Source organism: Protopterus annectens, chromosome 8.part1 (genome assembly GCF_019279795.1).
Source record: "Protopterus annectens isolate FY-2018-M chromosome 8.part1, PAN1.0, whole genome shotgun sequence".
Lineage (NCBI taxonomy): Eukaryota > Metazoa > Chordata > Ceratodontiformes > Protopteridae > Protopterus > Protopterus annectens.
Genome location: NC_056742.1, coordinates 241,743,245 through 241,887,423, shown reverse-complemented (window position 1 = coordinate 241,887,423; position 144,179 = coordinate 241,743,245). Strand labels below are relative to the sequence as shown.

Sequence of the window (144,179 nt, the reverse complement as noted above, 5' to 3'; positions counted from 1 at the left end):
TGGGAAAGAGTAGTGGAAGTTAGGTTAAGAAGGGATGTGATGATTAGTGATCAACAGTATGGTTTCATGCCGGGAAAGAGCACTACAGATGCAATGTTTGCTCTGAGAGTGTTGATGGAGAAGTATAGAGAATGTCAGAAGGAGTTGCATTGTGTTTTTGTAGACTTAGAGAAAGCATATGATAGGGTGCCTAGAGAGGAGTTGTGGTATTGTATGAGGAAGTCAGGAGTATCAGAGAAGTATGTAAGAGTGGTACAGGATATGTACGATGGTAGTGTGATAGTGGTGAGGTCTGTGGTGGGAGTGATGGATGTGTTTAAGGTGGAGGTGGGGTTACATCAAGGATCAGCTCTGAGCCCTTTCTTATTTGCAATGGTGATGGACAGGTTGACAGACGAGATCAGACAGGAGTCCCCGTGGACCGTGATGTTTGCAGATGTCATTGTGATCTGTAGTGAGAGCAGGGAACAGGTGGAGGAGACCCTGGAGAGATGGAGATATGCTCTAGAGAGAAGAGGAATGAAGGTCAGCAGGACTAAGACAGAATATATGTGTGTGAATGAGAGGGAGGATAGAGGAATGGTGAGGATGCAAGGAGTAGAGGTGGCGAAGGTGGATGAGTTTAAATACTTGGGGTCAATAGTTCAGAGTAACGGTGAGTGTGGAAGAGAGGTGAAGAAGAGAGTACAGGCAGGATGGAGTGGGTGGAGAAGAGTGTCAAGAGTGATTTGTGACAGATGAGTACCTGTAAGAGTGAAAGGAAAGGTCTACAAGAGGGTAGTGAGACCAGCTATGTTATATGGGTTAGAGACAGTGGCATTGACAAAAAGGCAGGAGTTTGAGCTGGATGTGGCAGAGTTAAAGATGTTAAGATTTGCACTGGGTGTGATGAGGGTGGACAGGATTAGGAATAAGTATATTAGAGGGTCAGCCCAGGTTGGAAGGTTTGGAGACAAAGCCAGAGAGGCAAGATTACATTGGTTTGGACATGTGCTGAGGAGGGATGCTGAGTATATTGGGAAAAAGATGCTAAGGATGAAGCTACCAGGTAACAGGAAAAGAGGAAGACCTAAGATAAGGTTAATGGATGTGGTGAGAGAGGACATGCAGGTGGTTGGTGTGACAAAGCAAGAGGCAGAGGACAGGAAGAAATGTAACAGGTGATCCGCTGTGGCAACCCCTAATGAGAACAGCTGAAAGAAGATGATGATGATGATTAAAACAAGTATTGTAAAATGTGACATAGGTCCCAGTGTTGATGACAAGAAAAAACTGTAGATAGCGTTAACCTGCCAAACATTATTGGGTGCATGTATCACACAAGCTAGAAAGAGACATTTAAAAAAGCTGCCATATGTAATAGGTGGGAATATTTTTTCTTACCATAATGGTGACACTTTCCACATTACCTTGAAATGTGAATGGTCTCACAAGTATGGACAAAAGGGAAAGAATATTTAATTATATTAAATAAATGAAGAGTGCAAATAGTTCCTAATGAGACACACATGGAAAAAAGTGAGCATGTCAATTTGAGAACAAAAGGATTTCAGAATGGATATTCTGCAGAATATCAGGGAAGAAAGAAAAGAGAAGTACTTATATTAGTTACTAGAGGAGCTCCAGCAGTGATAGAAGAGGATAAAAAGATAACAATGGTAGATTTGTAGTAGTAGGTGGCTACTGGGAACGGATGAGGATTATACTGGTATATATTTATATTCCACCTAAAACTGCTATTTTGGAGCTTACATTTTTTGGGAGAAATATTCAGCTTTCAGAGGGGGAAATTACTTTTATGTGAGGACTGAATTTGATTTGCAGCAATGAGACTGTATCTGGGGGCCTAGAAGAGCAAATATAACAAAAGAGGGCAGATTTTTGAATACATTTATGAAAATATTTGGTATGAAAGATGTAAATCCAGTAGTTGGAACTCTGATATAATGTGCATATTATTCCCCAGAGTACAATAGACTTGACAGAAATTATATTTCTTAGGAATATGTCCATTTAATTGAGAACTTTGATACACATCCAATAACTACTTCAGGCCATGTACCAATAGTTACTAAGATAAAAATGCAGGTTAATGAAGTAAAGATGAGACCCCACCTGTCTGTTAAAAAGAGAGGAATTTAAGGACTGGGTAGTGGAAATTATCTGGAAATTATTAGGGAAGATACAAAGTACTCCAGAAGTTATAGTGAGTGGGATAAAATGAAAGTTGAATTTAAAAATACAGTAGTAATAAAAGAAAGAGATCTAGTTGAGAAGTAATAAGAATTATGTAGAAGAGATGACAAAGGTTAAAGTATTACAAAATAAAGGGAATCTCTCAGAACAACAAGAGATGCAATTGTATAGTGCTAAAGAGAAAGTAAGGGAGTACCTGGATAATATGCACGAGCTTAGAAAGATTGCTGTTAAGCAACTGTTGTTTTGATGATAACTCCTGAGCACAAAAACTTTTGGCACAATAAAAGTAGAAAGGGTTGCTGCCAAACCTAGAGAGACTATAACAAGAAAAATAATAACAATAAAAATAATCAAAGATCCTGTAGAGGCATTAGAGATATTTTGGAAAATTTGTGAAAATTTATATAAAGCAGAGAAGTAAGAAAATCAAGAAAAACACAAATGGAAATAGTTATGGAAGACTTAAATATGCCAAGGTTAGAGGTAGATGAGGCTCAACAACTAACAGTAAAGATATGTGGAGATTAAGTAAAAATGGTGATGTATAACCAATCTACAGGAAAGTGTCAATGAATAGATGGTATTCTGGTGGAAGTTTGTAAGCTAGAAGGGAAGAACGTGATAAAGATCTGGAAGGATTTGTTTAACAGTATTTTAAATGGAGGGGAGGCACCAATGTCCTGGAAAAAGCTGCGGTGGCTGTAATACCTAAAGATGGTAAAGACTCAAACCAAGATTATAAAGTGTTTATGTCTTTAATGGCTAAAAGAATGGCAAAGGTGATGGCAAAATTGATAGATGTGGACCATGGTGGTTTTGTAGAGGGAAAGCAAGCATTTGACAACATTAGCAGAACAATGGTAATTTTGAGTGAGGCAGAATGTAAGAAAATACCACTGTTATTGGTGGGTCTTGATGCAGAGAAAGCATTTTACAGAATAAGCTTGGATTATATGAGTAGGCCAATGGAAGCATTTGTATTTCCTGATATAATAATGTTAATTAGAAGGATGTATGAGGGGTCAGAGGCAAAATTCAAAGTGTGAGAGTTCCTCTCTGATAAGGTGTGTCTGAACAGAGGGGACCAGGCAGGGATCTCCTACTTCCCCTTTATTATTTGTATTATATTTTGAACCATTGACCTAGAAAAAAAGGGGCTCAGAAATTCAAGGATATAATGAATATGGTCTTCAAGTAAAGATGGAACCAGAAAAGGATATCTCAGTGTTATGGAATATTTTGATATAATTCTGATTCTTTTCGCAATAGAAAATCAGTGGAGATAAAACAAAAGCTATAGCTATAAAACTCAGTACCCACGTATGAATTAGTCCAACAATATTCATATTTATGGGGTTATGACAAAATGAAGTATGTAGGAGTATGGATTAAAAAGGATTTGGTTATGGCAACTAATGATATGTGGGAAGAAACTTAAAAGATAATACAAAAACTGAGGAACTGGAAGCTCTTGCCTATGGATATAGATAGCAAGATACAAGCATAAAAATGTTTTTCGTCCCTTTATTTTTCTACACAGGTCAGGCATATTTTATCAACCAGAGAAGAAGCTGTGGAGAGTGATTAATAAAGAGTTGAAAGGTTTTATGTCGAAGGGAAAGAGGGCAAGAGTCGATTGGGATAAGTTGATCCTCTCCATAGAACAAGGATATTTAGGATTACCTTATTTAAAGGGATAATTTAGAGACACACAGTTGGTCCTCATAATAAAACAAGGAGATTTAAGGGATATTCTAGAGCCCTACAGTTAATGCTCTTATACATAACACAAACAGAAAGCTACAATTCAAAGTGGAAAGCGATGATGATGAAGCTTGGGTGGATATGCAAGAAATAAGGAAAAAATGGTATTTTAGATGCAGATCCTTAATGAGAATAACAACAGTCATACAGAATATTATAAAGTAGCAGAAAGCATACAAATAACTAAACCAACACAAGAATGGAGAAAGGAGATTCATCCAGTAGGGATGGCTGCAATTAAGGGTACAGAGAACAGACAAGAGGGAGCTATAATTTTCTGGAGGAAGATGTTAAAGGAACCAAGGTACTGGGAGCAAATAATTAGAGAAGTAAAGGTAATAGAATGGGAAGAGGCCAAGATGACATTTGGGCTGCAGGTTGGTGATTGCCTTCCCTAGCAGGGATAGATATCAGAGTATCGATAAAGAAAAATGGATAGGGTAATCCTAAATGAAAGACCTGCACTGGTTGAGTTTTTTAGCTCAATCTAGAACAGATGTGGCCAATAAAAGGGGGATAATTAGTTGGGCATATAAAATATTGAATTATAGCTACAGGCATCAATCAGAAGATTGGAAAGAGAGATTAGAGATACAGTTCACAAAGAAACAATGGGAGAACATATTTATGTCTCCCAAATAGGCAACAAAATCTAGCAGATTTGGGATTCTTGCCTGGAAGTGTATGCATAGAAACTTTAATATCCATAGCAGACTCCGAATATTTTTTCCTCAGGTAGTTGGCAAATGATGGAGGTGTGATGGGGAAGAAAGAAGTAGTTGGGAAAATATACAAGGTACTGTGTCAGGAATACTTGGCATGCAAATGAGTGTAACTAAGGTAATCATTTTTTTTGAGCTGGGATACAGGATCTGAATTGCCTAGACATAGCAAGGCCATGTTAAGTTTAATTCTGGTGGCTGTCATAAAATAGTTAGTAGGAGATTGAAATCAAATCTCAAACCAGCTACAGTGGATATAAAAAGTGTACACACCCCTGTTAAAATGCTAGGTTTTTGTGATATAAAAAAATGAGACCACAATAAATCATTTCAAAACTTTTTCCACCTTTAATGTGCTCTATATCAATTACAATTCAATTGAAAAACAAACAAATCTATTAGGTGAAAAAATATAAAAAATAAAAAAGCATACAATAAGCTGGGTTGCATAAGTGTGCACACCCTTAAACTAATACTTTGTTGAAGCACCTCTCAATTTTGATTACAGCATTCAGCCTTCTTGGGTACATACCTTCCATCAATTAAAGAGACTCTGACTAACCACAGATAAAGTTCAGCTGTCCTAGTAGGATTTTCCTGACATTTTACTCAGTTGCTTTCTACAGCAAAAGCCATGGTTCATAGAGAGCTTACAAAGCATCAAAGGGATCTCATTGTTGAAAGGTGCCAGTCAGGAGAAGGGTACAAAAAATGTCCATAGCATTGGATATGCCATGGAACACAGTAAAGACAGTCATCAAAAAGTGGAGAAAATATGGGACAATTGTGATGTAGCAAATAACTGGATGTCCCTCCAAAACTGTTGAAAAGACGAGACAAAAACTGGTCAGGGAAGCTGCCAAGAGATCTATAGCAACACTGAAGGAGCTGCAGGAATTTCTGGCAAGTACTGGTTGTGTACTATATTTGGCAACAATCTCCCATATTCTCCATACGTCTGGACTATGGGGTAGGGTTGCAAGATGGAACCCTTTTCTTACACAGAAAAACATCGAGGCCAGGCTAAAATTTGCAAAACAATATATCAAGTCTCCCAAAAGCATGTGGGAAAATGTGTTATGGTCTGATGAGACCAAGGTTGAACTTTTTGGCCACAATTCCAAAAGGTACATGTGGCGCAAAAACAACACTTCACACCACCAAAAGAACACAATCCCCACAGTGAAGCATGGTGGTGGCAGTATCATGCTTTGGGGTTGCTTTTCCTCAACTGGAACTGGGGCTTTAGTCAAGGTGAAGGGAATTATGAACAGTTCCAAACACCAGTCACTTTTGGCCCAAAACCTTCAGGTTTCTGATAGAAAGCTGAAGATGAAAAGGAATTTCACTTTTCAGCATGACAATGACCCCAAGCATACATCCAAATCAACAAAATAATGACTTCACCAGAAGAAAATTAAAGTTTTGGAATGTCCCAGCCAGAGCACAGACCTAAATCCAATAGAAAATCTGTGGGGTGACTTGAAGAGGGCTGTGCACAAGAGATGCCCTCACAATCTGACAGATTTGGAGTGCTTTTACAAGGAAGAGTGGGCAAATATTGTCAAGTCAAGATGTACCATGCTGATAGACTCCTAACCAAGAAGACTGAATGCTGTAATTAAATCAATAGGTGCTTCAACAAAGTATTAGTTTAAGTATGTGCACACTTATGCAACCAGCTTATTGTATGTTTTTTATTTTTCCCGTAAATTATTTGTTTGTTTTTCAATTGAATTGTACAGGTTGTAGGTCACATTAAAGATGGGAACGGTTTTGAAATTATTTATTGTGGTCTCATTTTTTTATCACAAAAACCTGGCATTTTAACAGGGGTGTGTACACTTTTTATATCCACTGTATACTTGAAGTAGTGAATGTTGTAACAGAGATAACAGGACAGGAAATGGGATCTTTAGAATAGGGTAGGAGTGAATTCCACAGAATAAATGGAAATTTTGGGACCAATACATGCAGAAAATTTTTTGAAGAAGTAATGAGGTATAAGAGAAGTCAGAAACTGAATAATTTGTGTAATGTTACTTAGAAGATTATAGGCTATATAACAATATATGTGATGTGTAATGTTTGTAAATATGAACTTGTTAATATGGTTTGATTACTTTTATATAAATATGAGTTTGTCTATGTCACTAAAGGTGTTTAAAATATGTTTGTTTATAAATTTCCTTTATCAGATGCTATATCATTGTTATAAAGGTGTTTACCAAAGAAGAGACACAGAGGCCAGGAATGACTCTCATAACCTCATTAATGTCCCAGGCAGATTCATTTTTTCTTTATTAAGCTTCTGTTCCCCAGCTCTGTGTCACTGTGTGAAACCTCCTGACTTAGAACCAGAGCAGACTATTTCATCTCAGCTGTGGTATATGGGTGTATATAGCATGTTTTGTTTGTTAACTGGGAAAGCCCATGGGTCTCATGTGCTTCTTTTCAGGAATGACCTGGGTGCACCATCTGGTTAAGTGACTTACTCAGAATCATATAGAAGGCAAATAAAGATGGAAGGCTTCCAACCATGTATCCTTGAGTAAAGGAAGCAGCTTGTTAGCAGCTCAGAGCCTTAATTTTCTACACTAGCTGCCAGACACTATAGCTAATGTCTAGCTACAGGAAGTTCTGTACCATATGATGTGCATTCTGCATGTAGTATGAATAAACACCTCATGGAGGATAATAAACAATCTACAACGCATGTCCAGTTTATAGAACACATCCAGATTTTACATGATGTCAGAATTGCAAAAAGTGTATTTGGAGATATGAGGAAATGTATGTTTTGAATTTAATTGTTCAGAATGTAGTGGACTTGTCCAATGACAACCATCAAGAATTGTCTTACTGTAAGTCATTTTAGCAGAAATCTGAAAACTTTGGATCCAGAAATTTGATTTATTTCTCTCTACAAAATATATAGCTGGATTCCTTAAAAGATTCCATAGTTTATGTTGCCAGGGAAGAAGCTTTGGAGGCATTTAGTACTTGTCCTTTTTTGATGAAGAGAAAGAAAAAATAACAGCAGTTAGAGAGAAGTTCAGAAATTATTGTGAGCCTAGACATATCCTGACATTTATTCATCTTTTATTGTTCATAGTGAAACATGATACTTTAGAGACTATAGATACTTAATCATTGAGCTGAAGAATCATGGCAAGAATAGCCGGCCTTAGGCATACACCAACTAGGTGGTCGCCTAGGGCGCCGCTCTAACAGAAGTGCTTTTTTCAGTAATCTGGATGGTGTAGATAGACTAGGATGGGGGAACTGGATGGTGTAGATAGACTAGGATGGGGGAACTGGATGGTGTGGGAGGGTGCTGTGGAATCCTTTTGCCTCGGGCACCAGCTGGCTGGGCCTGATGGCATGGGCTGTTAATTTGGTGAGTTACATAATGCTTTAAAAAAGAATAAGAAGCTTGTGATGTAGTAAATGATCATCCAAGGGGCAGACTGTTATAAGAAGCAGACTGTACCTTATCAGAACCTATAGGATAGGTTCATAGGTTCATAGGTAGGTACTAGGCTATTGGCCCTAGGGCCTATATAAGCCTAGCCAAAAAGGTACCCTGGCTTTTGCCACCCAAGAAAATTATTTTCCTGTGCCACTGTCAAGCAGAGCCACAGAAGTGATCCCCGGGTTGAATTTCCTATTTCCCATCCAGTCATCAAAATTTTTCTTGAAGAGTGCTAATGAGGAGCTCTGTTTGACATAGATAGGTAGTCTGTTCCAGAGTATGGGAAGTCTCTGGGACAGGAATCTATCCCTCCAGCATGTTCTGTTTATTGTGGTGACAAGGTTTAGGTCCCTAGAGTGTGTAGCTCGGAGGGATTGGGATTTCTTTAAGTGGAGCATGTCCAACAGCTCTGGGTTTGACATAGCTTTGTATGTTAGGCAGAGATCGCCTCTGAGTAGGCGATATGCGATGGAGTAAAGCTGGAGTTTTTTTAGATGGTCTGCGTAGGGCATCTGTTTGAGGCCAGTAATCCTCTTTGTGAGGTATTTCTGCAGCCTTTACAGTTGTTGTAGATGTCTTGTGAGGTACATACCAAAAGGGGAGTTATACTCTATAATGGGTCTAATGAGTGATGAGTAGAGGAGAACAATGACCTCTTTTTTTCTGGATGAAAAACCTTTTGTGATGAGGTGTGCCACGTAGAAGGATTTTCTGACCACTGTGGTGATGTGATTATCAAAGGAGAGACTATTGTCCACTTGTGACCCATGGTCTCTTATCACACTTTCAGTGTTAAGTAGACTACCACCTATGTGGTTGTTCATGGGTACAGAGTTTTTACCAAAGGGGATGACAATGCACTTTTTGGCATTGAGCTTGAGGCCATGGCTTTGACACTAGGCATCTGTCTCAGAGAGGCCCTTTTGTAGGCTGTCCACATCATTAGGAGTTTCGATTATGGCTCCTAGTTTGCAGTCATCTACAAACAGTTAGCCAAAGACCTTCTGTGTTAGCCTGTACTTCAGAGAAGTAGATATCAAACAGGAGAGGACCCAGGACTGAACCTTGTGGTACTCCACTTGTCACTGGTCTGAAGTCGGATTTGGAGTCTGCTACTTTCATAATGTGGGTTCTGTCAGTGAGCCAGTTGGCAACCCATCTTGTGACATAGGGATTTATACCTAGTTTAGTGAGTTTATCTATAATTCCAGAGTGGGGGATGGTGTCAAAAGCCTTGGTGAGATCTAGATAGGCTATGTGAACCACCTTACCCTCATCTATGGCTTTGGTGACTGCTTCAAAGAAATCTATCAGGTTTAGGAGACATGATCTGCCTTTTACAAACCCGAACTGTGTGGGGTCCAGAGTTTGGAGATTACCAATGTCTTTGTTTATGAGTTCCATGATAATTCATTCCATGACCTTGCAGACCAGGCTCATCAGGCTAATGGGGCGGTAGTTTCCGGGGTCTGTTGAGGCTCCCCCTTTGTGGAGTGGGATAACTGTTGCAGAGCTCCATTCAATAGGCACAAAGCCTGAGGTGAGGCTATGATGGAACATGGTACTTAGGTGGGGTGCCAGTTCATTCTGTAGTTTATGTAGAATCCAGCCTGGGATGTTGTCAGGTCCCATGGATGCTGTGTTCTTGGCTTTGGAGAGTGGGGTTTTTACCTGTGCAGCCGTGATTACAGGAACTTTGCATTCTTCCGGTATAGAGATGGGCCCTTTAGGGGGTGAGAGGGGGGGTAAAGTTAGCACTGAACCAATCTGCCAGGATGTTGGCAATATCAGTTGGCTCTGTATATTTAGAGCCATTGTGCTGTAACTCAGAGCAGATCTGAGTGCTGCCATTGAGATTCTTGACATAGCTATAGAATGCTTTGTGGTTGTCTTTAGAATCAGTGGTGATTTTGTTTTCATAACTAGCATTGGAGGATTTTATGAGGGATCTCAGTTTCTTACTGAGGCTGACCAGGGAATTCCTCCAGTCATGGGATTTTTCTCTTTTTTGCAACAGTTTCTTTCTTCTGTTGTAGAGTTTGTTTATGGCAGAAGACCACCAGATTGGCTTCCTTTTTTTGGAGGATAGTATCTCGGTTCTGTTAGAGATAGCACGATCCAAGCACTCGTGCAAGTGCTTATAAAGTGCATTTGTGTAGGATTTAGCAGTCGTACCTCTGTTGTCCATCTGCATGGGTGTTGTGAAGTTTGCCACTTCTGTCTTAAGAAGTGTGAAGTTGGCTTTGGAGAAATATTTTATGGTTGTTTCCCTAATGGGGGGTGGGGGTGGGATGTGGATGTCTAGGGTGATCAGCTTGTGGTCGGATCTGACCAATGAGGAATTGACCTCTAGTGTGGAACATCGGTCGCCCATGTTGGTAATGACCAGGTCTAGGATATTGCTGCTCCTGGTGGGGGTGTGGATAAGTTGATCCAAGGTGTTGGAATTTATGAATTCCAGAAAATGTTGAGCAAAAGAGTTGGTTCATGGGTAGTTTTCCCAGTTAATGGTGAGGTAGTTGAAATCACCCATTATTAGGGTGGTGGGTTGTACCCTAATATTTTCCAATGTATCAAGAAAAGAGGAGTGAGAATCCTGGGGCATGGTGGGAGGGGGTCTGTAGCAAGCTACAATTTGGATTGCGGTCTTGCCTAGAGTTAGTTGCACTTGGATAATCTCAGATGCATTATGCTGAGCAACTAGCTTGGAGGTGTGGACATCCTTAATGAATATGGACACACCTCCTCCTTTAGAGTTTCAGTCCGGTTTAGGTGGCTGAAAGGTGTGGTATGAATTGTAGCCTGGTAATGCAGGGGTGCTCTCTGGAGCTTTGAACCAGGTCTCTGTCACTGCACAGATGTTGATGTTCTCCATTTTAAGGAGTGCCTCGAGTGAGTGCATTTTGAGGTTTAGACTTCTAGCATTGAGTAGCATTACCCTCAGATTTTGCTTGCTTGTACCTGTTACGGTGGTGAATTTGTCATTTGAACCTTGCCTAAAAAGGCACTATAGGGGTGGCAAGAGCCTTTGCCAGTATCCAGAATCCCAAGGGCGACAGGTGCAGGCCATCTCTGGCAAAGCATTGTGGTCTGTCGATCATGTCATCCCAGGCAGACAGATACTGGATTCCCTTAGAATGACACCAGAAGCTTAGCCAATTGTTGAAGTCAATCATTTTGTCCTTGTACTGTGGTATCATTCTGGGTGATGGCAGGATGCTACTCAGGGCTAGGGTCATACCTGCCTGGGCTACAAGATCGGAGAGCTCCTCCATGTCTCTTTTCATATAGTCCAGGGTGGTACGTCTCATGTCATTCACACCAACATGGACAATAACAGAGTCATATTTGTACTTGTTGTGGAGTGACCTGAGTGTGTGCATTATGTGGTGGATCCTGGCACCCAACAGGCAGCTGACAGTAACTTTCTCCTTGTTTAGCCTGGTGAGTGGAACATCAGTGTGCCTGACTATAGAGTCACCTATGACTAGAATGTTGGGTACGTTATGCCTTTTGGGCTGGAGTTGAGTGGCACACTGAGTTTGTGGACTATGTGTCATTTGGGTTGTGTTGGGGGGTGGAGGTTGCTTGCATTTCTGCTTTGGAGGTCTCAGTTGTTTGGGCCAATTTTTATTGAGAACCTCCATGAGTGTAGGCATGTGTTTTGTGCTTCTGTGTGTGTGTTTTGGTGGTGTACATTTTGAAGGACTATGTGATGAGTGTGGTGTGTTGCAAGTGTTTACCTTCTCCTCTTGACTGTCTAGTCCAGTCTTCAGTGAAGAGAGCTTTGCTTCCAGTTTGGGTATATAAGTGCATCTCTCACAGGTTGTAGTGTTAGGTGGTAGAAGGAGAGGGTTTTCTGTGCACATGAGGCAATTGCTGCGTTGTCCCAAGATGCCCAGATTCATCAGGTAGACAGGAGAAAACACCAGGAGCTGACCTTTAGACATGCCTGGATAGGTGCTTATTTATTAAGTACTAAAAGCTGTTTTCCTCTAGACAAGTGAGGAAAGTTGAGTGATGTAGTAGTTTGTAACTTATTTAGTGCTTACAATGAGTTCTGAACAAGTGCAGAGCTCAAAGAAACAGATTTGAGTGCTAAAACTAAAAAGCTGGCTAGTTGTAAGGGAAAATTTGAAGAGCAGAATTTATGGCGCCGGGAATAGTTTAACCCTAGTTAAGTGGGGAGTGGGGGGGCTCAGGAGCTTACAAACAGTCATGGATACAGCAAATCTGTATCTGGACTACACTTGTTACAAGAAAGGGGGGAAACAAGCTTAGAATTGTTTTCTTCAGTAAAGTGGAAATGGAGAAAGCTGGAACAGAAGTTAATTCAAGGTTAAAAATCTGAGTGGGTTGGCCTTCACAAATGTTCTCTCTCTATTAGATTGAATGAACTAATGACACTAGACTAAGAAGAGTGTCCCAGATCAAATATACAGTATGGGAGGGCAACTGCAAAACCAACAAGTATAAGAACAGCATAACAATAGGGGGGGTGCAGAAACTAAAACTATTACAGCTACTAGCTGTAGCCACTAAATGAAAGTTTTAAACAGATCAAGGAGCAAGCAGACTCTAGAGAATGCTTTTAACTGCAAACAGACTAGACTAGAACACAGAAACCTCAAAAAAAAAAATCAAAAATGCACAGAAAAGCACGGATAGAGCATTCACAAACAGAAAATACAACTGTCAGTATGAAAAAGCAGTTTACAGTTAAGTAATTCAGTAAACATGTGATTAGAGTAATGAAACAGTATCTAGCAATGAAAAACACAGTTAAAACAGTATAAAACAGTACATAAATGCAGTGAAACAGTAAAAAAGCTTTATAACAGTTCAAAATGTAGTAGATTAACTGTACAGCACAATTATAAGCGTTGAAATAAGTCTAAGAAATAACTTATCCTGCTCTTGGAATCTTAAGGAATTTCTGCTTAGTTTCAATAATGAATTACCATCCACAGCCTGATAAATACAAGCACAACCTTTTCCAGACACAGGGTTTATATACTAGTAAGGATGGAAGAGTTAGAAGATCAAATTTCTACGCAGTCCTATTAGCCCCTGCTATTACCCAATCACTCATACTACAGAAGGTAGTATATAGCAGAAGGATGTATATAGCAAGTGAAATTTCCGATGAAAAGTTAAATGAATTAAATGAGGAAATGGGTGTAATGTAAACACTTACTCAAGATATCTCATTATCTTTTGAAAATTAACAGAACATGCTGGGACGATAGGTATTTATCACAGCAAATAATGCTTCTGTGCAGCCATCTTCTATTCCACATAAGGTAGGACTTGTCCTCAGTGAACCCAAACTGGAATGGGTCATGAATCTGTAGGTTACTGTAGGTTTATACCCCTTGATTATTAATTCCATAATCATTCTTTCCATAGCCTTACAGATAAGACAGGTTAGGCTTATGGATCTATAATTACCTAGGTCTGTTGAAGCCCCAGCTTTGTGCAAGAGAAAGACTGCTGCTGTCCTCCATTCATCCAGCATGAAACCTGTTTTAATGCTGATATCGAATAGCATCTGTATAGGGTTGGACAAATCATGTTTCAGGTTGACAAGTAGGCTTCTCATGCAGTTCTAAATAACAGGGTAAATGGAAGCTGTAAACAGGTAAAGTGTGAACCAGTGTTGTTTTATCTTCCCAGAACTCCAGTAATCACCTTGTCTCCTACCAGATTTTTTAAATACAAGTTCTAGATAACTCACACCTGGCCAAAAAAATGGCAGTCTAGACAACATCCATTTTGACTGCAACCATGTTTTCTAATTATGGTGTTTTCTTTTTATGCTGCTGTAGATGCCCTATGTCTTACAGAACTGTAATCAGAATATGATCATTCCCCGATTCTTACCAGCAGATAGTGTAGTTACAGTGTTGGTCGCAGCACTGATCTCCTTATAATTCCCACTTAAGACAGCCTGCATTCATAACAGCTGAACATTTCTTTAATTACTTAATGAATATTGCAACTCCTTTGTTGCTTTTCTTTTGTAGATGTTAAATATGCTAACTAACAGATGCCAGATCTTGCTAAGTTTTTATTTTGTAAATGTTCTTATAGTGTTTTCCATGCTATAACTGTCTTCAACTACAGATACCATGTTAAGTACGCATAGTCAGTGCTGTTCTTGTCTGAATGATTTAATAGGTATGATGCATCATTTTAGTGTGTAAAGGTTTAATTATTCTAAAAGCCATATTACTGTTAATATATAATATTAGTTTAATATTGTTAGGTCTTTTTGATGGAGGTAACATTTTAAAACAATCAGTCTTCACTCACATTTTTTCTTTGTCCTTATCAACAGGTGTGCTTTTTATTTTCTTCCATTCCTTGCAATGTATTTCACCCACACTGCTGCTCATACAATTCTCCTTAACTGTGAATTCACCTAACAGTAAATGATTATATTTGTTGCAAGCCTACTTGGCTGTGAAAAGGGACACAGTTCTCTAGTTTGTTCAGAAACTTTATTTTTTATTAAGGAGAAGAACGTTGGTATTAGGCACCAGATTTACTTGCTTAAACAGTAGAGTGCGCATAACCCATATAGTTAGCTAAGTTCTGTAAACAGGGTGTACTGCTTTTAGTAATTAATGAGCTTGGCTGGAATGAGCATCACTGTTTTGGCCAATACAGGTGGGTCTTGGCAAGGTTTAACATTGTTATGGACTCAGTTCAGTAAGCTGCATGTATGGCTGTAAGAGGGATGCATTTATGGTTTTGCAAATTTCTTCAGCAAACTGGATGTCTTAGCAGTAACTGTCCTATAATTGTGGAGGGTAACTTTAAGCATCTTGCTGGAATCAGTGCTTAGAACAGATCTTGTTAAAGGACAGGCACAGATCCTGCTAAGGACAGGCACCTTAGGATGAAGGAAGTGATGAACCAATGTAGGAAGGATTTTAACAGAACAGATCCTGCTAAGGACAGGCACCTTAGGATGAAGGAAGTGATGAACCAATGTATGAAGGATTTTAACAGAACAGATCCTGCTAAGGACAGGCACCTGAGGATGAAGGAAGTGATGAACCAATGTATGAAGGATTTTAGTTTGTTAATGGTATTATTATTTTCCTGAGGATCAACACTGTATCTTCTCGACACCATTTCTTTCTGAGCATAGTAGGCTGGATTACTTTTTATTAAAAGACAATTTGATAGTTGAGATACAAGCATTAGCAAATGTTTCATGCCCCTTAACAGATTATGAGGTGGTGACATTGACCCCATCTTTTGGGGTCCAAGGGTAAAACAAGATGGGAGTTAGACCCCTTTATCTAACAAAAAGAAAAATCAGTGCCATTGCTGAAGAAGCAGTTAGTAACAATTTACAGATTAGTCCTCTAGCAAGCATACTAGTTTGAATGCTTCAGGATGGAGCTTCAGTTCTTCTGTTCCACTGCTAAAGCTGCATTGTACAGAAAAGCCAGGCTGTCATTTTAAAGCCCTGTAACAGGATGTCAAAGTGGCCCTAGAGAAGTACAGGCATAATTCTATATACTAAAGTAAAAGAGGCTGGAATCTGATGCACATGCCTGAAAACCAAACTAGCCATCCTAATTCAAACCCATTCCAGTCTTCATTTAACATGAAAAAGAAAAAATTAGAATTGTTTTTCTGTGGTCAAGAAATAAGGAGTATTAATAACAAATTGGTCAAGAAAAGTACTTTTAATCCACCATTTCACCTTCAGCTTAAGAATTTTGAGGTTGTGGTGGAAAATGAGTAAAGAGAAGTATTTAAAAACACTAAAGTGAAACCTAATATGACCAAAGAGGAAAGAGAGATTTTATATGAATGTAAGGAGAATAAAAATTTGAGGGTTATGAAACCTGATAAAGGTGGGGGGGGGGGTTGTATTGATGGACCACATAACATACAAAGGCAAAATGTTAGAGATATTAAGTGATGAGAGTAAATATACAAGAGTCTCACTTAATGAAGTAAATATTGCCTACAGGAAAATTTCAGTATGTTTAAATGACTTGTTGTTGGAGGGGCTCATTGACAGGGAAACTTACAATTTTTTTCATGTTGAGAGACCTAGAGTCCCCTTCATTTTTGGCATTCTAAGGATTCTTTCAACCCCCTGTTAAGACCTATTGTTTCAGCAGATGGGTCAGTTACTGCACCTTTAGCGAAGTATATTGACCAGAAAGTGAAAAAGCTGGTTTTGAGAAATGTGAACATTTTAAATGATTCCTGGGATTTCTTAAGATGGCTCAATGATACATTATACTCAGGCAATTTATGTTTTATTACCTTAGATGTGGTGGACTTATTCACTTGTATACCACACGACATTGGTTTAATGTGGTTTGAGGAATCTTTAGCAGACTTTAGAGACATCTCCTTCAATGAATTTCGTACAGTTTTAATTTTAATGGACTTGCTTTTGAAGAATAATTTTATATTTTTTGAAGGGGAGTATTATAGACAACTTAGAGGGGTGGCAATGGGTGCACATTGTGCACCCACATATGTCAACGTTATCTTTCACACTGGGAAAATAATTACGTATTTAATTCTGAGTATAGACAATACTGGAGATTTTATGGACATTTTTTAGACGATATATGTCTCTTTTGGGTTAACACAGAGAATATGTTTAAGGAATTTTTTGATTATTTATTGGGGACCACCAATTTCTTAAAGTTTACTTATGAATTTAATAGTATAGAGTGAACTATTTGGATGTTAATATACAAAAAAGATAATAATGGCTTTAGATCTAAAATATTCAGGAAAAAGACTTTCTTCAGTTCATACTTACACTACACAAATACTCATCACCCCTATCAGAAAAGAGGGGTAGTAAAGGGACAATTGGTCCGTGCAAGTAGGATAACCTCAGATGATAATGATTTTCAAACTGAGTGTGAGTTTTTGATGAAATTATTTATGGCTAGAGGTTACCCCAGTGAATTGTTGACAGAAATATATACAGACATATTAACGGCAAGGAAAACAAAGTTTACTCCAATTTTGGGGAAAAATGATTATACTATGTAAATGATATATATTATTCTGCACTTACTATTACTTATGACGGGGAAGCAGGATTAGTGAGGAGAACAATCAGTAATGAATGGAATAAATTTGCTAAAATATCAGACTTGAATCCTATTTTTGATAAACCATTCAAATGTATATATCGTAAGGGTAGTAATATCAAAAACCTGCTAGAGAGAGAGGTACACATTATAATAGGGGTGGAGGCCATTTAAATAACAGGAAAGGTACATATAAATGTGGCAGTTGTGCCCACTGCTTAAACATATGGACTGGAGACACATATTTAAAATCTAGAAATAGGAGTATTAGTACCAATGGATATGCCAATTGCAACACAAGGGGTTATATATTTAACTTTTTGTAAAATATGCGATTCATTCTATGTGGGAAAAATGGAAAGAAAATTTAAACAAAGAGTGTATGAACTTACATTGGATATTAGGAGAATGAATGAAAACAATGCTTTGTTTAAACGCACTTAAACATGTACAGGGGCTGATTATTGTTTCTTTGTAATTGAGATAGTGCCTATGGATCCAAGAGTTGTGTGATGCCCGTGCCCTGGCCCAGCAATCATGGAGCCTCAATCCTCACCACTAACACCAGTGAGGGGTGTCTCATATAGGAGGAAAGGATAACAAATACACACAGTAAAGTGCAATTTCCCTTAAGAGCACACAGAGATCACAGTCAGTCTGGGGCTGGTCGCTCCCTTGCTCTCCAGGTCCCCAATAAGACTCCCCACTGGCACAGCTATAGGGTCCAGATCTCAGCCTAGTGGGCAAGCTAAAACCTCCAGCACCCTCTCTGTCCAACCAGTGCTTTGTGTCCCTGCCCAAGTAGCTGACACACACACACACACACACACACACACACACACACACACACACACACACACACACACACACACACACACACACACACACACACAAATACACACCTTGAGAAGAGTTTATACAACCACACATATACTCCTGGGGAAGGCTGGCACAGGTTCTCCAGCTGTGCCCCTTTTATCCAGACTATACAGTAGAAATCACTGTCAACACCCAGCTAACATTTATCAGCTACCCATAGGCCCTTAAATGGTTGTCCAATTATTACTATGCAATATTATTATCCAATTGGTAGTATAACTAAACAGTCAAGGCTTATTAGAGTGACTTGGTACAGGATCACTATATACATGCAATGTACTGTTAGAGCTTAACTTATCTCTACACAAAACAGCAACAGTTGAAAGGTTTTAAAATATTTAATAATAAATAATAAAAAAACACAAGACAATACTTTTTACTAAACAGTGCTGGTCAAGAATTCAGAGATTACAGTGAAATACTTAAAATAATTGAGTAGTACAGTTCTGACATCACAGAAAAACACTTAGTCTAATCTTTCTAGTTTCTAGCTATTTCTAAGAGAAAACACAAGTCTAAGATAAACTTATATATAGAGCAAAGGCAGAGGGCTGATGAGTTGGATGGTCAAGACAAAAATGCTTAATGCTCTCTGATTTTCTCTGTTTTTAAAATCACATTCCTGGTTCATATTACATCATTATTCACACTTCCTTGGGTTCCCAGGCTAACAGAAACTACATTTACATTCTTTAGTAAGCTCACACCAGGTCAGGAAGCAAAGCCATGAAGGGCATTTATGCATGCAAATTCTGGCCATTAACTCTGGCCTTGAAACAATAGCAAAAATTCCTTTACTTAGACAGACTGGAGCTGTGTTTAGATCAAAGGGTCACAACATGCATTACTTGGTCAGTAGAGTGCACTGTTGTTACATTTTTTTCAGACCCACATGTAACACTATTTTTACCATTTAAGACAACAAGCCTGTGGTTTACATTAATATTTACAGATAACAGAATTATCTCCAAAATTCTATCTGGCTAGGCTGGTAGCCTTCATCTGTCTTCACCCAGTCTTCACAAGGTGGCCCCTAGGAAACTAGGTTAGAGTACAGGGAGCTCTACTGGCAGGTAGTGTTAGAGGTCAGTAGGCACCCAGATCTAAGTGATAAAGTTTCCTTGATGCCTGTACTGAAGCTTAGATCGGCCAAATTATGAGACATTTAATAGTATCAAAATTTTTATATTTATATACACTCTACTAAATTGTGTTTTATTCATTGTTTTAATTAAGTATACATATCTATTATATTATTTTAGATGGACTTAAGTAGTGTTTTTAACATTGTCCACTAGATGGTGGTCTTATACCATATATTTATATGAATATTTATTAACAGTTTATATGTATTTCATTCATCATCTTTTATTTTATTCTATTGTATATAGTTTTTAAATGTATTAAAGTAAGTTATTGATTTTGATACCAATTACTTTAAAAAAAATGTATTTAAATATGTATTTACAAATGCATTCATGTTTGTATTAGTTGGGGAGATTTCAATTATCAAGACTTTTTAACATCATTAATTGAACGTCAAACTACATTGGTTGTTTGGGGTAAATTAAGCTATTTAAACTAGTATTGTTGGTCAGTACACTCATTTGAAGAAGTTTTATAAGACGAAAACATGGAACACTGTGTATATAGCATTTATGTGTTTGCTGGTCAGTTCTGTTCATCAATAAAGGCTCTGTGGTGGAACTGTTTAGATGTCCGGTGTCTATACTTTTGTTTATTAGTTATTGTTGGGCACATTCCACACTTTTTGATTAAAACAAGATGGGAGTTAGACACCTTTATCTAACAAAAAGAAGAATCAGTACCATTGCTGAAGTAAGCAGTTAGCAACCATTTACAGATTAATCCTCTAGCAAGCATACTAGTTTGAATGCTTCAGGATGGAGCTTCAGCTCTCCTATTCCACTGCTAAAGCTGCATTGTACAGAAATGCTAGGCTGTCATTTTAAAGCCCTGTAAGAGGAGGTCAAAGTGACCCTAGAGAAGTATGGGCATAACTCTATATAATAAAGTAAAAGAGGCTGGAATCTGATGGACATGCCTGAAAACCAAACTAGCCACCCTAATTCAAACCCACTCCAGTCTTCATTTAACATTGGCCCAGCTCTAGGCCTTGAAAAACAAATTTGGCAAATTCTGAGTTTGTTACTTGAAGTAAGGGCAGATAGAATATTGAATCACCACTTATCACCTCCGTCTCACATAAAATAAATGCCTGATTATAGACAAAGGGATTAACTCAGTCTTTAGACAGTATCACATGAAGCTGTAATCATCTCCTTATAGCACTGATACCAGTTCAGAAATATAAACCTTTTTATCTGAAATTTCTCTGCATCAGGTGCTTCCATCAACAGTTGAAAAAATTGTACTCCCTTCTCACTACATAAGATAAAAAGGACAGCAGCTAGTACCCTTTAGGTAAAGCACCAGAGTCTGATGGCATAAATTCAGACCTTTGCAAAATGTTCAAACTAATGGTCTCCTCCCTGTGACTGAATTATTTAGTCACATGGCACTTCCCAATGGCTGTCCTTCATCCTTGAAAAACATCCTTAATAGCTGTTGCCCAAAACAAGTAATGACTCCCAGAGTTGTATTTGGCTCATTTAGGGCCCGGCGCCAATCCCCAATCTGGTGCCTTTCAAGTCTAAGTTGAAAAATATCTCCATTCTTTTCTTCTCCTCCAACAGTTTTAGCAAGCAGTTTGCTAAAAGTTACACCACAAAAGAAGTGTTAAAGCAAGCTGTTCATTTCAGTTCTGAATACAAAAGCAGTATTTCTGTATGCCAACATGGAAATGAATGCACTATCAATCGATCATCTTCTAATCCTGTCCCCTAACACCTTGTGCTTAGGGCAGCTGCCTCATTCACCCTACCCTGGCTATGCTTCTGATGACTCCTCATTAATCTTTAATTTTAACAGAAATAGAGAAAGGGATTTTAATGAAAAAATAAAGGAAATTGAAATGAAAGAAGACTCTATGCTAGCAGTGTGAAAGCAAAAACAATCATATTCAAAATAATTTGCATATTATGCTACAGAAATATGATAGTAAGTTACTTGAGGGTACTCCAGAAGTGAAACGTCTTGAAAAAGCTCAAAACAGCCTTAAGGTGTTACTGCTCAATGCTAGGAGCGTAAACAAGAAACTCCATGCCCTAGAAGCTCTCCTCACTCTGGAGAATGTAGACATCTGTGTTGTTATTGAGACTTGGTTTAAAGCCACAGAAAGCACTCTGGCATTGCAAAGCTACAGTGCCTTCCAAACATTTAGACCAACAGCAGCACAGACAGGGGTTAAAGGTGAAAGTGTTTTGATCTGTGTTAGCAACAAATACAGCTCCAGGTTGGTTGAATAGGATGACCCCCTGGACTTCCTCCACATCCATGTCTTCATAGACAATATTCCTTACCATGTCCTGGCCACCTACACATCACCCTTTATGACTCACAAAGATCACAACTCTTACATAGACCTACTACAGGCACTAACAATCCAACCAAATACCTCATTCATGAGAGACTTTAGCTACCCTTATATAGATTGAGAAATGCACAGTACCTCTAACTCACAGGTACAATGTTTCCTGCACTTTATCAACACAAGCACCATAGAATCACATAGTGTGCACTCCAACCAGAGGATGAAACATATTGGATCTAGTACTCACCGACATGAGTGAGTGTTACTATCCTCACACTTCCTCCTTGGCTCATGTTCTCATTGGTGAGATTAGACAACAAAGCTGCCTCCCTTTAAATCAACCCATAAAAGCCAACTAAATCCATAAGTTAGAAACTATTCTAAGGCAAACTACATCCTGTTAAGCAACAGTCACAGCTCCCCTGAACCTCCAAAACATAGCTACCTATGTAGAATTATTTACAGAAACCCTGTACAAACATGTAAATGATTGAATTATTGCTGGCATACCTACCAGAAGTAAGCCCAGTCTAACACTAAAAACAACCCCCACCCTGGTGGAATCCTTAACAGCGTATATAACAAAAGAAAAACAAATCATGGCCAAAATCAGAAACAGCAACTCTGATAGAGACAAGAGCTGTCTGATTCAACTAAATAAGAAGCTAAGATGTCTAATAAAGTCCAAGAAGTCCAATTATGAGGTCAGCATAGCCTTTCAGACTAAGGACATTCACAAAACCTTCTTCAGATTTGTCAGGAACCTTAAAGGTAACACTCAGCAATGTGCAGAACTGATGGTAAATGATAAATGGCACAACCTTCACTGACTAGGGTGACACAGTGAATCTACTGGCTGATAAATTTAGCTCTCTAACGTCTCCTCCCACTCCTCTCCCCACTACCCCTGTGAAATCCATCCTGGCATATTCCCCCAACTATCAGCAAGGAGTTGGTCCTGGCGGCACTCACTAAGGCCAAAAACACTGCTTCAATCAACCCTGACAATATCCAGAGTTGCCTCTTAAATAGCCTAAAATATGACCTAACAGGACCACTTTAGGCACTCTTCAACTACATCCTCAAAACAGGTTAGATGTCTATATTTCACAGGAACATTGCATTTAATAGAAAGTTTTGACAAACATCCAATAACTATTTCAGATCATACACTCGTAAAAACTAAGATACAAGTGCACAGTAATGAAGTAAACATGTGATACTGACACTTTCCCAGCTACCTTTCAAAAGAGTTGAATTTAAGGACTGGATAATGGAAATTATTCAAGAGTTATTAGGGAAGATAGCTATATCTTCAGAAGTTATAGCTAGTCAATGGGATAAAATTAAAGTGAAGTTTAAAAACAGGGTAGGAATAAAAGAGAAGTGATATGGTTAAGAAGTAATATGAATTATTTAGAGGGTCTGACAAAGGTTAAAGTATAAAGTACTGCAGAATAAGGGGAATCTCACAGAACAAGAAGAGGTATGGCTGCAGAGTGCTAAAGAGGAAATAAGCGAGGGTATGGATAATATACATAAAATTAGAAAGATTGCAATTAAGCAACTAGTTTTTATACTAACTCCAGAGCAGAAAAACTTTTAGCATAAAGACTTTTACAACAGAAAGTGGAAAGGCTTGTCACCAAATGTAGGGAGGCTATAACAAGAAAAATGACCAGAGATCCTGTAGGGGTATTAGAGATATTCTGGAAATTTTATGAAAATTTGTATAAAGCAGAGAAATATAAAAATCGAAAAGTGCACAAATGCAAATATTTATGGAAGACTTAAATATGCCAGGATTAGAGGCAGTGAGTCTCAACATTTAACAGTTAAGATAGGAGGAGATGAAATAAAAACAGTGATATATATATATAATCAATCTGCATGAAAATCTCATGGAACAGATGGTATTCCTGAGGAAATTTGGAAGTTCAGAGGGAATAAAGTGATAAAAATCTGGAAGGTTTTGTTTAACAGTATTTAAAAAGGAGGGGAAACACCAACATCTTGGAAGAAAGCTGTAGTGGCTGTAATACATAAAGACAGTAAAGACCCACCAGACCCAGCTTTATATTGACCTATTTCAATTTTAAACCACGATCATAAAGTCTATAATAGTTAAAGGAATGGCAGAGGTGTTGCCAAAATTAATAGCTATGGATCATTGTGGTTTTATGGAGGGTAGGCAAACATTTGACAACATTAACAGAACAATGATGATCCAGAGGGAAGCTGAATATAAGGAAGTACCACTGTTGGTGGGTCTTGATGCAGAGAATGCATTCTATAGAGTAAGGTTGGGTTTTATGAGTAGGGTAATGGCAGAATTTGCATTTTCTGATACAATGATAATGTTAATTAGGAGGATATGTGAAGGACTGGAGGCAATAATTAAAGTGGAATGGTTCCTCTCTGATAAGTTGTGTCTGAACAGAGGAACCAGGCAGGGGTGTCCTCTTTCCCCTTTGTAATTTGCTTTACATGTAGAGCCATTGGCAAAGAAACTAAGGGACTCAGAAATTCAAGGGTCTAATTGATATGGTAATCAAGAAAATTGGCTTTATTTGCAGATGATATTATTTTGTACCTTATAAATCCAGAAAATTCAATCTTAGTGTTGTAGAACATTTTGGGACCGTTTCAAGTCTTTTGGGAATATAACATTAATGAAGATAAAATAAAGGCTGTATCAGTAAATTATGTAACCACTGTAAGATTATGCTCAACAGGGTTTTAAGGTTCAAAGTAATTTTGTTACAAATATGTAACATAAATAAGGTATAAAACAAAGCTTGCTTAAATGCCGAAACAGAGTTTAGTAATATGTGATCAGCATCCATACTAAATGACTGTGGCTTGGAAAATAAGGAATCTGCTGAATGGACATTTTTTCCTTACAAACAGGATGTATGCAAGAGCAAAAATGCAAAATCTGCTTTTAAAGAACACTGACATGTTTTTCTGTATATAAAAATAATGGACAAAACATGTTTCCTTAAACAACAGGACATGTTTATGACACTGTTACAATCTGTTTCCTTAAAAACATGTTTTTCTGCATTTGGCACAAGATACAAAGATACAAATAGAATACTAACGACAAAAAACAGAATGTTCATACTGTCAGAAAAGCTGGCCTGTTATAAATGCAGCAAAAATGTGACAAGACATTGTTAAACAAGGAAGCTTAAAAATAATATTATTACGTCAGCATTTGTGTCGGCATCTGTAACAATTAGTATTGTTTCTACAGGATGAGCAATTCTCCAAAATAGAATACCAAGAGGAAATGTATATGTATGTGCATGACTAAAATTGTATATAAAGATCTGTATGAATCCAGTTATGTTAGGGGTATTGGTAGAGACACATTTGTCTCGAGGTAAATGTTATATCTCTCACATCATCTGTACTATATGAGAAGTAAAGTGGAACAGTACTTTAAGCTGCAACGTTAGTCTGTTTGGTTTATTAGAAAAAGTTATTTGTTAGTGCTCTAAGTTGATGCTGCAAAGTATATTCTCTCATCAGTGTATATTCTGCAAGTTTCTGTATGCAGTAGACTGTGAATGCAAATATAACCAGACTTTGATTTCAGCAGAATCCAGCCAGCAAGACTGAGTGTCTTAAGAAGACTTCAAATCCATCATAGTAAGCACCATATAATTTTCCATATAATTTTTCAATGGCAGGCTAGCCTGCATTTGAACCTAAAATCTGCATTCAAACACAGGGGGAGTGATGGTAAGCCCTGCAGAGGGTCACTTCAGTCAAATTGCAGTAACTAACATTTGTACGTATGTGTAAATCCTAAACAGAAGTATTCCAGTTTATGCAGCTTGCAGTAGTAAAGTTTTTTGATGTCTAAATCTGGAGTGAGACTAGTTCAAGAAAGTCGCAGTGCCATATATTCTCCAAGAAAAGGTGGATATCCACTTGTACAGCAGTTCGCTGCCTGTTGTACTTCACCAGCTTCTCAAGTGACTCTGAAAAATTTCTAGCCATCAGCGACAACAGCCTGATCACCTGTTTTCTTGCTAACTGGTAAGACGTTTTTCTGTGTCACATTTTTAGTGTGGATGCTATTAGACAGTTTGTATATTATTAGTCAGTTTGGATGTTATTAGACAGTGTGGATATTATTTATAATTCATGCAGGAGTAAACCAAGCTTTAGTAAATTGCAATGTTGGTATACACAGCACATTAGTAAATTTAAAACCTTATTAAGGCAAGTTGATAGTAAGGCATTATGCAAATGTATTACAATATTTGACTGGTATCTCAAAGAAAACCATGTGGAATATGACAAATGTTTATTGTGTGCTTCAACAAAAGCTGCATTTTGTGTATTATGCCAAAAAAGTTTTGCATCTTATTGCTAAAACAATAGACTGTGAAGACAGATCTGTTCATAATAAAGAATTAACTAAGAGTAAAGTGTTTCCATTCTATTCAGATGTTGAACAATTATGTCCTATCACCACATGTGAGTCAAATCAGTTACTGATAGAACCTCTAGTACATTTTGTTACAAAAGAATGTAATAAACTTCTAAAAGACAGACACAATGAGTTCAGGAAGCTTAGACAAGTTATATATACATTTTTTCAGAAGTGCATAGGAGTTTTAGATTCAGCAGAACAGGTTACTGAAAAATATCAGAAAGACCATGCAACATTACAGGAAACTATTCAACAGCAGTTGCAGGATAAAGGAAATAAATTAGCTGAACTGACAGAGACTGAGAACTTCCTGCATACACAGATAATCTGTGCAAAAGAAATATATTTTATAATATGTTTATGTTTTGAAAATGGTTAAACATACATGGTAGGATGGTAGGATCTGATGTCTGGACAAATCATTCTCAAATGTTTTACTTTCATTCAGTTAAAGCAAGACATTTATCAGTAGTACAATATATAACTGCTAAGCTAATAGCATAGTCAAGAGGTACATAACAGTTTTAGTGTATAAAAATTAAATAAAAATAGTTACATGAAACTGTTCTAGTGCATAAAAATCAAATGAAAATAATTAAGAGTAAAGATTTCAAGTCACAAGACTGACATGCTTGTATAAAGATATACAGATACAAGACAGACATGTATGTATGTTCTTTTCATCTAGAGTACATTTGTTTACAATGCACAAAAGCAAAAGGCAGACAACAGCAAATATAAATAATGTAAATATAAACGTGTTAGTTAAGCTAATATCTATTATCTATCTATTGTTTTTTATATATTTTTATATTTTTTTTATAATTGTATAGTAACACCAAACAGTTAAAGTTCTGAATTTTAAAAAGAAAATCACAGATGGTATTAGTCAAACAGTTTTTGTAAAATTAATGGCAGGACAGTTAAATAGATAAATAAATAAAAAAATACTGAAATCCATGTAAGCTAATTGTAATGTAGTATAAATGCATAGTTATGCAAATCACAATCAAATTAAAGGAAAATGCCAAAATAATTAACTATAGTTTATAGAGTATAATAAAATGTCACAATTGTGCATAGATGTCACTGATAATTTGTTTGCAAGTAAATGTTAAAAGAGAAAAAAAACTCAGTTGCATCAAGTACAGCCAGCAAATGGGCTATAGTATACATACAGTTCAAATCAATTGTGCAGAAGGGTGTACATGCCTACTAGTGGTAATAAAGAGCAAAAGCTTTATAAAAATTATCAAATCAGACAGGGGTCTACAGTTTGGTAGCCTAGTAGAGCAGATGTGTGGCCAAAGTAGTTGGCTGGTGTACATTCTAAAGCAAATAAACAATACTGTAGTATACTACAGGGGGAGGGGCACTTTCTCAGTTTTACACTGACTGAATAAGCAGTACTGCACAAGGGTCTAAAATAAAGCTACAGGAAGAAATATCTCATTCCTTCTTGACAATACTATTTTAGGGGGAGGGAAAAACAGGTATTAGTATATTAGAAATACTGGTAAACTGGTTATTTTACAAGTTGTTAATAGTTATCATAATGGTTATTGTTGTATTGTTTAGTATTGAATTGTATTTACAACCTGTTAAACTGTAAAGCTATACAAGAGATGGTTTAAAAAACAAGAGATGGCTTAAATTGCTTTATTACAGCTATACAAGAGAAAGTAAAGATATGTAGAACATTGAACAAGATTGGTCACTATTTTTAATATGTTTTTGGTAAAACAATGTTGGTATAAAAAAGCAGGAATATTTTTAATTATTGAGTATGTAGTTTAAAATAACAGGACATATGCCTTTGGTGCCAGTTCCACTAGATATTTCTAAAGAGACATAAACATTTTCCAAGATTCCAAGATTTTGCTTAACATTAATGTTATTAAATTTGTAAGATTAGACTAAATGTACTTTATAGTCTTTGTATGTACAAATACAGAAGAATTCAATACAAATGATAGCCTTTGTATGTACAAATGCAGAAGAATTCAGTACAAATGAAATTAATGTTTAGTAATGAATGTGTGAAAAAACATATTTAAAGAAAAAAATGGGTCCAGGGTACCTACTAGATTGAAATGCATGAATAGCAAACAGTCTGTGTAAATTCATACTGTACAGGATACAGTGTAATAAGTTCAAAAGTAATTTGTCAAGTTGTAATATCACTGGTTTTACCCCAGTTAGAGGAAAATTATATTAAAATGTTGTACTCATACAGCTAATGGACTAATATGTACATAACATTCTTTAGTGTAAATATACTAAAATAATTGCTTTCAAATATTTATTATCTAAGCCCAGTTCAGTATTTTACCAAGGTGTTAATAGGCAGTTCAGAGATGTAAACACAATGTGATGGTTAAAATGACATTGAAACTGTATATTTTCAGCAGTGTATAAATGCTTGCAGTAACACATGGTTCTTGTCTGTTATAGTTAATTCAATAGTTGCAAAGAGGTAATGGAACAGTTCTAAGTCATAAATTAAATTCTGTAATTGCAAAAGAATAAATTAATCAAGTTAAACTAAAGCAGACACAGCTCATAATTGATCAAATATTTTCACAGAATGGTCTGCAAAAGAAAAAGTTTTAAATATATTCAGTTTTGGTAGTAATACTTAATATCATTGTATTAACGATGTAAAATTGCATTTTGATTTGTATCAAAAGAAGACTAAAGGTTTTGTTTCTTAATGTGTTTTCTATATAATGTGATCAAAAATACATATCAGTATAAAGTGTTTTGAGTACATTAAAAAAAAAGAAGGAATTGTAAGATTTTGCTCAACAGGGTTTTAAGGTTGAAAGTCATTTTGTTACAAATATGTAACATAAATAAGGTATAAAATAAAGCTTGCTTAAATGCAGAAACAGAGTTTAGTAATATGTGATCAGCATCCATACTAAATGACTGTGGCTTGGAAAATAAGGAATCTGTTGAATGGACATTTTTTCCTTACAAGCAGGATGTATGCAAGAGCAAAAATTCAAAATCTGCTTTTAAAGAACACTGACATGTTTTTCTGCATTTAAAAATAATGGACACAATATGTTTCCTTAAACAACAGGACATGTTTATGACACTGTTACAATCTGTTTCCTTAAAACATGTTTTTCTGCATTTGGCACAAGATACAAAGATACAAATAGAATACTAAAGAGAAAAAACAGGATGTTCATACTGTCAGAAAAGCTGGCCTCTTATAAATTCAGCAAAAATGTGACAAGACATTGTTAAACAAGGAAGCTTAAAAATAATATTATTAAGTCAGCATTTGTGTCGGCATCTGCAACAATTAGTATTGTTTCTACATGATGAGCAATTCTCCAAAATAGAATACCAAGAGGAAATGTGTATGTATGTGCATGACTAAAATTGTATATAAAGATCTGTATGAATCCAGTTATGTTAGGGGTATTGGTAGAGACACATTTGTCTCGAGGTAAATGTTATATCTCTCACATCATCTGTACTATATGAGAAGTAAAGTGGAACAGTACTTTAAGCTGCAACGTTAGTCCGTTTGGTTTATTATAAAAAGTTATTTGTTACTGCTCTAAGTTGATGCTGCAAAGTATATTCTGTCATCAATGTATATTCTGCAAGTTTCTGTATGCAATAGACTGTGACTGCAAATATAACCAGACTTTGATTTCAGCAGAATCCAGCCAGCAAGACTGAGTGTCTTAAGAAGACTTCAAATCCATCACAGTAAGCACCATATCATTTTCCATATAATTTTTCAACCACACACAAATTGGTTCAGCAATATCCATATTTATGGGAGACGATAAGATGACGTATTTAGGAGTATAGATTAAAAAGGCTTTTGTTAAGGAAGCTAAGAATATGTGGGAATACCCTAAAAAGATAATACAACAAACTGAGAAACTGGAAGCTCTTGTTAATGGATATAGATATTAAGATACAAGCAGTAAAAATGTTTTTAGTACGTTTAATTTTACATACAGATCAGGCATATTTTTATCTACAAGAGGAGATGCTGTGAACAATGATAAAGAGTTGAAGGAATTTATCTAGGAGGGAAGAGGGTAAGAGTTACGTGGGATAAGTTGATCCTTCCAATAAAACAAGGTGGTTTAGGATTACCTGATCTGAAAGGATGTTTTAGAGCTAATAATAAAAGCCAAAAATCACCACACACAGCAAAGTCATGGTTGTAAGCATATATTCCTTTTATTTTTTAATATATGATCAACTCTAACTTATATAGAAAAGACCAGTTTCTGCATAAATGCCTTCATCAGTGTTATAAACTAGCATCATAACAGTGCACATTTAAATCATGCATACCCAATTCCGATTGGCTGCTTACAAATACTCATTTAAACCAGGTGGAAACAATCCACCTACTCTGACAATCCAAGCTTTCTCTTTTGTATTCAAAATCCCATCCTATCCAGATTTGTTACCACTGTTATATGAAATTTTATCTATAACAATAAATGTAAATTTTCCATTAGAATGTTTCAACATGTATTTAAATAGGTCATTTGACATACGTCTATTTCTAATATCACTCATATGTTCTGTAATGCGGATCCTGAAAGGGCATGATGTCTGTCCAATGTAGAATGCAGAACAAGTGCATGTAACAAGATATATGATTCACTCAGAACTACAATTCCCAAAAATATAGATGTCAAAAACTTTTGGAATATTTTTAGTGGTAAATTGTTTAGTTTTACCTACAAATTTACAATTGGAACAATGTCGACATGGTTGACAACATTTAAGAATTTCACCCCCAATAGTAGTTTGTCGTTCCTCACTCAAATAGAGTTTATTTTTGTTGTTGTTGTTTCGGCTTTTCCCGGTTAGGGGTTGCCACAGTGGAACTCCGGACCACTAATGATTGGCAGTAGATTTTTATGTGCCGAGTTGCCAGCCCTGACGCACAACCTTCAACGAAGGTACCCCCATTCATGCTTGTCTCTACACAGAAGACGCTGTACCTGAGAATCGAACAGGGCAAAGTCTATCTGTGAGGTGACAACGCTACCGCAGCACCACATTTTTTTTTGTAATGATTAAATATATTACCCAGTGTTTTACCTCTATGATAGGAAAATAAGCATTTAGATGGTATAATCTCTCTTAATGTATTAGCTGACAAAAGTATATCCCAATACTTTGGTATACCTCACAAGACATGTGCAACCACTGGAAAGGCCACAGAAATATCTCACTAAAAGAATCACAGGCCTAAAGCAGATGCCCTATGCTGACCATCTAAAAAAACTCCAGCTATACTCTGTGGCATATCGTCTACTCAGAGGCGATCTCTGCTTAACATACAAGGCCATGTCAAACCCTGAGCTGTTGGACATGCTCCACTTAAAGAAATCCCAATCCCTCAGAGCCACACACTCCAGGGATCTAAACCTTGTCATCACAATGAACAAAACATGCTGGAGGGATATGTTCCTGACCCAGAGACTCCCCATACTCTGGAATAGACTGCCCATACATGTCAAGCAGAGTGCCTCCTTGGCCCTCTTCAAAAGGAACCTTGACGATTGGATGGGAGATAGGAAATTCACCCTGTGGATCATGTCAGAGACATTGTTTTACATTTGTTGTACTTGCAAGTCTAGTGATGAATGAAAGTGGAGGGGCATGGACATTAATCTTGGAAAAGCTCGAGTTGCTGTGGCAAATGCGATTGAATGCAACTCACTGGCCCAGCCTGAATGAACAGGTTTCCATTTCAAGTATTTTAAAATTAAAGGCAGTGGAAAAGTAATGTTCATTTTATTATTTATTATTTTTTTACTAATTCAATTTAAAAGTTTTATTAGGAGTGGTTTCACTTGATGGTAATACTACGATCAAAAGTGTTTTTTTTTTTCTGTTCATGTGTTTTGATTGGCTTTGCTGGGAGTGTGTCTGATCAGCTGTGATGACATAGGTTTTAACTTTGTTATAAACTGAGAAAACTTGATATTTTTATTTGATGAAGTTTCTAAATTATGGAAATGAAAGCGCTCATCTTTTTATTGTTTTTGTAAAAAAGTGGTATTTTTCAACATTTAGTATGTCTCATGTGCCTGCTTTACCGGATAGTCCATTTGGATTTATCTACCTTGTTGCTTGAACATCCCTGATTCTGGTCCTATATGAGTTGGAGGTGGTGCTATATTAAAGAATAAATGGAACTGATGCTTCCAACCACAACCTTGCTGTGTGCAGGCGATTTTTGGCTTTGATTATTGTTTTTTTTTTATTTGGTCATTGCACCCTACTGTGCGTGTGGAGTTCTGCTTCTTGTATTATGTTTTAGAACTACACAATTAAGGCTCTTATACACAATACAAATAAAAGGTTATAATTTAACATGGAAAATAATGATGATGAAACAAGGGGAAATTTCAAGAAATAAGGAAATAGGGGGATTTTGAATGAAGATCCTTAAGGAGAATAATGCCCATACAGAATATTGTATTCATAAAATAGCAGAAAGTCTTCTAAGATCTAAGCCAACACAAGAATGTGGAAAGGAGATTTTGCCAATAGGGATGACTCAAGTAGGGGTACAGTGAATAGGCAAGAGTGGGCTGAAATTTACTGGAGAAAACTGGCAAAGGAGCCAAGGCACTGGGAACAAATAACTAGAGTGGGAAAGGTAATAGAATGGGATGAGGCCAAGAAGGCATTTGGACTGTAGGCTGTAGAGCCTTCCCTACCAGGGATTGATATCAGAGTATAGGCAAAGAGAAAGGGACAGGGGAATCTTAAGTGAAAGATCTGCTATGACAAACTTTTTAGTTGAATCTAGAATAGAAACTGCTGTTAAAAAGGGATAATTAGATGGGCATAAAAGATATTACATAACAATACGAATCAATCAGAAGTGGTTAGAAAAAACTGGAATGAGAGATTGGATAAGTAATTTACAAGGGAACAATGGGAGGATGTATATATGGCTCCCATGTATGCAACAAAGACCAGAAGGTCTTGGGTTTTTCCTTAGAAGTGTTTGCATAGGTATTTTATACTCCAAGCAGACTTCAAAGAATTTTTCCTCAGGTAGATGGCAAATGTTGGATATGATGTGGAAAAAACTGGTAAACATATATTTTTGGGAGTGTAATGAGTTGGCAGATTTTAAAAAATCCCTCCAGAGTACTCTGTCAGAAATACTAGGTGAGCAAATGGGTGCAATTAAGAAAATGATTATTTTGAGCTGGGACACATAATCTGAATTGCCTAAACATAAAAAAAGCCTTGTTAAGTTTAATTCTGGTGGCTGCCAAAAAAGCAATTACTTGAAAATGGAATTCGGAGTGTAAACCAGCTGCACTTGAAGTACTGAATATTGTAAGAGAACTAAAAGAAATTGAAGAGGCATCTTTAGAAAATTAAAGAAGCAAGTTACATAGAAATAACTTGAAATGTTGGGAACAATACATGCAAAATACTGTTTAGGGGAGGAGAGAGGTTTAATGGAAGGCGGAAATTGTACCATTTATGTAATGTTGGATTGATGATAGTTATAATAAAGAACATATGTGATGAATAACGTATGTAACTGGAAATATGTTAATATTGTTTGCTTTCTTTTATATTAATGTATGTTTGCCTGTGTATTAAGTGATAATTTAGTACAGGTGTTAAAAAAAGGTTACATGCCAGGTGAATGAAGGACCACAGCAGTCATCCCTCTTCATAAGAGTGGACCCTCAGCTGATTCCAGGATCTACAGACCCATCAGTCTGACAAGTCTAATATGCAGTGCCATGGAGTGAACTATCATGGAAATGATCAGCAAGGAAACTGGCAAACTACAGACTGGACCCATCACAATTTGGCTCGGTTAAGGGAAGTTCTTGCCTACTCTGCCTGGTAGACTTCTTCCAGAGGGTCACCAAGACTTTGGGTGAGGGGAAAATAGTGCATATGTCCTACCTGGACCTCACCAAGCCATTTAATGCAATACTCCTCTGAGGAATTATTGACAGAATCTCAGAAATAGGTATAAATACCTGCATAACTCATTAGATTGCTTGCAGGTTCACAGATAGGATCCAAGAAGTCAGGATCAGAAAGACCACCTCCACCAGAAGACAGGTCACTAGCAGCTCCTTGTTGAATCCATTCCTGTTTGGCACCTACTTCTCAGAAGTCAAGGCTAATGTCAAAGACCCCTGGCTCCCTAGGTTCATGGATGACTGTAAATTGAGTGCTATCATAGATTCTTCCCATGACACCAACATCCTACAAGAGGTTCTAACACAAACAAATGACTGGTGCCAAAGCCATGGATTAAAACCTAGAGTGAAGAAAAGCATTATAGTGCACTTTGGAAAATCATCCACTCAAGCTAATTACTCCATCAATAAAACACACCTAACAGTTGACCCAATAGTTAAGGATTTGTAAACATATAACCAAAAAATGAAATGTCCACAAAACACCCACACAATGCGCAGTTCCGGCACAATAAAGGCTGTCTCAGTGTTCAAGGACCGGAATGGTCCTAAATTAATCCCAGGAATCCGATAAAAGGTAAAAAAGTGTTTTAATACACTAAAAAAAGCACACAAAATAAATGTAGTAAAAACAGAACATAGATTGAGCGCTTTCGTCTCCCTCCGGAGACTTCTTCAGAATCTACCACCATTTCCAGATGGTCCTTATTAAATACATATTGCTCCAAAATCATTGGCTAGCAGTATCTTCCTTAATTAACAAATGAAACAAATTAAACATTAAAGGGCTGGCATATAAAAAGGGCTAGCATATACAACATCAAGGGACACTATGCCAAATAGCAGTACATTAAAGTGAAATAAAATGGAATAAAAATAGAAACTAACCCAAGATCTACTCAAGATATGTAGTTTACACTGTAAAAAATGTATTGTAAAATGTAAATATAAATATATATATTTTAAAATATCTTATTATACAAAAATTCAGTCCAATTCAGAGTGGTTGAAGAAATAGATAAATAAATGGGAATACATAAGTATAATACATTGAATAAATACATAAATATTTTATTGTAAAATATAATATAATAAATATATATATATATAATACATTTAATATGTAAAATTAGAATATAGAATACTAAAAATCTAAAAATACCTAATTTAAAAATTCTTGATTAAAAGAAGGGCATACATTATAGTACTATCATCTTGTTTTCACTTTGTTTTTAATCTTTGGATCTGCAGCTAACAATTTTAATGCTGGAGTAATAGAAATGTGGTCATTAAGGCCCTTACCACAACATGCATCGAGCCTTAACTGCCAAATCATTTCCCTATACTCTAAAAGGGTCTCCCAGTCACCACCCCTATCTGGGTGTGCGACCTCCTCTATAATCCAAAATTTGTAGTCAGCCATATTACAAGTCAAAGCATGCCTATATAGAGCATTGTTCTCATTGTGCTTGTTTATATCCCTAATATGTTCATAAATTCTAGATCTGAGATGGCGCTCAGTTTTCCCTATATAGTAGCTCCAACATGCTTGACAAAATACCAGGTAAACTACCCCTTTTGAGTAGCAACTATTGTACCTTCTAGCCCTAAGTGTCAAATCTAGGCTAGGTATTCTCACTTCCTTTAATCCAGCTATATAAGAACACTGCGCACATCTACCACATCTAAAAGTACCACATTTCTTATTAGTCCCTTCTATATTAGTCTTTTCTCTTTCAATCAAATTTTTAATATTCTTGTTTCTTCTAAAACTATATTTTATATTGCCTTGGAACACATTTGTTCTAGTAGATACATTTCTGAACAAATCCCAGGTATCATTAGTACATTTTTTTAACCATCTCATACCCCCATAGTATGTTAAGGTCAGGTATGGTATTGTGCTTGAATTACCAGTATTACCACCCTCCTGTTCATTGTGGGTGTTCTTTGGAAAAATTACTACAGGACTGGATTCTACACTGCCCCCACTAGTTAAAAGGGGGGTATAAATGTTACCCCTACCTATAAGGACATATTATTTTATAGAATTAATAAGTTCCATTGGATATCCTCTCTCAAGGAACATTCTCTCTACTTTGTTAACTTCATTCACAAAATCACTCTCATCAGAAATCATCCTAGCCATCATAATCATTTGTCCTTTCTTAATATTTTTCTTTAATTGGTAGGGGTGGTCACTATCAAAATGTAAATATGCATTAGAAAAATGTTCCTTCCTGTAGACACTTGACCTATAACATTTCTTTTGATAGTCTTTATTTAATTTTACGTCAAGGAAGTGAATTTCATCTCTTCCCACTTGATGTGTAGATTGTAGAAATGTAGTTGTTTGATTAATATAATAAATAAATCCCTTTATGGAGTCAAAAGGCCCTGTCCATAAAACCAATATATCGTCCAAAAAACGAAAATATTTTGCTATATACTGACTATATTCTGACCTAAAAAATATTTACGTTCCCAAAATAACATAATGATGTTTGCGTATATGGGGGCACATGAAGATCCCATGGCAATTCCTTCTTTTTGGTGATAACAATCACCCTGAAAGTAAACATAGTTATATTTTAAATCTAAATCAATACACTCTAAAACAACTTTAAATTCATCCCCTGTTAAAAAATTCATTTCAATCAACATTTCTTCAAACCATTCCAAACCTTCACTCTGATGAATCACTGAGAACAAATCCCTTACATCAATCGTAATAAATGTTATATCATCTATGTAAATACTCTTACCAATTTTATATAAGAAGTCCCATGAATCAACTAAGATATGTTCATATTTACTGTAAAACTTTTTCAACTTCGTGTCAACATAAATAGGCAGGGGTTGTGTCTTAGACCCTTGCGATGAAACTATAGGCCTCATGGGTGGATTATGAAGTGATTTATGTACCTTCGGTATACTAAAAATAGCAGGTATAACAGGCTTAGGGACTCTAAGAAATTTATATAATTCAATGTCAATCAATCCTTGTAATACATTGTCTTCCAGAATTAAATCTGTCTTCTTATAGGATATGTTAATTTCATTTCTAGTCACTAATCCATAATAGTTTTCATTGTCCAAAATATCTTTCATTCTTTTAGTATAGTCCCATCTGTCCATAAGAACCACCCCTCCACCCTTGTCTGGTTTCATCACACAAATTTTTTCATTCCCACTTAGTTCATTTAACAAATGTATTTCAGCCTCAGTCAAGTTTTTAGCTATCTCACTCTCTTTTTTGTATTCATTATGTATTCTATTAGTAACACATCTCTCAAAATTCAAAATTTCAAACTGAAGTGGAGGGTTGTAGGTACTGGATCTAACAAGAACATTGTCCCTGTCCTGCAACTCCTTATCCTTGTACATATGTATAAAATTAAATTTACGTGTAAAAATTTTTGTATCCAATAAAATATTATCAATTCTAGGTTTATTAATAGGAACAAAGGTAAAACTTTTTGTAAATAAGTTAAAATAAGTTTCATTAATGGATATATCAGTGTAGTTAAAAATGTTAAAATTATTAAATGAACTAATAATATCGTGTTGTTGGTCTAACTCAACCATTAAATCTATTTCTTTAATGTCTACAGTAATACTTTGATTGGCATCTTCCCTTATCTGCATGTCCTCCCCAAATGTTGGGTATTGTTCATCGTAACTTGTGCATAGGAGGATTGTTGGGCCCGATTCCTTAACCTCTCTGACCTCCTGGGTTCCCCCATTTCTAAAGGGATACCTACTCTTTCATTATTTTCTCCATCACTACCATTAAAAAACTGTTGGTTATGTCCATAGGAGCTATATTCGTAAAAACCTTGCTTCCCCTGTCTGTTCAAGCCAGCTTGACTAGACTCGTAATTGTCCCTATACATATTCTTTCTATTATTATTTCTATTGTTCCTGATGTTATAATAGGTATTGGAAGTTCTGCCCATTGTATAACTTTTATTTTTGGTATCATTACAATAAGCAAAACCCCTTTCATACTCGTTCAAATCTCTCTCCAGTTTCCTAAGCTTCCTATTAGTGTTCATATTAATGGCATAGTCAACGTCATGCAAAACTCTAAAATAAATATTTTTATATTCATCTATTGAAAACAATAAATCTGTATTAATTTCGTTGTACAGTCCATCAATTTATTTTTTAGTTTGTTCCATGACCTCAACATTGCGTTTCATCATCAGTTTTAATAATGCCAGCCCACAGTCATTAAAAATATCACATACTGCTTTAAAAACATTTTGTCGTCATATACATTGTTTGGAAATTTATTAAGTCTAAGTCCTTTTGGTACTATCTTATCTTTTAAACATTTCTCAAAGTACCACTTTTCTACTGCCAAAGATTTGTATTTAAGAAGCAATGATTTAAAAGTCTTACACTTTTCCTTGTATGTCAAGTTAACCGCTTGTTCATTCTTCTTTTCCTTGGTGTTGAATCTAAGCGATTGATTCAACCACATATGAAAATCAATGTCCTTATAAGATTCAGTTACTTGATGTCCACTATAACTTTTTTTGTTGTTGATTAATATGTCCTTGACCACCATTAGGTCTCGCATGCCGGTTTTCTGGATGTAATTCACCCCCAGCTTGCTCACTCTGAGCATCTGACGTCATTGGTGTAACTGCTGCCCCTCTTGGTCTGCTCTGTGCACAAGGAATTTCATTAGCAGATCCAGACAGTACCATATTGGCCTGGGAATGGGTCTGAATAACCCTAAGTAGTTTGTTAAGCATAGTACTGTTCTCCATCGAACAAGACTCCTCGTATCCGGAAACAGCAGCAAAAAATCTCAACTGGTAACCAAAAAATGAAATGTCCACAAAACACCCACACAATGCGCAGTTCCGGCACAATAAAGTCTGTCACAGTGTTCAAGGACTGGAATGGTCCTAAATTAATCCCAGGAATCCGATAAAAGGTAAAAAAGTGTTTTAATACACTAAAAAAAGTACACAAAATAAATGTAGTAAAAACAGAACATAGATTGAGCGCTTTCATCTCCCTCCGGAGACTTCTTCAGAATCTACCACCATTTCCAGATGGTCCTTATTAAATACATATTGCTCCAAAATCATTGGCTAGCAGTATCTTCCTTAATTAACAAATTAAACAAATTAAACATTAAAGGGCTGGCATATAAAAAGGGCTAGCATATACAACATCAAGGGACACTATGCCAAATAGCAGTACATTAAAGTGAAATAAAATGGAATAAAAATGTAAACATTTTTATAAACATATATACACATTAATCTGGCCTTTGACCAACACGTAGCCAAGATAGTAAGAAAACCATTCTCTGTCACCCAACTTATAAGCAAGGGTATAGCATCCAGGTACAAGGATGTTATAGTACCATTCTACTCAGCCTTTATCAGACTCATTGAGTACAATTCCCCCTTTGGTATGTACCAACCAGGTACTTGCAACCGTAGGAATGCCTTCTAAAAATCCTCACCAGGAGAATCCAGGGTATGAATACCCTGTCCTACACAGTTCACCTTAAGGCCGTATCTTTGTATTCAGTCTCCTAAAGGTTACTAAGAGGCAATCTGTGCCTGGCATATAATGGTTATCTTGCACATCCATAAAACAAACAGCAACAGAAATACTAGACCCAAGGACATGCACTTTACCTGTGACATAAATAGAACATAGAAGAGACTGATATGCGTCTCAAAGGATCCCCACGCTATGAAATAAGCTCCCATCTACATGAAACAGAGTTCATTCCTGACCCTATTCAAATGAAGCCTTGATCACTAGATGGGAAATTGCAGATTCACTCCCGGTCTGGCCCCAGTGTCTTTGATGGACAGAGGTTGGCAGCAAGTAAGTAAATTAATTCCCAGCTAACATCCCCTCCCACATAACCCTTAGTTACCTTCTTACTAACATACCCTACCATATAGGCATCCAAGGAACTATGGGACAAAACTTGGTTGGGTTGCAACACTAGGCTTATAAAGATTCTGGTGGTCATTAGCCTATGAACAGTGAAATCTGAAAATGTGTATGATGCAGTGAAACAGATGTGTAAGGTAGACTGTTGAGATACTCAGAATTAATGCCAGAATGTAGAATTTAAAATAGGCATAAATACAGAAATGATCTTGTCAGAAAATACTGGTTCTGAAGAGAGTGCTGTGTCCATATTGTCAACATATTTTTGGCCACTGGGTGACACCTTTGGGTCAAAAGCTGCTGAGATGCCAGCACAAATGTTTGACACGCACATTCATTTTTAAACAGTAACACTTAGGTTGATTCTACTAATATGTTTGGTTGTGTAGATTCTGAGAAGTTAAGAATGGCAAAGCAAATTCACAATGTAAAACCAAAGACAACTTGAGCAGTGGATCAATCATACTGTCACAGAGAATTTTCCAATATTGCTTAAGGCCACAGCAGTGATATCTTGCATAACTGTGGCTTTATTTACAGGCTTAAGAACCTTGCCAGAATGCTCTCACACACAAGTAAACCCTGATGCAGTGTGATTCTTGCTTCCAGTGATATGCCTATGTTTCTTATAAGTAAAGTTGAACTGAACAAACTATAATTCAGACATTAGAGGTCATTAAGAAGCAACTAGAGCTAACAGAATGGAGACAGTATGCTCATTGTTATAGAACTAAGAACACAGTTATCTAATATCAAAGTTATTGGAGTGCTGCAGCATTTAGATGCTTCCAAGCCCCTTGTTAAATCTATGAAAGCAATTTTTCAAATGTTGGACAGGTAAACCAGGGTTAAAGAGTTATTGACCATAGAAACAGTTCTCTTGGTCCTTCAAGAGCTGGGTACAGTCAGGCATTGTTAATCCAGTTCAGATCTTTGTCTGACTGCAAATTATTTTATCATCCAGACAGGTAAAATGATTTTATTTTAACCTATTTCTCATTACATTCTATCAGGATTTGCCCCCAGATATTCTTCAAGGAAGGAGGTCATTTGTAGACATAAGAAAAGTGTTTTGGCAAAAAAAAAATGTTTCTAGATTTCCTTTTCCTATGATTCTCCAGATTAATTATAAAGATTTGTTTCTGAAAATTTCAGAAGGAACTGCTTGCAACTCAGGTACTGCCATGGCTCCCTATTGAAATGTTGGCACTCAAAATGCTGAGTGCCAACATGCTGGAAAAAAAGATTGAAAATGCAACAGAACAATGAATCTTAAACACCATTCTTCTCCTTTAAAGTTCTTTTTTTGCAGGCGGGGGCAAACCCCCATACCCCCAGACTTCTATGTACTAATTTTAAGATTGCTATATTTCAGAGAAAAAGGAATATTCAGAAAAATGGCCCTCTTGAACTTAATATACGTAAGTCCATTTTGCAGCCATTTAGTCCCCATGTTTTGGATCTCATTCTAGTGAGGCCCAACATTTCATATGGTTAATTTTTGGCCATGGGTAATTGTTGGGAAAGGCCATTGTACGATATGCTCCAAGAGCTAGAGTTTCTGCAGTGGACTTTTTTTTTTTTTTGGTGGGGGGTACCACCTGGTTGGCATTATTATGGGACTTTTTCATGTATGTATGTTTACATATATATTTTCAGTGAATAATGAAGTTACTTAAGTTACATTCAGTAAATGTAAATGGTATCAATAATCCAACAAACGGGGAATCTGTTAAAACATTTGAAGTATATAAATGTCGACGTAACTTTTTTGTAAGAAATTAATCTGGCCTATAATAATTTAAATATACTAGACAATAAATATACGTTAGCAGTCATTAACTCATCTGACAATAGGTCAAGAGATGTAGCAATTTGATTACATTCAGACAGATTTCAAGTAATAGAGCAGTATTTTGATACTAATGCCAGAACTGTGTTGTTAAAACTTCAAGTGGATTTTGATGTTGAAGCTGGATCCATAAGTAGTTATAAAACAGTTAAAAAATCAACATAATAAAGGTTTTACATTTTATAGTCAAAAGCATATGAAATGATCAAGAATAGCATATCTCTCAACCTCTTAGTACAAGAATCTGAAATAATGGTGGTATAAAGGACCAAAAAATAGGGACATGTTTTAAATATTGCTCTTTTAAACTTGAAAGGTTGCCAGGATAACAGGAGTTGTGTTAACATGCATTTTCTGAAAGATATGAATTTGAAACTCAAATGTATGTCATTATTTAATGATTTCAAGCCTGAGTGATTTACTGGAAAACCCCAAATTTTATGAGGAATGGATAAAAAATATGCAGTGAAAAGCTGGACAGTTGAGAAGCATGAAGAATAGGTTTTTTTTTGTACTGGAGAGTTTAGTGCATAGGTTAGATTCTATGAGAATCCTCCCAAAATGTTTATTGGATTACCATTGTATAACAGTGAGTTTGAAGCAGTTAAGAAAGAACATTAGAACAATTTTTTATATTGATAAATAAGTCTTTATTGTTTGTCATAAAGAAATTTCAGCAGGAATTTGCTCCCATTGGCTCAATAATGATTCAGAAAAAAAAACAATATCTTGTTTCCTTGTATATCGGCATCTTTTAAAGCTGGTTTATTGCTTCAACTCACACTGAGAAAAAGGAGAATAAAAATGACTTTTTGACTTGAACAACTTTATTTGATACTCTCTGAAATAAATCCCCCCAAGTATGTACATTAATGAGCAGGAAAAGCGTAATCTTTTGGTAAAATCTCTATATGATTTAGGAGAAAGATTTTCAGACTAAGGCTTAATTAGGCAGATACAGATATGATGACATTCATGGTTCTTTTTCCAAAGCTGAATTTTCACAAAAAAATCAAAAATTAATTGTATAGGTAGGCTAACTACAGGGGAGAAGCTGGTTACAGATCCTGAAAGAATCATGCAGGAATTAAAAACCTATAATAATTATATCTGTAATTCTAGCTTGACTGGGGTCAATTAATGAAGGGTTTTATTCATAAAAACATGACTAAGTTGGTGGATTGTTTTTATGAAAATCATTCTAATGAAGTTACTAAACAAGATACTTTTTTTTCTTTTGCAGACAAATCTGCAGTGTGAGCTATTCCTCTTTCTGTTACTATTTATGCATCTTTTCCTGACACTTAAGTCCATTGTCTTAGTTGTCTTTTCATTATGAAATAGACCACTATTTTTCATTAGTTAGAGTAGTTCTAATTCATAAGTCTGGAAAGGACCAAATAGTAATATCTCAGTATAGGTTTATAGGTAAGTACTAGGCTAGCTGTCCGTATGGGCCATTTTAAGCCTTGCAAATTTCCCTTTTTGTGCTCCAATTAACCTATCTATCCCATTTGGCTAGAGATTGACCTTACCTAGCCCATGGTTAGTAATTATACATTAACCCTAAGGAGAATAACTGGGATCATTCCATATATAATTTAAAGGGATCTCTGCATGGGATAAAGCATTTAGGAGCTGCCACTGTCCAATAAAAGTACAGGGGGCAGTTCCTGGGGTAAATTTTCTGTTTCCCTTCCATATATGTGCTTGAATATGGACAGGGATGAACTTTGTTTTATGTGAATGGGGAGTCTGTTCCAGAGCAGCAGTATCCCCTGCAAGATATACCTGTCCCCCAAACTGTTCTGTTGATGTTGCAGAAGAGGTTCCAAACCTAAATTGTTTTGTTAATGTTGCAGAAAAGTTTCAGAACTGTAGGCTTAGTATTTCTGATGCCATTTGACTTGCTGATGTGCAGTATATCCATCAGTTTTGGGTTGGAGGATGCCTTGTATGCCAGATGCAGGTCAGCTCTTTGCAGTCTGCAGGATACAGATATATAATGACAGGGCTTTGAGTCAGTCCAGATAGGACATGTTGTTTTGGCCTTGTATCCTTTTAGTAAGGAATCTCCATGGGCATTCTAGTTGTTGCATGCACCTGGACAGATGCATGCCAATAGCTTCCCTAATGAGGGCTGAGTAAATCCTGTTTAAGGTTGTTATAGACTTGTCTCATTGTTAAATGTTGGTTGCAAAATTACTGAGAAATTAGTGAATCAGTCTGCATTAAAGCAGGTAATAGGAGAAATATCATCTTATTAGTTTTTTTTCCAAGAAGATCAATGTCCATTATGGTTCACCTTTTGCAAGCTTTTATTTTACTGTGTAACAATAATAAGAATTTGTTAATATTGTGTTCACTAGATGCACAAAAATCTTTTGTTTTGATAGCCGCTACCTCTTTTATAGTTTAGAGTATATTGGTCTTCCAGTCAAAATCATACATTTGATTACAGCCTTATTTTTGTAGACTAAATGCTACCTAAACCATAAATAACTGAGAAACTGATACATAACTGTCACATTTCAGTAGTTAGGCAGGGGTGTCCTCAATTCCCAACATTATTTCTTTTGACAATTAATCCCATTACTGATACTATTTGAAAGTATTCTAATATAATTCTTTTTATGTTAAAAATATTTCATTTGAAGTCTTGATTTATGCCGATGATCTGATTTTGATAATTGGAAATATAGCTTCTTCATCTGCACATTAATTTATGTTATTACATTAATTCAGCAATTTTCTAGATTTCATATTAATAAGAATAAATCTAACATTATATTTATTAATCATAATTCAGAAACTGCTGCAGAATTTACTATAGTGAAGACTATTGCATTTTTAGGTTGGACCTTTTTTCTCACCAATCTGTCAATGTTGCTTTAGAGCAACTGATGGAAACTTTTAAACTTATGGAAGCTACATTAAATTATTGCTTTAAATTAGATCAATTAATACTTTTGGTTATAGTATTAGAGACCCAGAATTGCTGCAATTCACTCAGATATGGATAAATTATCACAAATGGAATACGTTGTTGGATCCTCCTTCTTTGAGTGTTTTAAACTCAATTTGGCATTAAGATTCTTTATGTGGTGATGGATATTTAATTCTTCCTTTATTCAGGATATCCATTTGACAATTCTAAGGATATTTACTGTGAGATATAGAAATGTAATTACTTACATGCATTTTATTTCCCTTGGTTTGAACTCCCACTATTTTCTTGCTTGTCCACAATGTTTAAGTGGAATTTGGATATGAATTATGAGATTAGATGCTATTTCTCAGCAAATTTCAAAATTTTAAATACAATTACATTGTTTTCTGATGTCAGGAACTTTATATCGTTATGGACACTTATGGTTATAAGAAGAATAAAAAATGGGGATTTGTTTTAGGTCCACATTGTTAAATATTAATTTGTACTATAAAAAGAAGACTTTATGTTCATTATGTAAAACTATACAACATTCTAAGCCACAAGACATGGAGATGATATTAACCAAATGAAATGTTGAGTTAAAGAAGTTCTATAGTTTTCAAATATGTTAATCTTTTGGAATCAATATTGATGTTTAAGTTATGCACAGTTATTCAACAATAAATGTAACTGAGGATCTCGCTAACCCTTGACTATTTAGGTTGGTTTCATCATAGTAAAAATTGCTGGCATTGTTGTGTGGTAATATTGGCACCTGGAAGCATATTTGTTGGGATTGTCCCTGTATTTCAGCTTGGTGGACTAAAACGTGTAATCTTATTCTCCCTATACTTGGTTCTATGACCAAATGTTCCTATGATCTTTAGAACTTTTGAACTTTTTTAAATGTCTAGGTTAAAATTGGTATTACTAGCTAGCATAGCAACTAACATGATTCTACTTTAATTATGGCACAAAGAGATAAAACTGGATGCAAATTTTCCTGTGAGAGATTTGTTAAATAAAAGATTGTGTTATAAAATTGACAAGATCTTTTCTTTCTTTGTTCTTGCCACCTGGAAGGGGAGTGAGGTTTGTAGGGGGATGAAAGTTTAACAGTGATAGCACATTTACATCATATTTTATACCTTACAACAAATTGTTAATATTGATTTTGAAGTCAATTAAAAAAACAGAAAAAAATAAGTATGATCTGAAAATGAACTACAGACTAGGCAGGAGCTATAAATAGAGCATATTTACCTGAGATACACAAATAATCATCGTCATAAACCTCCATACCTCTCATCTGTCCAGATTTTTGCCTCAAAATTTTGGTCTGTTCCTCATAACATTTTTGGTTTTCTGAAAATCACGGAGATGATTTGAGGAATGAAATTAGTAAATAATGTAATGCATTTGAGTTTCAGACTTCATATCCTTTAGAAAATGCATTTTAATACACACCCTGTTATTCTAGCAACTTTCTAAGTTTATAAGAGCAATATTTAAAATCTGTCCCTATTTTTGGGCCTTTGTATCCCTGTTATGTCAGGCTTTGTCCAGATTTCATGGCCTAAGAGTTTGAGAGGTTTGTCAACCTCCCTGTCATGCATGATTGTCACAGGTCTCTTACACAGTCTGTCCATGTTTTTGCTGTATGCCCTTGTTTCCTCTTGCCTTTTCCTTGACTGTGCCAAATCACCTTCACCAGATTGTCTTTCAATTTCAGACATACGTGTCTGAACCACCATAATCTGTTTTCTTTGACTCTCTCTGCAATTGGAGCTACTTGGGCTTTTGTTCTAATGTCCTTATTTCTTCATCTGTACAACAGTATGTATCCTCCCACCTGTATCCAGCACTTTATCTCCATCACCTCTAGTTTCCTCAGCTGTTCTTACTTCACTGCCTTAGTCTCTGTACTATATAATAGTACTGGTTACACTACTGTTTTGTACACCCAACCTTTCAGCTTCTTTGGCATTTTTCTGTCACACACTACTGATGACACTATGTACCAGTTGGCGGCAGCCCCTCTGACTCTGGCTTTGACTTCCTCATTCAGACTTCCTCTCTCCTGAACAACCCATCTCAGATATTTGAAGTTGTTGACCTGCTCCATTATATTCTCTTCTATTTGTTTTCAGCTTCTTCTTATTTGCCCCATTTGCTGACCTTATAACTGTCTTATCTGTACCCAGTTTCATGAAGTGTACCTTCAGTTTTACATTCCATTCCACTATCATTTGCTGAACATCTTGTTCAGAGTCTGCCTGTAATGTCACCTTGTCTGCAGGCAGCAGCTTTGTTAAGCTGTCCCCTCCAACCTATTTGCTAATGTAGTCTCTCACCACTATGAACTGCAGATGGCTCATGGCTGGATCCTGATGCACACCTCCACTGGGAATCTCTGTGAGTCAGAACACTGTCTGCATTTGGGTCATTGGGTCCTTGTACACAGCCTGGACTAATTCTACCAATGTTTCTGGGACGTCAGCTATTGAAGGAATACCTAAAACAGCTTTCTTGGGACCTTACCATATGCTTTCTTCAAGTCTATGAATGTCCAATTGGACTCTTTCTTTGTCTCTTTCTTCTCAACTATCTTTCTGACTGTAAACATTGGACTGGTTGTGTTGCATCATGTTCTGAATCCAAACTGGACAACTTCAATCACCTGTCTTACTTTCTACTATTCTGTGTATTCTTTTATCAGTCACCACTCCAGACATTTCATATAGTGTGACAATAATCTGATACCTCTATATTGCCCACATATGTACATGCCCCCTTTGTTTTTGTACACTGCCACTAGAATATGTTTTCTCTAGACATCTGTGATACACCTTTCTCTCCATACTGATATGAGTACCATGTAGCTCAACTTCTCCTCTAATTCACCCAACATCTTGATCATATTTGCTGTAACTTAATCTGAACCTGCTGCTTTCCCTTACTTAATTTTCCTTAGTAATGTTCTGGCCGATGAGCAGGTTGTTGTTGCAACCTTTATGAATAATGTCTTGGCTTTCTTCTTTATCTTTTTGTCTTTGCCTTGCAACCTGATAGAGTTTCTTTATGCCACCTGTTGAGTCACTTTGTAGAAGTTAGTAGAGTGCCTCTGACGCCTTGGTCTTTGCTTTTGCAACTGCCCTCTTAGCCTCTTCATTAGCCAATAGTATTCCTTTTTAGCCTGATCCATCTTTTCTATTTCCCACATTTCCTGCATTCTTTTGTTTTGGTGACATTGGACGTCTGTGTTCTACCATCGGCTTTCCTTATGTATTTTATTTCCATACCTGACTTGGCTCCATACCTGGTTCTGTAGTCCTCACACATGCTGTTTTGAGGTGCTGCCATTCTTCTTATGATCCATCTATTTCCTCTTCTTCCTGAGACGCTAGAGGCCTGAGTATTTCCTTGAACTCCTCTGCTTTCCCTCCAGTCAACTTCCAGGTCTTCACATTAGCCCCTTCTGATCATAGATCCTTCTCTGACCAGTGACCACTTCTTGCAGCTCACTGCGGCAACCAGTGATTTATACTGTAGGATGGCTGTTTCACTGGGAATAACTTTGCAATCACTAATTCTACCCCAATGCCCTTTTCTTACTAGAAGAAGGCTACCTGAGTTGCATGTTGACCACTTTTGTATGTGATCTTGTGACTGTTTCTCTTGCTGGACCATGTGTTGGCCACAATCAAGCCATTTGCCATACAGATGTCTAGAATGGCATCCCCTTCTTTATTACTGTTGCCCCACTCATGTGGTCTTGGGCAGTCCTCATATCCTGTTCTGTTTGCCTTGATATGTGCATTCATGCCCTCCATTATCAATGCCACTTTGTGTTGTCCTGCTCTGCTTTATCTAGTAGGTCCTGCAGCTGCTGTCTGAATTCTCTTTTCCTCACAATTATGCTGTAGTGTATCGGCTGATAATATGAATACTGCCTCTGCCTTATCCTTACATTGGAGTCTAAGTGGCATGAGTCTGTAACTAATTCTGGTGTCATCCCTCGCTGTCTGCTGAAGTCTCACCCTTACCACAATTCCCATACAGTCAAGTGGCTTTGCTGTACTGCCCTTCCATCTTGTCTCACAGATGAAGAGCATGTCCAGTCTCCTTCTTACCATCATGTGATCCACTTCCAAGTTGCATCCTGTAGTGAACCTATACTGAGTGTAGCAATTCTTTTTTCATTTTTGGCAGGTTGATTGGTTTTACGATCAGCTTTCACTTAAGAATGCTATTCCAGTTAACTTGGGCAACTGTACACCGGCCAGTAGGTATCTTATTGTCCCTGGTGTAGGTCAGAGTAGGCGTGGTCCTCTACTCACTTATCATCAGCAAATACCCATGCTCATTTTTGTTGGCATTAGTCAATGTGACCCAATCACCTGGAGACAATTTTTACACCATCAAGTGGCTAGCCCTGACACTGCATTCAGTCTGTGATCCATATTCCCATATCTAGAAGATAACTGCACACCACAGTTAATTCCCAAAGTGGTTGGTTTATATAACTTTTCACACAATATCATTATATCTGTTTGTTGTGCTGAGATACACAAAGCAGTGTTTGAAAGAATTACCAATGGCAGAAGAAGAAAAAGTAACATAATTTAGGTATAGTGAGGCTACTGACCTAGAACAAAATATTACAATGAAATGTTGTCTTCACAAAAAGCATTAGTACGGGAAAATAAGTATTATTTCCATTCTAAGAAGAAATGTTGTCTAGTGCTTTCTGTTCAAAGCTGTTAAAATACAATTCTCAATCAACTAAACAAGCAAATGCTTGGTGTTTATGTGAGTCGCATCAGGGCACAACAAAATGAAATATACAACAAAGAGATAGAATGTTTTAGCCAAGAATTTTAGCTGAGATAGGACACATAGTACAGAGTTGTGACATCTATAATGCAAAGTGTATTAGCTGTCCTAAAGGAGAGATGGTACTGAAGTTAGTTAAGGTCAGAAACTTTTATAGATAATACCCAGCAATTGTCAGAGCTAATACCTATCAAAAACACTTATGCCCGGTGGGCATAGACAACATATGTGTGACAAATTTCAGCCCTAACTTTACTTGATCTCCCCCTAACTTCCCCAGCTTACTAACACACCCACACCATCCCCTCTGATTTCCTCTGAGTAAGACTCTCTCCAGGCTTGCCTTCTTGTCAGCACCAGACACTAGATGTTAAACTTGTTACTAAGCCTATTCAACCTCAGCCTCACTACTGGATTTGTGCTTGAGGATGGAAGAGCTATAATTGCCATCCCACACAACAAGAGGAGATCCACTATAGCCCTATAAGCTTCACCAGCCTTATCTGCAAAGCAATGGATTACATCATCATGGAACTTATTAGCAAGTATATAAGCAGCCTACAAGCCCTAGATCTAAGACAGTTTGGTTATGTTAAAGGCACATCCTGCTTCCTGAACCTGGTGGGCTTCTTTGAAGATATCACTGATGCATTAGACTCATTTCACATTGTTTACATGGACATGGCCAAGGCCTTGGTTACCATCTCACATTCTGGTATTATTGACAAGCTAATAAAACTTACTGTATACCCCTTTGTTATCCATGGATAACAAGCTGGCTATCTCACAGAACCCAATATATCAGTATTGAAGGCATGCTGTCTTTGAAAAAAGTAGTTACCAATAGTGTCCCAGAGAAGGATCCAAGAACCAGCCCTGTTTGGTATTTACTTTTCTGATATCAATGCTGACATTAAGGACCTGTGGCTGACCAAGTTTGCAGATGACTACAAACTGTCATTAACTGTTGCTGTCATTAACTCCCAATTTACTTTTCAAATTATTTTCCTAAATCTAAATGACAAAATATGCAGCATTTTGTCCCTTGACAAAACTGGGCTCCCATGTCTCTACCACATAGGTGACACTTCTTTGAAAGTTGACCCATCTCTTATGGACTTGGGCACTTTCATTGACAATGTACTGTCATATGATCACCATTTATCCACTGTTGTTAGGAAAGCCTTTTTACCTTGCTAGACTAATCACTAGAGGCTTTCTTCCAGATTTAAAGAAGTTATCATTCCTCTGAACTCCTCCCTCCCCTTTGATACGTACCTGTCTAAGGATATGACACAGTTTGAGAGACCACGATATTTCCACACTAAGATAAGCAAGGGCATGTCTTCCTTAAGCTACCCATACTGTCTTAAAGTGCTCCCCTTCTTTTCTGTTTCCTACAGAGTCCTGGGAGATGACCTCTGTCCAGCCTACAGAACCTTGAGGATCCAGTCCTATGTGACCTCCTGTGCATCTACAATACTAATAACATCCTCAACACTTACTCAAGAGATCTTAACTTCCATAGAAACATAAATAGAACCTGCTGGTGAGACAAATATATATTCAAGAGACTGTTTTTTATGGAATATACTTCTTTTGGGTGTAAAGCAAAGTAGCTCCCTGCTCCTCTTTAAGCATAAACTGGATGAATGGATGGGGAATCATAAATATTCTAGGTTCCCTAAAATAATCAAAGTGAGCAACCAAATGTGCAAAATTATGCCACTGATAAATGAGAGGAATACTTTTCTAAACACTTTAGAATTATACTAATTCTGAAAGGTTCATTTTTTATGTGATGGACAAGGCTGAGATGAATATTAGAGGTGGGGATATAGCTAACCACTGAGATTTCAAATAATATAGATTTATGTTTTATGTATGGAACTAGCCTGATGATGTCTTAGTTCCTTTAGAAACATGAGTGCTTAAACTGGTTTTACTGTTTTCTGTTTCTGGAGTTTATTAAAACAAACCTTGTTAAAACCTTCAAGAATGATTATTTATTACTCATATATTAATCATCTGAATATCTGACTTCTGTATTGTGGGCCATTGTCAGACACGGGAAATCAGGTATCCCAAGCCTACAGCGTACTGCGGCAATTGATGATTTTCTTTCATTGTGACCACATTTCTTATCTTCATTTATAATTGTCCCATTTCCTTGCAAGGTCTTTACTGCCTAGTTTAAAATCTAGGTTGGGTTTGGCATAGTGGTTAATGTCTTCACCTTACAAACAGAAGGTATAGGGTTTGATTCTGAACTTGGGTTATTGACCATGCTTAAAATGTCTCTTCAGGACAGTTAGTCTAGTATTCACCTATGAACATTTTAATTAAAATTTGATCTAGTCATTCATTAAATGGCTTCTTTTTCAGAAGGAGTAGTGAAAATGCAAATGCTCATCACAGTGTACCTTTACAGTTGGGTTCATGTTACAGTATTCCTTTGATATGAAAAATCTACCTAATATTGTCCTGGAACCATATTTTTATGAAACAATGTGTATATTCCACGTCTTTGTTTTCTTCTTTCATTACATCAAGTCCAAGGGCAACTGCAGTGGTGCAGTGGTTAGCGTTGCCGCCTCACAGCAAGAGGTTCTCCAGTTCGATCCTCAGCTGGGGTGCCTTCTGTGCAGAGTCTGCATGTCCTCCCTGTGGTTGCGTGGGTTTCCTCTGGGTGCTCCGGTTTCCTCCCACATCCCAAAAGACATACTGTAGGTGGATTGAACACTCTAAATTGGCCCTAGGCGTGAGTGTGTGCATGTGTGTGCCTTCTGTGGAAATTTGGGTGCCGTGCTGGCAAATCGACACCATAAAACCTCCACTGCCAATCATGAGTAGACATGTGATCTGCTGTGGTAACCCCTAACCAGGAAAAAGCTAGAAGAAGAAGAAGATTACATCAAGTCTAAACACACACATATTTTTCTTTAAGTATGTACACTCAGCTGGTATTGTATGATATCTTGGCCCTCCAGACAAGCGTTCCTTATTTCCCATATTCCAATCTCCTACTACTACCATAGATTTTTGTTGAAAGGCTATAACATCTCCCATAATATTTTTGTATCATGTCTCACTACTTTTGATGGAATATATAGTAGAGTCAGTGTAATTTTTACACTTTGCCAATAAACGTTTACCTTTGTAGATCTTTTCTGCCTGTCCTTCATTTGTTCCTTATTTTTTATTCCTATACCCTTTTAATTAATATTAAGACACATTTATTTTGCTGTCCTTCTCTTCTAGTAAAGAAACCCACCTTACCACTTTTCTTTATAAATGTTTCCTGTTCTCTATTATTCAGGTGTGTTTCCTGTAGCAGTATTATCTGTACATTACTTTTGTAAATATAGACTACTACCTTCTCTTGCATTTTCTTATCATCAAGCCCATTTATATTCCAAACCAATAAATCATATTATGCGATATTAAAGATTATAATTTATTCTACCTAAATTATATTCTTTGTCTGTCTGTCTGTTTCAAATAGGTCTTTCATAGTGTGTTTTTATCATGTTTTTTTACCCCTTTATATATTTTTCTGCAGTTTTATCTGAAATTAACCTGACCTCGTTTAAACCCACAATTCCTCCATCCCCAAAAAATAAACAGCATATTAACTATATACATATTTTTGTAAGGTCATACAGCTGAAGTTGTGCATAAACAACCATGTACAGTTTGTTTCAATGTTTCTGTCATTCATACTCTTTTGGGTGGGATGACAGCTATTATAAAGCACTCTTCTGTTTATTTATTTCCTGCAAGTCATTATTTCTAAAGCTGTTCCTCTATCCATGTGTTGCTAGATAGCCAGTAAATATTTCAGATGCTATGGCTGTTTTAACCCGTCAAGCTTTACTATCCAGACACAATGACTCCACCTTCTTATCAAGGAAGTTAAATGACCTTCCAAGAAAACTGGAGACAAGCCAATCTTTTCAATTAGGGTACAAAAAAGAAATGTAGTAGTTATTTTCGGGTCCCTATTAAAAGAATGAAAGATTAAAATGTCGAGCGCTGTAAACAGCAAAAATGCCGGACATCAATGTGTATTTTGTGAGATGGCAAAACAGTGAACATTGGGAAATTTGCCCTTTCCTCACTGTAGTGTGATCTCAGAGTTGGTGTATATAATTAGCGGGGTGTGTGGGGGGCACAGCCCCCCACAATAAAGGTTTCGATGTTATGCATTTTCGCTGTTTACAGCATTTGTGTTTTTGAAATTTCGTTGATATAATATAGACCTGTTATTTTCTAAGTGGTAGTTACAGATTTCATTGGTTTTAAAATTACTTCCAGTTTGCATGTTTAAACTTCAGTTATACCAAACAACCACCTCCATTCAGCAAGTTTCCCTCAGTCAATGTTTCCATTATATTACTTTTTTGTGAATCTTGCTATATAACCACATTTCAGTCAACATACTTATCTCATTCATTTTGCATGCATTCCTAGTTCTAACACATGCATTACCAGAACTTAGTTTATACAATATGTTGTTGTGTCTTTCGGCTTTTCCCGGTTAGGGGTCGCCACAGCGGAACTCTGGTCCGCTAATGATTGGCAGTAGATTTTTACGTGCCGAGTTGCCAGTTCTGACGCACAACCTTCAATGAAGGTACGCCCATTCACGCATGTCTCCACACAAAAGACGCTCTAGCTGAGAATCGAACAGGACAACGTCTTACTGTGAGGCGACAATGCTACCGCAGCACCACCACCGCAGTGGATTTCCATAACATACTGTATTAATTTCCTTTTTTATTCATCACTCCATTACTTCTCTGATATATTATTTTTCATTCATAAGTCATTTACTCCCCCTCCCCATTCCAGACTGTCCCAGTACCTTTATTAAAAGAGAGATCAACATAAATGCAGTTTGTAATTTGGAAACAAGGACTTTTACCAAACAGCATGCATTATAGATTACCCATCCGGTTAAATATAAACCTCCATTTTAAGTAAAATTTTGACATATAATATATTTATATTAATCAAATAGTTATTTTCAGTCTAGTATTAGCTGATATACATGGGTTTAAGGTGTCATTCAGAATGCAGTTTACATTTTAAGAGTATCATATCCTTTTGCCATGTAAACATTTATCCTGTTTTAAATAGTGTCAGCATTCAGTGTTCCAAGTGAATTGGTCTTATTTAAAAAATGTTTCATTTTCTTTGTCTTATCCATTATTTTCTTTTAGAAGACAGGAAAGGGCTTTGCAGGAAATCTCTTTCATGGAGTGTACACCATTGGCTTTTCTGCAGCTGTTGACTGGTTGCTTTTGCCCTCACCAAATTCTCCTTCCTCCAGCTGTTGTATATTTTTTCTTGCAAGTTCACAAGGAAGGGAGAATTGTTTTTCTTTAATGGGTCCAGTTCAATGCATGATAAAGTAAAGTATAGAAAACATAATTTTATAGAACACCGAAATTCTTTTGATGTTTATGGGTATTCCTCAGAGCATAAAAGTCAAATTCCAGCCTTCATTTCATACATTCATATACCCCTTAACTCACTTTATGTGTGTCAGAGTTAAGTATATAGTAATCAAAGTGTCTTTTTCCTGCTATTTCTGCTTTTATATAATGTGCATTGCTATTGCTTCAGCGAAGCTATGTCAGCTGCAAAACCACTTGTAGGTGATGGAAGGTTTAACTCTTGAATAAAATGTAAATATAGACATAAAAGAGACATGTTTATTAAATCTTCCATTGGAAAATTTACTTACACAATTGTATAACTGGTAGACCTCATGAATAAATATAATTTATCAGTAGTCTGTGGGTATCAGCCATCAAAAATTACTTTTACAAGAAAGATGATAAAGTTTTCTGTTATGGAAGGTGTCTTGTTCCAGTAATGAATTTAAAAAGTGTACAATTAAGCTGAATCTGCCTAGAAGAGAAGTTGTTTGAAACTATGAACTGGACATATATAATGGACATGCTATATAACATAAACTCCTTATAATTTATTTATTAATTTTATTTATTTATTTACAGTTTGCTTACCAGGATAGTCCACTGGGACAAAAGAGCCCATTTTTAATGGAGTCCTGGGGAGAAAAGCTCCAACATGGTTAAAAAGTAGACATTATACCAACAAAAGATATTATATAGTTTTAAAACATAATAGTATACAAAAAATAAAATCTTATTACAACATATATGTAACATATAATGGTGTAACATGCACCAACAAGAGAAAAGCAGTAAAGTTCAGGGTGATAGGAGGAGGGGATGGAGGAGTAGAAAGTATGAGGCAGTTGGGAGGGACTTGGCTAGAAGATAGAATAAGTACTAAGTGAGGATCAAGGTTGTAGTAAGTGAGAGAGTGGGAGATGGATAAGAGGGGTAGGAGGAAAGTGATAATACATCTGGGAAGTGAATTTCTGGTGATTATTTATTTCAATATGTTTGCCAATGATTCCAAATGAGCAGGAGCCAATACAGTACAATACATGTGCACAGATAATGTTTCTAAAATACACACTTCTTCTCAGATGCAGTAAAGTCTACACTATTTCTGTCTTTAGTGTGATCTGGAAATATTTATTTATTTTTAATTTGTAGAGGTATACAAAATAAATACTGGGTATGGAAGAGCTCCATATAATGGGCATGGAGCCTACAGTTCAGAAGATGGAGCACATTTCTAAAATTCTTTGTATACTCCTGCTCTGATGTCTGAGACTTAATGGCCAAATATAGACCAGAGGCATATCTCCCTTTATTTTGCATGTATACAAATATCATTTGGTGTGGTGTCTAAATGTGTATTGTACAGAACAGAACAGTGGAGCAAATTAGCATTTAGAGGCTGTAGTGATTCTACTGCAGAAATGCAATGGGGAAAAAATAATCATGAGAAACTAACATATAGGATTATAGTCCTGATCCTTTAAGACAGTGAAAAGTAATAGCCAAATATAGGCAGAAAGAATATTTTACTTTAACATTACATATGTAATTTTGGACAGTGTGTATTTGCTTATGCATGTTATAGTACTTTGAAATGCCTTAAACGCTGTGTGTTCTATTAAATCTATAACATAAATACAAATGTAAAAAAAGTGTTCATGATGAAGTAGTATACAGCATCATTGTCTTCATTATATGACAAACACTATTCTTTGATACTTGAAATAGAGGAGTAATAAAGGTATTGCATTATACAAGAGAGCTAAAGTAAAGAGAAAAAATGATAGGTTTCATCAGGCAGAGGAGAAGATAAGCTATTTGCATGGGATGGGAAGGAATTTGTTGGAAAAGGAAATAGGAAAGATGGGAAAATTGAAGAAGGATGTAGGCGAGTATCTTGGTTACAAATTAGATTTAAAAATATCAGCAGTGTAGCAAATAATATTATAAGTTAAGTGTACCAATTGTCAGACCAAGTGACAATGTAAGAGCACTGCCCCCCTTAACTCATTAACTCCAATGGAGCTCAGGAAGTTTGCACTGCCACTTCCAATGGGCGGAGCCTATGCCTTTTAACAGAATCAAATTATGTCCTCACATTTCAAACAAATGTTCATATGTCTGGAACCAATTGGATTATGAAAGAAGTGTAAATGGCAAACTCTTCAGCACAAACTATTTTATAGTAGTCGTACTGTTTATGTTCTAGATATTAAACTTGAATTTTGTAAGTCACAGTAAACACAGTAACTACTGCATTTGTTGTTGTTGTTGTGTCTTTCAGCTTTTCCCGGTTAGGGGTCACCACAGCGGAACTCCAGTTCGCTAATGATTGGTAGTTGATTTTTACGTGCCGAGTTACCAGCCCTGATGCACAACCTTCAACGAAGGTACACCCATTCATGCATGTCTCCACGCAGAAGACACTCTAGCTGAGAATCGAACTGGACAGCGTCTTACTGTGAGGCGACAATGCTACCGCAGCACCACCACCTCAGATTGCATTTGTAATATTTTATAAACAACTTACAATATCAGCATCCCCTCAAGTTACACACATACCGTCAGCAGCATTTTACTCATCTGACTAAGAGCTTTCATATGAGGTTAAGGAGTTATGTCTGTGTTATTTGGTTGCTGAGATATTGTGAAAATTATATCTATATAAATTAATATCATAAAAACAACAGTTAATATCAATTTACCTACACAAGACAGCGGTCAGATATTAATGCAGTTGAGTTTGCTATTGTGTAAGCTTTAAGATGAAACTTTTAAAAACTTTGTACATAGCATGATTTTGGAATTATTGATGCAAATATGAACAAGCAATATTTGATGCCTAAAGGCATCAGTAGGAGTTACTGTAACTGCAGATGCACCTGGAGGCGTCACTCAGATGTAATGAGTTAAGATGACATCAAAGACATTGTTTTCAACCCAGTAACCTGAACTTTTCTTAAATTGAAGTAATATATTAAAAATTGTGATGCAGATTCTGGAGTCTAGGAAGAGTGTAGACCCTTTGGTATTTCTGAGTATAAATGCAAAAAAATCAGTTGCCTGAGTACAATTATTTTTTGCTCTGATGGAAAGAAAAAAATTCTCACAGGAAGTTCTAACATTGATAATAAACATATACCATTGCTGAAAAAATCTACATAGGTTCATCAGTAAGAGTGAAAGTGTCAGTTTATTTGTCATAAGGATTATTTTCTGGTTAGAGGAATAAAGTAGAGATACCCTGTGTCTTATATTTGTTATTTAGTTGGTACCCTTAGCTTCACTCATATACCAGTTCCACTTGATGGGCTATGAAAGGGGAGGGAGATAAATGAACATATCACTATTTGTGGGTGATATGATAATGTCAGTGACTGAACCATAGATCAATATGGAATGGTTGTTCAAACTGCTGCTGATGTTTGGTAAGTTTTTGGAATACAAAATTGATATAGAGTAAACTAAAGTACTGGTGATCAATTATAAACCACTGGGGGATTAAAAAGAAAAAAATCCAAAGCTATGTGGGATGAGCAATTTGAAGCTCCCCTAATATATTATTGACCTTCTCAAGGTGCACATCTACCTCTTATCACAAACACATATCTCTCTGGCCACCACATACCCTCCTCCTGCATATCTTCTACTATACAGTTATCACTCATAGAACTTCATCTCACACTAATCTTTTTCCCTGTCCTTATCTAAGGATCTCCTTTCCACTACACAACAATCTCTCAAAAAAAAAAAATATATATATATATATACATATATATATATATATATATATACACATACATATATATATATATACATACATATATATATATATATATATATATATATATATATATATATATATTCTTTCACACTTGTATCAGCCCAAACCTGGGCACCCAGTTATCATTATTCCTTAATTACCTGAGTACTTAACTATCTCTAATGCTGTCTTTATATAAACATTTTCTTTAAAGTGTGTATATTTTACAGTGCAACCTCCAAAACTGTCTTTGCATTAACTTTTTTTATATAAAAAATTCACTTTAATGTATGTTTACTGGAGTGCTAAATCCCAAACTAATTTTTGTAATTTTTTTTATAAAACATTCACTTTATTGTATGTGTATTGTATAGTGCAATTAATTTTTTTTAACTTTTTTATTGCTAAATTGAATTAATATTACAGAATTGAAATCAAATGAAACAAAGAAACAACAAAAACAACTATATACAAAGTCCATAACAAATACTGATGCTAAATAATAACATTAATCCTTTTCTAATAAATCTTTGAGTTTTTGTCAAGATATTTTTGAGTAACACTTGCAGTTCTAATATGCAGAGTTTGTCATTCTTTATTAGCTACTGTGATGCTAGATAGGTAAACTCAGAAAAAGAGATGATACTTCTGCTCTTCCAATTCGTAGTGATAACCTTTCTGGCAATAGCCAAAATAGTCCATAGAAGAGGCACTTGTTTTAGGAACAGGTCCTGGAATGGAAACATTGAATAAAATCAAAGAGTCTGTTATGTTACATTTGTCTGACCACAAAGCTTTAGTAAAATTCCTAAATTCTTCCCAAAAAGGTACCACCATTTGACATTTCAGGATCATATGCTCCTAATCTAAATTAGAATTGCACCTCCAACATATTTTATTTTCTTTTTTATAGAAAAGTAATATTTTACATACAGTTAAAAAGCTTCTATGTAGAAACTTCCAAGTAAATAATTTTTAATGCATAGATGATGTGGAGTTATTTACAGATTGCAAATATATTTTTTGTTGGCCTCTGAAAATGTTTCTTAATTTATTTCTATGGAATAATCCCAATGAGAGGTATAAAAAATTATAAATTCAGCTCTTAAAATTTTATAAATTATTGATAAGTATGATTTATTTTTATATTCACTTGCATTAATTCAAAAGAAAAAAAATCTAAGATTTTGAGAATTGATTTAGTATTCATAGATAATAATATTTTCAATGTATTACTTAAGAAATCCCTTAGTACCTGGGATATCCAACCAACTAGTATTGTTCATATTATATCTATTAAAAATGTTTTTCTATATCACTTATTTTATTTTCATTTAGGAATTGTTACCAGAATTTTAAGTTATTTTTCTCTACAGTAGATATTATATTTATGTTAAAAGACTCCAAACACCCAGTTGTGCAAGCTACAGGGAACACCAGGAACAACTGTTTAAGCAGATAATTACTACTCATTACGGTTTTAAAAGTTACCAAAACATACTTAAACCTGAAAGTACAATCATTTATACTTTTATTACTTATGCAGTAACCTATCAAATCCCAGTGAGCTATTTTAATGTTTAAGGCAGGATTACAACTTATTTCAGTTTCCATATTTGATGTTAGCATGTATTTGTGTAAAAATTTCTAGTTTGAACAAAATTCTGAGTTAAATCAAAGACTAATAATATTTAAGATAGCAGATTTAATGTATAGATCAATATCTGAAAATCAGATACCATTCTATTTCCAACTTCTTATATGACATTCATATGATTTGCTTGGTTTTTGAGGATACCACAGGAATTTTAATAGTATGAAGTTTAATCTTTTTATATTTTTTTAGATGGAGATATTAGTAATGATTGAACAAGGTATAATATTTTGGTAGTATTATAATTTTTATTAATATAATTTTATCTTCCATAGCGAAGAAAATTTTTCCTCAAATTTCAAGTAGTTTTGCAATATTATTGGTTGTCTTTATAATGTAATGATACTGTTTCCCTTCAACTAGTTTTTTTAATTCCTAAATATTTCTGTTGTTTATGTCCCCATTTAAACTATTTATATTTACTTATTTAATGATGCTGCAACTTTTCTATTTAGTAACATTACTTACGATTAAAGTTCTGTCCAGACATTTTCTCAAAACATTTTATTGATTTAAAAATATTTTCTAATGAAGTTTCAATATCACTAGTAGTTAATAAAATATTGTCAGCAAATAACTGGATCTTAGAGTTACACTTATGAAGAAACCATTTATTTCATTATTATTTCTAATATATGCAGCAAAGGGTTATATTGCCAAGGCAAACAATAATGTGGATATTGGATATCCCTGTTTTGTTGCTTTTATTATTCTGAATGAACCAGAAAGAAAAGATCCAATTTTTACAAAGGAGAAGGTATTATTATACAATTTCATTATGATTTCTACAACGTTTAGGGAAAAATTATACTAAGTACTTTTTGCAAATATACTCAATTATTCAAGTCAAAGGCTTTGTCAATGTCTAAACGTATCAGTAATTCATTCTTATTTTTATTGGCGAAATCTATTAGGGATAAAAGCCTAATTATATTATCTTGTACTCTTTTCCTTAAGATAAAGCCAGTTTAGTCATCGTTAAATTTGGAATTATATTATTCAATCTTTTAGCCAAAAGGCCCATAACATTTTTATAATCTACCTTTAGTAGAGTAATAAGGTGATATGATGAACATAACCTAAGGTCTTTATTTTGTCTTAGAATAAGGGAAATCAATGAGTATTTCCAAGAAGGTGTAATATTTAACACATTTTTAATTTCATCAAATGCATTTGCTAATACTTTTAAAATGTCAGGAAATATTTTATATGAATCTGAAATTAAACCATCTAGTCCCAGAGCTTTGTTATTTTTTAAATGTTTTTATTTGATACTATAGTTCTTTGAAATTAATGGATTTATTTAATTTGCCATTTTGCTCCTTCAATACTTTTTGCTTTATATTCTCTTCCAAAAAGCAATCAGTTGCTTCAGAATTGTCCAAATTTAAATCTTTGTTATTCATTTCTTCATAATGTCTCTTAAATATTTCTGAAATACTCTTCAAGTCTGTTACTCTTTTAGTTTTATTTGCTTGATAGACGATTTCTTCACTGTGATTTATGTTATTTATAATCTTTGATCTTATGGCTAATGTGCATATTTTTAGGGTTTACAGTATAGGTTTGTAATTTAAGTTTCTCTAAATTTATTGCAAATTTATGAGATAATATTTCAATGTATTTTTTATTTAAAGCTTTTGTTCTTCGACTTTGTTTGCAGCCAAAAGCTTTAGTTTCAATTTAAAGCTGTCAGTTTTTGTTTGAAGTATCTTTAATTCATTATCACATTCCTTTATTTTCATTAAGTACCAACTTTTTATTCTTCCATAAATATAAGCCTTTAAGGTATCCCATAAAATGTCATCAGATACCCCACCATTGTTATTGACATCCATGAAAACTTTTAATTAATTCAAAAACCATTCCTTAAACCATTTAATTTAACAATATATGCTGGTATTCTTTGCCAATATATCAAATCATTAGATTTTAGATTAAGTTTAAAAATAATGGCATTGTGGTCAGACAAATGACAAGGTGTTATCAATACTTCTTTTACTTTCAAGAATAACTCATTAGAAACAAAGACTTTATCAATGTTTATTTGGGTACCAAATCTATATGAAAAATGAATATAATTTAAAAAAAATGTCAGTTTCAACTCCTGATTGGTTCTAAGATTCATTGTGTTCATGAAGTTATTTAATTGTTTAAAGGTAGCAGTTATTTTAATTTTCTTATCCTTGGTAGTGTAATTTTCTCATAATATGCAGTTGAATTTAGCAGCCAGTGTAATTTTATATTTAGCATATAAAGCTATGAGGTCCAAGTATTTTGCTACCTTTGAACCCATTGCAGGAATCCAATAAATGTTAACAAAAGTATACAATTTCTTATCTATTTCAAGCACCACTAACCCCATCATACCATTTTGCCTGTATAGCAATCAATCATATTAAGCATAATTAATTATTGCCTCCATAATATTATAGTGCCTCTCCTTTTGGTATTATAGTGTGCATCCACCAGTATTGAGTATTGGTTACCAGTCAATTTTTCAATGTTTTGTTTCATTAAATGCATCTCCTATAAAAAGGCTATATCTACTTTGTTCATTTTAAGATATTTAAACAAGCCACCTCTCTTCATTGAATTATTCAGTCCATTTATATTCAATGAGATACAATTATATATTGTCAATTTTAAATCCTGTTTTATCTAGCAAATTTGAATAACAGCGTTTACATTTTAGGCAAAGCTTGAATTTAACATACTTTGCTGTGGACAGAGAACTAACAATATTTAATAACAAAATAATAAAAATATTTACAATTCCTAACATGGAATGTGCCATTCCTGTTTTGATATCATAATCATTCAAAACCCCATCCATCATCTTCATTGCGTCAATAATCATTTTCCTACCTCTACAAAAATGTATTCAGTTTTTTTATACTTCTGAATACATTTCCTTTAATAATAAATTACAGTGTTCTACTTATAGGTAATACTAAATTAACATTAAAGTTATATTCATTTGAAATTATATATTAAATACATTATCTAACCATAATGAACTAAATTAATAGTAATACTTAGAATTACAAATAACAAAACAATGAATAAAATATTTACATTTTAAACAAGGTACATGCATAAAATAAACAGGTTAATCTACATTATTAATAAAAAATTTTATATGTGAAATTAATTATGCATCCTATATGGTCTTAATTTAGTTTACTACTTTTGAAACAATATAGTGGTCTGTAATTATCTTAAAGATTTAAAGCATTTTAACATTGTAGTCATGCCACAGAACATACTTGTAACATATATAATATACAAAGATTTTACATTAGTCAAATTCTTATGGTCATCTCAAATTATTAATTAATTTAATTTAACATATTATAAACAACTATAAGCCGAAAATTATTTTCTAAGCTCAAAAGACTTTATCAACTGACATAACATATTCCTTATTGGAATTTATCCAGATGACTATATTATAATGTAGCTATGACTAATTCATTTTCTAAAATCACTTAGGACTAATGGAACGACACTAAGATTCACTATCATCTAATCTATGAAGCAAAAAAAGGGAAGCTCCCTAGTAAATAACTACTTGAGACTAACATTTAATCTATATCACATAAAAATATTGCTTGCACCTAATGAACTCTACATACTTAATATCATTCATGCACAATATCAATATATAATTCACAAATCATAGTCTGTAAAATTGTGATTATAAATGATGTGTCTATATAAAGTTTTAAAATCTTAAGCATATTAACCAAACTCCAGTAAACTATTTTAGCTATAATATCAAAATCAACTTAGATCTAAATATTATATAACAAAATATTCCAATGTTCCATATTGCATCTATCAGACAGACCATTTTATTTTAAGCCCTGATATATCTTTTAAAACTGTAAAGAAACCTTTTACTAAATGATGTAATGAAAAAATATAATTTCATATCACTTCTATGCAATTTTTATATATATCTTCACTTATTCCACTCCGTCCACAACCATTCAGTTTGCTTCACTTTGACATAACTATGTATAACATAATACAATAAATTTCTTTTGGCAGTTTCATTGTACATTGTCTTTTGTATGCTGCAATCACTATTATACCTTTAATTATATTAACAGTTCATATAAAACTGAATAAATGGCCTTTATTCATTCAAGTGTGTGTTGCCCTTTAAATTCTGCAGGTGCCATACGTATACTCAGCTACTATATTTTTCACTAGATTGGCTATTTATAATTATACAACGACCCCCATTAATATTCTAAAACGTGCACGCTGATTGGTTGTAAATCAGAGTTATACTAATGGAAAAAGGTCCAGTCGCCCGGACTTTTTCCATTAGTATAACTCTTTTTTTAAAGCAACGGAGAACGTAAGATCTCTGTTGCTTTTTGCATACTGTCTCGCTATGTTAAACAAGTTTAACATAGTGTGACAGCTTTAAAAAAAGCAAAGGAGATTCTCCGTTGCTTTTTTTAAAGCTGTCTCGCTATGTTAAACTCCTTTAACATAGCAAGACACTTTGTAAAAAGCAACGGAGATCTTGTTTCTCCGTTGCTTTTGCCCACAGCTCTGATGTACCGCGTAAGCATATGCATGTGCAGTACATCAGAACTGCCGCAGAATACCAGACAGCTGTGGAAGGGCAGCAGGGAGGCGTTATACAATGCCATTATTTAAGAAAAGTAATAATTTTTTTTCTTAAATAATGTCATTGTATAATAGCAATAACCCATGTCTGGGTGTGGGTAATGCTGGATTTACCCACAGTTGTCTTTGTTTGGCTACTCAGGCTTTGCCCTCATGAGCAAACCACACCAACCGTGGGTAAATCCAGCATTACCCACACCCAGGCATGGGTTATTGCTATAGTATAAAACATACATACATTATATTTTAGTTTCATTTTCATTAATTTAAGTAAATATCAACAAGATTTTACAAGCTAGAGGCCATATTTACCATAACTTCTCATATTGTTTGCTTTCAGTCACAGACTGCATTCTTCTCTGGTGCAGTGTTCTATTCTCTTGTCTCGGTGAGGTCAAAGTTCATTTACAGATTATCAGCACTTCCATACGTTCACAGAGCCATGACTCTTCTTATCTCGATCTGTACTTCTCACAAGCCATTTTAAATCATTTAATGAGGTAAGAGAATTTACTTAAAGTGGGAAGTGAAACAGTTAGTTACAGAAAGCTTCACTTACGCTCACGACTAGTAAAAGGCGAGCCAAGCTTTCAAAACAAAGATGGTTACAATTAAATACTGCATCACAATGTTTCAATGCATATTAATACATTTACCAAACTAACCCCTATATTTTGATGATTTAAAGCATATCTTCTTCAAGCTAACTCTACAAGTTTATCATTTTGAACATTTCTAATTAAATGGAAAGCAAAACAGTCACAATAAAACACCAAAAAACATTGGAAACTGCACTAAATGTAATCTGAACAAAGCCTTGAGGAGACCCAAGAACAACTACTCTAATACCATTTTTCTCAGACATAACACCACAGGGCAACACAGTTTACCCACGTAACTGCATTTACATTAAATCATGTTTGTATGGTGAAAAACATTTAGATTATACTATTTGAAATATAACTGTGTATGAACTCTAATAAAAGAAAATTATATTATGATGAAAACAACTGATATTGCATTAGTTGCTGTTTTTAAAACAATAGTTTTACATTGTGAACTTTGACATCTTCTTGGCTAGTAGAACAAATATTTACATTGTAATAAAGCATGTTACCAAAGACAAAAGCAGTACATTAAGCAAATCCATCCATCCTCAACCCCTTTTCCCATTTTGCACATGGGGTCAGGGTGTCACTTCCACAGTGACAATTATCTTGAGTCAGGATTTACACTGACAGGTGGCTAGCCCTGCCGCCATAGTTTATTTGCACCACTCACTCATGCACACACTCTCACCTATGGCCAATTTAGAGTGTCCAATCCACCTACTGTATGTCTTTTGAATGTGGGAGGAGACTGGAGCACCAGGATGAAACCCACATGACTGCAGAGAGAACATGCGGACTCCACATAGAAGACACCCCAGCCGAGAATCAAACTGGAGAACCTCTTGCTGTGAGGCAACAATGCTAACTGCTGCACCACTGTGGCCACCCCGCATTAAGCAAATAAGGAATAGAAAAAAAGGAACTAAAGACTCTCTTACTTTTTCTTTAATTTTTTTTTTTTAGTTTGTTCTCTTTTGTTTACCATACGCTTTTAACTGCATTTCTTTTTAAACTCATAGTGGACCATTCCATTTCTTCTTGTTTATCCAAAAGTCCATTCTTCTGTGAAAAATCAAATGCTTCGTCTAATGAATTAAAAGTCTTTTGTCCTTCTGATAAAAACATTCTGACTCTCACAGGAAACAGGTATTTGAGCTTTAATGTTAGATTTTTAAGATTTTTAATTAGAGGAACACAAGCGTTTCTTTTAGAAATAACTGCAGAGGTATAATCATTGTCAAATCTGATTGTTTTACCTTTGAAAATAACTGGAGAGTTAGTCCAAGCTGTTTTAAGGACCAAGCCTTTATCCTGTGTGGAGAGAAATTTGACTTATATTGATCTTGGTGTGGGCTGGGTTTTTTTATTGAAGAGTTATTTGAGAGATCTATATGCTGTTTCTATCCTGAAAGACAGTGAGTCAGCCAGGTTCAGGATTTTTGGAAGCCAGTTGTTTAGAAAATATACCATATTACTTCCTTCTTTTTCAGGGACACCATATATTTCTTGATCTGCTTTCAAGATCATCCACTTTTTCCAAGAGAGAGTTGTTTTGCTTCAATAGTAATTCAACCTGGCTCTCATTTTCACTTAATCTGCCATCTACATCTTTCAAAGATTCTTTCATGGAGGTAATTTGATCAGAATATCTCTCTATAATTTGAATAAGCAGATCAATTTGTTTCTTATTTTCCTGGTTTATGTCCATTTTATTCTCCAGTTTGTCATTTTTTATTGAAATTTATTGTAAACTAGTTACAAGAGACTGCAGCTCTTTGTATCATTCCATTTTCCTGTGAGGAAGCTTTAAAGTAACCCATAGCTGTTCTTAATTGAAGAGGAAAACTTCTGACAGGAAAAAAATAAAGTCCTCAGAATCTGATTTCCTTGCTGAAGTCTCTTTACTCCTTATTCATAGTCATATAGAATAAGTTTTGAAGACAGTTTATTCGGTTTAAATTTAAAAATCCTGTCAGAGCAACTGAACAGAGGCAGAGCAAAATTTTTATGCTGCTAACTGCTTGACATCTTAGCCATGCCCTCCACAATTAATTAATTCTTGAACTGTTGGTATGTCTGTGTTATAACCTTATACTTTTGCTTTAATAGATGTTTTACAGTTTGTCATATTAACTTTGTATATGTAACCATGGATCTTTTCTCCCTGGGCCTTTACAGAAAAGGTGCTTTAATTCCTAGTTGGACTTTGCCTGAAAACAAATGTAAATAGTCAGTACACCCTTCTTCGCACCACTCTTAAACACATCTTCTCTTTCTCTTTCTCTAATTGCTCCCCATATACCACTCTACCCCTCTCATACATTCCCTATATACCCAATTTATAAACCTTCCAGATACCTCAGTTTGGAATAGGCCACCTAGAGTGATCTAATCTTATAACCTGCTGTCTCTCACTCATAAACTATTACCACTGTCTTTCCATGCAGTACTAATATCTACCTTCCTGCATAATTTTATAATTTACTTCTGAGTTATAGTCTTCATTATATCTCTTGAACTCTTTACAAACCTTTCTCTATTGAAGTGTAAGAACACAAACGTTCTTTACAACAATGCTTTCCCTTCTACAGTTTACTTTCTGTAAGAATTTAGAGCAATGAGAACTGTACAGATTTATACAAATTGATGTAAATTTTTTACTGTATATATGTTAACTGCTGAGAGAACGTGGGAAGACTTAATTTGGAACTTGCTTCCAAGTGAAGGGCAGAATATCCTACTTAGTATCTTGAAGGTAAAAATGGATAACAGAAGCATGACTAGAGGTGTAACTGATAGCCAGCTGACTTTTTGCAGGTTGATGCACAGGTCCTTCAGTTGGGAGTAGAGGTTAATGATTCTGCAAATATCATTTATATTTATTTAATTTTGTTGGTATAGTAGGCTGAGTAGAGGGAGCCAAATGGTGGAACATATGCAAGACTGAGAATAACAACATTCTTAGCTAGAGATTACCTAGCTTCCTTTGTTAGGTGGAAGGAGATGAAATAAGCAGCTTTCAGGTGAGATGAGACTTTTGAAACACCCAAGTCAGTGTGAGTTTTGATTGACAGATTTTGATCTGGAGTTAGTCCTAGATATTTGTATTTGTCCACTACAGTTATGTGAACCTTACTGGGTGTGAGAATGGTCAGTGAGGAGGATTTTACTGTTTTTTTGTTGTATACCAAAAATATGGCTGCTATTTTGGTTACATTCACAGTAAGCTGATTACTCATAAGCTGCTTGCAGAAAACTAAGAAGTCCTTTTGCAGATCTGTTTGGACAGCTGCAGAAGTAAGACCACTTTTATGCAGGATTATAAAATCTGCATAAAATATGATGTTATTTGGTGGTATGCATGTTGTATTGTCATTAACAAATAGGGAAAACAATATTGGGCCTAATATAGAGCCTTGATGGTCCCATGCAGAGAATCTGTTTGTAATAATGTATAGGTTCCCTTTCTGTACTATAAATTACTTAAGTTGTTTTGAAACCAGTAGACTGTATTGTAACCAAGTCCAATTACATTAGTGTTCGATGGTCAAAAATCCTGCAAAGGTCTATAAATATAATGCCTGTTAGGCAGCCTTTTTCTGTTGAGGAGAAAAATTACCTGACACTGTGATTAGTAGCTTGTTTTTGCTAAGATGCTCATATAATTGATCATAAATGAATCCTTTAAAGGCCTTTATGATAGGACAAAGAATGGGTCCAGGCTGGAAATCACAAAGAGATAAGGCTGTTGGAGTTTTTAGAAATGGAATTATAAATTAGTGTTTTCAATGAGGGGGATTCTACCTGCGGTGATAGGCTGATTATGTGTATTAGAGAGGTAGCTTGCTGTTTGGCATACATCCTCTTGATGGGGTGTAAACTAGTTGAGTTGAGGTTATATCTGGTATCTAAAGGAATAGTTTTCAGGCTCATTTATCTGAGATCTCTCTGAAGTAAAAAGGAGAGGTCCTGTATGAATTAATTAAGTGATCTGAGGCAGATGAAGATTGTGTGATGAACTATATATTGCAGTATGAGTTTTTGGGTTTATATTGGACTGGCGTATGTAATGCATGGAAAGACTGAGAGGCCTGTTTAATAGAGGGCCTGACTGGAGTGCTTATTGGAAACTTGAACTCTTCCAAAGAGGTTGTATTTGCCATACTGTCCACCTTGTTAGAAGTGTTATTGTTGAAATAGACTGTGTTGTGAATTAACTTACAGAATCACTTAGGCTGGACTATGGTGTTTTGTAGTTTCATGCATAGGTAGAATTTTTTCTTTTTCTTACTTTCTAGTTTGCATTTATGGTGACTACGAAATGGTAGTCCTGTATTTATGTGGGCTTTCGTTTTACTCAGGCCTTATCCCTGTCCTTTATGAGTTGATCTGTAGTGGAGTTTAGCCAGTGGGATGCTTTGTCCATTAATTGGTCTTTCTCTTCTTGGGAACTAGTTGGGAACTGATTCTCAAGCTATCTCTCAAACAGACTCCAGTCTGTTAGATGGCAATCTGCCTATTCCCCCTTCCTACCTATCCAAACCGGTGTCCTTCAGGGCTCTATCCTTGGCCTTCTCCTTTTTAACATCTTCACTAATGACCTACACTCCTCCTGCTCATCTTCTTCTCTCATACGATATGCAGATGGCTCCACTGTCATCTCTATCTCTGACAACATCTCAAACCTTCTTTCCATAACACAACATACTTTTACTTCTGTAGAAAAATGACTAACTGAACACCAACTTATACTTAACCCCCAAAAGACTAAGCTCCTTCTCTTTCTACCCAAATCCCTCTCTCACCACAAATCCACCTTTACCATTCTCTCTCTTGATAAAACTCTCATCACAGTTGATCTTCACATGAAATTACTTGGAACTGTTATTGACGACCAGCTAAAATTTGACATTCATATACAACAGTGTATCAAAAAAACAAACCAAAAACTAGGCCTCCTCTACAGAAATAAAAAATTCCTAGCTCCCAAATCCAGACCTTCTCTTGCTCAAGCCTTTCGTCTCATTTCCCTTCTCTATGCCTCTCCAGTCCTTACCCATCTCCAGTCATCACTCCTATCCAATCTTGAACAGGCCTACAACAGCATAGCCAGATTTGCCAGTAACCTACATACAAGTCCATCATTGTCTTGCCCTGAACCAATTCCAATGGCTTGAATTTCCTCAACTCCTACTCCTCTCACAGCTACAGCTCACTCACTCCCTGCTAAATAAACCCTTGACTTGCCCCTTACTCTCTTCATTAGTATCCCACTATACTCCAGTTTGCCCACTCCGTAACTCAGACCAGAACCTACTTGACCTCTACAAACCTAACAAAAATATTGGCAAACTCCTGTACAGTCATTGTGTCTCCCATGCCTGGAATAGGCTACCCCTTCACATACACAACATCACAAGTACCACTAGATTCAAATCTGAAGTTAAAAACTACCCCATGAACTCCAAAACCTGTTCTTGCCATAATCCCCCATGAACTCATGCACCTCTTCCTGCCACAACTTCTACCAAATCTATGTTTTTCATCCTGTCAAAACTCTTAAACAATATCCCCTAAAGTCCAATTTAACAATAAACAGGGATATCTGAGTAAAACAAGTCAGTTAAAATAGCTGTTAAACACAACTATGTATACACTTTTAACTCATTTGGTACCTCTAATTTAATAATTATCAGTTGAACTGAGAATTAGGTGCAAAACTGAAGTAAGTTGTTAATACATTATTTTGCACATACTAGATCTCAAGACTAAAACATGATACTTGAACTAAGCTGTTAAACTTTTTTATTTTGCATGTACTTGGTTTCATTGTACCTTTTACTGTATACTATAATCTGCTAATATTATTGTATCACAATTTCTTTTTTTTTCCCTCTATCTATATGAACAATGTTAAATTCTTATATATTTTATTGTATTATAATCTTTTTTCTTATGTTTTGTATTTCTGGAGCTTTTCTCCTCAGGTCTCCACTGAAAACGGGCTAATGGCTCAGTTGGACTAACTGGGTTAACAAATGTCAAATAAATAAATAACTATTCACTGAGCACTGTGCAGGTCAGGGAGTTGAAAATATGTAAGGCAGTTACTTAGTCATCTGCTTGGAATAGTACATTCCTGTATAGTCTCTGTCAGCTATTACATCATCTTCATCTCTCCTGTTACAGATATTATTTCAATTAAAATAGCGAGTAGCTTAGAGGCATTGAATGGCATGAATAGGGAGGTGATCACTGAGAGTGTTCGGTAGACACTTTGTGTAATTCTTTGAGGGCTGTTAGTGATGAAGAGGTCTTGGAGAAGAATATTTACCTTTTGTGGGGTTAGGTCTGATGGTTGATATAAGATTTCTGAGAAAATAAGCTGGGAAAAATGGGGTAATGTGAGTACCAAAAGGGAAAGGAAAGTACTTCTAGTATGACTACTTTGCTGCTTCTTGTAACATTAGCAATGTTTTTCTCAAAGGTAGTTACTGCACAAAAGGGAAATATATTAAATGACTTTATTATAGCAATAACCCACGCCTGGGTGTGGGTAATGCTGGATTTACCCACGGTTGGCGTGGTTTGGTCCCGAGGCCCGAGGACCAAACAAAGACAACCGTGGGTAAATCCAGCATTACCACCCAGAAGTGGTTATTATATATAATGACATTATTTAAGAAAAGAAATAATTATTTTTCTTAAATAATGTCATAGTATAATGCCTCTTTGCTGCCCTTCCGCAGCTGTCTGGTGTTCCGCGGCAGTTCTGATGTACTGCGCATGCCTACGCAGTACATCAGAGTTGTGGGCAAAAGCAGCGGAGAGCAAGATCTCCGTTGCTTTTATCTCGCTATGTTAAATGGGTTTAACATGGCGAGACAGCTAAAATAAGCAACGGAGATCTCCGTTGCTTATTTTAAACTGTCTCGCTATGTTAAACTCATTTAACATAGCGAACAGGTTTAAAAGCAACGGAGATGCAAGATCTCCATTGCTTTTACACTGTGTCGCTATGTTAAAGGAGTTTAACATAGAGACAGCTTTAAAAAGCAATGGAGATCTCCGTTGCTTTTTAAATCTGTGTCGCTATGTTAAACTCTTTTAACATAGCGAGTAGGTTTATATAACGGAAAAGTCCGGGCGACCGGACCTTTTTCCGTTAGTATATTGAGGGATTTACAACGGGCACGCTGGTTGGGCTGGCCAATCAGCGTGCACGTTTTAGAGTAGGCATTGTATAATAATAGTTTTAAGTGAGCACTTGTGGTTATTGAAGCAAAGACACAATTTGGTCAGTATCTGTAGAAGGGTTGTTTTGCAATATTAACTCACTCAAGTCTAAAATGCCTTTCTTGTATATTTCTGTTTCACACATGTACTTCTTTATGGTGTCCAGAACTTTTTGAGTCTGGCTTTTTAACTATGTAATTTACCAGTAAATAATAGGCAGTATTTAAAAGGGCAGGGAGTTATTAACAATATGAGATTAAGATTAGTCTAGGATGTCCTGCAGTGGAGAAATTAATTCTTGTTTGACACTTATTATTCATATTTTCATAACTGAAAGACCTACATTTTATTGAGCTGTACGATGTAAAACACTGATGTGGAAGCCAGGACAATTCACCAAAGATGATGGTGTGTATTACACTCTTCTGGAAATATTTCTAGTTGCTAGTAATTATGCAAATAAGCAATATTTCCATACGTATGTACTACTTCAAAAAACAAGTGACTTAAACTGTCGCATGACATTAGATGAAATTTATGGAAGAGACTATGAATGCACTGACTATTACCACTGTAAAGAATACTTTTTACAGCTAACATTGCTATATGTATAGTTTTAATAGACTTTAATGTTCACTAAATGTTTGTTTATATTACACTTTTTAAGTCTGATTTTCAGAAAATGCTTGATTTGTGTATTCACACTTCATAGGTGTCAATGAGTTAATGGAGTTGTGATATTCAGAAGTTAATTTATGAGTAACAAGACACCCCTTTCTGATTTTTTGCCTGGCTGGTTGTCTAGGCATATATGGTAATTATTGTTGATATATGTGGAGGATATTATGGGATCTTTTAGTCAGGTCTCACTAATTGAAAGCATGGCAGATTTTCATTGGAAAGACTGCTCGAAACAGTCAATTGTGTTCCTCATACTTTGAGCATTAATGTGACAAATCTGCATTCCTTTTTGGTTTAGTCTATTGCTGACTGTGAGAAGCAACTTGTTAGGATGTTTGCACATGCCTTAGATTTGGAAATATTAGTGGTCTGATTAGAGAAATTTCCTGGAATGTTACTGGGTGTTCCAGAAAGGGAGAGAGATTAGCTAGGAAGGTATGAGGTAAGGCTGCAGGGTGTGCAGCTGTGTGGGAAGAAGTGAAATTTACTCTGCTATGAGGTAAGGTTGCAATGAGTGGAACTTTGTGGGAAAGATTGTAACTTATGTTGTTAGGGAGTGACCAAGAGATGTAACGTACCAGAGAAAGGGCCTAGGTTCATGTTTATGTCCCAGAAGGTGAACAGTTTCAGTTTTACTGTACAGCAGAGGTGATTGCATTTTTGCAGCCATTTGGCTATGGGGGAAAACTTTGAGTAGCAGTTTTAGGAAATTGTGATACTGTTGCAGTAAAGCCTGGTATTATTTCAACATAATGCATAATGCTAATGACAAGGAGCACTGTGATCACTGACGTGGCTATTGTTATGAGTTTATGTTTTGTAGTTTGTTCATCTGACGACTGAGGAACTTTCCTACTCCAGTAAGTAAAGACTCCACAAATGAAATAAACTTGTAAAACCAAAAAAGTTAATTGATTTTATGGACGAAAGCACTTACATACATTTGGTTTGAAGCAAGTCGCCTGCCTGCTGTCATTTTTTTATTATTTTGGTTGTACTCCAGTAAGTAACTTGCTAAAAGAAACTATTTGGTTGTATATTTGAGAGTGTTATTATGAAGGAGAAATGCCCTTGTAAGTTATTAGGAGTAATTTAAGACAGAGGTGAGAACTCCCTGCTTATTGGCTGAATCATTTGGGCCAGTAGAATGGTGACTGGTATGTTAGTAGAGAGTGTTGTGATATCTAGAGTAAAGGAAGTAATATAGAGGTGAATGGGATGATGGTAGGATAGAATAATAAAGAGCTGTGAAGCATAAGAAGGCAGTGTGAAGCTGGCTTTCCCTGGACCCGAGAAGGAATTTAAAGAAAATCTATGTCAGGCAGGAAACTGCTAATCCACAGAAGGTAAGAAGAGTGTATAGAAGTGAAAAAAAACAGGTGCACTTAAAGAGAACTGAATATTAGGCTACATAGAATTATATAGCAACAGTGATTAAATTGTACACAGGATTATTATCAAGCACTTAAACGGTAATTAAAAATATGGATTGTGGATAATGACTGAAAAGGAATGGCCTGTGTTAATTAAGTGGCTTACATGGCTTACAAATGTAAGGTTGGAGGGTAAAGTTGTACAAGACATGTAGGATGTGCAGAATGCTAAAATCTGCTGGGGAAGCTTAAAAGACGTTGGCATGATGTACTAAAAGCAGAAAAAGGGGAAGTGCAATGGAATCAAAGCAATATGTTACCTAGATATGTGAGTTAAAATCTAAACACTTTCACATATTTACATGGCAATGTTTGCTTCATTATTTTTATATACATACAAGGCTTGGTAAAATGTATGCAACAAGGAATGTGTCATGTTAGCACTTTAACAGAGGATAAAGGAGTGCTTATATACTTATGGTCTGGTGATAATTTAATGGCATTCAAGTAGAGGGTTTTGTTAGGAGGCTAGTCAAAGCTTATATATAAATGAATCCACAGTTGTTCTTAAGTGGACTTATGTGAAAAGAGATAATGGCACCGCAAAAAAAGTTATACCAAGAAGGTGTAAGTCATCAGTGAGCTCTTCTTTGATTGGTGTGAAAAACATAATAAAGGAAGTAATTGGAATGGAAGAAAAAGCAAGTGATGGTATGTCTAGAAAACAATTTTTAAATCAATTGATACCTTGGCGTCAAAATCTGGACGAGGAACAATAGATTCAATAAGGGTTGAATATTAGTTTGGGGAGATGGGAAGGCCAATTAAAGATGGATTGCGTATGAAAGAAAGTGGAGATCTGATGCAAAATATTGAATTTTAATAGGTGACTTAGGTAACAGTGCAATAAAATGTAAAAAGGCTGAAAGGAATTGTTCTTTTTTATTTGTTTATATTACATTGACCCAGTATAACTTGAAGAAAGAGTTAAATAAATACATGTATAATGTAATAAAATATATGCTTTAATACTTGATTTTATATAAGTTTAGCTATGAAATTTAAAATCTTTTTTGTTTTTTTTTGTACAAATGGAAGAATTAGTCATGAAAGTAAAAAGAAATAAATTGATAAGGTGAATATTCCACTTTATTTTCCATGACTACAAATTTGTTGTGAATGAATTGCTTTCTCAAGCCATCTCCTTCTCCCACCACTTCCATCCCATCACTTTGTTATATCATAACACAACACTACCACAGAACTGGTAGTCATCATTTGGTATTGACAACTTTGTTACATCATAACACAACACTACCACAGAACTGATAGTCATCATTTGGCATTGACAAATGGTTGTTGTAAATGTGCTCTTACTTCAGTGCTCTTGTTTCTCTATAGTTGAACAAAGGATGCTAACTTTGAAATTATATTTCTCTGTTATTCTATATCTATATTGATCTTGCTATCGCTATTAACTTTTCATAGCAGGTAGAGTGTATTGTGCATTCATACTTATACTGTGGTGGAATAGTGTAATGAAATGATTCCTTCAATAGTTGGGCTTGTTTGTTGCAGTTTATTTCTTGGTCTAAGTTTATTGAAATGTTATACTAATACTGAACTAAAAACTACAAAACAGAAAAATGAAAAAGAGGATGCCCTGTTCCTGTTATTTTAAATCAAGAACTTCTATTTTTAGAAACCAGTATGTCTAATGCTCGGCCAGTTACATGAGCTTGCTTTCAATGAAGCTGGGATTCTGTTGTTTGTGGATCACAGGCTACTGCCAAGTTATGTTTACTAAAATGATTTATAATGGTGGATGAATTAATTATGCACTGATGTATAGTGCCACTGTGACGTCTTTGTATGAGGAAACCTACTGTGTTCTTTATATATAGTTCTGTTGGAAACCTAGTTAAGATTATGTACTTTGTGTCAAAATCTAACATTATATAATAACTAAATCGGTAAATAATCTCACTGCAGTAGTATGTCATTCATTCTTTCAATTAAAAAAAATGAGATAACAGTTGTATTCCATATACAAACAATTCAAAATACAACACCTTGTGATGATTCCAGGCAACTATACCAGCAGGAATATGCTGTAATGTATATTATGTTGTAACCTGCTGGAAACTGCATACTGAATATTGAATTCAGGTTTGTTTTTGAACCTGTGATTTCCTTCCTCTTCTATGGTACCCTACTGCATTATGCTTATTTACAGTGACATGGCATTATAGGCTCTTAGGTTCATAGGTAAGTACTAGGCTATCTGCCCGGGGGCATCTATAAGCCTAGCCAGAATGTGTTGGCTTTCGCCGCCCCCTTAGATTAGTTCCCTGTGCCTCTGTCCAGCAGAGCCACTGCAGTGATCCCCGGGGTAAATTTTCAGTTTCCCATCCACTCATCAAGGTTTCTGTTGAAGAGTGTTAGTAAGGGGCTCTGCCTAATGTAGATTGGAATCCTGTTCCAAAGCATGGGGAGTCTCTGGGACAGGAATCTATCCCTCCAGCATGTCCTATTTATCGTTGTGGTGAGGTTTAGATCCCTAGAGCGTGTGGCTCTTGGGGATTTGTTTTTTTTTTAGGTGGAGCATGTCCATCAATTCTGGGTTGGACATGGCCTTGTATGTCAGGCAGAGACCACTCTGAGTAAACGGTATGCAACCAAGTACAGCTGGAGTTTCTTTAGTCCGGCTGCATAGAGCATCTCTTTGAGGCCAGTAATCCTCTTGGTGAGGTACTTCTGTGGTCTTTCCAACTGTTGCAGGTGTCTTGTAAGGTACATCCCAAATGGGGTGTTGTACTCTATGATGGGTCTGATGAGTGATGAGTAGAGGGGCTCAATAACCTCTTTTGTTCTAGATGCAAACCCTTTTGTGATTAAGTGGGTCACATAGAAAGATTTTTTAACCACCTTGGCAATATGATTATCAAAGGAGAGATTGCTATCTACTTGGATCCCCAGATCTCTTATTACATTTTCTGTATTTAGGGGACTTAGTTTTTTCCAAAGGGGATGACTATGCACTTTTCGGCATTTAGCTTGAGGCCATGATTTTGACACCAGGTATTCGTCTCAGTGAGACCTTTCTGGAGGATGTCTGTATCAGCCTATTTAATCAATGGGCGAAGGAGACAATAAACCTCTCCAATTTATATTTAGACACTGCTGAAGCTTTTCATCATGTTGAAACCCTTCAAATACTTTGAGAACACAGAACAGCCTTAACTTGTGACTTTACTTTCACAAGTGAGCCTGTGTCCAGACTACTGTTTTAGGATTTCTGGGTGTGATCAATTTGCCTCTTTGAAGTTAAATGTGTTCCTTCAAAGTCCAAAGTGTTAGGAGGTGGCTGCAATGAGCTAGCACTTAACTGAATCAATCTGTCTGCTTTGATAGCTTTTCTTTTAATTAATGTATGTATTTGGTTGCCACATGTACCCCATATTGGAGCCTGTCTCTCTTCTCTCATGGCCTCGGTTCAGCAGTCAGTTACACTGACAGAGGGATAGGTAGAAGAGGAATCTTTCAGATTTCTAAAAAAAATCAGTATGATAAAGTGTACAACAATGATTCACTGTATGTCTTACAGCAACTAGTAGTGACCTAACATCATAAATCACAGCAAGGTGGGAAGTGACAAGTTCTCAACTGTACCTGCACAATGAGGGTACATCCAAGACACACTGGGTTGTCATCTTGGTGGAAGGGAATGTAGGAAGAAAAGTCTTCCCTCCCCCCATGAGTAGGATGAGGTAAATGCGCAGCAGCTTGACACTGATGACTTACTTTCTTTTATACTTCACTAGTTCTCGGGTCAAAAATTTCTTAAAAGAGAAGATGTCAGATCAGCAACTCTATGAAAAGGACCAGAGGTACAGCTGTATAATGAATTAAAAAACAAAAACAAACAAAAAAAAAAAAAACAAAGAAAAGCCTCAGCATTCAATTACATTAGCAATTATGTTGTACTAAGCAGGCAGCAATATGTGCAATGAATGCTGGAACACACCATGTCCATTTCAGTTTGTGTTGCTTTCTATAAATAAATACAACTTAGTTAAGGCATATTTTTATTTAACATTATAATGATTATTACACATTTTCAGGTATCACAGTATATGACTGTTACAAAACATTAGTGCATTAAGTAAATTACTTGCTTTTGTAAAGTGCAGTATATCTAAACACCAAGCTATGCATGCTTTCCCAAAACAAAAGTTTGAGTACTTCAGTTTTTAAAGGCTTTTAGATTCACAGAAAGCATGAACATAACAAGTGAGTGGTTATCTTTCAAGTTGGTGCACTTGACATCAGAATAGCATATGTTAAAATGTACAGTGGTTTATGAGTCTGTGAAGTCCCAAACAGGAAATAATTAGTTTGCTTTTCATTGATGATTGCTTTCAGTTCCTCAGTAATACATATTCAAAGATCACAAAACTCATTACAGAGCCACCAAGCACACAAAAAATTACACTTCCTTTAACTAAAATGCGTTGCTTTAATACTACTAATTTTCCCATTCTGAGCATAGTACCTTCAAATCCACAGTTATTGTTTTTACATATTACTCCTGCCTCATAGGCAGTCATTCCTTGATTCATTGATAATATGTACCATGGTGCAATGATTGGGTTTTATTTGACTCACTAATCAAGTCCTGGTTCCATAAAACCATCCATAAAATTCTATCTATCTAGTATATGTTCAGTACATTTAACTATTTAATAATGTGTCCTTTTTATTGCACTAGTAAGAATGCTTTCAATTTCTAATTTTTATTTGCTTGTGTATTTCATTTTTTTTTTCAAAACATCTGTTTTTAAATTTTGGCAAAAACATGCACTACTCACCCTAAACCTTTAAAAGCCCCCATGAAAGACAGAACTATTTTTTACTAAAAAATAGTCCAAGATTTACTTTAAAATGCAGGTAGCTAGGAAAGCCAAAATTTGGTGTTATCTATGGTGACATTTAAATTTTGCTTGCAGGAAAATTCTTAGTAAAGCACAGAGACTTCTTGCATTTGAACATTTACAACTGTCATATTCATAATGTTTGCATATTAATAGGCATTTATTAGTAGACTTTGTAAAATCATGAAGATTATGAGGCTGCATTTATTCATTTAGACACAAGTACATTACTGTAATGTTGGGGCGCCAGAGCACGTGAAGGTAGCTAACGTCTGGCCTAGCTCTGTCCCAGGGAAACACACTGTATTCATATTTGCACAGACATGCGTTTTTGAGATTCTTTAGTTTTTAGTCAGCTTCTAAGAAAATGAAAGCACCTTTGCTTTTTCCTGTAGATCCAAAAAAGCCTTAGGTCTCCTCTCCTCAGCTTATCTGTCATCATATCCATTATTCAACATAAAACCCATTCTGGCATGTATGTGTATATCACTCAAGAGACCTCAGAGATTCATAACTAAATGCAACAATGTTCTCAAGACCCTCAGTAAGTTAGACTGGCAGCCCTGTCTCTGTACTTGGTGTCTTATAGATTCTTTTGTGACCATCAGTGTCTAGCCTTTTGAGCCAAGAAAGTTGCAACCCTCCTTGACCTGTTATTCCTTTGCAGAATAGATGATTCCTCAAATACCTAGTTAAAGGAATTAAACCTTCATCGACAGATAAATAAGACCCATTGTCATGATACATTCATATCCGAATATGTTCCCCTCCTCTGCAACAGGCTTGTACTACATGTCAAGTTGAGAAGTAGCAAGGGTGCCAACTTCAAGGTAAATCTAGACATTTAGATGGGCAGCTTCCCATTCTCCCTCAGGCTATTTTGTGTTGCTCTCTTTGAGGATGCAGGGTATTTTTATATGGTTTCTTGGCTAAGCTTGTAATGGTCTACAAAATGATTGCTTATTACTTACCTATGAATCTGCATGTGTGCCCTTATGTTCAGGATAATAGATATGTGTTTATGTCTCTTTGTGTTGAGGGGAAGGATGAATGGGTTTCCAATATGAAGAATTGGTGGGAAAGAGAAAATAACAATGACTTTTTTGCCTTTTACAGATAAGAAAGGTATTTTCTTCACATCAGCAGAATTACTGATAATTGAAGTTGATAAGGGAAGGATGATAATTTTTATAAGATTTCAATGTTTAATAATACTATTGGGTAATAGGTGCACACATTACCACAGAAAAAGATTAGAAAGGTGCTTTACTGTAGAATGCAGGACATCTCTGGAAAAACTTGTTGAAAAATAAGGATGGAGAAAAACTAGGTACTTTTGATTGAGGTTCCGGGAGAAGACACTGGCAGATTGAGCATTCCTATTTTACATCTGTTTTATCCATTTTAATGCAGTGAACAACATTGCAGAAGCTCAGAGATAAACATACTCTTCCATCTCCAAAAAGCAAAATACTGACTTCCATGATATGGAGCAAATTGGTAAAACGTGGAACACTTACTAATACCCTATTAATAACATCAACTAGGAAGCTCGGAGCTTATTTAAAATGTACTTCTTTACACTTGTAAAAGATGTTTTTATGAGTTGATGTGGTTCAGTGTCATTTAGCATGGGCATTAGTTAAAAAAATCTTAACAATGAATGTGTGTCAAATACTTTTAGTGTGGAACAGCACAGTGAAACATGATCTTTTTAAGACTGAAAATAAACATTCCTCATAATGAGCTACAGTTAACATATATGTGGCCCTATGCAATGACAATATTGAGAAAGCATTGTACTGCACTATAATTTTTTTCACTGTCTTTTGGCATATCATGTCAGTCAATAATCTAACTAATCATCATAACTCTGACCATTTATTCTGAAACTGGGTGATATCTGACTGTGGCATGACCATCATTCAGGCAGTCATCAGGGGATTTTTTATGCATCCTACAGTTCCATTGTGCTTGCTCACAAGGTCCCAAGGGGTAGTATGTGGACGTACACCTTCTTCTGCAAGTGCCGTTATACATAGCATTACCCCCTGCCCCATTAATGTAGATACCTCTGACCACCTCCAGTATCCACCAGGGATTATAGGTAAAGCCAAAGCCTCTGAACACATGCCCCTAACCCACACTCCTGGGAGAGGCAAGCAGACTTTGCTTGTCATTTCTCTCCTTCTCCAGCTGACTAGTCCTTTTTCCCATCATTGGCCAGGCTATAACTGAAGCCAGCTAAGCTAGGTCATAGCCAGGGCTTTATCCTTGTAAGACATGGAGCCTGTAACACACACTGTATAAGTTATGGAAATTTAGTCAAAGAAAAGTACTTACTGAGTGGATTGTTTGTTACATGGTTATGCCCCTGTACTAAGCCTGACTAGTTATGTATCTCTTAATACTTTGCTCTTCCTACCCCTTCTACTCATTAACTGTAATTCCTTCCTTATTAACCATAATACTATCTCCCTCTAGAACATCTTGATTGTACTAGCATGCTATGTTATGCCTGTATTCTGCACTGCTGAATTTATTGTGATTACCTGTAATATGCATTGTAAATATGATTTTTTTGTTTAATGTTTCCTTATTTGTTATCTTGTTAATTTCATTGTTCTCCTTATTTGTTATCTTGTTAATTTCATTGTTCTATCTTGGAGCTTATCTCCCTGGGCCTCTACTGAAAATGGACATGTATCCAGTTAGACTAGCCCGGTCAACAAATGTAAAATAAAATAAAATAAAATAAAATAAAATAAAATAATAATAAATAAATAATACTTCAACTGAACTTAATGTTTTAGTCACAGTATTCTGAGACTACACAGGGAATGCTATGGGAAGCCTATCTCACACAATTCAGAGGGATAAAGTCGTGAGTGTAACACAGATGTCCTGGGATTTGCTACAGGCTCAGACAGTGGGGGAGGGTGAGACTGAGAAGCCAACACTAGCTCTTTCAACCTGGGGAGATGGAGGTGGTCTGGTATGCTGTATTTCTGACACCTGTTGGAAAAATGAGCATAAAACATGCAGCAGATTGACCAAGCATATGTATTTAGATTTGTCAAGCTATACTTGTGTGCTAATCTTCTGTACTCAAGCACAGAAGCAGTAAAGAGGGCATTGCTGGCAATTGTTTTGGCAAAAGTGTGCACATCACCCAACAGAGGAGAGGATAGGGTGCAAATAGAAAGCTTGAACACACTAGGTAATGGCCCACCCAGTGCTTGAATCACATTTTTCCAAGCCTGGATAATGAAGGTGCTACCAATAAGGTATTTCCTCCTGAAAAGAGGAGACCCCCCCCCCAGAGTGATTTGCTATGATACAGCCAGACTAGTGGTAATGGTGGTGGTAACAATAAATGGGACAGTAGGGTTTCCAGTATGGGCAGATCTTTAAGTAAGGTACAATATAAAAGCGTACAAAAATATTGAGGAGCTCACTAGAGACACAGCATTATAAAATGTATGTGTACATAGGTTCATAGGTTCATAGGTTCATACTAGGCTATCTGCCGAGGGGCATTTTTCAGCCTAGCCATGGTTTTTTGGCTTACCACCCACCTTTTATATGGGAACTATACCCATTATTTTGCTGTGCCTCTGTTGAGCAGTGACACTGAGGTAATCCCTGGGGTATATCTACATATCAGCAAAAGATTGCTTTCACAGTGATTTAATATATTCATTACAAGAAATAATGATGCATATAGGGATATTCAAGTCACCCTGTTTTTCTTCCCCAAGGATGAGCTGCTATTATCGCTATGCTCAGTATCTTACAGACTGCTAGGAGATTACCTGTGTCTGGCATACAAGTTATCCTCTGACCCATTACTGATGGATTTACTACACATCAGCAAGTCACATAACATCAGAAGTACTCAGTCTATGGATCTAAATCTCTTCTGCAACATCAGCAGATTGGTTTGGAGTGGCAGGTATATCTTGTAGATGATATGGCTACTGTGGAACAGACTACCCATCCACATAAACTAACGCTTATTCTTGTCCATGGTATGGCTGCCATGGAACAGACTACCCATCCGCATAAACTAACTCTCATTCTTGTCCATTTTCAAAAGCAACTTAAATCTATGGATGGGAAACAGAAAATGTATTCTCGCAATGCCCCTGTACTACTAATGGGCAGAGGGGACCCCTAAATTCTTTATCCCAGATTTTCTGTTATGATCCCAGTTATTCTCATTAGGGGTAATATATACTAATCGACCATGGGATGGGTAAGGCCAATCTACAACCAAATGGGATAGGTTATTTTTACCACAAATAGGGAAACTGGCAAGGCTTAAAATGGCCCATTAGGGCAGCTAGCCTAATACTTACTTACTTATGAACCTGTATGAACAACCTTGAATCTTGAAAATCATACACTAGTATCTCAGCTCATTGATAAGGCCATTGCTACTTATAGGCACAGCTTTCTGTTTTATTGAAGTTTCATAATAGAAATGCATATTTTTAACTACTGCCACTGAGCATTCAGCCTGAGATTTTATAAATAGCGGACAGCTCCTCCTTATTTTTCTCTCTTATTTAGAAAGTTAATTATTATTATTATATTATAACAAATTGAAATAGGTTAGACCTAGTGCAATTTATAATAACATAATCTATGAATTATGAAAAGGTCAGACATATTCATTTTTTTCTGTATTTACAATTAACCTGTCAAACCTGGGCTGCCTGTACTCCAGTAAAAACAAAATAGTTTTATAATACTTTGGCCCCAGTTCACTAACATAAGTGAATCTTTAATGTTTTTGCTGTTATACTTGCTACTTAAATTATTCACAGTTTGTGTTATTTAGTGAACCGCAGTTGGAACTGACTTTTAGTCTGTTGAGCCATAAATTTACTAAAGGATGATAATAAGATCAGCATAAAGTAGACTTAGAATTTCTATTTTCATTCATAGATTATTTGTTTTTAGGTGAAATTGTTTTGGTTTAATTATAGCAAATTGGTTACCTTAATGATGAACTGTAAGAATGTCTAGTAATTATAGGGAAGATGATCACTGTCCTTTCCTGCATTATTCTGTAGCCATTTTAGCTTTTCTGCTTCCACCGAAATGGTCTCTCTATCACCTCCTTTTGAGTACAGGTGAGAGTAGGGTCATGAAGTAACTTCCACATGAGCCATATTTCAGCAACTTTTAAACTGTGGACTACCATCAACTCCTTGTAGAAACAAGGATTATATGTCTGTAGATGGGGTGCAGCAGAAGGTTTTATAATCCCAAAGGTTCTAAATCCCTCATGAGCAACTGGTTTAAGGCCAGTTCTCAACAAACACATACCCAGGAACACATCATCTATAGGAAAAAGCTCTACTTCATTACAAGCTTTGAAGAGTTTCTTCATGGTAAAAGCTGACATTAGAAAGCCCCCACCCCCTGCATAACTAGGATATAGTCCTTGCCCATATATTATTTCTGGGATGTAGTATTTGCTAGTCTTTGAACGAATAGGTTGTGCTTGAAGAATGATATCACCAACAAACAGGTCCTCATTGGCGTTGTAGGAATTCAAAAAATTAATTATGTTCTCTGTATTCACAAATACATCTGCATCTCCCTTAAAAATAAATTTCACATTGGAACAAAATTCATGGGCCCATTTCAAAAAATGAATTTCTTTCAGTGTCAGGTTAAAGAATGTATCAAGAAATTCCCAAAGTAAGATGTCTCCATAGGTTTCACTTTCATAATGAGCTAGGTCACGCCACAAAGGTAAAGCTGTTTGGTTCTTTGGAACAGCCAAAAGAAATATGCATCTAACTTCTAATCCATTTATCTGGCCTTCCTTCCCCCAAGTTTTACGAACAACTTCCCTTCTTTCAAAGTCTTCAAGAACTGACTTTATTGCAATGAGTAAAAATGGGTCATTGGAAGCTTTCCTACATTTTCTAGGCTGGTTGATCAACAACTGAAAATGTCTCTTGTCTTTATCCAAAAGATACTGATGGAAATTGAAAGAGGAAGGTGGTGTTACTGTTGTTGCTGATGCACTTGGCAAGCTCTTGTCAACAACCTGGTCTTTTTCTTCACACCTGTGTTCATTTTGAGTTACTGAGATGTCATCCTCTAAAGCAATTGTCTTAACAGCTTCAGTTGAGGAAATACGTATGTTTGTTAAAGGCCCAAATGTGTACTTTTCTTGTCTCTCTCTTGGTGAAAGAACATCAAAATGTAAATAAATTAAAAGGCAAAGTATGATAACCAAGAAGAGGGTGCAGATCACATCAGTTTTCAGATGCACTTTCATGGTCTCGAAAAGAAGCAGACATCACAATTTACCAGAGGCACTGATGTTTCTGTTATATTTTCTCTGGCTGGAATGAGAAATAAAAAAGCTTTAACAAAAATGAACATTGTCAAACGTGTATACTTTCCTTTTACAAGTGTGTTCATAATTTAATAAAAAAGTCATCCATTTGTTTCTGTATATAGATAACATTGTTTTTATCCTTTCAAAAAATATTGACTTAAGTAAGATATGGTATCTGTATACAGAAAACAGTTAACAACTGGAACAGCCAGTTCATACAGATTAGGCACCTACACAGCTTATACATGTATAGTCAGTTAACAGTAGATATTGCCCCTTTCATGGCATTTGTATGACCTAGATGAGCTCATCTCCTGCAAGATAAAGGGTGGGGTCAGATGTGATGCCAGTAAAATAGCAAGCAGTAGCAGCAGTAGGATGAATTAAAACAGACTAGACTCTGTAGTGGAAGCTAACTCTTGGAACTAGACTTAGTTGTCCTTAACTCTATACACAGCATTGGTTCTAGAGTCAGACTTTTCAAGCTGGGGAAGTGTCTCTCCTGACATGGAATTAAACAAGAGAAGATTACCTGGGCAGGTATGAGGATACCTGGAAGCAATATCCTGGAGCCATTTTGCTGGGGTTTCTGCCCATAAATGAGAGGGTCATCTTCACATGACTGCATATTGCAGAAAGTAAAAACTTTTGTGTTGTTTGTGCATGTGTATTAAATAGGCATTTTGAGTATTTTGCTATCTTACAGATGATGGGTATAGAGTTTGACAGGTGCCATCTACAGATTATTTTTTTCTACTAGGAAATTTCATTGGCCATGTGTGGTTTGATGGGTATACCTGGAGGAGAGTGACTGGAAAGAATGTCTTGGCTTAGCTGAACTGAAGTGGTGAATTATTGTTGACCTTCTGTCATATTCATGTGTTACCCATAACAAACACCATGACTGAACACAAGTACGCTCATGAGTATACTTGGTACCAGAGCAGTACGGGTCAAAGTTCAATGATTGATTTGTATTTTTGATATTAGACCTGATGTGGTATGTCTGGACACTGAGGTCAAGAAAGGTGCTTGAGCTGTCTATTGATCAACATTTGGTGGTGATTTGTCTCAAATGTCAGGCACAGCAGCTGGAGAAGTCTTTAAAACTCAAATATACAGTGAGGGTGTCCTGTGAAAGCCTAGCAATGCTTTCATGTGGCATGACTTCAACTTTCACGTTCAGAAGATCTTGTACTGGAGATTTTGGGGACATATAATCTGAAATGACTTTTTTCAAGACCTCAGTGATTGAGGAATGAGAAGGAGCTACAGTAGAAAGGTGGATACTGTTTGTCATGAAGTTCATCCTAAGACACACTGGTGGAGACCAATGGTAGGGGAAGCAGTCAGGTAATGAAAAAGGCCTTACATGCAGTGGTAGCAGTGGGGGGGGGGGGTCCCTAGATTTGACTGACTTTATTTATTCATTTTGAAATTTGTTTACCAGGAAAATCTGACTGTGCATAGCACTCATTTTCAGTGGAGGTCCAGGAAGAAAAGCTCCAATAACAATACATTTAATACATGTGCAGTAATACATCATTTATAATGCAAGTGCGATGACAGAAGAGACAGCCTTGCAATAGTTACATAATGCAAATAAAGTGTTAAAACAGACAACAGAACAATATTTACATAAGTATTTACAGTTTTCTGTAATTAACTGGTTAGCATTATTCTTTTTCTACAACTTTTACAATTTGAGAGCTTGCTTGTTTATAGAAGAGAGATAAGCTTAGACTTTGCAGATGGGTCATTATTAAAAAGATCGATAAAAGGCACTTCAGAGGTAACCGCGGAGTCCAGGAATCAAAAAAGACTTTAATGATAAAAAGTAACAATACTTCCACGAACCACCAAACATAAAATGCTTAACAGAGTCAACACTTTTTTGTCCTCACTTTAGGACTTTATCACATATAACAAACTTCTTCAACCTGAAACCTTTATATATTATCAAAACATTAATTGGATAATTACACAATAAAAGATCAATCAAGTAACATAACTATGAATATAAATCCTAAAATGAGGATACACACATATTATTTTTGTAGAAAAACAAGTTTTTATTATTGGGTTAGGGTTTAAAGTTAGACATACAGGTAATTAATACAAATCTCGGATTTTTGATTTACAGAAAGTAATATGGGATTAATATATTTTTTGATAATGTCTATCTTGTTTGATTATAGATTTATATACATATTCTTAGTTCACAGGTTTTGTGTTTTTATTGCGAGTTGTATAAGAATTATTATTGTAAAGGGAGATTTTGCATTGGGAAGTGTGATTTTTTTAAGGCAGCTCCTTTTAGGATTTATATTCATATTTATGTTAATTGATTGATCTTTTTATTGTATAATTATCCAATTAATGTTGTGATAATGTATAAAGGTTACAGGTTGATGAAATTTGTTGTATCTGATGAAGTCCTAAAGTGGGGACGAAAAACACGGTGACTCTGTTAAGCATTTTATGTTTGGTGGTTTGTGGACATATTGTTACTATCTTTTTATCATTGAAGTCTTTTTGATTCCTGGACTCTGTGTTTATCTCTGCAGTGTCTTTTATTGATATTGTTGGTGGGCGACAAGCTTTGGCTGTATTCTTGGGTATGGTTTCCTTTTTTTCATATCATTATTAAAAAGAGATGGAGAGGATAGTGGACAGGGTAGAAGATGGGATGAGAGATAGGAAGATGACAGGCGGAGAGAAGAAGAGTGGATGAGAAAGAGAAGAGAATGAACAGAAGAAGAGAAATGACGATATTTAAGCCTGGTGTGATGCAAGTACAGAACCAGGACAGGGTGAGAAGGTGTTTTAGTGAGTGTTTAAATGAGTGCTAGATATCAGTCTAATGTCCATTGGGATATTGCTCCAAGAAATAAATACTAAGAAGCCAGAATGGCAGCAGCTGTGGTTTTCACTAAAGGCCCAAGTGTGGAAAGAGTATGATGAGGCCTTAGGAAATGACCTTGGATGGACTAGAAGAGGTGCTGGTAAGCCATTTATTAATTTGGGAGTAAGCAGGTTATTACCTAGCCTATTTTCATCAAGGATGAAGAAATGTTGACCTCAATTGAGGACATTGTTGAAAGGTATAAGGAGCACATTGAAGAATACATTTGAATCTGGTAGACACACCATTCTCTGAAGAGAAAAATACAAAAAGGATATGGATTAATTTTAATAGATGAAGTCATTGTAGTGATTAAATATTTCTGCTGCAGCAAAGCTGCGGGAGTGGATGTGGCGTATCTTGTCTACTGGGATGCTGAACTTAACAAACCTTTGTTGCATATAAGGCTGGAAAAATAGATCTGAATTGGAAAACTGGTGTACTGGTCACTATTTATTTTAATAAATGTGAGTGTAGACAGTATTCTAGTTAAAGGGATCACACTAATTAGCCTCTCTGGGAAGCCTATGCTAAGTGCTGGAAAGGAGGCGTTATTAAACTTTATGCAGATTCCGTGTTACCCATTGGATTCTAAATTGGCTATCTGATAGATCCCAGGTTTAGAAAGTTGCTGGTACATGCAGGTATAGCTAGCTACTCTGATGCCCAGTGCCTTCAATTCTAAGTTGAAGAGCAAAAAAAAAAAAAGTTCTCTGCCACAAAACACTAACCACTTCAGCTCTAACAAAAAAAAAATTATTTTCTTTTAAACATTTGTAGCAAGCACCTGTTACAGTTTAAGTCACACAAGCATGCTAACTGCTTCATTTCTTAAAAACACTTTTTTTCCTTTTAAGCTGTTGCAAACTGCTTCTACAGTTTATGTCTCACTCACAGAGTAATAAAGTGTTTTAATTCTAAAAAAACATCCTTTTCAAATTGTAGCAAACTATTGTTACAATTTGTCGAACAGCTGATGCAGTTTATAGCACACACAGAGCACTAAAAAACCTTGGTTCTAAAAAATCTTATTCCCTTTTTAAACTGTAGCAACTGCCCACCTTTGGACTCATACACCTGTTAGACTCCTTGGTCCATGTTTCAAGACAGGATGGGTGGTGAGATGCAAGCAAACCACACTTAGGACAGTCCAGCCCAGTTGGCAGTCCTGTGAACCCTCAGCTCCTGTGACCCACCATAAGGTTGTAGTGATGGTCATCTCCCATGGTGTCAGGGCATGTCAAGAGCTGCTACTGCTGTAGGCTTAACACTCCCCTTTGGGGAGGGGATCTATCTTTCCAACAGCCTTCCCTGCTCTCTGTGGCTGGCTGCACCACAAATTGGGAGCTAGGTGCTTCAGTTCAGACCACAACTGCAATATTGGTATTTGAATGCCAGTAATGCACTGTACTGAAGAATATTTGACATCTTCTGATTGCACCCCCTAGTACTTTGCACCTCGGGTGGCTGCCACCTTCACCCCACTCTAGCTATACTACTGCTGGTACCCTATCTGAATGTAAACTTGTAACTAGTGTGGTGCCACAGGTATCAGTGTGGGCCTTCTCTTGTTTGGCATTTATTTTGTAGACATCCAGTCCAATATACCATAAGTGTGGGTGACCAAGTTTGCTGATGACTGCAAGCTGGGCACTGTTATTACCTTATCCACTAATAATAAATAGCTCCAGTAAGAACTGTAAAAAAGTGAAGCATGGTGGCATTTGGCAAAGAAAGCTGTTCCTACCACATATGTTATAAAGGTACTTCTTGTGAGATAGACATGATCATAACAGACCTGGGTACTTACGTGGACAATTCTCTGTCATTCAGTTAGTATGTTTCCACCATAGCCAGGAAATCCTTCTATCTGGCCCAGTTAATTTCTAAGGCAATATCTTCAAAATCCAAAGAACTCATCCTACCTTTGTACATGTCTATTATCAGACCCATCATTGACTACAATGCCCCTTTTGGTATGTATAAATCAAGGCATACTGTACAAGTAGAAAGGCACCAAAGATATCTCACCAGGAAAATGAAATTCCTTAAATCCTTCAGCTATTCTGAGAGATTAGCACAACTCTCATTATGCTCTGTAGCCCACAGCTTACTCCAAGGTGCTGTGCATCTCACGTTTCAAGCCATAAAAGATCCAATCATATGTGAGCCCCTATTTCTTTGCAAAACTAGTGTCACTACAAACATGTGTACTAGGGACCTAAATGTACACCAACACATAAAGAAGACTCACTGAAAAGATAGATTCCTAACTCAGTGTATTCACAGCCTATGGAATAAGTTACCCCTACAGGTGAAACAAAGAACTGCTTTGACTACCTTGAAGGCTAGTCTTGATGACTGGATGGGGAGACACAAATTCACACCAGGACTCTCTTATGCAGCCCTTCTTGATTTTGGTGCAGCCAGCCACAGAGAGCAGGGAAGTGATTGAAAAGGGAGGCACAGTCTTTCAGGTGTGTCTGTTTAAAGGTGTATATGGCTAGGCATCTTATGGTCCCTTGTGATCACTTACCTGGTATTGTTCATATGTGCCTAAACATATTAATTTTTTTATCTACCTCTCTCTCTGTCTCTTTCTTTCAGCTCTTTTTGCTTTATATGCTGTGTTTTAGATTCATGTGTTAATAACCATTTAATGTGCACAATAAGTGAAAGTAGGTGAAAGAAGATATGATTTGAGTACACAAGTATATTAGAGAGCAAGTTGACAGAGTAGCTTTCAAGTAAAAAAGAAAGAGGAAGACTTGGGTGCACATATGGTAATTGAAGGGGGTAAGATTCAAAATGAACATGTGGAAGTTGTTTTTCAAACAGGATGGCACATCCTTGGAGTGCTGCTTTACCATAGGGTATGGCACAGCAATTGATAAAGAAGAACTTCAGAGAAGCATACATTAGATTGACGAGGGTGGTAAGTATTTGGATAAATGATTGCCTATGTTAGCCATAGCAAATGAACAGAGCAAATATGACAGTTATGTCTTCTGATGGCACTGCCATATGTTCAGATGTATGTTTGTATTTCTACCTTCTTGCAGTTTTTTAAAACATGAAAAGTGATTATAATAGATGTTCTCACATGCTTTCAAAATGATAGCTACTAAACTGTAAGACTATATTCTCAACTTTTGGTTTCTAGTATACATTGACTCCCAATGCACATCTTTCTTAGAAGTTCTTTTTTATTATTTTGCTATTATAAAGCAAATCTCTTTGATATCAAATTTGAATATTTGAATTTTTAGAATTTCATAGCTCTTTCATTAATATTCAGGTAAACAAAATGAAAAACTCCTTTATTGGTAATTACCACTCTGCACTGTCAGGAGTTAATCTGTAAACACCAAGTGAGACCCAAATATTCACAATAGTTAACACCCCACTTCCTCACGCATATATTACTGCATACAGTGATGCTGATGATGCACTCCTACCCTAGGCTGGCCTTAGGTCAATTAAACCTATTTGGCCCAAGGCAGGGTCTCATACTACAAGTATTGTTAGTGGAGCAGACTACATTTTCTGTTATGGATTGCACCAGTGGCTAGTCTAGTACTATTAGTATTGTAGTTTCACAACTTTCTCAAGTTTTAGTTGCTCATACTTCCATGGTAGTCATTTGCTGTTGCTAGAGTGTTCATCAGGGTTTTCAACCCAAAACTAAAGTCAGATTAACCATTAGATTTTATGCACTATAGCTATTGCAGAAGATAATAAAACCAGGTTTAATTAAGACTTGACAGTGGTACTGTATTTTCTTTTGTTTCTCTTACTGATGTGGAATATACAGTTACTTGCTAATGAATATCATTATAAACAAGTGTGGAATAGTCAGCTTCAGACAGTTTGAGGGCAAACACTAGTAAGCATAAACCCCCCCCCCAGAAACTGTGATGTGAGGTAACATCTTATTACCAAGATCGTGGAAGAGTATTAAGAACTTGATGGTGTAGGTAAGAAACATTTGCTCCAGTCACACATATGAACAAAATAATCCCAGAGAATTGAAACATGAGTTCCATGTGTGTGTTGAGTGGAGGGAATCAGAGATGGGTCAAAAATGATTCCATCTGGCAAATTAGTAACAGAAGCAGCTTGACTTATAAAGGTATAGTAAGTAGGGACACCATAACTTCAGAGTTACATAGAAAATGGGGTGGGGAGGGCAAGAACAAACTTAAAGATAGAATATATTTGGACTTTACTGAGGAGATGTTTTGGGGAAAGTGTATTGTAGAAAGCTGAACAAATTTTGTGGGTTTTACATGTTCTTCCTGTATCCATGTGAGATTTCTTAAACCATTTTGATTTCATCATCCCTGATAAAACATGCTGCTTAGTGGTTGTTCTAAATCATCTACACATATAATCTTTACTGCTACTCTTGAGGCCTGGCCTATGACTGGAAATGATCTGCAAGCATTAGTCCACTTACCCAGTTTGGCAAAATAAATAAATAAATAAATAAAAATAAACTTGAAGAAATAGTTATAAGTAGGATGGTATATGAATAATACCATTTTGAGCAGGTACAGAGGTGAATTGAACCCCATAGTTTCATAGGTTCATAGGTAGGTACTAGGCTATCAGCCCAAGGACCTAAGTAAGCCTAGCCAACAAGGTTCCCTGGCTTATGCCACCCAAGAAAGTTAATTTCCTGTGCTCCTGTCGAGCAGAGCCACAGAAGTGATCTCCGGGTGTATTTCCTATTTCCCATCCACTCATCAAGGCTTTTCTTGAAGAATGCTGATGAGATACTTTGCTTGACATAGATGGGTAGCTTGTTCCAGAGTATAGGAAGTCTCTGGGACAGAAATCTATCCCTCCAGCATATCCTCTTTATTGTGGTAACAAGGTTTAGGTCCCTAGATTGTGTAGCTCAGAGGGATTGGGATTTCTTTAGGTGTAGCATGTCCAACAGCTCTGGGTTTAACATAGCTTTATATGATAGGCAGAGAACTCCTCGGAGTAGGTGATGTGCTACAGACTAAAACTTGAAGTTTTTCAGATGGACATTGTATGGCATCTGGAGGTAGAAAAGGATAATATAAGACAATAAAGTATAATGGAGTTTACAAAATGTTAGTGCTCTTTTGCCCCTCACCATCTTTCCTAAATCACCAAACTCATCCTCACTAACTCCTTTGTCCTGAACTTCTTGTCATGCAATGGGCATGTGAGGCATGTCTTGGGGTCTGTGATAATTCAGAAGATTTTATCAGGTTTCTTGTTTCAAATAAAGTAACTTCAATGTAACAGGGTCTGCTTGATATTGTCTACAACAACTCCCCAAAACTCCATTTTTTCCAAATAAACTTTATTGTTATTTAACATGAAGAAATAAAAAATGGCTAATATGATAATATAGTAATAATGATGGATGATAACGACATAAAAGAATCAACATATTTAAACGATGTACAATATGTACAAAGGCCTGTATTTAGTGAATGACAATATTAAAGTTAAAAAAAAGGTAAAAACCTTCTTTTTCTTTCCTTTTTAAATTTCAGTAGGCTGGAAACCTTTTTAAAAAGATCAATAACAGATATCACTTTTATCCAAAGATTATTGTGAAATAGTTTTGGGTAAATCCTGTGTTATTTTACTTTGGTCTCTCTTAAGGCAATATATTTTCATAGGTTCATAGGTTCATAGTTAAGTACTAGACTAACTGTCCTTTTAGAACCATTTTAAGCCTAGCCGATTTTCCCTTATTGAGAATCAAACTGTATACGTCTTGTCTGTGAGGTAAACACCTTAACCATTATGCTAACCCCCAAGAACAGTAATAATGTTGTGATGTATTCATTCTTACAGTTTCAGTTATGAGATGTACTCTTTCTTATGGTTCTAATCCACCTATGCAGCTATTAAACGTGAACAGAATTTGTCCATAAAGGATTCCACATAAGCAGTGAGAGAGATGGAAGGGACTTTTTAACATTTAAGATGGACAAACTTCAAAAGATGGAGGTGAAGTTGATTTCCATTTTCTGGTGATACTTTTCCTTGCTACTGCCAGAATAGTTCATAGTAGGGTCAGATTACCTTTTTTAATTCATGACCATCATTCATATTAAATAAAATTAAAGGCTTAGATAATGAAAATGTGTCAAAAAATACAGCTTTCAGAAACTCATCAATATTCCCCCAGAAATGACTCGTAGAAGGACAATTAAAAATATGTATCCAACCAGCATTACAATTTTGAGAACATCTCTGGCAGCATATATCATTATTTTTATTAATTTTACCTATTTTATTTGGAGATAAAAATGCTCTGTGAAAAAGTTTCCAAGTAAATACATTCAAATAATGGGACTAAGAGGTAAGTTAAATGGATGATAATAATTGAGATTTATTTTCATAGGTTAAAAAGATATGATTCTAAATGTAATATTTAAATTTATCTTATGTTCTATAAATATTTTATAAAGTTTTGAAATTAAATTTTCCTTATTTGTTTTATTGTATATGACTTCATAAAATAAATGTATTAATTTGGGAATTTCCTTAAATTGTGAGTGGGTTAGAGATGAACATAGTTCTTATGCTTGGTTTTCATACTTTGTAGTAATAAGCAGTCATGAGGATATGAATCATATTCTAGAATAAGTTGTTGGATGTCTCTGACTTTCAAATCTTGGAACCTATGGTGGCAACAAACAAATTTTTTTTTCTCAAACAGTGAATATGAGACTATGGGTTTTATTAAAAAATCTGGTATGATTAAAAGAAATTAAAGACTCAAACCAGAATTTAACATCCATGCTAGAGAGAACTGTATTTTTAAAGGTCTTACATATAAGGAATAAATAAGAAGAGTTAGTAGGAGGAGAGAAGTTGTACTGTATACAGTTACAAAGAAAATTCCAAAGGAAATATTCTTGATTGAGTTAAAATTACATATTTTATCATTATTATTATTTTTAAGAAGAATTAATTTGAATGTTTTCCAATTAGAGTTATAGTTTAAGTGTACCTAGTTTAAAATAATTTTAAAAATTGATGCTTTAAAATAAGCACTAATATTTGGGAAATTAATTCCTCCAAGAACCCATGGTCTAATATGATGAGATAATGCTATTCTGGCTTTGTCAGTAAATCAAAGGAATTTTAATAATAGTTTATTTATCTTATTAATACAGTAATTGTCTGGAAAGATTGATAAGGCCTGGATTATGTATAGAGTTTTAGGTAAAATAATCATTTTTATTAACTGGAGTGCATCTTCAAAGGAAATAATGAGCTTGTTCCATTTAGAAGTATAATTGTCAAACGTATTTATGATATTATCATAATTGACAGTTATTATTTCATCCAGAGATTTCAATAAAGTAATACCTAGTTAAGCAAGAGATGTAACATGTTTTCCAATAACATGATTCTTATGTATTTGATTTTTTTTATTATTTAAAATTGTGAATTTAGACTTTGAGCCACAAAATCCTCCAAGAAAAGCACTGGAAAAACTGAGAATGTTCTTTTTTAGCGTAGTTAAAATTTAATGTTTGCTATTCATCCCAAAGACTTCATCCTGTACATTAAATTTTAACTATGCTAAAAAAGAACTTTCACAGTTTCTCCAGTGCTTTTCTTGGTGGCTTTTGTGTTTTTTTTTGTACTGTGGACACCTGGGCCTGCTTGTGTGCTGCTTTTCTCTTTTTATTGAATTTAGACTTTGGTTGAAGTAAAGACCAGAAACAGATTAAAATAATTTTCTTATGGGTTCTAATGCTAAAAGAGTCAATTGTGAATGGGCAATAGTTAATAATATATCATCTGCAAATAACATAATTTTAGAAGACTAATGAATAAAAATATATATACCATTGATATTTGAATTGTTCAAACTAAAATAGCAAAGATCTCAATGGCTATGACAAATAAAATTGGAAATAATGGACACCCCAGTTTAGTACCTTTGGTCAGGTGAATATATTCAGAAGTGAAAGGGCCAATTTTAACATAAGCAGAATTGTTTTTGTAAATATTATTTAAATGTGAAATAAAACATGTAGGAAAATTAAATCTAGAATTCTGAATAAGTAGTTCCAATTCAAGGAATCAAAAGCTTTGTCAGTCTCTAAACTAATCAAAAGAGTTTCTTTATTTCTTCCATTTACAAAATCTATGAGAGAAAGTATATGCATAATATTATCACGTGTTTGCCTTTGATGGATAAAACATGTTTGATAAAAATTGATTATATGACTGAGAAGTTATTTTAATCTATCAGTGATAATAGACATAAAGATCTTATAATCATTATTTAGAAGTGAGATAGGTCTGTAAGATGGACAAAGATGTAAATTTTTCTTTTCCTTTAATATAGGAGCAATTTGTGAATATTTCCGGTAAGGAGAAATAATTTCTTAAGATCATACCTCAATTAAGGTTTTATGAAAAAAGGAAATAGAAGAAGGAAGTAGTTTATACATTTCTATTATTATTCCATCCATACTTGGAGCTTTAATAGATTTTTTTTTATTTTATCCAAGACTTCTTTCTGAGAAATTTGTTTTTGTATGTGAATTTTTAATTTAAATGGATTTTTTTAATATTAAGTGAGTCAAAATTCATTTTTGAGAGCTTATCATTAGATGAAGGGTCCCGATTTTGAGATGTCTAATAGAATCTAAGAACATCAAGTATATCTCCATTATCAAGTGTGTTTTCTTATTTCCTTCACCTTCATATCTAACTGCTAGAATATTACTAAGTTATGATTGCATTTTTACTCTTTTTTTATAGATTATGCATATGTTTAGGTAATAATGCATAAAAGGTCATTTTAATCTTTCTAAAGGCAAATTTGATTTATGAGACAAAATATCAAAATATTGTTCATTTAATGTTTCTATTTCTTTTCTAGTAGATTTGTTATTTTTATTAAATTTAGACTTGGCCACTGAGAGTTGTGACTGAATGTTTTGTAGTTCTGAATCCCATTCCTTAATTTTATGCTTATACCAGGTAAGAATTTTTCCATAGGTATAAGCTATGAATATAAAAATCATTACTATAAGTGTTATTAGCTTCCAGAAAAAAAAAATAATTCATATATTAACCAAGGTTTAAAATCTTTAAGTCTGGTAACATATGCAGGTGTTCTGGTTAAAAATGGTAATTTTTTAAAATTAGTATGAATTTTAGAGTGAAAGCATCATGATCAGATATTGGGCAAGAAACAATGTTAAAATATGATATATTAGAAATTATGTCCTGAGAAATTAGAATTTTGTCTTTTATAGTCTGTGTGCCGTATTTATAATCCTGATCAGAAAAAAAGTAAAGATCTGTGATCTTTCATCTTAAATGTATCACTTGAGTTAAGAGATTCTATCTATTTTAAGTAATTTTGCAGGAGGGGTCAGCCTTAATTTTCTTTTATTATTAGTGTCAAAGTCAACCAACATACATTTAAAATCCCCACATATAATTAGGTTACCTTTATAGTAATCAGGAATAAAGTCTAAGTGTTTTTCCTGTCAAGGTGTTGTCCCATACCAGGAAACCAATGGAGGTACACTAAAGTCCATAATCTGTTGTTAAACTTTAAAACTATAAGAGTAAGAAGACCTTCTTGGTCTTCATATTTGAAAGTAATGTGTGGAATATCTATGTTCTTTTCCCAAAGTATTGCATCTCCCCTTATCTTAATTTTAAAACAGGATTCAGCAATAACTACAAAGTTGCCGGGGTTCCAGATATCTTTTTCTATCAGTTTAATATGTGTTTCTTGTAAGTAGGCCACTTGTGCCTTATTAATCAAATTTGATCTTTCCTTTGGATTATTTAAACCATTAATATTTAAAGATAATACTGATAAATACCTTTAAATAATAAGATGATTACCTTTTCATTTCGTCTCTTCTCTCATCTCCACTCCCCCTTTAATAGGGAAGAGGAGAAAAAGAAGAAAGGGAAAACAAAAGCATGCCGCTCATAATTTTGGAACATAAAATTTTGTAATACAGGCCAAAAAAAAAAAGAAAAGAAAAATAAAACATATAATATTTATATTGTGAGTACTATACATCAGCTATGAACATTTGAATTATCAAAATTCCTAGTCCAGCAGATAGACAAGAAACACTTTCAGACTATCCATCATTACCTAACCAAACCTCAGCCTAAAATGGTAACTGGAAAACCTATCTGTCGGAACTCTGCAGTAAAATTTTTATCTAACAGACACCATGAAAATATGTATAGATATATAAAGAAACCTGATATTCAATCTTACAGATGTTAAGGTAAAGAAAAGCATAATGAAGAGTTAGCTATTATTAAAGAAGATAATTATTCCACCCTTTTGCTATTTTCTTTTTCCTATTTTCACTCCATTTAACAAGAATAAACTAAAAAAACGTATAATTTGCCTCAAGTATGTTGATTAAAGTCAAACATGCCATATACATAAGTACACAATCTATTCATTTTGGTGTGTGAGTACAATTCAGTTCTTACCTAAGCTGAAATAAACAACTTGTTCTAAACTACATTACCTTTAAAGTATTATAGTAATTATTAACAGTATTCTATGCCTTTAATGTTTGTCCACCACAAAATAATACAATTATCAGGAAAATGTGCTTATAGTAGTTTGAAAGTAATTATTGTAACAATCCATATTCACTAATACATAGAAATAACATCATTTAGTTCAAATTAATCTAATTTCTGTTTAATTATGACAATATTTAATCAACTTTTCAGCTACCAACCTGTCACATATAATAAGTACCACTCAATGCCAACATTAAAGTATATAACACGGCATGTGAAGAAAGAAAGGATGATGCATAAACTAAACAATATTCTCCCAACTGTGTCCCCAGTTAAAGATGCATACAAAAGAAAATATGAACGTGTGTGTGTGTGCGTGTGTGTGTGTGTGTGTGTGTGTGTTTGTGTGTATATATATATATATATATATATATATATATATATATATATATATATATATATATATATATATATATATATATATATATATGTGCAGTCAGACTTAAGATAAAAAATAATTTCACATAATCAATTACAAAAAACTCATATTGTAACTGCACCATTATTAAATAAACATGACTTTGTCTATGATTCATTCATACAAGAATGAAAGTTTCATAAGACAATCACATCGACAACGGTAAAAGGACTGATGCACATTTCCAGAAAAACATAGGTCATACATTTATTTATATATAAATATAACAGCTAATCATGTGCAGTAACTCTTCTCCATAAAAAACAGGAAGTAAAGGTCAATATAGTAACCAAGACAACTACATAAACTATTACAGTCAATAAAATGAGGTAGTTCAAAATCACCAGCCCCACATATGCCTTCCAAACTAGCTAAACACAACAGGGCATCTGTGAGAACCCGTGAGGATATTAGATATTGTTATCTGTGCTAGCATGACTGGCTGAAGTTTTGCAAATAATTGTAAATTACCCTGTGTTACATATGCCAGCATGACTAGCTATAATTTTGAAAATAGGTTTATGTCTTTTGATTATCACTCTGATTTATGCAAGATGTTTGAATGTCAAACAGTGTTCTTCTGGCTGACCAAATGTACATGTCTTTTTTTAAACAGAATTCTGAATGTATGTTATGCCAGAGTCAGCTGATGTAGATGTGATGCCATTGTGTGCCAGGGCTGGGAGAATAGAATCTTCACTGCAGCTGTTTGTTTACTTTTCAAAGTCTGATATGCGAGAGTAGACTCTCGTAGCAGCTTCCTGTTATTTACTTACAAAATCTGCTATAAAAGCTGGTTCTGAGTCAGTTGTTCAGTAGTTGTTTCCCAGAGCTGTTCAGCAGTAGTAGTCTTCTTATTGTGGCTGTTTATTTAGTGAATATTTTTAATAACTTGAGAGTATTTATGCTTATTGTGATAACACCAAGGCCACTCCAAAAAGCCTTACTGCTTGGGTTACATGCTACCATTTGTATCAGTATCTATTTTACCCAATATAACTGAACACCCCTTTTGAAGGGTATTGCGGTATTTGACTGGTGGCAGCTTTTACCTTGTAATTTGGGAAAGGGAACACAGCAGGTAAATCTGTGTTAGTCTTTCCCAAGAGTGTGTGTATGTGTGAATATCAGATATTTAAGAGTGAGTGTTTCAGATACCTAGAACTGGGACACAGAGCTCTGCAGTGGTTGGTGTGGAGATTCATTTGGAGACCTCGAATGAAGCATATTGTCCAGTCTCAGGTTTAGAGCCTCTTCCAGGTGTACTCGTAGGGGAAATTGTATATTTATATCCCTGCTTTTTGTGATGATCCCTTATCAGAGACAGTAGTGAGGATTGAGGCTCCTTAGTTACTGCCCCGTGATAAAGAGGGCTCATCACAGAGTTGTTGGAAGAAGGCAGCACCAGCTGGTCACACATAATATCCCCTCCCAGGCAAACACCATGATGTCAAGGCAATATAGCAACAAAGTCATTCACATGGATAAATAAAAGTAACAGAATTAACTGGCTTGAAATCATGCATGACAAAGTCTCCCAGCCAAACCTCAAAAAGAAAAACAAAAAAAAAACAGTAAGTCTGGAAAAGACAGGACAAGACAGTAGTGAAAGATAACTGCATGAACAAAAATATGTAATATATCAAAGTGGTTTGTGATCACCGACCTTAATAAGTCTTTCAATTAAGCTGAGTATAACATAGCATCAGGAGGAGCCATTTAAAGAAGACAACTTGACGGAATCATAACAGGCTTCCTGTAGCGTATGTGTTATGAGTAAACTTCACAGAGCCTTTGACAGTTGAGCAGACTCAGCCCCTCTGACCAGACATAAGCAATCTCATCTCGTGGTAAGTGCAGAACGAAGATTATAACGGTTAAGAGAGAAGAGGAAAAAATCTGACTCAGTCAAATTAATGGCACCAAATGTAAATCAAGCCCACAGGACATACAAACAAGAAGGTCTGTTAAACGAACAACTCCCCCTACAGTCGAAAACACACAAGAACAATACCAAATGACCACTAAACTGGAAGCAAGTCTTGCCACAAAGAGAAAGAAACCACATGAAAAACACCCAAGAAACAAAGAGCTTAAAAGTAAACACACCAAAATTATAATATATCAAACATATTTATAATATATGAATAGGGAAATCCAGAAACCCAGAAACCAGAAACACATCACAATAACACCTACATTCAATGAAAAATAGCAAGGCACTCAAGCATACAAAGCAAACTGTTCACTCCTACACTTTAGAAAAATTCATTGTTAAAATAAGAAAAAAGAAAAAAAATTACAAGTGGTATATACCTGAAAAAAAAACTACCCATATTTAGGGAAAAACACATGACTAGCACAGAGACTGCAATATCCATTCCAAACCCTGGAGAGGAATAACAAGGTAAATTCTCACTAAGTAAGATATATATCCAGAGGTGTTTTAAGTTAACTATTTCATTATTAAATATTAGGGATTCATTCAATAATAATATATGAAAAAGCATACAAAAGTAGCAGTTATTTTGTGACTGAAAATTTTATAATTTTGCTAGCACTGATGGAACTAGAATCAGTTTTTTGTTTTTATTTCTTCATATCAGTCCACATATTTTTGTCAGAGGTTCTTTTCAAAGAAGGAAATGTCCAATCCATGTCCTCTGTTATGGGAATAAGATTATTGTTCTTAATAAAAGTAGAAGCTTCTTCTAGATAGTTAAAGATTCTTGCTCCCCTTGACAGATGAATTTCTATTTTTGCTGGAAAAATTATTTGTGATTTAAAACCATTCTGTTTAAGGGATTTCACAAGTGGACAGCAACTTTTCCTCAAGTCCATTGTTTCAGTTGAATAGTTATTGTCAATTCTGATTGGATTCTGCTTATATTTAAAGGGGCTTTCCTCCAAGCAGTTTTAACTATTAGTTTTTTATCAACGTATGATAAAAATGTATGACTATAGATCTCTGTGGAGCAGAAGGGGAGGTAGGAATAGGTTTACCTATGGCTCTATGGGCTCTTTCAATACCATAGGAATGACCCTGCTGTAAATTTAATATTTCTAGTATCCAAGTATTTAAACATGAAATTAAATCCTCACATTCAGTTGTTTTTTCTGGAAGACCAAAAATCCTTATATTACATCTCCTTTCTCTATTTTCTAGATCATCTACTTTGTTTAGAAGTCATATATTTTGTTTTAGTAGAAATTCCATTTGAGATTATTCTTCTTTTAACCTCCCATCTATGTTATTTGTGGCATTCTCCATTTCATATATTTTGGTTTGCTGTTGTTGTAATAGTTCTTTAAAAAATCACTTTGTTTAAGACAATTATCTCTCAGATTGTACAGGTTCACCTGGAAGCCATCCACTTTCAAGGATACTTTTTGGAGAGTAGAAGTCACTAGTTATACATCTTTCTTCAGAGAAATGTCAGGAGTGGAGTGCTTAGAATTACTCAAATTCTTTTAATAGTTTAGTCTTGGAGTAAAATTGACAGGAACATTTTTATATATTTCCACAAAAATCTATATTTGAATGGTCAAAACTATTCTGAGTAAGATTATAGCAATTATTTTTAGGTAAAATAGATATCTTTCCTATATTTAATTCTAATTCTATAGAGCTCTAAAAAGCTGCTGTCTTCACTTAGCCATCTTGGCTCTGCCCTCTCATCTCCCAAAAACTCTGATGAGCCTTAACTTACCAAGATAGAGTGAAAGTTTACTTCTTTTTTAACATGCTTTATGAGAAAATATGAATTTGTAAAGATACTGTTTTCTTTTTAATGCAAAGTCTTAGTATATTATTCCTGATACCTAATTTGAAATAAGCTTAACACCAGGAGACCAACAGGTGGAAGGGGGTTAGGTGAGGGCAGGGTGGACTGGTAGGTGGGTCAGTTAGCTGGAGTGGGCCCCACCAAAATGGTCCAAATTGGGCTCTGCCCATTCTATCACTTTTTATTGGTACATTGGTACATTGGTACATTGAAACATGAACAAAAACATGTTACATTCCAAAACTGAGACAGTCAGCTGTACCAGAAATTCTGGAAATTTGTTACCTTAAGTAGATTCTTTGGACAAAACTAGTTTAAGTGTTTCTTGTAGCCTATAATGAGAATTTTTTTAGCATATAGAATTATATATTTTCTCACTATCCCATGCTGTCATCGTACTGTAAACATATAGAGAACTATTGGCAAACAGTTTTTTGTTATAGCAAGAAAAAATGTTCTGTTAATTATGCCACCTCCAAAACACTGTGGATCTCCTATGTAAAAGTAATTATAAACACTGCAGACTATAAACATCATGATTCCAGTTCAATGAAAAACACACTCATTAAACTTACAGGTGGTTGAAAAAAAAACATATTTTGCAGGGGTAAGACAAATACATTTCACATGTGAGGGGCTTCTCTCCCTAATGCACCCTTTCTTAAATATACTAACTCTACATACAAGTATGGGAAAAAGAGAAACATTCTGCAAGTGTGAAAAAGTACTCACATTTCCTGCAATTTTGCAGTACAACTTAGAAATATATTAAAATAATGAGGGATGAGTTTATTCCAGGATCAGGGTGTAATATTTTAGCCTTTGCAGTTTTTACTTCTTTGATAATTGAATTAATTAATTATTAAAGGCCTGTTTTTCATTTAAATGCACTGGGCTGCAACCCTTTATGACCTCTTTAATTTATTAAGTGACATAGGCCTATTATTTTGTTATTTCGGCTTTTAGTTCTTTTACTTTTGAAGTGAATGTTTAGGGTAAGAAACAAAATCGTGATTTTTACTTGCACAATAGGATTTGGGTACCACACACACACACACACACACACACACACACACACACGCACGCACGCACGCACGCACGTTAAGCATTTTATGTTTGGTGGTTTGTGGACATATTGTTACTATCTTTTTATCATTGAAGTCTTTTTGATTCCTGGACTCTGTGTTTACCTCTGCAGTGTCTTTTATTGATATTGTTGGTGGGCGACAAGCTTTGGCTGTATTCTTGGGCATGGTTTCCTTTTTTTCATATCATTATTAAAAAGAGATGGAGAGGATAGGGGACAGGGTAGAAGATGGGATGAGAGATAGGAAGATGACAGGCAAAGAGAAGAAGAGTGGATGAGAAAGAGAAGAGAATGAACAGAAGAAGAGAAATTACGATATTTAAGCCTGGTGTGATGCAAGTACAGAGCCAGGACTGGGTGAGAAGGTGTTTTAGTGAGTGTTCAAATGAGTGCTAGATATCAGTCTAATGTCCATTGGGATATTGCTCCAAGCAATAAATACTAAGAAGCCAGAATGGCAGCAGCTGTGGTTTTCACTAAAGGCCCAAGTGTGGAAAGAGTATGATGAGGCCTTAGGAAATTACCTTGGATGGTCTAGAGGAGGTGCTGGTAAGCCATTTATTAATTTGGGAGTAAGCAGGTTATTACCTAGCCTATTCTCATCAAGGATGAAGAAATGTTGACCTCAATTGAGGACATTGTTGAAAGGTATAAGGAGCACATTGAAGAATACATTTGAATCTGGTAGACACACCATTCTCTGAAGAGAAAAATACAAAAAGGATATGGATTCATTTTAATAGATGAAGTCATTGTAGTGATTAAATATTTCTGCTGCAGCAAAGCTGCGGGAGTGGATGTGGCGTATCTTGTCTACTGGGATGCTGAACTTAACAAACCTTTGTTGCATATAAGGCTGGAAAAATAGATCTGAATTGGAAAACTGATGTACTGGTCACTATTTATTTTAATAAATGTGACAGTAGACAGTATTCTAGTTAAAGGGATCACACTAATTAGCCTCTCTGGGAAGCCTATGTTAAGTGCTGGAAAGGAGGCGTTATTAAACTTTATGCAGATCCCATGTTACCCACTGAATTCTAAATTGGCTATCTGATAGATCCCAGGTTTAGAAAGCTGCTGGTACATGCAGGTATAGCTAGCTACTCTGATGCCCAGTGCCTTCAATTCTAAGTTGAAGAGCAAAAAAAGTTCTCTGCCACGAAACACTAACCACTTCAGCTCTAGCAAAAAAAAAAAATAATTTTCTTTTCTTTTAAACATTTGTAGCAAGCACCTGTTACAGTTTAAGTCACACAAGCATGCTAACTGCTTCAGTTCTTAAAAACACTTTTTTTCCTTTTAAACTATTGCAAACTGCTGCTACAGTTTATGTCTCACTCACAGAGTAATAACGTGTTTTAATTCTAAAAAAACATCCTTTTCAAATTGTAGCAAACTATTGTTACAATTTGTCGAACAACTGATGCAGTTTATAGCACACACAGAGCACTAAAAAACCTTGGTTCTAAAAAAATCTTATTCCCTTTTTAAACTGTAGCAACTGCCCACCTTTGGACTCATACACCTGTTAGACTCCTTGGTCCATGTTTCAAGACAGGATAGGTGGTGAGATGCAGGCAGACCACACTTAGGACAGTCCAGCCCAGTTGACAGTCCTGTGAACCCTCAGCTCCTGTGACCCACCATAAGGTTGTAGTGATGGTCATCTCCCATGGTGCCAGGGCATGTCAAGAGCTGCTACTGCTGTAGGCTTAACACTCCCCTTTGGGGAGGGGATCTATCTTTCCAACAGCCTTCCCTGCTCTCTCTGGCTGGCTGCACCACAAATTGGGAGCTAGGTGCTTCAACTCAGACCACAACTGCAATCTTGGTATTTGAATGCCAGTAATGCCCTGTACTGAAGAATATTTGACATCTTCTGATTGCACCCCCTAGTACTTTGCACCTCGGGTGGCTGCCACCTTCACCCCACTCTAGCTATACCACTGCTGGTACCCTATCTGAATGTAAACTTGTAACTAGTGTGTTGCCACAGGTATCAGTGTGGGCCTTCTCTTGTTTGGCATTTATTTTGTAGACATCCAGTCCAATATACCATAAGTGTGGGTGACCAAGTTTGCTGATGACTGCAAGCTGGGCACTGTTATTACCTTATCCACTAATAATAAATAGCTCCAGTAAGAACTGTAAAAAAGTGAAGCATGGTGGCATTTGGCAAAGAAAGCTGTTCCTACCACATATGTTATAAAGGTACTTCTTGTGAGATAGACATGATCATAACAGACCTGGGTACTTACGTGGACAATTCTCTGTCATTCAGTTAGTATGTTTCCACCATAGCCAGGAAATCCTTCTATCTGGCCCAGTTAATTTCTAAGGCAATATCTTCAAAATCCAAAGAACTCATCCTACCTTTGTACATGTCTATTATCAGACCCATCATTGACTACAATGCCCCTTTTGGTATGTATAAATCAAGGCATACTGTACAAGTAGAAAGGCACCAAAGATATCTCACCAGGAAAATGAAATTCCTTAAATCCTTCAGCTATTCTGAGAGATTAGCACAACTCTCATTATGCTCTGTAGCCCACAGCTTACTCCAAGGTGCTGTGCATCTCACGTTCAAGCCATAAAAGATCCAATCATATGTGAGCCCCTATTTCTTTGCAAAACTAGTGTCACTACAAACATGTGTACTAGGGACCTAAATGTACACCAACACATAAAGAAGACTCACTGAAAAGATAGATTCCTAACTCAGTGTATTCACAGCCTATGGAATAAGTTACCCTACAGGTGAAACAAAGAACTGCTTTGACTACCTTGAAGGCTAGTCTTGATGACTGGATGGGGAGACACAAATTCACACCAGGACTCTCTTATGCAGCCCTTCTTGATTTTGGTGCAGCCAGCCACAGAGAGCAGGGAAGTGATTGAAAAGGGAGGCACAGTCTTTCAGGTGTGTCTGTTTAAAGGTGTATATGGCTAGGCATCTTATGGTCCCTTGTGATCACTTACCTGGTATTGTTCATATGTGCCTAAACATATTAATTTTTTTATCTACCTCTCTCTCTGTCTCTTTCTTTCAGCTCTTTTTGCTTTATATGCTGTGTTTTAGATTCATGTGTTAATAACCATTTAATGTGCACAATAAGTGAAAGTAGGTGAAAGAAGATATGATTTGAGTACACAAGTATATTAGAGAGCAAGTTGACAGAGTAGCTTTCAAGTAAAAAAGAAAGAGGAAGACTTGGGTGCACATATGGTAATTGAAGGGGGTAAGATTCAAAATGAACATGTGGAAGTTGTTTTTCAAACAGGATGGCACATCCTTGGAGTGCTGCTTTACCATAGGGTATGGCACAGCAATTGATAAAGAAGAACTTCAGAGAAGCATACATTAGATTGACGAGGGTGGTAAGTATTTGGATAAATGATTGCCTATGTTAGCCATAGCAAATGAACAGAGCAAATATGACAGTTATGTCTTCTGATGGCACTGCCATATGTTCAGATGTATGTTTGTATTTCTACCTTCTTGCAGTTTTTTAAAACATGAAAAGTGATTATAATAGATGTTCTCACATGCTTTCAAAATGATAGCTACTAAACTGTAAGACTATATTCTCAACTTTTAGTTTCTAGTATACATTGACTCCCAATGCACATCTTCCTTAGAAGTTCTTTTTTTATTATTTTGCTATTATAAAGCAAATCTCTTTGATATCAAATTTGAATATTTGAATTTTTAGAATTTCATAGCTCTTTCATTAATATTCAGGTAAACAAAATGAAAAACTCCTTTAATGGTAATTACCACTCTGCACTGTCAGGAGTTAATCTGTAAACACCAAGTGAGACCCAAATATTCACAATAGTTAACACCCCACTTCCTCACGCATATATTACTGCATACAGTGATGCTGATGATGCACTCCTACCCTAGGCTGGCCTTAGGTCAATTAAACCTATTTGGCCCAAGGCAGGGTCTCATACTACAAGTATTGTTAGTGGAGCAGACTACATTTTCTGTTATGGATTGCACCAGTGGCTAGTCTAGTACTATTAGTATTGTAGTTTCACAACTTTCTCAAGTTTTAGTTGCTCATACTTCCATGGTAGTCATTTGCTGTTGCTAGAGTGTTCATCAGGGTTTTCAACCCAAAACTAAAGTCAGATTAACCATTAGATTTTATGCACTATAGCTATTGCAGAAGATAATAAAACCAGGTTTAATTAAGACTTGACAGTGGTACTGTATTTTCTTTTGTTTCTCTTACTGATGTGGAATATACAGTTACTTGCTAATGAATATCATTATAAACAAGTGTGGAATAGTCAGCTTCAGACAGTTTGAGGGCAAACACTAGTAAGCATAAACCCCCCCCCCAGAAACTGTGATGTGAGGTAACATCTTATTACCAAGATGCGTGGAAGAGTATTAAGAACTTGATGGTGTAGGTAAGAAACATTTGCTCCAGTCACACATATGAACAAAATAATCCCAGAGAATTGAAACATGAGTTCCATGTGTGTGTTGAGTGGAGGGAATCAGAGATGGGTCAAAAATGATTCCATCTGGCAAATTAGTAACAGAAGCAGCTTGACTTATAAAGGTATAGTAAGTAGGGACACCATAACTTCAGAGTTACATAGAAAATGGGGTGGGGAGGGCAAGAACAAACTTAAAGATAGAATATATTTGGACTTTACTGAGGAGATGTTTTGGGGAAAGTGTATTGTAGAAAGCTGAACAAATTTTGTGGGTTTTACATGTTCTTCCTGTATCCATGTGAGATTTCTTAAACCATTTTGATTTCATCATCCCTGATAAAACATGCTGCTTAGTGGTTGTTCTAAATCATCTACACATATAATCTTTACTGCTACTCTTGAGGCCTGGCCTATGACTGGAAATGATCTGCAAGCATTAGTCCACTTACCCAGTTTGGCAAAATAAATAAATAAATAAATAAAAATAAACTTGAAGAAATAGTTATAAGTAGGATGGTATATGAATAATACCATTTTGAGCAGGTACAGAGGTGAATTGAACCCCATAGTTTCATAGGTTCATAGGTAGGTACTAGGCTATCAGCCCAAGGACCTAAGTAAGCCTAGCCAACAAGGTTCCCTGGCTTATGCCACCCAAGAAAGTTAATTTCCTGTGCTCCTGTCGAGCAGAGCCACAGAAGTGATCCCCGGGGTTTATTTCCTATTTCCCATCCACTCATCAAGGCTTTTCTTGAAGAATGCTGATGAGATACTTTGCTTGACATAGATGGGTAGCTTGTTCCAGAGTATAGGAAGTCTCTGGGACAGAAATCTATCCCTCCAGCATATCCTCTTTATTGTGGTAACAAGGTTTAGGTCCCTAGATTGTGTAGCTCAGAGGGATTGGGATTTCTTTAGGTGTAGCATGTCCAACAGCTCTGGGTTTAACATAGCTTTATATGATAGGCAGAGAACTCCTCGGAGTAGGTGATGTGCTACAGACTAAAACTTGAAGTTTTTTCAGATGGACAGTGTATGGCATCTGGAGGAAGAAAAGGATAATATAAGACAAGAAAGTATAATGGAGTTTAGAAAATGTTACTGCTCTTTTTGCCCCTCACCATCTTTCCTAAATCACCAAACTCATCCTCACTAACTCCTTTGTCCTGAACTTCTTGTCATGCAATGGGCATGTGAGGCATGTCTTGGGGTCTGTGATAATTCAGAAGATTTTATCAGGTTTCTTGTTTCAAATAAAGTAACTTCACTGTAACAGGGTCTGCTTGATATTGTCTACAACAACTCCCCAAAACTCCATTTTTTCCAAATAAACTTTATTGTTATTTAACATGAAGAAATAAAAAATGGCTAATATAATAATATAGTAATAATGATGGATGATAACGACATAAAAGAATCAACATATTTAAACTATGTACAATATGTACAAAGGCCTGTATTTAGTGAATGACAATATTAAAGTTAAAAAAAGGTAAAAACCTTCTTTTTCTTTCCTTTTTAAATTTCAGTAGGCTGGAAACCTTTTTAAAAAGATCAATAACAGACATCACTTTTATCCAAAGATTATTGTGAAATAGTTTTGGGTAAATCCTGTGTTATTTTACTTTGGTCTCTCTTAAGGCAATATATTTTCATAGGTTCATAGGTTCATAGTTAAGTACTAGACTAACTGTCCTTTTAGAACCATTTTAAGCCTAGCCGATTTTCCCTTATTGAGAATCAAACTGTATACGTCTTGTCTGTGAGGTAAACACCTTAACCATTATGCTAACCCCAAGAACAGTAATAATGTTGTGATGTATTCATTCTTACAGTTTCAGTTATGAGATGTACTCTTTCTTATGGTTCTAATCCACCTATGCAGCTATTAAACGTGAACAGAATTTGTCCATAAAGGATTCCACATAAGCAGTGAGAGAGATGGAAGGGACTTTTTAACATTTAAGATGGACAAACTTCAAAAGATGGAGGTGAAGTTGATTTCCATTTTCTGGTGATACTTTTCCTTGCTACTGCCAGAATAGTTCATAGTAGGGTCAGATTACCTTTTTTAATTCATGACCATCATTCATATTAAATAAAATTAAAGGCTTAGATAATGAAAATGTGTCAAAAAATACAGCTTTCAGAAACTCATCAATATTCCCCCAGAAATGACTCGTAGAAAGACAATTAAAAACATGTATCCAACCAGCATTACAATTTTGAGAACATCTCTGGCAGCATATATCATTATTTTTATTAATTTTACCTATTTTATTTGGAGATAAAAATGCTCTGTGAAAAAGTTTCCAAGTAAATACATTCAAATAATGGGACTAAGAGGTAAGTTAAATGGATGATAATAATTGAGATTTATTTTCATAGGTTAAAAAGATATGATTCTAAATGTAATATTTAAATTTATCTTATGTTCTATAAATATTTTATAAAGTTTTGAAATTAAATTTTCCTTATTTGTTTTATTGTATATGACTTCATAAAATAAATGTATTAATTTGGGAATTTCCTTAAATTGTGAGTGGGTTAGAGATGAACATAGTTCTTATGCTTGGTTTTCATACTTTGTAGTAATAAGCAGTCATGAGGATATGAATCATATTCTAGAATAAGTTGTTGGATGTCTCTGACTTTCAAATCTTGGAACCTATGGTGGCAACAAACAAATTTTTTTTTCTCAAACAGTGAATATGAGACTATGGGTTTTATTAAAAAATCTGGTATGATTAAAAGAAATTAAAGACTCAAACCAGAATTTAACATCCATGCTAGAGAGAACTGTATTTTTAAAGGTCTTACATATAAGGAATAAATAAGAAGAGTTAGTAGGAGGAGAGAAGTTGTACTGTATACAGTTACAAAGAAAATTCCAAAGGAAATATTCTTGATTGAGTTAAAATTACATATTTTATCATTATTATTATTTTTAAGAAGAATTAATTTGAATGTTTTCCAATTAGAGTTATAGTTTAAGTGTACCTAGTTTAAAATAATTTTAAAAATTGATGCTTTAAAATAAGCACTAATATTTGGGAAATTAATTCCTCCAAGAACCCATGGTCTAATATGATGAGATAATGCTATTCTGGCTTTGTCAGTAAATCAAAGGAATTTTAATAATAGTTTATTTATCTTATTAATACAGTAATTGTCTGGAAAGATTGATAAGGCCTGGATTATGTATAGAGTTTTAGGTAAAATAATCATTTTATTAACTGGAGTGCATCTTCAAAGGAAATAATGAGCTTGTTCCATTTAGAAGTATAATTGTCAAACGTATTTATGATATTATCATAATTGACAGTTATTATTTCATCCAGAGATTTCAATAAAGTAATACCTAGTTAAGCAAGAGATGTAACATGTTTTCCAATAACATGATTCTTATGTATTTGATTTTTTTTATTATTTAAAATTGTGAATTTAGACTTTGAGCCACAAAATCCTCCAAGAAAAGCACTGGAAAAACTGAGAATGTTCTTTTTTAGCGTAGTTAGAATTTAATGTTTGCTATTCATCGCAAAGACTTCATCCTGTACATTAAATTTTAACTATGCTAAAAAAGAACTTTCACAGTTTCTCCAGTGCTTTTCTTGGTGGCTTTTGTGTTTTTTTTGTACTGTGGACACCTGGGCCTGCTTGTGTGCTGCTTTTCTCTTTTTATTGAATTTAGACTTTGGTTGAAGTAAAGACCAGAAACAGATTAAAATAATTTTCTTATGGGTTCTAATACTAAAAGAGTCAATTGTGAATGGGCAATAATTAATAATATATCATCTGCAAATAACATAATTTTAGAAGACTAATGAATAAAAATATATATACCATTGATATTTGAATTGTTCAAACTAAAATAGCAAAGATCTCAATGGCTATGACAAATAAAATTGGAAATAATGGACACCCCAGTTTAGTACCTTTGGTCAGGTGAATATATTCAGAAGTGAAAGGGCCAATTTTAACATAAGCAGAATTGTTTTTGTAAATATTATTTAAATGTGAAATAAAACATGTAGGAAAATCAAATCTAGAATTCTGAATAAGTAGTTCCAATTCAAGGAATCAAAAGCTTTGTCAGTCTCTAAACTAATCAAAAGAGTTTCTTTATTTCTTCCATTCACAAAATCTATGAGAGAAAGTATATGCATAATATTATCACGTGTTTGCCTTTGATGGATAAAACATGTTTGATAAAAATTGATTATATGACTGAGAAGTTATTTTAATCTATCAGTGATAATAGACATACAGATCTTATAATCATTATTTAGAAGTGAGATAGGTCTGTAAGATGGACAAATATGTGGATTTTTCTTTTCCTTTAATATAGGAGCAATTTGTGAATATTTCCAGTAAGGAGAAATAATTTCTTAAGATCATACCTCAATTAAGGTTTTATGAAAAAAGGAAATAGAAGAAGGAAGTAGTTTATACATTTCTATTATTATTCCATCCATACTTGGAGCTTTAATAGATTTTTTTTTATTTTATCCAAGACTTCTTTCTGAGAAATTTGTTTTTGTATGTGAATTTTTAATTTAAATGGATTTTTTTTAATATTAAGTGAGTCAAAATTCATTTTTGAGAGCTTATCATTAGATGAAGGGTCCCGATTTTGAGATGTCTAATAGAATCTAAGAACATCAAGTATATCTCCATTATCAAGTGTGTTTTCTTATTTCCTTCACCTTCATATCTAACTGCTAGAATATTACTAAGTTTTGATTGCATTTTTACTCTTTTTTTATAGATTATGCATATGTTTAGGTAATAATGCATAAAAGGTCATTTTAATCTTTCTAAAGGCAAATTTGATTTATGAGACAAAATATCAAAATATTGTTCATTTAATGTTTCTATTTCTTTTCTAGTAGATTTGTTATTTTTATTAAATTTAGACTTGGCCACTGAGAGTTGTGACTGAATGTTTTGTAGTTCTGAATCCCATTCCTTAATTTTATGCTTATACCAGGTAAGAATTTTTCCATAGGTATAAGCTATGAATATAAAAATCATTACTATAAGTGTTATTAGCTTCCAGAAAAAAAAAATAATTCATATATTAACCAAGGTTTAAAATCTTTAAGTCTGGTAACATATGCAGGTGTTCTGGTTAAAAATGGTAATTTTTTAAAATTAGTATGAATTTTAGAGTGAAAGCATCATGATCAGATATTGGGCAAGAAACAATGTTAAAATATGATATATTAGAAATTATGTCCTGAGAAATTAGAATTTTGTCTTTTATAGTCTGTGTGCCGTATTTATAATCCTGATCAGAAAAAAGTAAAGATCTGGGATCTTTCATCTTAAATGTATCACTTGAGTTAAGAGATTCTATCTATTTTAAGTAATTTTGCAGGAGGGGTCAGCCTTAATTTTCTTTTATTATTAGTGTCAAAGTCAACCAACATACATTTAAAATCCCCACATATAATTAGGTTACCTTTATAGTAATCAGGAATAAAGTCTAAGTGTTTTTCCTGTCAAGGTGTTGTCCCATACCAGGAAACCAATGGAGGTACACTAAAGTCCATAATCTGTTATTAAACTTTAAAACTATAAGAGTAAGAAGACCTTCTTGGTCTTCATATTTGTAAGTAATGTGTGGAATATCTACGTTCTTTTCCCAAAGTATTGCATCTCCCCTTATCTTAATTTTAAAACAGGATTCAGCAATAACTACAAAGTTGTCGGGGTTCCAGATATCTTTTTCTATCAGTTTAATATGTGTTTCTTGTAAGTAGGCCACTTGTGCCTTATTAATCAAATTTGATCTTTCCTTTGGATTATTTAAACCATTAATATTTAAAGATAATACTGATAAATACCTTTAAATAATAAGATGATTACCTTTTCATTTCGTCTCTTCTCTCATCTCCACTCCCCCTTTAATAGGGAAGAGGAGAAAAAGAAGAAAGGGAAAACAAAAGCATGCCGCTCATAATTTTGGAACATAAAATTTTGTAATACAGGCCAAAAAAAAAAAGAAAAGAAAAATAAAACAAATAATATTTATATTGTGAGTACTATACATCAGCTATGAACATTTGAATTATCAAAATTCCTAGTCCAGCAGATAGACAAGAAAAACTTTCAGACTATCCATCATTACCTAACCAAACCTCAGCCTAAAATGGTAACTGGAAAACCTATCTGTCGGAACTCTGCAGTAAAATTTTTATCTAACAGACACCATGAAAATATGTATAGATATATAAAGAAACCTGATATTCAATCTTACAGATGTTAAGGTAAAGAAAAGCATAATGAAGAGTTAGCTATTATTAAAGAAGATAATTATTCCACACTTTTGCTATTTTCTTTTTCCTATTTTCACTCCATTTAACAAGAATAAACTAAAAAAACGTATAATTTGCCTCAAGTATGTTGATTAAAGTCAAACATGCCATATACATAAGTACACAATCTATTCATTTTGGTGTGTGAGTACAATTCAGTTCTTACCTAAGCTGAAATAAACAACTTGTTCTAAACTACATTACCTTTAAAGTATTATAGTAATTATTAACAGTATTCTATGCCTTTAATGTTTGTCCACCACAAAATAATACAATTATCAGGAAAATGTGCTTATAGTAGTTTGAAAGTAATTATTGTAACAATCCATATTCACTAATACATAGAAATAACATCATTTAGTTCAAATTAATCTAATTTCTGTTTAATTATGACAATATTTAATCAACTTTTCAGCTACCAACCTGTCACATATAATAAGTACCACTCAATGCCAACATTAAAGTATATAACATGGCATGTGAAGAAAGAAAGGATGATGCATAAACTAAACAATATTCTCCCAACTGTGTCCCCACATTGTTAAAGATGCATACAAAAGAAAATATGAACTAGTGTGTGTATGCGTGTGTGTGTGTGTGTGTGTGTGTGTGTGTGTGTGTGTGTGTATATATATATATATATATATATATATATATATATATATATATATATATATATATATATATATATATATATATATGTGCAGTCAGACTTAAGATAAAAAATAATTTCACATAATCAATTACAAAAAACTCATATTGTAACTGCACCATTATTAAATAAACATGACTTTGTCTATGATTCATTCATACAAGAATGAAAGTTTCATAAGACAATCACATTGGCAACGGTAAAAGGACTGATGCACATTTCCAGAAAAACATAGGTCATACATTTATTTATATATAAATATAACAGCTAATCATGTGCAATAACTCTTCTCCATAAAAAACAGGAAGTAAAGGTCAATATAGTAACCAAGACAACTACATAAACTATTACAGTCAATAAAATGAGGTAGTTCAAAATCACCAGCCCCACATATGCCTTCCAAACTAGCTAAACACAACAGGGCATCTGTGAGAACCTGTGAGGATATTAGATATTGTTATCTGTGCTAGCATGACTGGCTGAAGTTTTGCAAATAATTGTAAATTACCCTGTGTTACATATGCCAGCATGACTAGCTATAATTTTGAAAATAGGTTTATGTCTTTTGATTATCACTCTGATTTATGCAAGATGTTTGCATGTCAAACAGTGTTCTTCTGGCTGACCAAATGTACATGTCTTTTTTTAAACAGAATTCTGAATGTATGTTATGCCAGAGTCAGCTGATGTAGATGTGATGCCATTGTGTGCCAGGGCTGGGAGAATAGAATCTTCACTGCAGCTGTTTGTTTACTTTTCAAAGTCTGATATGCGAGAGTAGAATCTCATAGCAGCTTCCTGTTACTTACTTACAAAATCTGCTATAAAAGCTGGTTCTGAGTCAGTTGTTCAGTAGTTGTTTCCCAGAGCTGTTCAGCAGTAGTAGTCTTCTTATTGTGGCTGTTTATTTAGTGAATATTTTTAATAACTTTAGAGTGTTTATGCTTATTGTGATAACACCAGGCCACTCCAAAAAATTTACTACTTTGGTTACGTGCTACCATTTGTATCAGTATCTATTTTGCTCAATGTAATTGAATACCCTTTTGAAGGGTATTGTGGCATCCGACTGGTGGTAGTCATTACCTTGTAATTTGGGAAAGGGAACACAGCAGGTAAATCTGTGTTAGTCTTTCCCAAGAGTGTGTGTATGTGTGAATATCAGATATTTAAGAGTGAGTGTTTCAGATACCTAGAACTGGGACACAGAGCTCTGCAGTGGTTGGTGTGGAGATTCATTTGGAGACCTCGAATGAAGCATATTGTCCAGTCTCAGGTTTAGAGCCTCTTCCAGGTGTACTCGTAGGGGAAATTGTATATTTATATCCCTGCTTTTTGTGATGATCCCTTATCAGAGACAGTAGTGAGGATTGAGGCTCCTTAGTTACTGCCCCGTGATAAAGAGGGCTCATCACAGAGTTGTTGGAAGAAGGCAGCACCATCTGGTCACACATATCCCCTCCCAGGCAAACATCATGAAAAAGCAAAAACCATGATGTCAAGGCAATATAGCAACAAAGTCATTCACATGGATAAATAAAAGTAACAGAATTAACTGGCTTGAAATCATGCATGACAAAGTCCCCAGCCAAACCTCAAAAAGAAAAACAAAAAAAACAGTAAGTCTGAAAAAGACAGGACAAGACAGTAGTGAAAGATAACTGCATGAACAAAAATATGTAATATATCAAAGTGGTTTGTGATCACCGACCTTAATAAGTCTTTCAATTAAGCTGAGTATAACATAGCATCAGGAGGAGCCATTTAAAGAAGACAACTTGACGGAATCGTAACAGGCTTCCTGTAGCGTATGTGTTATGAATAAACTTCACAGAGCCTTTGACAGTTGAGCAGACTCAGCCCCTCTGACCAGACATAAGCAATCTCATCTCGTGGTAAGTGCAGAACGAAGATTATAACGGTTAAGAGAGAAGAGGAAAAAATCTGACTCAGTCAAATTAATGGCACCAAATGTAAATCAAGCCCACAGGACATACAAACAAGAAGGTCTGTTAAACGAACAACTCCCCCTACAGTCGAAAACACACAAGAACAATACCAAATGACCACTAAACTGGAAGCAAGTCTTGCCACAAAGAGAAAGAAACCACATGAAAAACACCCAAGAAACAAAGAGCTTAAAAGTAAACACACCAAAATTATAATATATCAAACATATTTATAATATATGAATAGGGAAATCCAGAAACCCAGAAGCCAGAAACACATCACAATAACACCTACATTCAATGAAAAATAGCAAGGCACTCAAGCATACAAAGCAAACTGTTCACTCCTACACTTTAGAAAAATTCATTGTTAAAATAAGAAAAAGAAAAAATTACAAGGGTATATACCTGAAAAAAAAACTACCCATATTTAGGGAAAAACACATGACTAGCACAGAGACTGCAATATCCATTCCAAACCCTGGAGAGGAATAACAAGGTAAATTCTCACTAAGTAAGATATATATCCAGAGGTGTTTTAAGTTAACTATTTCATTATTAAATATTAGGGATTCATTCAATAATAATATAGGAAAAAGCATACAAAAGTAGCAGTTATTTTGTGACTGAAAATTTTATAATTTTGCTAGCACTGATGGAACTAGAATCAGTTTTTTGTTTTTATTTCTTCATATCAGTCCACATATTTTTGTCAGAGGTTCTTTTCAAAGAAGGAAATGTCCAATCCATGTCCTCTGTTATGGGAATAAGATTATTGTTCTTAATAAAAGTAGAAGCTTCTTCTAGATAGTTAAAGATTCTTGCTCCCTTGACAGATGAATTTCTATTTTTGCTGGAAAAATTATTTGTGATTTAAAACCATTCTGTTTAAGGGATTTCACAAGTGGACAGCAACTTTTCCTCAAGTCCATTGTTTCAGTTGAATAGTTATTGTCAATTCTGATTGGATTCTGCTTATATTTAAAGGGCTTTCCTCCAAGCAGTTTTAACTATTAGTTTTTATCAACGATGATAAAAATGTATGACTATAGATCTCTGTGGAGCAGAAGGGGAGGTAGGAATAGGTTTACCTATGGCTCTATGGGCTCTTTCAATACCATAGGAATGACCCTGCTGTAAATTTAATATTTCTAGTATCCAAGTATTTAAACATGAAATTAAATCCTCACATTCAGTTGTTTTTTCTGGAAGACCAAAAATCCTTATATTACATCTCCTTTCTCTATTTTCTAGATCATCTACTTTGTTTAGAAGTCATATATTTTGTTTTAGTCGAAATTCCATTTGAGATTATTCTTCTTTTAACCTCCCATCTATGTTATTTGTGGCATTCTCCATTTCATATATTTTGGTTTGCTGTTGTTGTAATAGTTCTTTAAAAAATCACTTTGTTTAAGACAATTATCTCTCAGATTGTACAGGTTCACATGGAAGCCATCCACTTTCAAGGATACTTTTTGGAGAGTAGAAGTCACTAGTTGTACATCTTTCTTCAGAGAAATGTCAGTAGTGGAGTGCTTAGAATTACTGAAATTCTTTTAATAGTTTAGTCTTGGAGTAAAATTGACAGGAACATTTTTATATATTTCCACAAAAATCTGTATTTGAATGGTCAAAACTATTCTGAGTAAGATTATAGCAATTATTTTTAGGTAAAATAGATATCTTTCCTATATTTAATTCTAATTCTATAGAGCTCTAAAAAGCTGCTGTCTTCACTTAGCCATCTTGGCTCTGCCCTCTCATCTCCCAAAAACTCTGATGAGCCTTAACTTACCAAGATAGAGTGAAAGTTTACTTCTTTTTTAACATGCTTTATGAGAAAATATGAATTTGTAAAGATACTGTTTTCTTTTTAATGCAAAGTCTTAGTATATTATTCCTGATACCTAATTTGAAATAAGCTTAACACCAGGAGACCAACAGGTGGAAGGGGGTTAGGTGAGGGCAGGGTGGACTGGTAGGTGGGTCAGTTAGCTGGAGTGGGCCCCACCAAAATGGTCCAAATTGGGCTCTGCCCATTCTATCACTTTTTATTGGTACATTGGTACATTGAAACATGAACAAAAACATGTTACATTCCAAAACTGAGACAGTCAGCTGTACCAGAAATTCTGGAAATTTGTTACAGAAAGTAGATTCTTTGGACAAAACTAGTTTAAGTGTTTCTTGTAGCCTGTAATGAGAATTTTTTTTAGCATATAGAATTATATATTTGCTCACTATCCCATGCTGTCATCGTACTGTAAACATATAGAGAACTATTGGCAAACAGTTTTTTGTTATAGCAAGAAAAAATGTTCTGTTAATTATGCCACCTCCAAAACACTGTGGATCTCCTATGTAAAAGTAATTATAAACACTGCAGACTATAAACATCATGATTCCAGTTCAATGAAAAACACACTCATTAAACTTACAGGTGGTTGAAAAAAAAACATATTTTGCAGGGGTAAGACAAATACATTTCACATGTGAGGGGCTTCTCTCCCTAATGCACCCTTTCTTAAATATACTAACTCTACATACAAGTATGGGAAAAAGAGAAACATTCTGCAAGTGTGAAAAAGTACTCACATTTCCTGCAATTTTGCAGTACAACTTAGAAATATATTAAAATAATGAGGGATGAGTTTATTCCAGGATCAGGGTGTAATATTTTAGCCTTTGCAGTTTTTACTTCTTTGATAATTGAATTAATTAATTATTAAAGGCCTGTTTTTCATTTAAATGCACTGGGCTGCAACCCTTTATGACCTCTTTAATTTATTAAGTGACATAGGCCTATTATTTTGTTATTTCGGCTTTTAGTTCTTTTACTTTTGAAGTGAATGTTTAGGGTAAGAAACAAAATCATGATTTTTATTTGCACAATAGGATTTAGGTACCACACAAACACACACACACACACACACACACACACACACACACACACACACACACATGCACGCATGCGCTCGCACACACACACACACACACACACACACACACACACACACACACACACACACACACACACACACACACACACACGTGCACAAATATATATATATATATATATATATATATATATATATATAAATATATATATATATATATATATATATATATATATATATATATATATATATATATATATTCACACATTTAAATAGATCTACACAAACTTTGGCACTGCCTTCAGCTATCCTGGCTTGTATGCCACCAAGAAAGACATTCTCAGAGATACAAAAGACTATTACTATAAACTCCTTCAATCCCAAAAAGCACAACCTCAAAAATTCTGGTCAGGCATTAACAAACTACTTCAACCAGGACACTCTAAAACTCCTTCACCTTCTGGATTCCAAAATAACTCCAACCAGATTCCAGATGCTTTCAATAACTATTTTACTGAAGCCATTCTAAACCTTGCAAATTCTATACCACCATGCACCACATTGCCTCTTAACACCCCTAATCCTACAACTCCTACTTTTCATTTACAACCTGTTCCTACATCCCTCATTTCTAAATTCCTTCAAAAACTCAAACCCTGCACCCCATCTGCTGATTGCCTTCCAGCAGAATACCTACATATAGCAGCTAAAGCCATTGTCTACCCCATTTCCATCTTTATAAATAGAACTATCTCTGAAAGCAAAATCCCATCCATATGGAAAGTTTCCCACATTATCCCCCTACACAAAGGCGGCTCATCTACTGAGCTGTCTAATTTTAGGCCTATAGCCTTACTCTCACCCATTGCTAAAATAATGGAGAAATGCATACATAGACAGCTACCTGACCACCTTATGCACAATAATCTGCTTGTCAATTGCCAACATGGCTTTAGACCATTCCACAGCACTACTACTAATCTACTATCCTTCACCAACTCTATTAATGAAAATCGCAACAACAATACTTTCTCTTCGGCCCTATTTTTAGACCTCTCTAAGGCCTTCGATATGGTGAACCACAACTTACTCACTGAAATCCTAAAAGCCCAATCACTTGACTCACAATCACTTCTTTGGTTTAAATCCTATCTTGAAAACAGACAGCAGGCTGTCCTTTGGAATAATACCCTTTCATCTTCCCTCCCAGTGACAATCGGTGTACCTCAAGGCTCTATTTTAGGTCTTCTTCTCTTCCCATTATTTATTAACAGTCTACATACTAATATTCCACAAGCCAGTTGCATCCAATATGCAGATGACTCGACATTAATTAGTTCTGCCAAATCCATTCACTCTCTCCAACTCCAAACCCAATCCGTATTAAACACTGTTGAAAAATGGTTCATGTAACACTGCCTCCTTCTGAACCCCAAAAAAACAAAGCTACTACTCTTTGCTCCTACTCCTAAGTTGTCTATCCCTAACTTCATAGTAACCTCTAGCAATGGCACTAATATAGTCCCTGATACCTCTACCCGCTTACTGGGAGTTACAATCGACAACTCCCTTACCTTCGATGAACACATTAATTCAACAATAAAAACTGTCAACAAAAAATTAGGCACTCTCTATAGAATCAAGCCCCTCCTTACCCCTCCAGCCAGAATTACTCTTGCACAGACCCACCTTTCCTCTACCCTCTTCCATGCTTCTGCTATTTATACTAATCTATCTAGAAATAACATAAATAAACTTTCCACCTGTTATAACAACATAGCTAGGTTTGCTACCTGTTCCCCCTATAGAACTCACCACTGTCATAAACTCAAACAATTGGGATGGCTTGAACTGCATAATAAGCTACGCTATCAGCAACTTGTGATAACCCAAAAAATCCTCTATCACCCCAATAATACACCAATCCTCACTAATCTAATCACCCCCTACAAAAATCTCCCTACACTTCGCTCAGCTAGCAAACCTCTAGTTTCTAGTGTCAAACCAAACAACAAAGCAGGGGACTCGCTCTTTTCCAACACAGTAGGAAAAAGCTGGAATCAACTTCCAATTGAACTGTCTTCACTTGCCTCCACACATCTATTCAAAAAGCATCTTAAAGAATATCTAAAGAATCATTGGCTTTGTCCCTGCTCCAACCCTGACTGATTATACCCAATATACAAAAATTTCATAACTAAACTTGGTTCCTATTGCTCTTGCAACTATAGTGTATACTTCCCTGATAATAGTGAACTTCTACTCTCATCTGATAAAAAAAAGAAAAAAACAAGTCTTACTTCTTTTTTTATGAGTATCCCTTACGAAAATTATTACTAAGTGTTTTAATTTCATGTCATGTTTTATTGTATCTAACAATTTTTTTGTAAACTTGTCTACTGTTATATTGCATACTTGTCTTTGTAAGTTGTAGGAGCTTTTCTCCCCGGGCCTCTACTGAAAATGGACATGTATCCAGTTAGACTAGCCCGGTCAACAAATGTAAAATAAATAAATAAAAATAAAATACAGCATTGCTATCTTACTCTTTTTAATTTCTTCAAGTCTTTTGGGTTTCTAATACCATGACGGGAATGGACCCCATTCCTAAGTCAAAGTATGATTAAAGTTCATGAAATTAGTATTGTTCCAATCTTTGATGTCAGCCAAAAGTGGTCTTCGCAGCACCTGCAATGTGCCCAGTAATTACTTCTTCTGCAATTTGTACAGGGTTACATGTATTGGTAACATATCTAAGTATGACTGTAGATTATTTTTTATAAGACCGTTGCTCTTACTACTATTTTAAGTGTCTGGGTATCTTTCTTCCACATTGCTCTCATTTCTGCCTACAAATCTTGATATTTTATGACTTTGTATCTCTCTGTACACAAGACACTGTAGTCACTGAGTGTAGCGATTTCAATGATCAATGCTACTTTTGTCTTCTTTTCATGGACCACTATATCTGGTTTTCTAGCATCTATCTTTTGAACTGTTGGTAATGGGTGATCCCATGTGATGTAGACTTCATAATTTTCTATGATGCTTTGTGGCTCATGTTTCCAGTGTTTTTCAGCCACTTCAGTACCATAATGTTTGCACAATCCCCATTGTAACAGTCTTGCCACATTATTATGCCTTTCCGTATGCAGTTCTTCTGCCATTAGTATGTCACAACCAGCAACGAGGTGTACAACTGTTTCCAATTCTTACAAAACCTACATTTGTCTGCTTCTCCCACATGTTCAATGGATTTTGTAAACCATCGTGTACGTAGCCCACTATCTTGTGCCACCAGTATTAACCTTTCATCTCTTGGTTTGAATTCGCCTGTATTCACGGCCGGCCTTAGGCATAAGCAAACTAGGCAGCCGCCTAGGGTGCCATACAGGCCAGCCTCGTAAAGGGTGCAGTTTGTGTTTATTTATTTCTGTATTTATTTTAATTCATTTACTTTTCTTAATATCCGAACACATAATAAGAAAAGTAAATTAATTAAAATAAGTAAAACATAGGGCACCGGAAGGATAGTGTGGTCAGAAGTGGCGAGCACCCTTCCACTTTTATACCTGTAGGTTGGCCAGATGCTTCACCAGTTAACCAAAAGGAAAAAAAAAACACTTCACTCCACGGTAGTGGAGTCTTCTCCTTTAAGGAGGAACATGTGTGCATCACATGCAAGCACGCCAGCGTGGATGTAAAGAAGGGTTTCTAAAGTTGTGCGCGGAAATTAAACTAGCACTTCAAGAGAGGGGTTAACTGCATGTGTACGCATGTGGCCGTTCGGTTTAAAAAGAAGGTAAGTGTATGTGTGTGTCTGTGTAGTTTAAACTGGGCTACTGTATGTGAGAGAAAGTTTGTGTGTGTGTGTGTGTGTGTGTGTGTGTGTGTGTGTGTGTGTGTGTGTGTGTGTGTGTGTGTGTGTGTGTGTGTGGAATTTAAATGAGTCATTCTGTTTGTATGAGAGAGAAAGTGCATGTCTTACTGTGTGAGAGAGTAGTAGGTGTGTGTGTGTGTATGAGAGAAAAGGTGCTTGTTTGTGTTGTATGAGAGAATAGGAGTGTGTGGAATTTAAACAAGTTGGTAGTTGCTGTATGAAAGGGAAGGTATGTGTGTCTTGCTTCATGAGAAAATAGGTTTGTGTAATTGTACTGCTAGCTGTGTGTGTGTTTGTGTGAGTGAGCAAACAACATACCTCTCAACTGTCCTCAAAAAATTTGTAGTTCTTTGGTAAATCACAGAACTGAAGTCACCCAAATAATGATCATATATACACACACACACACACACACACACACACACACACACACACACACACACACACACACACACACACACACACACACTGTACTAGCAAGTGAAAAATATCCCAGTCAAAAGCTAGAATTTCTAGCCATGCAGCAACTTATTTGTGGAGTCTTTGGTGCTTTTGAAATAGTCTCTCTCATTTTTTCAGCTTTTATATGAAACATTCTTCATTATTCCTTGCTGGAAAGCTTCCCTGAAAAGAAGCATTATGTTTAGCGATATAAATATAAGTGCATCTCCTCTTGGTGAATGCGAATGTTAGAGGTAATGTACTGTTGACTTCCTTATTTTACTTGGGTGCTGTTAACAAAATAAGACCCACTAAATGCATCTGCTTGTTTTCAAGGATGACCCATTGATCCTTCAAGCTACATGAAAGCTGAGCATATGGGGATCAAACTCAAAGTCGTTATACATAACTCATCCAAAGATCATTAACATATTCATTAAATTCTACTGTTGTACATTATATTTATTATAGTGATCCCTTAATCTTTAGTTCTAATGCATAATTAGAACTATTCCAGCTGCAAGTGTGGTTCAGAATGTAGATTTCTTCAGGCCTTATTAAAGACTGCTAAATTTAAATGATCTTGTTTCATGACTAGTAATAAGGTACACATTTCAAAAGCTTCTTTACTTTTCTGCCTCCCGACGGCCACATGCATGATTGCTAAAATGACCTTAGGCCATACAGTACACAGACTTTGTAAATAGTGACCCTGAGCTAGCAGACCTGGAGTATTCATGTCTACCGCCAGTTCTGGAAGAATGAGTAGGAAGTCCACTGAGTACCTTCTTAGTCTTTGTATAGAATAACCGCAATAAGGAATGTAGAGTTGTTGTTGTTTGTCTTTCGGCTTTTTCCCAGTAACGGGTCGCCACAGCAGAACTCTGGTCCGCTAATGATTGGCAGTAGATTTTTACGAAACGCCGAGGTGCCAGCTCGATGCCCAACCTTCAACGAAGGCACGCCCATTTACGCACGCATGTCTTTTGAACGCTACCCAACCGCGTGGAGGACATGCAGACTCCACACAGAAGGCACTCCCAAGCCAAGCTGAGAATCGAACGGGAGAACCTCTTGCTGTGAGGTAACAATGCTACTGCTGTACCACCACGGAATACAATAAGGAATGTAGAGTACAGTGTTTTAATATCTTTATTGGAGGAAATTACTTTGTGGCCTGTTAGGATAGCCATCTCAGCTGAAGAACTAACCCGTAATACCCCCAATCTACTTTTGTTGATAACTGAGTTGCCATTTGTTTCATTCTCATTGGCACATCACTTGTTGCTATAACCTCCACCTATTTTCATCTGTAGCCCCATCTAAGAAAAAAGATGAACACCCCATATTTTCCATAGTTGGCATTGCTGGGTGCTCATGATATCATTGGTTACATTCTTAGCAGGCTTTTATCCATAGTGCTGGGTATTCCTGATGTATGTTTTTCTTTTCTACTGTCCATAGGGTCATAGGTAAGTACAAGGCTAGCTGTCCTTGCAGGACATTTTAAGTCTAGCCAGTTTCCCTTTTTATGCTCAAATTAACCTATCCTATTTGCTTAGATTGACCTTACCCATTCCATGGGTGATAGTTGTACGTTACCCTTAATGATGATAACTGGCATCATACTGTAGAAAATTTGAGGAGACCCATGCATGGGATAAAACATTTAGGAACTGCCTCTGGCCATTAGTGGTACACAGGCAGTCTTGGGCTGAGTTTATAGACAACATTCAGACTTCATATCCTTCAGAAATGCACGTTTACTCAAATCCTGTTGTTCTAGCAACTTTTCTAAGTTACAAACAGTGCAATATTTAAAATCTACCCTATTTTTTTGGCCATTGCATCCACATCATGTAAGGCTTTGGCCAGATTTCTTGCACTAAGAGGTTGAAAGTATTGCATACTTCTCAGTTGTCCAGATTTTTGCCTCATATTTTTGGCCTATTCCTCATAAAATGTGTGGTTTTCTGGCAAATCACTGATGATTTAAATAACTAAATGTCATACATTTGAGTTTCAGCCTTCACATCCTTCAGAAAATGCATTCTATAACAAATGTTATTCTAGCAACTTTCTAAGTCTGTAAGTGCAATATTTATAATCTGCCCCTGTTTGGGGGGGGGGGGTCTTTGCCCCTTCCCATTATTTTAGGCTTTATTCAGATTTCTTGTGCTAAGAGGTTGAGAGGTATGGAGGCATGGTATTTAATGCTGTAGTTGCCAGTTATTCACTGCATTTTAAGGGGGGATAGGGTTCTGCATTTCATAGTGTGCCCTCCTTTGTTTAAGATGTCTAGTAACTATGAACTTTTCTGAAATGGTTTCTCAGTCATTCTCTATTGTAATATTACCAGTGTACCACTTTTTTCTTTACTGTAATGTAGGCAATTAATTCTTCAAGGGCAGCAAGCACTAAATTTGTAGATGAAATACTGAAATGTAAAGTTGTTTGCCAGTAGCAGCCTCTTCATTAGTTACAAATCTCTTGTGTATAATTATTCGGATGAATTTTACTTCTGCAGAGATTGTGCTTATTGACTGATAGTGGTGGGTTGCAATGACAGATGTTTGAGGGGCCTTTTATAGTTAAAATGTTCTGAAATGAGCAGTTTTGTCATTATTGGTTCATACATGTTGTTTCATTGCTTACTGGAAAATGTTCAAAACTAAAATTTAAAACACACTCTAACAATTGTAAATGTTTTCAGTGTGCAGCTAGCTGTTTTTTGTTTATCAAATGGCACACTGTGGTGTAGAATCTGAAAGCAGTGTTGTAGCATAATTGTCTTTGGTGCAGAAGGCTGTGGATTCTACTCCCACACCATGTAGATGGAGTGCTGATACTGCAGTGCCCATATGATTGTTGATTATTTGGTGCATTATAAGGGGGAGGGATAGGGGTTCTACACTCCTGAGTATGTCCTCTGTATGAGATACCTAGTGACTATGAACTTGTTAGTCATTTCCTATTGCAATATTACCAGTGTACCAATTTTTGTATATAATATAGGCAAGTAATTATTCTAGGACAGCAGGCACTGAATTTGTAGCTAAAACATTGATATGTAAAGTTGTTTGCCAATAGCAACCTCTTCATTAGTTACAGATTTCTTTAATGTGGAATTCAGATGATTTTACTTCTGCAGAGATTGTGCGTATGGAGTAATACTGGTGGATTGTAATGACAGAAGTCTTGAGTGGAATTTTTATGGTTGAAATTTTCTGAAATGGGTAGTTATTGGTTCATACATTTTATTTCATTGCCTATAAAAAGAACGTTTAAAACTACAAATGTAAAACACATTCTAATAAGTGGTGCTGTATTATACAAGGAACATAATTCAGTGCAATCAGGAATATGAACCAAAAAACAAATACATGTATATATGGTCCTAAAATTGTGTGCAAGGAGTCTGTTTTGAAAACAGACCAAAGGTAAACAATTCTCCACTGGCCTGATACATTTTCTATAATGTGGGTTTTCAAGCCATTTCAATGAATGTGACTTTCAAAGGCAGAGAAGTTTACTGCTTATGCTAAGTCTGTTTTTATTGCAAGACTATTGTTTGCTTAGCAAATGGCTATCTTTGTTTGAGCTATTTTATTTCAATATCTGTAATCACTGTAGACGCAAATAAGAACAGTATGCATGGTAACTGGTGAGAAATAACCAAATAATGGAGCACTGGAATGGCTGAGGAGGGGGCTGCTGCTGAGGGGGGTATGGGCTTGCTGCAGGAGGGTCTGCTGTGGGAGGAATGGTCTATTACCATGCCTAGGGCCCTATTTGACCATGATCCCGCTCTGGTATTTAAAGTAGAAAATACTGCAAAGATAGTCGCAGTTTAACTACATTACAAGGTATCTTTTTTTTCCTCCGCATTTAAATAATTTAAGGAAATGACTGGACTGGCTTTCTTGGGGAGTGACCCTGTGGGTGTGGCTGAAATGGTGTGGGTGGGGCTTAGGGGGAATCAAAGCACTACTTCGCCTAGGGCACCATTTCGGCTAAGGCCGGCCCTGCCTGTACTTAACCATTCCTGCATTCGATCCTGATCAACATGAGGTTCTTCCAGAAGTTTTCTATACTTGCAACTATATTTATGCATTTTCCACATTTCTTACCATCTCATCTGGTCCTTCACCTTATATTCTTTCTTTTGTTTTTTTGGCACATTCAGCTGCTGTCTGATTTTTATCTACTTCTGGTTTGATTTCCATTCCTGCTTGACGCCAATATGCTTCTGCTTGATTAAGCAGAGAAGTCATCTTAGATTTATTCTCCTCATGTTTCAAAACTTTCACTACATTTGGGTCTTGTGAGGTCAGCAGATATGTGTGGAGTCCCATGATTGAAGATTGATACATGTGATCAATATCAAGGAGGCCCATCCCTCCTTCGGAATGGGGAATATATAATCTTGGTATGCACTGATTTTTATAAATCATTTGGTGAGCATGAAGCATCCTTCTTGTTTTCCTGTCTAATCTATCCAACAAGTTTTGGGGCCAGTCAGTCACTCCAAAACTGTAAGTTGTTACAGGAAGAGCAAATTGGTTATAGCTTGAATTTTGTTCTTAGATGTCAATGCTGTTTTCAGGATTAATTTAAGTCTTTTAAAATATTCCTTACTAAGATTTAGTCATATTTGTTCCTGTTTTGTTATTGATCGTTCATCAATTCCCAAATTTTATTCACTCCCTCTTGCTCAACTTCTTTTATATCACATTATTATCCCAAACTGATATTTTCTTGGTGCTGCAACTTTCCTGCTTTAAAGTTTGCTTTTGCACATTTATCAAGACAAAATGACATTCTAATATCATCTGAAAAAGTTTTGACAGCTTGCAGTTGAGCTTTCAGTTCCTCATTTAATGAGCTATACAGTTTTAAATCATCAACAAAGAGAAGATTAAAGGTCTTCACACTTTGTTGTTTTCTAGGAGCCAAATTATAGCCATGGCCATCTTACAGTGTGAACTCACTTATGATCCTAAAAGCACTCAACAGCTAATGCTAATACCGCTCTGCGTTAGTGATTGTCTCTTCCCAAATGAAACAAGTGCAACAAGTGTTTTACATGGGGTCCTTGCCCTCACAACTTTTACTAACTTGCCTATACTAGAAACAGAATGCTGTAGTCAACTAAACATGAGTTAACTATGGCATAGAACAATTAGAGCAATTATCTATGATTTCAGAGAGTAGTGACACCTTTTCTACCTATCTTTAAGCTCAGCAATTGACAAATTGCATGGTTACTATGTATACTATATATAGATATGTGTGTATGTGTGTGTGTTTGCATATATCTGTATCTACCTATAGATCTCTCTCTCTTATATATATATATATATATGTATATAAGAGTGTGTGTATGTGTATACATATATATATATATATGTGTGTATGTGTGTGTGTGTATATGTGTGTGTGTGTGTATATATATATATATATATATATATATATATATATATAAAATTTTATATAGAAATGCATACACATATATACACAAACTCTTTTCCTTTTACGTTTACTTTTTACATTTTTTTTCATTCCTTAACTTCTGAATCAGAAATTTAAGGTAGAAAACAACGGTGTGTGTTTGAGTCTGTGCATAGCTCTCATTCTCTTAGCAGAAGACATCTGGACAAAGCCAAAAATGCTTGCGGCAAAGCTAAAAATAGGACAGATGCTAAATGTTGCTTTTATAAACTTAGAAAGTTGCTAGAATAAAAAGGTTTTGTGTCACCATGCATTTTGTGAAGGCTATGAAGTGTAAAACTCGAATATCTCCCATTATTTAGTGAATTCAGTCCTAAACAATTTGCTAGAAAAACACAACAGAACAGACCAAAAGTATGAGGCAAAATTCTGAACATTCTGTGAAAATCTAGACCATTGAGAGGTATGAGTGTGTGTCTAATAATGTAAAATTAGGTGTTACTGCTTATATGCTACTAAAATACTTCTACTTTTAAAGAGGAATATGGGAAGACCCCCTTTTTTGTAGAATTACTAGTTCATGTTAATCTTGTACTGTTTTTGAGTCAGATATTATTATAGCTGTTTTTGAGTCAGATATTATTACAGCTGTTGAGTGTTAATTGCTTGCCTGATACTTAAGGCCTTATTAATTTATATGGGAGGCACCTGAGGAGAATAAGAGGAGAGTAAGATGAGTGATTGTCAGTGGGTGGAGTTTGCAAGCAAAGTACAAGAAGGATAGAACAAAGATGAGCATCACTGAGGGGTTAACAACCAAGAGTGGCAGTGAGAAACTGATGTGCTGCAACTGGAGAGGAAAGGTTACAAGCAGGAGGGGTAGTGACAAGGGGCACAGACTGAAGTACCATGGGAAAGTTACTATAAAGGGGTAGAGAAGGGAATTTTGGTGAGCAAATACTTACTCATTGAGAAACTTAAGAGGCTTGCAAGGGAGACAGATTAGCATACATGAAATTAAGTATGTGGTTAGACTTAGTAAGATGTGGGAAAAGGAAAGTGAGGTGATCTCCAAGGGGGAGAAGATATGTGTGATGCATGTGGTATGCTATGCAGGTACAAGTTACCTGTCAGAGGAGACTTTCAGGTAGCAACTAACACGTGGACTTATTTTTATTCAATTCTATCATCGTCAGTCACTGAACTTTCTGCTATCTTGCATAGAAGAATTTCCTGGGGGGGGGAATTCTACAGCAGTTTGCTTAATATAGTTTTTGTCCGTAACACAGTGTATACCATAAAGGAATCTGCATACCTAACTAAAACAAACTCCCCTGACAATATAGCCACCCAATTTAACATTTTGTTAATTCTATACTATCACTAGTAAAAAACAATTCTCAGCTATGTATACCCATAAATTTAGAAACAAATTCTGATTCCTTCCACTTAAATCCCATACAAATGCACCTCATAGAAGACTCCTATCCAAACTTAAATTCTCTTCCATTGTTGCTGACCAACTATCCAACAAATACCTTAAACTTGCTGCAAGTACTATTGCTTACCCCATATCCATCCTTATTAATCTGTCAATTACTGAACAATATGCCCTGTGACTATAGAAAGTGTTCCATGTAATCCCTCTACATAAAGGTGGTATCTCTACAGATTTTTCTAACTACAGACCCATTGCCATCCTCTCTCCTATAGCAAAAATACTGGAAAAATGTGTTCACTCCCAACTACTCAACCATCTCTTGAAAAACAACCTTATATCCCCCAGCCAACATGGTTTCTGACCTAAACATAGTACTACAACAGCCCTAATTAGTTTTATTAACATATTCAACCAACACGGGAACAAGGGATTACTTACCACCTCTATATTCCTTGACCTATCAAAGGCCTTTGATACAGTTTCTCACCAAAAACTTATCTATGAACTAGCTTCCCTTAACTTCACTCATTCAACTCTTACCTGGTTCATTAGTTACCTGACTAACTGTCAACAGGCAGTTAAATGGCAAAATGAACTAGCATCTTCTCTACCTGTCTCTGTCAGTGTACCCTAAGGATCTATTCTTGGTCCCTCCTCTTCACCATATTTACAAATAGACTATCCACAGCCACCCAACATGCTACATTGGTTCAATATGCAGATGACTTCTCCCTCACATGTGTTGCTCGATCCCTACCTGCTCTACTCAGTAAAACACAACAATCCTTTCTGGGCATAGAAAAATACCTTTACAACTCACTCTTTCTTAACCCTTCTAAAACAAAACTAATGATCTTCTCCAGTAGCAAAAAATCTATTGGCCCTACTACTTTCACCATTCATTCATCTAACAATACCCTTACTGAACCAGTAGACCATACAAAGCTACTAACGGTCACCATTGACAAGGATCTCATGTTTGATAAACCCTTAGCCCTGGTTATCAAGAAAGTACATTTCAAACTAGATTCCCTTTATAGAATAAAGCCTTTTCTAACTGATTCCACCAGACATGCCATCTGCAGAATGCACCTTCTACCTACCCTCTTATATGCCTCACCCATATTCAATAACTTAAGAAAATGTGACTTAAACAAACTAGAATCCTGCTATTATAAAGTAGCCAGATTTGCTTCAACCAACCTGCAAGAAATCATCACTGTAAAGTCCTACACCATCTCAATGGGATGAAACTTCCCGACCTTCTAACCTCTAACTCACTGTATCGTTTTTTACCCTAACAGCTGTCCATCTAGTAGCAACCTTGTGCAACCCTGCTTCAGCATTAGAACTTTAAGGCCTTCTAATAAATTGCTCCTGAAGGTCACCAAGTCAAACAATAGCTACAGGGATTCCCTGTATTCTTACAAACTAGCTAAAGCTTGGAATGATATACCTCAAAATATACTCAACACTAACACTACCAAATTCAAACAACTGCTGAGGGAGCATCTTAAAAACACTTGGCTTTGCTCCTGCACAAATCCTGGTTAGCTGCTCTAAATAGCCTGATTCCTCATACCCCTTACTTATCTCTCTTCCCTCTTTTTCTTTCCATAACTTTCTCCTTCCTCTATACTTATTTTTTCTCCTCCTTAGTTGCCTGCTTCTATTTTTATTTCCTAGGTAACAGTTTCCTCAGCCCTTGAATTTTTTCATTCAGTTTGTCACAAAAATGTATTAATGTTCATCCTATTTAAACTAATTTCATTTTTAGATATGTCTTTTCTTCTACTATTTGTCAGTCCATATTTATTTCTCAACATGTATCCTATAGGAACATTGTACTGTATACATTATGCATTCTTACATGTTTGTTCTACTATGTCAACATTGTCCTCTGTGGAGCTCTTCTCCCTGGATCTCCAGTGAAAACGGGCTATTTTTTAGGCCCAGTTGGACACTCCCAGTAAACAATTCTCTATTCAAATCATCTTTTTCAATGTTCACTTACTTAGAAATGATGGGAAAAGCATTAGTGTGTGTGTGTGTGTGTGTGTGTGTGTGTGTGTGTGTGTGTGTGTGTGTGTGTGTGTGTGTGTGTGTGACTGTGTATGCATGTGCAGTAATTAGCAAATTAGCAAAACATTTCAAATGTCCTATTATAGAGGATTTCATATCTGTTTTTTTTTTCTTAATAGCCTTCTGCTCTGGGAATATTGAGTGAAATCTTTGCTTATGTATTAAAATGATCTATATATGGTGTTTGGAGCTGATTTGTGCTTTATGTAATATGGGGTGAAAGCACAGTTTAATTTAGGTGTGATCTACATTCACCACTGGGTGTATCCTTGGGTTTAATTAGTTTATAACCTCTGGGGTGAATTAGATATCTAAGCAAAACTTTGTTCTCCTGTGCAGCTGTAAAGTAAACAGGCTTGGGTCCCTTAAAAGTTTCTAATTTGCTCACTTTGTCTGAATAATCATTTTAAATAGTTGTCTGTCTCACAAGGCCTAGCCATCTATTGGCCAATGACTTGCTTGATATTATATGCACCAACATTTCTGATTGATGGGGAGAAGTTATTAGACTTCAGCTTACATTAGTGTACACTAAGTGGTGCTCTCTTTCTGAACTTTCATAATGTACGGTTTAGTTCATTTTATTTTTAAAATATGCTTGTTCCCCATACTGAAGAACTCCAGCTTTGTACTGGATTTGGGTTAGTTGACTGAAATCCTGTTATTATGCTCACTGATGTCAACATGGCCTTTCAAGTAATTCTGTCTTACCTATCTAAAATAATGCCTTTCCTATCACCACTGATAGAATAAGAGGTGATACATATCGTTGACTAATGTGTAATTTATGACACAGCATTATAATTAAGGAAAAGGTTTAAAATATTTGGAAATCTACAAGACATCCTGAATATTATTTAGTCTATTTGGATCTAAGAAAGTCCACTAGCATTCTCATCAGATCTTTTATCATGAGATCTGTGAAGTTGAACTGTGGAGGTTCAAATGTTACTGGGATGAATTAACAAGACTGTTGGGTTCCTCCACCTCTGTTTACCAAGTGAGAGTTTGGTACTGTCTTAGTTCTAGTTATCAAAAGATTATATGGTGAACCTCAAAGATAATCTTGCCTCTCCTTCTACTCCCATTTCCCTCACAGCTCTATGAATCTAGAGAGCCTCACTTCACTCTTATTTATAACATTACTTGTATCAAAGTTACCACAAGACAAGTTCTCTTGTTACTCATGCACTTTTCCAGTAAGAGGTTCTCCTCCAGTATGGGGTACCTATAACTTTTGATGTTCTACAGTCTACATTTCTAAAATGGCTACTATCTTCATCTCATTTTTCAATGACATGATGTGCTCCCAAGATCATTAACCCTATTGAACCCTCAGAATTTTGACCTATACTGACCATCCCACCAGTAGGGCCAAGATGTTAGAAAATAATTGTCCATCAGCAACTCATCAAATAGGTTAATATATATGACATTATATATCACTGATAACATGGGTTCTTGTTGGTTCTGCATCATGACATCACTGCATACATCACTGACATAATTTACAGCAATATTGCTTACTGCTTAAGGGACTAATTACTGAGCTGAAGAGAAACTTTGATGTGTAGAATTATAATATACTGCCAAAGAATCTAGGCTATTTAAACTTTGGTACAGGTCCTCTAATATGTTTCTTGTCTGTTTTTTCTAACTATTGTAAAGAAATGTCTTTTTAGATGTCTTTTTGTAAGGAACTTTCTGGTACTGGCTACCTACCATTCTGAAGGTGCTTCACAAGATTCAGACTTGTGTCTGGTTTTATTTTCCTTTTTTAGTTGTCTCACATTGGAGCTGAGGAATTTAAATGGAACTCTATGCAAATGACTTAGCCATCTGAAGAGCTGGATAAACACTAATTGAAATTCGATACTATCCCCTAAGAGATTTCTTAGCTGCCCGGAATTGAATCAGTCTAAATGACATCTCTGTTAAATGTCTATGACATGTCTAAAAGCCACTCTTTGATTTTTGTTTGATACCCATTGCTCATCTGCCTCATAGAGGTCAGTGATACTCCTGGTAATCTCACCAAAATATTCTTTTCCCATCACACTGAGCTAGCAGTTAGTCAAATATTAGTGCAGTTACAACTAGCCTATCATTTAGCTGGACTTCTTTATGCTGAGATAAGAAATTCTACATGTAAAATATTATAGCAATAACCCATGCCTGGGTGTGGGTAATGCTGGATTTACCCACGGTTGGTGTGGTTTGGTCACAAAGGCAAAGCCCGAGTGGCCAAACAAAGACAACTGTAAGTAAATCCAGCATTACCCACACCCAGAAGTGTGTTATTGCTATTATACAATGACATTATTTAAGAAAAAAAATAATTACTTTTCTTAAATAATGGCATTGTATAATGTCTCCTTGCTGCCCTTCCACAGCTGTCTAGTATTCTGCGGCAGTTCTGATGTACTGCGCATGCATATGCTTACGCAGTACATCAGAGCTGTGGGTGGACGCATCGGAGAAAGCAAGATCTCTGTTGCTTTTTACAAACTGTCTTGCTATGTTAAAGGAGTTTAACATAGCGAGACAGCTTTAAAAAAAGCAACGGAGAAAGGAAGATCTCCATTACTTTTTTTAAAGCTGTCTCACTATGTTAAACTCCTTTAACATAGCGAGACAATGGGTAAAAAGCAATGGAGATATTGTGTTCTCCGTTGCTGTAAAAAAAGACTTATACTAATGGAAAAAGTCCGGGTGACCGGACCTTTTTCCATTAATATAAGTCTGATTTACAAAGTGCATGCTGATCAACCAGCGTGCATGTTTTGGAATATTAGTGTGGGGGGGGGGGGTCGTTGTATAATAGCTCAGTTAAAATGGTGTGCCATATCCTTGGGATGTTTTTCTGCTGAGATAAGAAATTTTATATATAAAAAATATTGCACCTGAAATGAGGTATACTCTTCTTTTGATAGCTGCTGCAGATTACCTTCAATGAAATATGCGACTTAATCGTTTGCCTAACCCACACTCTCTCAAAGAATATCACAACTTCATAGTTTCATAAGGTCTTTCTACATTTACCTCACAAGGCCATCAAAGAATGCAAAATTTTTAACCTATGCATATATGTTCTAATTCTTATATAATTCTCTAACATTATTTTAAAAAGTTACCATTTGAAATGTCAGGACATCCCAGAACAAGTCCAGAAACATGGAGACTGAATGGATGAGAAAACAGACTGACATATACTAAGTCTGAGATCGACATTTTTCAGAATATTCCCTTTTCTCTGAGGTATGGTGATTTCGAAGTTGGTATATATAAGTTGAGGGGGTGTGGGGGACTTGCCCCCCTGCAAAAAAGATGTTTAAAGGAGAAAAGCAATGTTCAAGATTCGCTGTTCTCTGGGATTTTCATTTTTTTTTTTTTAGTATGTTCGCAGTCACCATTTTGAGTACTGACATTTTGACAGACAGCCTTTTAAATACTAAGTGATGTCATATGCACATTCAGTAGTAACTTATTGCATAAATATGGAATATATTGAGATAAGTAAGTATCCCTTAATATGCACATTCAGTAGTTACGTATTCAATAAATATGGAATATGTTGAGATAAGTAAGTATCCCTTCTCCTAGTCTTGCTTTTACTAAATATAAAAAGTCTGATGCTATCTAGTTCTGTTTTCAATTCAGCACCTAACTCTACTCTTAATTTAACACAGCCCACAGCTTTAAATTCAAGGCATACAGAGAGGAGGTGACATCTGATTAGCTGGTGTGAGAGGAACGACCCTGAACTGAATGTAAGCAATACTAAAGAGATTATCATCGACTTCAGGAAAAGGATGGCAAACCACCCAGTGCTCAGGATCAATGGTGAGAATGTGGAGAGGGTTAAGAGTGCTAAATGTCAGGGTATACACACAGAGGATCTTTCTTGGTTAGGAAACACCAGCCAACTGGTCAAGAGAACACACCAATGCATCCATTTTTTAAGAAGGCAGACAAAAGCTAAGGTTCCTCCTCATTTTGCAATAGAGAGCATCCTCATGGAGAGAGAGAGAGAGAGAGAGAGAGAGAGAGAGAGGGAGAGAGAGAGAGAGAGAGAGAGAGAGAGAGAGAGAGAGAGAGAGAGAGAGAGAGAGAGAGAGAGTTGTCAAGTGCAATGGAAAAGTTATATAAATAGCAGCTCAGGCTGAGAACTCCCCCCCCCCCCGAATAACAATTATCTATTGTTACCAAGGTATGGCCTTTTTCTGTTTTTATTTGAACAGTACAGAGATAAATGCTTGTCTGTCTAGACAATTTAAATTGTTGTATCTCATGCAATATCAGAGCTCCACTGCAATAACACTATGTTGCTAACAAGGTGTATGTGTGTACGTCTTAAAGTGTATGTATTGCTGTAAAGCACAATGTAAAATTTCACAGCCCCTGTCAGAGAAATACAGTCTGGTTATTTTAGAATAACATTTACTACTACTGAATATTTCTCTGTTGACATTGTGTGTTCCATTCTATAACATGCAAAACACAATTTCACATCAAATAAAAAAAAACTATGATAGTGATAAATACTGCTTTATATAATTATTTAAAACATTGTATGTTACTTGTCTGGTGTTGCAAAGAAATGAGAAAGTTATAAGGTTTAGTAACCTTTGTAACTGATACTGTTCTTTGCTTGACATTTGATTCTCTGTATAAGATGAACATAAAAACTGATTTTGACAGCATCGCTTTTTTCAAATTTGACTCTTTATTTATTGTATGCAAACATTACTCAGGTAATATATATGATATAAATATTCTAACTCTGAGACTGCGCAGACTTCAGGGAAAGTTAATATTTCTCTAATCAGGGATTGCCAATCTCATGTATAACTGACCAAATGCGGTCGATCGATTAAACAGATGTCGACGAAACTCCCTGTTGACCAAACCAACGGAACCTATCTCTCTCTCTCTCTCTCTCTATATATATATATATTTTTTTTTTCTTTGACACTTATTTTATCCTTTTGAGGGTCATGATGTGGGACTGCAACCTAGCCGGCACTTCCATCAAAAGTTGCACATATACACATAGGCTCACATACTGTTTCACACCTATGGAGAAATGAGTCTTACCTATTCAACTAACTGTGTATCTTTGGGATATGGAAGGAAATCAGAACAGCCAACAAAAACACATGAAAACACCAAGATGGCCTAAAAGCCACATGCAGAAGATACTTCAGCCAGGAACTGTACCACAGCAGTATGTGCTGTGATGTTACAGTGGTTAGCACTACACTAATTGTCATCTTTTTTAATATTCATATATTTTTGAATTTTGTATTACTCAATTACTGAATATAAAAAAAAACACTTTTTATTGTAATAATTAGTGACACATGGCTCATTTAAATTTGCAGAGCAGATGCGGACTAAAAATTAAGCTTCTGTTTAACCTTGCTACTGAGTCACTGCTCCCTGTGTTGTACATTTAACCTGGAACCTTGACATCCACTGGCATACATTTTATATAGTTAAACATTGCTTTAATAGAGATGGACCTGTTTTATTATTGCAAGCTGGGGGTTTGATATTATACTGTTATTTAGTTGTCTTAGGCAAACTAGTGAAAACATGCAACAGATTCAGGAGCTGTTGCTGTGACAAAATTGAACCTCGCCCTGGAACAGTACCTGCTCAGTTCTAACAACCAGCTAAGCCATGCTGCTTTCAGACTTCCTATTCGGGTCTTTTGCCTTAGCATTTAGAGTATGAGAAATGAATGCATCTATCAGATGCTATAATGCAAAAGAAATATTTGAACAGAACTTCACTGCAGTTCAGTGTGATACCCCTGAACCTGTTATTGATGTCAAGCTAAGCTGTGACCCCAGAACATTGTACTTGATTAATTACAGTTTACACTCAAAATGCCTGGCTGGAAGACGCATCAGTGGTTGAACAACTGCCTGACTTGAGGAGGAAAGTAAATTTATGTGACAAATATCCTGATTGTGTCAAATAAAAGGGTATTCTGGTAGATATGACTGGATCCCACAGCTTGGAGAACGAGGAAGCACATAAATAGGAGTGCCCTCAGGAATGATATGCATAGCACTGATGTTGGAAGCTAACTCCTCCCCTGTAAGAAATATATTTATGTTTCCTTAATCTGGATGAGTTTTACCAGAAGGATGGGGGAAGGGGTGTCGGGGTGTCAGTTCTACAATTAACACACAGGAGACAGTCTGTTAGTATTCTAAAAGCATCCATGATTATAAAGGAAAGTAAAAGGAAAGAACCAGAACAGAGACATACATACCTGCATATTGAACATTATTATTTTAAAAAAATGACATCTACTAAAGAGACCTGCAAGCCAACAAGCATTGCAGCTGCAAACCTGCCCTCGACAACTTAAAAAGAGCATCTGGTCTGAAAACAATGCAAACAAATAAAACCTCTGCATCTGGAGAGTCTGACTATGAAGCTAAACATGAAAAAGGAAGGGCCTGAGCCTTGCAGTTGCTTTTAAAGTCATACTTACATTACGCTGTAAAGTTAGCTGAACATGTACATCACATTTCATGAGACCTGCTTCCTCTCCAAACAGCTTCTTTAAGAAAGTGCAAGAAATGACATCTGGAACCACTTACTCCCTACATTCTTCTGCTGCTGAGTGAAGCTAAAATTTCACTACCAAGTTTTCAAAGAGAACCATAAACCTTGACAGTAGTTACTTTCATGCTCCCACATCACAAAATGTCACTGTCTCCTATTATGTGCTGGTATTCTATTTAGGCACTGATGGTAGTTATTAGCCTTTTTTTCCTTGGGAGTGGAAAAAGAGAACAGCTACTAGTGGTGCTTCTAGAAGCTACGTCACCTGAGCTCCACAGAAATCATAGGAATACTGAAAACTATCCAGAAACAAGACTGCATGCTGCCAACATGGCAAATTTTGTTAAACAGTTATAAACTACTATATACAATGGAATGTTATGCAAACCTGATTATAATCTATTTGGAAGCTCTTAGTACGACAACTCGAATGCAGTTACCAGATGACAAAAGTACTTCTGCATGGTTGGGTGTACATGTTTATTGTCTTGATAACTTTTTTGCTGCGTCACAGCCTGCTCATTTACTGCAGTAGTCTTGGCCTTCAAATTATTCTTGATTCCAGGAGATTTAGCACATGGGCTCTCACAGTAGTAAGCTCCCATTATGTAACTAGCAAGTTGCACAATACACTTTTATGTTAGTGTATAAAAGTATAAACCTTCAGTTTAAGGTTTGAATTTCAGCTCCTTCATTTACTCAGAAATAAATATCTTGCCTTTACTAGTATTTGCATGTTTGTCTGTGTGTGTGTCTTGACAATCTGTGTTAAGATTATTTGAAATATATTTCTTTTTAAACTAGATATTAAATGTATATTTAAGTTAATCACACTTCATGTTCGTTAGACATGTAATATAATGAAATATTATTATTTCCTTTGCACGGACAGTTACAATGACTACCAGGGACGAAATGCTGCAATAGCAGCTGTATCAACACATTAAAGAAAAATGTACTGAGTGCAATGTACACTACAACAAGTATTTGCATAATGAACTAATAGAGGGGGGGGGGTCAACAAAGGCAAATACAATGAAACAAACTAAGCAGGGAAAGTGTACTGATGGAAATGGGCACAGACATGAATGAGAGGAATGAAGAAGGAGGCAGAGGGCATGTTAAATATGGCAATGTCCCCAAGATAGGATACGTCAATGTATGTACACTTCCAAGCAAAGTCAGTAGTATAGTATTAAGCACATATGTAGATAGCACAGTATGTACTGCTGTTTAATCCTCCTAAGCAAGGATATTATATCATCACACATTATAGTACATATGTTACAGTCACACAAGGTTACATGTCAGTGGAGATGAATGGTTATGATGCAAACATCATTGACATGCTCACTGGAGAGGACATTTAGCAAGGACGGGATATAATAGAGGGGGTATGTGCTCAGTGTGAATAGTTGCAAAATAACTTGCATGAATATGACTGACATGTCAGCATACCTCTCAACCAATCACAGACACATAGCAACAGACTCATGGACAAATGTGGACAGAAACAGGCACAATCAGGGACACTTTTAAAATATTATGGCCATTAATCTGCAGCACTGACAAAATAAGTGAGTGTAACTTATACATGTTCTGCAGGAACAGACATGTACAACTGTAATGATTGTCAGTATTCTATAAGAGGAATTCACCACCCCTTCCCCAAAAAATGACCACTTTTTGGAGAGGTTAAGAGGGACAGTGTTAAACCTAGAGATGAAATCAGGGGCAATCCCAGCCATTTGAGAGTTCTGCATTACACATAAGTCACAATCCACAGCTGCAAAAAAACCCATGCTGTCAATGTTGTCACTGAGCTGTCTATTTACTGGGTGCAAAAGAGAACAAAGTATCACACATGCATCTAGTAGAACACCTTGAAGGGAAGTCTGTATTGTCAAATCCTAATGCATATGCATCCCAAAGAATAGTTCTGTATGGGTGACAAGATGTGTGGGAGCTCACTTGACAAATGGTATACGCTTGACTAAAATATCCCTGCCTGACATAAGTATCGGCCATACAGATAACAACGTATACAAACATCACACTATTATGAGTTGATTCCTTACATACAGCTAGGTATTGCATGCATCTGCCAGATGTAATAGGATTGGATATTGTCTGAAGTATCTGTAATTGATCTGTGAATTAGGAAGTGATCCCTTATATCGAATGGAACAGCAGCATGTGACACATCAGCTATGCCCATGTGCACAGAAAGTACAGCTGTGCAAAGTCTAGTGTCAATGAGCGAGGAAGCTATCACTGTGACATTGTGCACATAGCAAACAATACATGGAACACCCTCTATAAGTACATGTCAGGCTCACTGAAAATGTTATACTGCCATGAAATCCTGACATACATCCATATGTGTTCATGCAAACTGTCAAGTGGTAATACTGATGCGATGTAGTGGTACATACGTGATGCAGTACAGTCACACTACAGCTGTACCTATGCTACAGTTGGACTTCAGGCTGTACATTACCTCCAAATATAACATTTAGTCTGTATCACATGCAACACAGTAGAACTGCTAGCATAGTCATACAACTCTACCTGTTTCACATCATTACATCAGTTGTAGATCATATGCCTATATATTTATCAGTGGAAGTGTGTGTGTGTGTGTGTGTGTGTGTGTGTGTGTGTGTGTGTGTGTGTGTGTGTGTGTGTGTGTGTGTTTGTGTGTGTGTGAGTGTATGTAGGAGGGCTGTGACACCTTATGTGGATACATGACAGTGGAGGTGGATGTGGCTCATGCAGAACAGTTAATGACTCAAATGCTGACTGTCACACAATGCTGCTGGGGAACACCTGTATATTCCTTGTGAATAACAACACAATATTGCAATGAATTCCCCAAGGTTGCAACTGAATCCAAACATGTCATATGTTTGTATAACAGCATTACAACATGTGGCTGAACCAAG

The 144,179-nt window shown here is 35.7% G+C and overlaps 1 protein-coding gene across 1 annotated transcript; it reads right to left on the bottom strand.

Moving 5' to 3' along the window:
- Positions 1-84,581: 84,581 nt before the first annotated feature.
- B3GNT9 (UDP-GlcNAc:betaGal beta-1,3-N-acetylglucosaminyltransferase 9) lies at positions 84,582-141,484 on the bottom strand. Its single transcript, XM_044081835.1, has 2 exons — positions 141,161-141,484; positions 84,582-86,279 (listed from the first exon to the last, which is right to left on the bottom strand). Exon 2 carries the CDS (start codon positions 86,210-86,212, stop codon positions 84,995-84,997), a length of 1,218 nt encoding a protein of 405 aa, XP_043937770.1. The 5' UTR covers positions 86,213-86,279; positions 141,161-141,484; the 3' UTR covers positions 84,582-84,994.
- Between the last annotated feature and the right edge of the window lie 2,695 nt (positions 141,485-144,179).

What these genes read in the sequence shown, in the direction of transcription:
- B3GNT9 (XM_044081835.1), bottom strand. Translation starts at nt 86,212, where the DNA reads ATGAAAGTGCATCTGAAAACTGATGTGATCTGCACCCTCTTCTTGGTT.